At 40.1% G+C, this 144,179-nt stretch overlaps 2 protein-coding genes across 13 annotated transcripts; both read left to right on the forward strand.

Moving 5' to 3' along the window:
• The first annotated feature begins 12,359 nt into the window (after positions 1–12,359).
• Positions 12,360–49,198, forward strand: LOC146306522 (uncharacterized). 10 transcript variants are annotated; one of them, XR_014768979.1, is made up of 6 exons: positions 12,360–12,503; positions 26,967–27,067; positions 42,532–42,665; positions 42,792–42,951; positions 45,097–45,208; positions 48,344–49,198. XR_014768979.1 is itself a non-coding variant. In XM_084711002.1 (5 exons), the coding sequence occupies exons 2-5, from the start codon at positions 26,994–26,996 to the stop codon at positions 48,641–48,643; spliced, it is 393 nt and encodes a 130-aa protein (XP_084567128.1). In that variant the 5' UTR covers positions 12,362–12,503; positions 26,967–26,993; the 3' UTR covers positions 48,644–49,198. The 10 variants fall into 10 exon arrangements, 2 of the variants coding, with proteins under 2 accessions (XP_084567128.1, XP_084567127.1); XR_014768976.1 differs by lacking the exon at positions 12,360–12,503 and adding an exon at positions 21,174–21,638; XM_084711002.1 differs by lacking the exons at positions 42,532–42,665; positions 42,792–42,951 and having other exon boundaries at positions 12,362–12,503; positions 48,344–48,393; positions 48,487–49,198.
• Positions 49,199–54,551: 5,353 nt separating this feature from the next.
• On the forward strand, positions 54,552–98,518 carry net1 (neuroepithelial cell transforming 1). 3 transcript variants are annotated; one of them, XM_084710805.1, is made up of 11 exons: positions 54,552–54,733; positions 69,348–69,411; positions 80,772–80,834; positions 94,112–94,219; positions 94,323–94,487; positions 94,996–95,058; positions 95,287–95,460; positions 95,569–95,826; positions 95,920–96,090; positions 96,254–96,440; positions 96,691–98,518. In XM_084710805.1, the coding sequence occupies exons 1-11, from the start codon at positions 54,594–54,596 to the stop codon at positions 97,143–97,145; spliced, it is 1,848 nt and encodes a 615-aa protein (XP_084566931.1). In that variant the 5' UTR covers positions 54,552–54,593; the 3' UTR covers positions 97,146–98,518. The 3 variants fall into 3 exon arrangements, with proteins under 3 accessions (XP_084566931.1, XP_084566933.1, XP_084566934.1); XM_084710807.1 differs by lacking the exon at positions 54,552–54,733 and adding an exon at positions 68,948–69,007; XM_084710808.1 differs by lacking the exons at positions 54,552–54,733; positions 69,348–69,411; positions 80,772–80,834 and adding an exon at positions 91,054–91,369.
• Positions 98,519–144,179: the final 45,661 nt, after the last annotated feature.

Genomic DNA, 144,179 nt, shown 5'->3' on the forward strand with positions numbered 1-144,179 from the left:
CCGCTCTGTAACCTGCCTGTTTTGCTGCTCGCTGTAATGACACCAGATTGCACCATCCATCCTGCAGAAACAACAAGTTGGGTAATAAGACTGACAGCTCACTGAGACTCCACCCCGTTGGCTGCTTATTGGTCCTCCCGGGCCCCAAAAAGCCAGTGTGAAGCAGATCAGATCTGCCACTGTGACGTGGTTTTCGGAGGATGCTCTCAGAGTAGTGATTCGGAGAAGAAACTCTGAGTACATTTGGGACTTTCCCACTGAATCTCAAGCTCAGATAGCGTTGACGAGGTTGACTGATCTTTCTTTTCACATTTGAACTTGATTTTGCTTTGTAATTGCGGCTTTTTTGGTTTATCGGCGGAATTTGCAGTGACGCTAATCAGCCAGATCAGTGCAGGTAATTACATTTTCTCTCAGTCTATCCGTTTATCATGAAATGTGTGTGTTTGTGCGAGGATAAGACCTTAACCTCGGAATTATCACCTTCCTCTGCCTCTTTGTTATGATTCATCCTGTCAGCCAGGTGAACACACTTCACGAGAACGCCACACACATATATATGTGTACATGTACGTAAGCATGTTGGGTTACTTAGAAGTGTGTGTATGTGTTTGTGGTGTGTGAGTGGGACTGTGATCTGTGAGTCATGTTCCTCTTTTCATTCATGATCGCACGAGGCAGAGCGAGTGTGTGCGGCTGTGATGTCAAAAAGCTGTGAGGAGAGGAGAGGAGGACAGAAAAGAGGAGAAGCGCAGAGAGAGCACAGCACGCTGACGGAGTACTTATCCCCACTGCTTTTTCTCTCCCCCGCCTGCGGCATGCTGGGTAAAAACACAGCCGTGAGTACTCTGAGATCACGCAGGTTGTTTTGTCTGCCTGGTGGCTTGTTATTTAAAGATCAAAGTGTCTTGTGCGCTGCTGGAGTGTGTTTTCCTGCCCCTCTCGGGATGGTGTGACTGGGATGAGACGGGAGCAGGGGCCGCGAGGTCAAAGTTCACACGTGTGTTTGGAGGATGCATCCTCATGGATCAGTTTGCTGCAGGTTTTGCTGGTCTTTTCATGTCTGTAAATCTCAAAAATCCCATTCAGATTCGCAGGTGCAGTATTTTGCATTTTAATCGACATAATTTACTCCACTTACTGGCACCATTGTCCTGCAGAGGAGCTCATACGGTTCATAACAGCATAATGCTGTTACAGGTTTTAATAAACCGCAACATGAAGGAAGTTGCCATGTAAAGTGTTTTTTTTATCTGGTGATTTTGGTTATGCATTTCCTCTGCAGAGCATGAAAGTAACACATTTTAAGTATTATCGTGAGTGTAACTGAGTAGCCTTCTTATGCTTTTGTTAGTGCATATAAACTCAGTTCTGTCTGGGAGTATAAGAGTACAGGTTTTACCGACATTTGCATAATTTTTCGGGCTTCAGAAGACCGGATGCATTGCCAGTTTGGCAGAGCTTCAGTGGTGCTGGAGCGCCACCTGTATTATTAAAAAAGCAAGACAAACAAAGAGAAAAAAAAATTCTACATCTATATTTGGTAAAAGAAAGGCCCAGGTCTTTGCACTCAAGTCCCAAGTCAAGACAGGAAATTTCCAAACCCTAAACTTTGACTTTCGAGTTTCGAGAATGTAATGCCATTTTAACAGCAGGGCCTCAACTTATCATTCTTTGTGTAACTTGGTTTCCAAGCCACACCTGTGCAATAATCCTGCTGTTTATTCAGCATCTCTTTGTGCCACACCTGGCAGATGGATGGATTATCTTGGCAAAGAAGAAGTGCTAACAAAATTTGACCGAAATAATTTTGTGTGCACAGAAGTCTTAGATCTTTTACTCAAATCAGAACAAAAGTGTTGCATTTATATTTTTGTTGAGCGTATTATTTACAGAGCTCGTCATCCTGTAATAGACAGTGTTAGGGTTAGGGTTGGATTAGGTTTGTCAAATTATTTTCATGAGCACATGGAGTTGTGAGTCCTAAACAAGTCACAGTGTCCTCTTCACCGAATGTAATGCCATTTTAACAACAGAGCCCCAATTTACCATTCTTTGTGCAACGTCAAACGTCGAACAAAATCAGACATTGTTGTATCCCCGTCTCTAATTTTTGACCTGCACATTTTGCATATTGCAGTTCATTTTTTGTTGACATTCAGCTTAACCAGATGCTGTCGGATTGGTTCAAACAAAGTGGATCTGGTGAATTAAGTGTCCACTTGAAGGAACGGCATTCTCCACAGTTAGACAGCTGGACTCAGCTTAGCCCAGCATTTTCATTTCATTTTGATCTCAAGATTGTTTCCCCTTTAAAGGCAATCAGCTGGGAAGCTTCCTGTTTAAGTAGTCCCCACTTTGTAGAGACTTCTATGATGCAGAGTTGGTCATTTACACCATGTTTTTAGCCTAAAATGTCAACTGTAACCTCTTAGAGTGATCTGCGTGCACACACCTGAAGTGGATACACAGGCTCTCGCCCAAGCGGAGCGACACGATAGATACAAGATCTCGCAATACCTTCACATCTGTGTTTACATGCTACCTGGAAGTGACTCAGACAACAGAGAGAGATCTGCTCAGAAATAGTGACACAGTTGACTTTGCAAACTTTCAACAAAGAAGAAAATGTCTGAAGACTTCAGCATAGAAGAGGAACATCATTTCTTTGCTGCAGCTGCGCCACTTGGGCAAAAGCTTGTGAACCTGCTTCAGGTGTGTGCACAAAGATCAGGTCTGAGAGGCTACAGTTGACATTTAAGCTAAAAACATGGTGTCTTTTGGGGTCAAATTTTAATGTCGCAGCTTATGGACACTTGGATTACACCACATGTGCAGTATGGAGACATTTTGTGTTGTTTTGTGTTTTTTTTTTACATTTTAAAACTGGTCACCGTTCACTTCAATTGTACTGGATTTGGCTGCAACACTGTTTTCCGCTGAAGCTCCAGGAGTCTTTTGTGAACTGGAGATCTTCACCCATCCTCACATCAGTAAAGGGGTGAATTGTTTTAACCTGTGATTTACACCAAGCACGCCAGCACCATGTCACGGCTGTGCCGTGGTTTTGCTCCATCATGCACGCAACTTCAATTTACACCAGCAGTGTTTCAGAAGCGTTTCAGCAGCAGAGCGTTTTGCCCGTCTGATTATGTTTACTTGCTCTGATTTTGTTGATTAAGTCCTTGCTCTTTGTGCTTCTGCCATGGATAAGCAGGCTACATAGTTAAATTGTTTATTTTCTGTCTGTCTTTATGATCGCGAGTCTGCACGGGGTCTTTTATTTTGAAAATCAACCGGATTCTCCCCCGTTTTCCATGCCTGACTTTCTAACCGTTCGACCTGCTCTGTGAAAATTTGACACACCATCCGTCAAAAATAGACTTGCTGTGTATTCTCCGCTGAGTGGAGCGCCGAGCTGCTTCTGGGACGCTGCTGAGACGTGCCGCAGCGCTTCTAGTGTAAATTGCAGCATTGACTAGAATGGCAGCATACCTTCCAAGTGCTGCGGCGCAGCATCTATTTAAGACTTGGTATATCAGTGTGCAAAGTACTGCAAAACCTCTGCTGCTATGTCCTTAGCTTTTGTGGACTAAGAGCAAAATATGGTGCAACACTCATTCAACTTAATAAATCAGGGTCTTTTTTGCCCCAAAATCTGTGCACAGCCCCCAACAAGCCCTGTAAAATTTGTCTAGCTCACCATTTAATATTTGGGCCCTTGATTTGGTTATGGACAGGTTCTCCAACCTTTTTCCAACCATTTCTGGCTTGCAGTCTCATTTTTAGGTCAGGACCAGTGACTGGCAAGCTTGCAAGTTGTTATATAAATCTCAGTTTGCTACACTTTAGTGTTTTGTTTCATGAATGCATATACTGCAGGAAAGGGACAAGATTTTGTTATCTGAAGCGTTCTGGTTTCCGTTCGTAGTCCAGCTAGTACTGACTAATCATGTTTGATCAGTCTTTGGTTGCATGCATTTAAGCAGTTTGCGTGGAGAGCAAAAGAGGAAAGTATTGCCGCAATGCAATCTCAGAACACATTGGAAGAGGAAGTCCTGGTCCAGACATCTGTTTTCTGGATATCTACTGGCTACACGGGAAGCCCTGAAACATTGGCCACTGTCCTCAGAGGCTAAATCATCATCAGAAAATGGGCGATGAGGTTCTGAGATTATACATGAAGCGTGGAGTCCCAAAACTGGTGGAGAAATTGCTGGAACACTGCTGGGTCTGCAGAGTCGATTGAGTGCAAAAACTCTCGTCTTTTGAACTGCTCCTCTGAAGTAGTTTAGCACCTAACAGTGGGCGGAACATTCACAAGCAGTCAGACAGCCATAAGAGAACTACTCTAATGAGTGTTAGAGTTCATCTGTTGTGTTATGACTCAACTATTGCAAGTGTGGTCACATATCACTGCCAACTGCCTACTCTGGGGTTTCACCTGGGAGTTGTAGTGTCATGAATCGGGAGTACACCACACGACCATATATTCATTCACATGAAAACACAACTACACAGCCACACCTGCACTCATATCAGTCCACACTCATTATGAAAATAGCAGACCATATAGAGATGAGACATAAGGGACAAACCTAGAGAGGGACTGCATGTCAACTGACCACAGTGTCGAGTATGGCGTGGCAGTTTAATGGAAACTTCATCTCTGTATCTTAATTCTTATTTTAGTTGAAAAAAATCCCTTCAGAGTGGGACTTTTGTGTGTCTGATTCAACTATTACTCATTACACTTTGATTTGTCTTAATGAGATATTTGAGGTAGTATGCTGCTTTACCAGAAATATGATCTTATGTCTTGGAGAATTTTCTTTTTATAGTTGCTCTTAATAGATGTCCATGGCTTCAGTGGACTTTGATAGCAGAGCACAGCATATGTGGACCTTGTATTTAACATCACTGTAGATTTGTGAACAGATGTTTTTGAGCCAGAAAACCCAAATTTGGACAGTAGATTAGATGATAGTGAAGGGAAATGAGCCACCATGGAGTGTGACAGACTGAGAGACCAGCCGACCTCATCACAGCACTCTCTGGTTGAAAGTTTCAAGTCTGTCTCACCAACACTGATGTTTATCATGTTTGTGGCGTCCATGTTTGTGCTTGTATTTGTCCTGGTGAAACACTAGATACAAGCGATACAGAGATCTGCTCATCGAAATATTGGTCTTCAGCACCACCAGTGATCAAAAGCTCCAAGAAGTAACTTTACAGACCCAGTGACTCTACAGCTCCATATTTGCTGAACCTTATCTGCATTGAGTGAGTCAGTCAATCTGAAGGATTTGATCAAATTTCTTGTCGTATTTCAGACGCTAAAGATGCTCCAATTTCCATTTCACTGGACCTCAAGGCAATAATTGTCCAGCCCTTTTCTTGTACTAGATATGCTATGAGCTAGACTTGTCTATATTAATAAGAAAACCAAATTTTGAAGATGACTGAAAGATGTTCCTGGAGGGTCTTCTTATCTAACTTACCACATCATCTACATCAATTGTTAGCTAGATAGTTAGCTAGTGTTTTGCTAAGAAGCAATATCTTTGAACCATCTTCAAAATCTGCTGTTGTTGAATCACAGAGTAAAAAGGGGCGGGACTTAGGAAAGGTTAATTGTGCAAGCAAGGTAGCTGGAAAACGAATGCAGACTGCAGAGGCAGAGCTGTGCGTTGAAGCATGCAAGGGTAAGAGGAACTGGCAATGGAATGAGGGAAACACACACTTGAAGTACATTAAGAATTAATAAAGTAATGAAGCACAGGTGACACACAAAACCAGCAGGAAAAAGACAAAGACAGGAAATGAAGTCCGCAAAGACACAGAAGATTCAGCATAAAACAGGAAATAAGAGTGATGAGATGACTTTGTTATGACAACTTGATTTTAACCAAGAGAACAGAGCCAAACCCAATCACATATGACTGTATAATGTAATGTTAGCACATAAAGCTAAATGGTTGTTTTAGGGTTAATAATTAGGCCTGCTGTATGGCATGTTTGTCATAACAATGTCAAACTATGCCAACTTTGCATTAAAAAAGACATGACTGGCCAAATGACACGTAACAACAGTTATAAACATTCATGGAGACTCAATGAAACAAATTCATGAAGTGTCACTGTCACAACACACGTCAGAAGGAAAACTGGCTGTTGAAACTGTAGGTTTGAAGGTGCTTCATGCTGGCCTCCACTCTCACTCTAACCGCTCAATCAATCCCTCAGAAGAGAGAACAAACGCTTAGCACTGCATTGTGGGAAACGTAGGAAAAGCCATACGGGAATAGAGGTTGATGACTCAGGATTAAGGAAAATGGGAACATCCAGAAAGCAAATAAAACAAACAGTGAAACAGTGAGCATCATAAACGGGTGATAAGAGAAAACAGATGAGTTTCTGGAGGAGGATTGTGTTTGGGCTGGTGTGTGAGTATCACATACCAAGCCACTTGTCTTCTCTCGCCAAAACTAATAAACCCAAAAGTAAAAGGCAGGGACACCGGGAAGATGCCAACGTGTGTGTGTCTGTGTGTGTTTGATAGAAGGAAACAGACTCGAGTGTTTGTGTGTGTGTGTGTGTGTGTGTGTGTGTGTGTGTGTGTGTGTGTGTGTGTGTGTGTAGGGCAGTCAGAGGTTCAGGGCAATGCCAGGAAGCACATTCTTTGGCAGCATGCAGGGCTGCTGTCAGACGCCGCTCAGGAACACGATGTACGGCGCTCTGGATGCAGCAAAATCAGCGCCCTGAGATTAAACCACACACACACACACACACACACACACACACACATATATATATATATATACACACACACACACACCGCTGAGGTGGTTGGCAGAAAAGGAGCTTTGTCATAGTGCTGCGGTTACATCATTAAGGAAACTGTGGTGCCTTATTTGGCATCAGTGGTGATTGACGTTTCCATCCAGCCAGTAGGATGCTGACTTTGCCCTCCTGGCTGCGGTCATGTTAACACTGCAGTTGCTACATTGCATTAATGCTTCAAGAGTCACTCGAGCTGTGACGGTTCCCTCGGCCAATGAGACGCTCTCTCTCCTGGCTGTGGTCCCCGTCTGTCAAACTTCAGAGGATGAATGTCTCTGAGTCCAAGGGCAATGGGAACAACGCTCCACTGTGTCGCTCTGCATCCAGGGCCTGTGTGCTCTCTGCTGGACTGGCTTCCCTCCGCTGTCTGTCAGCCACTCTCTGCAGGTCCGTCCCCTCAGTGTGGGAAACCAGCAGCCAGTGGTGGGCGCAGATGGGTGACTACATTAATGTTAAAGTCCAACCTGTCATTACGCCGCTGAGTGATTTATGATGGTTAAACAGTGAGGCTGAAATGAACCTGCTTAGACTTTAAAATAGAACCCGATCAATATTGGATTTTTGGAGCTGATACGGATATCAGGGAGTAAACAATCCTCTAACACTTAATTTGAAGGGGTGTGCATAAGACTGTCATTACACTGTCATAACCATGTGATGACCCCTGTCATGGACGTGACAGAGTCTCTATGAATGTTTATGACTGTTGTCAAAAAATGTCATTGAATCAGTCTTGTCATTTTTAATGCAAAGTTTACATGGTGTGAGATGTCTTGTTTTATGACAACTTGTAAACAATCAAGCCAATAATGTCTTTGTTTTGACAACTTGACATTAAGCAAGACAATATAACCTGTCAATGTTAAGGCTAGCCGTTCTAATTAGACATTCTTGTCTTGATTAATGTCAAGTTATCATAACAAAAACATTTTTGTCTCATTCATATCAAGTTGTCATAACACATACAGTATTGGCTTCATTAATGCCAAGTTGTCATAGCGGACCTCTCAACCAATGTCAACTTTGCATTAAAAATGACATAATTGACCGACTGACAGTCATAAAAATTCAAAAAGACTTCTGATTATCTCATGACAGTCTTATGTACACCCCTTCAAATAAAGTGTGAAATAACTAGAAATAAAAAAAAAACACAAATAGAACAAATATGATGGATCAAATGGATCAAATATACATAACATACATACAGCACAACATGTACACTGATACAGCTATTATAGGCCAATCAATATATTGGTAAGGCTCTCTTTAAAGTTGAAATTTATAAATGTATAAAAATAAACAGCTTTTTTGCAGGTGGTATGTATTGTAGTCCACCCCAGTCCACCCTAAAACCAAGTTGACTTTTGGCTGTTTCAGTGATTTTGACAGTAAAGTTAAAACTTGGAACAGTTCCAAATTTCCTCTAGTTCAAAACTATTGCAAACATGATATCTGTGCATAATATTAAATGGTTGATTTTCCCTTTAATCACTATATCCAACAATATGTTTCCAGTTTGTTTTACCACTGGGCCAAAAGCACACAGAGACAGGCTGCACAGCGCTGCTTGTGGACACAGTCACATCTCCAGTTGGTCACAGCTTGTGTAGATTCTGCTGCTTTGACTGGTGTGTGAACACACACACTGTATTTCCATTACACAGAAGCTCAAACAGGACTTACTGCAAGTCCTCTAAGCCCCGCTGCTTACATTTCACCGCTGAGAGGAACTGCATACAGAACACTTGCTGAGGTCTCACCACAGATTACTCAGCAGATCACCGTTACATTTACACTGGGCCATAAAAAGCCTGACAGGACAGTTTAATGAGATGCGGTGACATGGCGTGACGGCAGTGAAGCAACGTTGAGAGTTGAAGCTTTCTGTTTCAAATTCTAATCAAAGCAAGGAGGTGAAAGGAAATCAAAAATGCTTAATGCTACATGAGACATGTTGTGACATTAGTAGCCTCTAGTGTCAACAAAAGGTAACTGCAGTTTGCAAAGTCTTAAAATGACAAAATATTTACTGAAAATTCAGCAACACTTAATTTGAAGTAGTGTTCATAAGTATGTCATTACACTGTCATAACATGTCATGAATGTGAAGGATTCTTTCTGAATTTTTACCCCTGTTATTCTAGATATTTGTAAGTGTAATTCAGTGAATTATGTCACTTTTAATGCAAAGTTGGCATTGTTTGAAATGTTTGTTATGGCCACTTGACATTAATCAACCCAATGATGTCTTATAATGATTTGATAAGATAATGTGACCTGTCAGTATCTTTGTTGTGACAACTTGACATTATCATACATTAAACTGTTGTATGTGTGTCAAAACAAAGTTTTGTTTTGATTAATGTCATGTTGTCATAACAAAGACAGGTTTGTCTGGGTTAAATGCCATGCTGTCATAACAAAAAACATTATCAGCTTGGTTGATTTCATGTTGTCATAAAGACATTATTGGCTTGACTGATGTCATGATATCATAACAAAGACATTATTGGCTTGATTGATTTCAAGCTGTCATAACAAAAACATCTAAGACAATAGCAACGTTGCATTAAAATAACATAGTTTACCGAATAACCTTTAATGTCATAAACATTTATAAACACTCATGTCCATGACAGGTGTCATAACATGTGTAACAACATTGTAACAACAATGTAACAACTCCTTCAAATAATGTGTTACTGAAAATTCTTACCCAGTGTAGCTTTAACCTCATTATGCATATCTAATCTTCCTGCTTTGTCCACAAGGGGGCGATGTGTCTGCAGCTGCACTTAGAGCTGGAGTTAAAATGTAATTTAATCCATCGCCTGGTCGTCACTTAATACAGCCAGGCAGTGTACTACATTAATGTGGACTGGGTGTATGATTGACATATGGAAGAGCTTGATATTGATATGACTACACACACATACACACGCACACAAACGCTCACGCACACCATTTAAGGGCATTACAAGTGCATGAACCAGGATGCATCAGTGCATGTCGTGTACTCTGGTCACATTATGCAGCACGAGGGAGGAGCAGGCGTGTCAGGCAGGTTTGACAAAGCAGATGTTGAGCCAGAGGGGACAGAGGTGAAAAGATGAGCTGGACATGTTTGTCGTGCCAAATATGTCCACACATAAAGACACGACAAGGGCCATTGTCCTGTGTTTGTGTGCTGCTCATGTCCTCCTGATTAGCTTTGTGTGTCTGCTGCTGCTCCTCCATCAGACAAATCACAGGGATCAGTGTCTGCAGGATTGAGTCACGTCCATTAGTCCATCACTGATCCAACAGCAGGTAACTTTAAATAGTCAGAGGCATGTTTTGCCCTCACACTGGACTTTGGGGCATTTTGCTGACTCATATTGCATATTTTAAAGATTCTGCCCTTAAGATGTGTTTTATTTTAAAAGAAAGTGTACCACAACCCCACACCTCCACACTCTATAAGGGCACTCTGCTGATTTTGAACTTGGAGAACTGTAAGAACAGCAGGACTGCATTACAACACCGGGGCATGAAGTTTGAAAGAGCATATCTTTACATAATATCACACAAGTAAACTTAAACTTATTTACAAGGTTGGGAGGGTTTAACAAAAGATTCTGTTGAGCTGACTTATGGGTAATGTAGGTTGCAATGCTTTTTTTTTTCTTTTTCTTTTTTTTTTCAATTTAAATATATGTCTCTTGAACTCTATAAAAGTGAAAACATATTAAAGGTACCCTGTAGATTTTTTTCTGTGTAAACAAAAAAGTTATGTTTACATTCAGTGTTTGTCACTAAATCACAATATGTACATCTGAGATCAAACAAATTTGTTGAATACGTTTCTGTCCTCATAAAAAAATTAATTTTATTAGTTCTGTATTGTTTACATCCATGTGTGCTAGATGGGAGGACAGTATTTCTGTCACTTGCCTAAACAAAACAGGTACTAACTCATAAAAATAGTGCTCCATAGCACTGGCCAAAGCTCCACATGATACCTTTAATGAATGACTAATTGTTTGAATTTTCAAGCGAGCTCCAGTTTCTTATATGTGAGGATTTGCTGCATTTCAACAAAGACATTTGGATGTCACTTTGGGCTTTAAAAAACTGGGAGAAGCATTTTTCACTATTTTCTGACATTTTAATAAAACTAATGATTAGTCAAAGCCATACTTTAATGTGGATCTAACAAATTTATTACCATTATTCCATTTCTAAGACCCATTCTCTGTGCTAAAGCCTCAAGCATACTGCAAATATTTGTGCAATATATTAAATGTGGTTGGAGGACAAAGAAAAATCATATTCTCAGGTAATACTACAGACTGCCATCTTGCCTCAGGAGCTTCTTTTGAGTATGTTTTGTGTGATTTCTTCTGAGTGCATAGTTGACATTTCAGTTTTATTAAATTTCATCAGCGTTCTGGGTCTGAAAACTGAAGACGATGCAGAAGTTTCTTAAAACTTCCTTTTAACGGCCAGCAGGGGGCGACTCCAGTGGTAGTGCATGGCTAACTTATGATTGACATGTTGCTACGACAGCAACCTGTTGATCAGGATAGAGGTGTAGCAATGCGTTTCAGTTGTACTGTTTACATACACCCTTTCACAGTGTGTTTTCAGTTCATTAAAGATAACTGTAAAATTTTAGTGTTCGTCATTCTAAAAAGTCAGCCGCACATTTCTAGCCAAAATTAGCAACCCAATTAATATCCCAGTTTAAGCTATAATATGCAACATTTCTGCAGTGAAATGTATAAAAACACCAGACATATGTTAATATTTGTTAAGCTGTATACTTTAAAATGCAGAGAAATGTGTAATTTATTCAAGGTAATGGTATGCTTCCTGCTAGCCATTGTTAGCTAGTTGCTAGTTGCCATAACTTATGGGAAAAGCAGAATATGTATGATACATCAGAGCACGAGGAAGGACGTCAGCAAACATAACATGAACAACACTACATTTTTATTAGCTGTGGTGGCTGTTTGAAAATGAAGAAAACAACTCCCATCATTCCATGCCACCTCACAATGTCATCAAACGACGTCTTCTGTTGTTGCTTAAGGCCTCGCCTCTAGCTGTGCAAAAAAAAAAAAAAAAAAAAAGCACAAGACTGAAAAAAATAGTCCAGCTTCAGTTTGAAACGATCAAACAAATTCTCAGAAGACAGCGCTGGAAATAGATTCTAACCTACAAGCAGGAAGGAGGTCAGAGGTCAGAGCTGGTGGTCACGTTCCCGTAAACGGAGATGGATCTTGTAAGAGAGAAGCACTGTGGGAATAGTGATCTGAGGGGAGACGCAGATGGATTATTGCGTTAATCACTTTACAGCCGGTGTGTGTGTGTAATTCACGGCTTCATTTCTGGCCTCGTGTGTGTTTATTTATGCTGAATGGTATTTATGTAATGTCTCCCTCTGTGTCTTTTTATTTTTTCCTCTGGGACTGCGCGGCTGGCTGGCTGGCTGGCTGTTGATCACCAAGGGCAGGCGGTGAGGAGATACTGTCCATCTCACAGGGACATCTTACATAACCATGTGGTCTCTCTCTGTCTCTCTCGCAGGCTTCACTGGGAGTTAATGTATGCTGCAGATGCCTATGGGCTTCAAATTAGCAAGCAGGACTGGATGACGCACTACTGGCAGAAAGGTCTGAATCTCCCTCTGTGCGTGTGTGTGTGTGTGTGTGTGTGTGTGTGTGTTTATACTTAAAATAACGGAGCAAGTGATGAATCTGCAAGGAATTTTAATTCACGGAAATCCAGATTGCAAACACAAAGCATATTAGGGTTCCAGTTGAAGATGATGTCTGTGTGCGCGCACGTGTGACGGCTAATACCTCTCTGTGCTTCTCTCTTCTGGACCAAACTGTTTACCTGCCTGTGGAACGACAAGAATGTGTGTGTGGGCGAGCAGCGTGATCCTACCTGTTGTAAAAAAGGTTGTGTGTGTGTGGTTTGTGTGTGTTTCTCTGGCCCTTGTACACCGTGCCACTCCCTCTGGCTGTGAACTTTGCCTCTTAACCACACGGCGTGGTCTTTACAGCTTCATGTGGGTGTGCAGACGTGTGTATTTCACCTGACAGTGATGTATGCTGGCAGACGCGCTGGCATGATGGGAGGATGAAGAAGGTTGAGAGATAAATGGAGGGAGACGAGTGAAGGAGGGAAGAGGAGAATGAAGGCCATTGTGTTTAGTTTGAGGTCATTTTTAGTGGGTGTTTTCTTTGATCTGAACTGATAAAGAGACAGGAAGTGGTGAGAAAATGGCCACCAGGTCAGAAGCGTTTGATTTATGTTGGCTGAGTTATCCATTAAGTGTTGAATTACTCAATTACGGGTGTCCCTCGTACACTACGTTACTCTGCTACTTCCTGCTAAACTAATAAATCCAGAAGAAACTGTATTTCAAGAGTATCTAGATTAGATAGAATGGTGCATTTCTGACATTTTTTTCTTTTGAATGTTGAAAAGTGGATGTTTCATTACCCAGTGTATAGGCTACCATGCTGTTGTTAGCTAGCTAGCTGTGAGCGTTAGCTCTGAGCTGCTAAAAGTTGATGATGATGAAGACTGATGGGTTGATGATATTGGTTGAAATTGGTTGGTTCCAGCCTACGTAAGAACACATCATATTTTGTTTTACAGGGAGAAAATTATCATTGGATTGTGATATAATCCTTTTTTTTTTTTTGACACATATTGCTAAATAGGTGTTTGTTTCTTTTTTCTTTTCATTTAATAGCTTGCTAGCTTAAGTTTGAAAGCGAGGCTAGCCTAGCTTTTACTGGTTAAAAACGCAGTGTGACAGGAGCACAAGTATAGAAAAGTCACAAAATCACTGAGTTGACTAAATAATGTCAGTTAATGTCAGCCATCTTTTTGACGTTTGCCGATGTTAGCTTACATTAGCCATGGTAAGCTAGTGCTTATGCAAGACCAGGCTGTGGCAGAAAACCCCCTGAGTGTTTTAACTGAGTTTTTTGTTCCGCTTCTGAATTCAACTTCTAGTTTGTGCAGGAAAGAGGAAGAATTAAAATAATTTATCTTTCAAAAGTTTGTAGTCTGACTTTAAGACTGGGATTAATTTAGTGTAGCTGCAGTAGCCAAGGTTGTATTCATCATCATCTCCCATAATAGTGGAATTTAGGCAATTCTTTAGTCTCCAGTTTGTATCAGCATATATGTTTACCAATATGTCTGATATGAAAACTTGTTTTTATAGAACATATAATGCGGAAAACAATGTTTAGATTTAGCCCAATGGGGAACATTTATGAGAACAAGAAGAGTTCTCTGAAAAGCTGCTTCTTGTTTTCTAACCTGCCCCTGACTGACTGGCGGTATTAAAATATTCAGCAACTGAAAGATAGTGAACAGTACTGATGTTTATTTAGGTATTTCTTTTTCATTTTTTATTTATTCTTCATTTTCTTAGCATTAATTTCTGCAATTGATTGGTGATTACTTAACGTGTTTGAGAATATTTAGCTTAAATATTTTTTAGTAAACTTATTTGTTAAAGAAAGCAGTCTTCTGGGTACATTTGCATAGTAATGTCTGAGTCATTTTTTAGTAAAATATGTCTAAATTCTCTGATTTCAGCTTCCCAGATTTCTTTAGTCCCTGACAGTAAACTGAATATATTCCAGTTGTGGACAACACAAGACATTTAAGGATGTCATCTTGGAAAAAACTGATCAACATTTTTCACCATTTTGTCGGTTAATTGATAATTTAATAATTGTTAAATGCAGCCTTATTTCCCTATATTAGCTATATTATCCAACATATCGGCAAATGGTGAATTTTTGCCCTCTAAAATTGGTATTGTATCGGCCTCAAAAATCCCATTTTGGTCGGGCTCTGATGCATTCATGTGGATCCGGTTGAAGTCAGGGTCCACCTGCACATCACAACACTGTTGATTGGCACTTTAGCTAACTAGCAGGGCTCGCTAGTGCAGCAACAAGGACACAATTCTTTACTGGCCTCAAGAGCTGTCACTTTTTTTTTTTTTTTTATCTACAATTGCATATGGGAAATAGTTTCAGTTTCAGGATGACAAAATGGGAGCCAGAGAAGTTCTGGGAAAGGCAAAGTAATAAAATATCAATGAGTCGCAATACTTGGAGCATATGGTTGATTTGACATCTGTAAACAGCCATTAACCTGCCAAAAAACTTGAGCTGATACATTGAGGAAAAGATCCAACTGCAATGAAGACTTTACCCCCATGAGGAAGAAAAATATTGTCAGTGGGCAGTTTGGAATTGTGGGTAAAAAAGCTGGGACCACATGCATATCGAGTGACCTGGGACCAGGATGGACTGATGCAGAACTAGGTGAAAGTTCATGATAGGCAGGGGGATGGTAGCACTCACACACATTTACACACACACACACACACAAAGGGTTAGCCGTGACGCATTGATGACTGTGTTGTGTGGTCGGTGTGTGGGAGTGTGTGTGTGTGTGTGTGTGTGTGTGTGTGTGTACATTCATGCAAACACCTGAATTCCTGATCTGTAACTCACTTCCTATTGTGAACTAGCACCTGTCAAACACACACACAGCCAGCAGCAGTGTGTGAGGGTAAACCACAGGCATGAGTTTATATTTTGTGTGTTTTCATGTTGTGTTTTCTGTGGTTTGAGACTGAAGTGGTGAAATGTGTGAGCAGTAACACACACAAACACACGCACACACTTTCTGAAAACACACTTCCTTCTTAAACTTTAAGCGCAGATAAACAGATAAGATTGGAGGGAGGGGGGCTTTCTTCTTGTCTTGTCAGTCAGAGATGGTATGATGATACTTCTAGTGCTGTCGCAGTATGAATGACAGACAACACACACATACGCAGACACACACACACACCATTTTCCAGTGACTGTGTTAAAGGGAAGAGGACAGACCAAAGAAACCTCGACTTGGAGTTCAACCTCTTCTTCTCTTCCTCTCATTCAAGTGCAGACACAGTAGGTTCAGCGTTTTTCCCCTGTGAGCGTCGATGTGTGTGTTGGGAGTGTGTGTCTGATTTATGATTCTGTTGGTAATTTGCAGTTGTGTACAGTTTGTGTCACCAGTTTCATTCCGCCAGGATACAGTGAGGGCTTAAATTCAAATTAGCTTCACTGTATTTGCATGTATGTCTCCTGTCACACTTTGTGAAACTTTTTCACCCTTCCATAGGATTTATAAGTTGTAACGAATAGCTTTATTAATGGTAATAACTGATCTGACTGCTTTAAAATCAGTTATGAGCTGTTAATAATCCTTCAGCATGACATATGGTTTGTCACTGATTAATAATCATTTATAATAAAAGTGGTCCAGAGAAGTTAGTTATTTACACATATTGTTATGATAAATATAATAATGTATAAGACTTTTTATGATAATAATAATAACAATAGTAATAATAATAATAATAATAATAATAATAATAATAATAATAATAATAATAGTTTTTTTTTGTTTGTTTGTTTGGATTTTTTTGGAAAAAGGTCACATTCTTTCATCAGCTCTAAATACTACAGTACCCATGAGCTTCAGCCGGTGTTGCTGTGGAGAAGAGACCAGTCAGAGACATGAATCAGATTTGCAGCCAATACAAAACACTTTGTTGTTTCAGTTGTTAATAAAACATGGCACCATAAGCTGCTTTTCCACCCAAAGTACCTGGAACTTAGTCCCAGGAACTACCTTTCAAAAGAACTAAAAGCATTCTTCAGTCAATTGTTGTCTGCGTTTCCACTGTGTTTTTACAAACCCTTGATTAGACAAATTAGTCCACTGATATATGAAAACATTATGGTTGTTTTTATGCATAAATTTTGCACACAACTATACAACGATAACACCATATGAAGCAACTGACAGTCATCATCATATTTCATGGTGGCTGAAATAAAATACTACAAGTACTGACCAATCAGAAATGTTCAGCACTGAAAGCCCCACCCCCAGAGTTTCTGTACTTTTGGAAAATTCTACCCCTGTGCAGGTACTTTTTGGGTGGTGAGGTAATAACCCTGGAACTCAATGTAGCCCCTGGTCCCCTGTGGTGGAAATGTGCTGAGTTCCTCCAGTGGTTCCTAGTACATGGGAACGTGGCTTAAGTTGTTGAATTCGCCTGAAACTGACCCACAATCAGAAAGTATGTAGATGGTTTTGTCAGTTTTATCAGCAGTGTAATCTTTAACTTCTGTGCACCATTAATGTTGCGCATTAAGCTAAGTGATTGGATGTTTCTTGTTGAAATGCATCTTGGGAGTTGTAGTTAACTTTTCACCATGCATTTTTATGGTTGTGTAGGGTTGTGTGTTCTCTCACTCTCTGCCTTTCAGACATGCACACACACACACACACACACACACACACACACACAAGCTGTTGACTCAGCACTTTGCTGCCCCGTGTTAGGCTGGTGTTCCTGGAATCTGACCAGGTTTGGTGAATGGCTGGGAGGGCTGGGTGTGGCACCGCTGTACCTTTGCCCTGCACTGCAACAACATCACATTCATAAAAGCTTTATCTGCGCACACACACACACACACACACACACACACACACACACACACACACACACTGGTGAACTTTACATCTTCATCCAGTAGGATGACAGGAACTGCATTGTTGTTCCTGTTCTGTTTTGTTATAACTCACCTGTGTGTGTGTGTGTGTGTGTGTGTGTGTGTGTGTGTGTGTGTGTGTGTGTGTGTTAGGGTGTGTGTGTGTGTAAACAGGAGCCCCATTCTGTCAGAAGGTGAATCTCTGCGGGGGGTAAACTAGAGTTCGGCCTCATTAGCGAGAAACCTGCTCATCGCTCAGGTCACACGTGTGCAGTCTCTCTCTCTTTTTTACGCACACACACACCACACACACACACACTCATAAAGGTTGGACCCAGCTGTGTGTGTGTGTGTTTGTGACCATGGATCATGCTCTCTAATTGGAGACCCAGCTCCTGTTCTCCTGCGTTCACCTTCTTTGAGCAGCTGTATTTATGTTTACTGCTGTGACCCAGATACCTCCGCTGCACGCCGGAGACGACCACTGTGGTCGGTTAAAGGGGTAGTTCACCCAAAATCCTACTTTTCCTACAAGTCTGATCTAGTTTCAGTGTGATTTTCTGGGGGCTGGAAATCCCTGGTAAACTGAATCTCAGTTGTGTCTGGTTTTTTTTGTGCCAAAAATGCAACATATTACATTTTAAAAACTCAACAGCATTGTCTCCCCAAACGTAATGACACATGTTACAATCCTCAGGCTTAAGTGTGAAAATTTTTACAGTAATTGAGTGATTGTTTTTTCTTTGGGTTACTCATGGGAACTCAGTACGTACGGTTCATGTTAAGACATGTTAATGACAAACCAAAATTCATTATTTGCCAACTTTGAAGTCACACCTAAAAAGGAAAGGAAAATCAGAATAATAACGAAAATGTAGTGAAGACACCCAGAGGTAATGCTGATGCTAACTACTAGCACACTGCCCAGAACTGGGGCCAGTTGAGGCTGAGGATTCCTCTCATGGAGATGGTGTGGCGGGTGCTAGCTTAAGTGACCTGGTGGCTGGTTGGATAACAAAGCAGTTTGGCAAATGGAATTGTAGAGTTTTTTTTTTTTTATCTCTAGTCTATTGTTTGCAAGGTTTGCAAACATCATTATGGTGCATTACCGCCACCAACTGTAACAGAGTGTGGATCTGGAAATGCACTGAGTGAAACCTCAGACGAGGAATGTAACTGCATGCCATCCTGTGTACATGTTCCTTTAGTAATTAACATGTCTTGGCAACTTTGTAGCGACAGTAAGACCGCAAGAAGACACTGCACCTGGCCAAAAATAATCCCGCACATAGCTCAAATAATAACTTGCCACCTTTATGTTTCAGTTTTTGTACTGATTCAAGAAACAATATATGACGGGATGATTTTAGAGGTGCTGGAATGCTTATTTTTGTGTCCCATTGCTTCCAGTCTTTATGCTAAGCTAAGCGGATTATCTGCTAGCTTCTAATATTTAGCGTGCAGCATCCAAGTCTCAACAAGAAAGAGTATAATCATATTTTAGCAAAATGTCTGTTCTTCTGACAAAGACACTGAATCTGGATGGATAGATCACATTCTTTTTAGTATGAAAATAATGATATTATGTTCCAGGCTAACAGTCAGTTTGCTAATTTGTATGAATTCAATATGGAATTTATTTCTTTTAAAGACAGCTCACTGCTGACTGGTGTACAGGTACACGGCTGACCTCTGCCCAGTGGGCGGGGTCAAAGTCGAGAGAGCACATTTCTCCTCGTTATTGTGACACTCAACAGTCTTGTGTGTGCGGAGACGAGTGTGACTGTGATGTGAAATGCGTTTGCTTTCCCACAATGCCTTGTGTGTACAGAGAGGAGGTGGCGGCGGCAGGGGAGTGGGTTCGGGGGCGGCGGGAAGTGGGAAGCGCGGTCATTCGGACAGAACCGCTCTTTGCCTCTGGCATCGCCATGGAGACGGGGGCTCTTTTTATAGAGTCCCTGGGCTGTTCTCATTCTCCTGCTGTTTACCATTCAGTTCATATGTTGGAGGCTAACGGAGCGCAATTTAGAGGCCGGAGGAGCTGGGACTGTTTTTTTTTTTTTTTGTTTTTTTTTTTATTGGACTACGGAGCGGAGACGGTTCGTGTGTGGTCCCGCTGTGTCCGCTCGATGGCCAGAGCAAGGCACTAACACTGCCAGGGTTGTCGGTTCGATTCCCACATACAGTCAAATATGTGTGAAGTCACTTCTATTGTACTTTCTCCTGGTATTCCCTGCCATCCTTCCGGCGAGGCCGGGACCCCGTCCAGCTGCCTGGGAAAATGGAGCACTTGGCATCAAACACACACATTAACACACACACACACAATCAAACACACTCAGTTGAATTTGGGTGCAGTATGTGTGTGTGTGTGTATATGTGCATTTTGGATTCAAGGAAATGCTGAGAGGAAAGTGGAGCTTGGACAAAAACACACACACACACACACACACACACACACACACACACACACACACACACACACACACACACACACCCAGGATGCCACACACACTGTAAAAAAAATCATACAGGAATTTAGCGGAATCAACTAATCTTTTCTCATTAACTCTCATTGTTTCAGCATTAAAACTCTCCTGAGACCCTTCTCCACTTCTCAGACGGAGAAAATGTGGAAGGATAATCAGATTTGTTGAACTGTAATGTTTGTCAGTGTGACAGAAGAATTGTTGGTTCAGCTTAATATCTTAAGCTGAACTGAGCATGTTTTCTCAAGGACAACTGAATTAATATCAGACGTATTTGACTTGGAAAGTTCAGTTGTTTTGAATCATTTCAAAATTACCTCAACTTGTCTTTTCAAATTCACTCAACTTAAAGTTTTAAGGCAGCCCAGACATTAACTTTTTAAAGTTGAAACTAATTATTTTTACAGCGCGGTTACTTGTTTTTACAATACAGAAAAAAACTGCAAACCATGATGAAGTTTAGTATTGAATTCAGGGCCCGCCCCCTCACACTTAAAATCGATTAAATTTAGTGGGAACGCTTTCTTAAACTGAGAAAATGTAAAAGGAAATAAGTTTTGTTTATCAGTGTGACCCAAGAGTTCAACTTGATGTCTTAAGCTTATTGTTTTGTTAAGCTTATTGTTTCAAGTTTATTTGACTGGAAAAGTGAGTTTTGTTTTGAGTCATTACAAAATTGCCTCAACCTTTTATTTCAGATTCACTCAACTTAAACTTATAAGGCAGCCTGGACACTAGCTTTTTAAAGTTAAAACTAATAGTTTGGTTTCACAGTGTGGTTGCTTGTTTCCACAAATAAATAAATAACTACTATAACTAATTAAAGCGCTTTTCAAACTGACAAAATAAGTAAAATTAAACTAAATTTGTTTGAAATGTTTGTCAGTGTGACTGAAGAGTTGTTTCAACTTAATATCTATAAAAGTTTATTGAACATGTTTGACTTGAAAAGTAAATTAAAAAGCAACCGTGACTTATACACTTTATATAAGTCATTGTTGCTTGTTTTCCCAATAAAGAAAACACTGCAAACCATGATGAAGGTTAGCTGACTGAAGCGTTGTTGGTTCAACTTAATATCTTAAGCTTATTGAACAGGTTTCTCAAGTACAACTGAATTAATGCCACATTTATTCGACAACGAGTTCATTTGTTTTGAATTGTTACAAAATTACCTCAACTTGTCTTTTCAAATTATCACCCCAGATGACAATTTTTTTTTTTAAGTCAAAACATATTTTTTTACAGTGACACAAACACACACATATAGACACACTCATATACAGTCCCACCTACTGATCACACACACATGCAGCAGAGTAGATCCATAGTCCACTCACACGTGGGTGTGTGCTTCTTCCTCTTTACTCACATTTTTTGGCGTGTTTCACACAGACACACCCACTTTGTTTTGTAGGACAGGACACACACGCACAGACGAGGAGAGGGAGAGAGGAGTGTGTAACTCTGTCACTGTCAGGAGGGCACAGCGAGAGGCAGGAACCACCACTAGAAGCAGTTGGAGGATGGTGTAAGATGGGATAAAGTGACAACAGCAGGGGAAACTTTGTTCTGATGAAACGGATGCTGTGACCGTGGCCAAATTCTGAAGAAAAGGAAGGTTTTAGCTTGTAAATGTTACTCATGAGGGAAAACTGGGAGGAGGCAGGAGGAGAGAACAGGCAGACACACCTTCAGACACTCCATGGCACAGGAGACGGTGAGTGAAATGGGCTCTTTATTTTTATGCGTTTATGTAACGTACATCTGATGCTTTTGGCTTGTTTACAGGAGTGCATATGCAAGTGGGTGTGAGTGTGTGGGTGTGTGTCTGAGTGCTCACGACTGCCCCATGCGCTGCCCGCCTGGGTTTGTTTACCTGCCTGCGCGCTTTCCCACATGAACTCACGTCAGTGGAAGGTAACAGGATCCGGCGGGCTCTGATCCACCCCTCCTGCCATAAACAATTACCCTGCCATGTCTCAATAATGCTCCGTTGTCATCGGATAAATGCCGGGTAGACAGGCAGATACAGGGTGTGTGTGTGTGTGTGTGTGTGTGTGTGTCTGTGTGTGTGTGTGTGTGTCAGTGTCAGAGGAAAGGTGAAAGTCTGGGAGTACTGACCAGATGCCAAATGCCGGTAGGGAGTGAAACCTCTCCTGGTGTTTTTTTCCACTGTGGGAGATGACGCTGCAGGGCAGCAGGAGGGCAGGTTAACACAGCAGCAATCACATAATGTGTTTACATAAACTCTAACAGTCTAATAACCAAAGTCACATTAGCCAAATTCATATACTAATACCTCTCCCTGATGACACATGCATGTACAGAGCTGTCAGATTAACACTTAAGATGTACTGTGTAGTTTGTATTATATGTTTGCGACCAGGATGATGATAGAGGACAACCTTTTAAAGGCATAGTTTGGATGTTTTGAAGTGTGGTTGTATAAGGTACTTATCCATAGTCAGTGTATTACCTAGAGTGGATGGCGGTCGACACACCCCCAGCCAAATATAGCTCTCTCCAAAGCCACCAGACAGCCACTTCAAAACAGCAAAGGTGAGCAAGTTGAGGAATTAACAGGTTGAAATAGCAGTATACTAGGAACTTTCGTGTTCTGTGAGGTGAAACGACTCTTTTTGCCAAACTAGTCTGGTTGCTTTGGCGGGAACAAAATATGGCTTGTAACTAGAGACGTACTGATCCATTTTTTTTTCTGTTCTGATATCTGAATTTCAACATATGCCAATACCGACACCAGCAGTCTTTTTTTCTTGATTTTTTAGGGTTGTTAATTAAGTAGTAATTTTAGTATCAAAAACGGCAATGATAATTCTCTGTTTGTTACTATGAGTGATTCCCTGTACATTGTAAAAAACAGATTTATTGTTAACATAAAAATCAGTATTAACTGTGGGTTTAAGAGGAGTAAAGATTATTAGAGATTAGATTAGTGAGATTATATGAGGCTGAAATTGAACCTCAGTCTAGAAAGCTGATGTAGTTTGTGTAATGTAACTTGTGTAATGGCGTCCTTCGACCATTGTGGACCACTGTAGGATTTTGGCTTGTGACAATCAATGTGACAGTGTTCAGCCCTCATTCGCATAATTTACCATGATGCATTGCTAAGAGTTTAAGTTAGCTCTTTTATGTTTCAAAATGCAAGTGTTACTGTTTGTTTTTGTTTGTCATGTGTTTGTTCAGAACATGGTGGTTTATGTGGTTTTGTGCTGGTTTATTGTTACACCATGAGTGAGGAGTCTTGTTAGTACATTTCCTCACTCCAGCTGTATCGTAGCTTAGCTATTTGGAATGCATGTCCCTTGTACTACATGCAAAAGCATAGTTGAAGTGAAAAGCACCATTCAGCTCTCAAGTTGCACAGTGTTTGAAATCACCAGGCAAATGTGTGGTGCTGTGGAATTTAGGTCGGAATGCAGATCGCTGTCACAAGTTTTATACCCGATTAATGCCTTACGTCATTATCAGGCCCCAATACCAGTAAGGTTGTCTGACGACTGTAATATTAAAGCTGCACCAATCAATATTTTCATTTTAGCAATGGATGAAATGACTGTAATGCAAAAGTGGTTGCTCATAGTTATGTCAGATGTTGTTGTTGTTTTTTTTTCAGCTTATTCCACTGCCCCCTGAATGCAAAAGCGCAGTTTTAAAATAAATGATACCATAAGGTAGAATCAGTTGGATTTGTCCAAGCTGTTCGTGAACGCACCAGTAATATAGTTCAGATGATTAATGAGTTAATGAGCCCAGTGCGCAAGACAACATGATAAATTACCATCTAGGTTGCCCTTCAGGTGGACAAAACATGATAAAGGGCCCCCTAGTGTGCTAACCCTGACTAAGATCCTCAATACGCAGCTCATTCTCACGTGTGTGTCTTTGTGAAATAAATGGTGTGTGTTTTATTCTGTATTTTTCATCTCTGTCACTCTGATAGTTTGCCACTGTCCTGTCTTTTCCACAGTAACAACATCACTGTAGTCTGTAACTATTTAATAACTGCCTAATAATGAAAAACAATTCTCTTTCTTTTAAACACAACCAACCAACCAACAAAACCTTGTGCCAGATTTTTTTCAATAAGAAAGTCTGTGACTGACGTACTAAGTTAGCGATGAAGTTACACTATTGGTCAGTTGAGTGTTAAAGTGACACAAAAACTCCAGAATTTTGCCCTCAGGAAATAACACTTGAAGCAAGAGGTGTGATAACGCCACTTTTAAAAGTCCTTTAGTGCTTCATGCTGTACACAGTCCAGCCATATACTAGCTTTTGACCTAGTCTTGTTTTCCCAGCAGGCAGTATTCAGTACATGTGGTTCCTCATGTGCAACATAATTACACTGTAACTTGCAGGCTTTAATCTAAAGCGTTACCACAAACTGGACCTGGCTGCTTGTGTTCCTATGGGATGTGTGTGGGCTGAGTTGGGATCAGTTTGGTGGATTTTATAGCTGGTGCAACAGGATGAAAGCTGGGTTGTACTGAGATCAGAGGATCGACTAAGCATCCACCCGGGCTGAGATTTGATTGGCTGGAAAATCTGTTGGTCAAGGAAACATGCCCCAAATATAATAATTGTACAATGCTAGCAAAACACATTTAAATGTTGCTATTGGGATTGAGACTTTAACTTCTTATGGATGACGTGTGTTGAAAAGTTTGGGTTGGTGGGGAGGTCCCAATCACTTCAATATAAAGTTTTGTTTTTTGAAGCCATTATTTAGTGGCCATCAAAGGAAGTCATTTCCTGAGTTTTTTCTTGTGCACCTTCCTTTTCCTTCCACATTTCTTGGTTGGATTTAGGTCTTTTCTCTTGTCAACTGACTATAATCTCCTCTACAGCAGATAGATGAAGGTGTGGTAACCTGAGGGGCTTCAGTCCGCCCAATGAGGTGTCAATTTTGCTTCTAAACTTGTAGCACAGAGTAGCTGTTGGGAGGCTGTGCATTCATTATAAGAAGTAAAAAACCCAAACACACTCAACTGAGAGGAAACCAGTCAACACTCAGACAGGCTCTGGAAAATGTAGTCTGTCATCAGACAGCCGACTGCTCACTTTAAATCTAATTATAAGGAATCCCTGTCTGTTTGTGTATGTATGTAACTATGTCCTTCAATTTTCTCAACAACTGTTCATCAAATAGACTTCACACTTGCCGTTGGTGCAGTGTGGCCTGACGGTGGCACTATAGCAATGAACTTTACATTTTAGCCTTTAACTTTTGAACTACAAGTCAGAAGCAAAATTTTCTTTGCATCTGTATCAGTTTTCTGTCATTTTGAATTTTGTCCAAACCTGTTTTGTTTTTTTGGCTACTCCTACTACACATTTTGAGACTTTTTCAGATTTTTGATATTCCAATTTTTGATATACAGTTTTGCTTCTCAAAATTTACACCCCCAAAGTCCCACTCCTTTAAGCAAGCTAATGTTAGCAAGTTAGTTAAGTAGCTAATTTTTATCAATTATTAGCTAGCTAGTTAGCTAGCATTTTGCTCACATTAGCTAACTTAAGATGTGACCCTATATGTCACTTTTACAGGAAGAGGAGATAGTTGTATGAGCTACCAAATTTTCTCAAATGCTATTGGAGCACAGAGCAAAAATGGTTTGGACTTTGGAAGGGCCAATTGGCTTCCTTTGATCGGGCACATGCTCCTGATGGGTATGTTCTTTAAGAGGCCAACACACTAGTATTATTATCAATTATCACAATTATTATCATTATTATTATTATTATTTTATATGATGCAAATTTTAGCATCCAATCCAACAGATACAATCATTCGGACAACTGAAGTGATCATTTCCAGCCAGAGGCTTCATTTCTTGGGTGTCAGATGACTTGACAGAAACTTGAACTTAAACACATTTTTTCCTTTCATTTACCAAACAATTAACAAGGGAATTTCCACTGTCATTGATTGAGCTCATCGCTGATCCCTGATGCGTTCATCTAATCGCCCAGCCCTAATTCCTTTCCTGTACCTGCTCAGCCTGTCCAGGGCAAGAGATCAGAGTCAACATGTTCTCATCCAACGCCAGCGACATCCGACACCCGACCATTAATAGGCGTCGAAGGAGCACCCTCACACTGAGGCCAGAGCTGTGACGTGAGCCTGACTAACATCATTTCCTGCCGGGGTGGGAGCTGGCAGCGGCCGCGCCAAGCAGTTTGTTTGAGTTGGAAGTGGCGGCGGACAGCCCGTGTCACAGCGGGGTGTGTTTATGTGCTGTGGTGGGCGTTAACGTGCTGCGAGAGAGCCTCTGACTCGGCAGCTCTCAGTGGAAGCACAAACACCGCTGAGGAGCAAGAGCCGTGATCTCATCCTGCTGTTTGATGTGTGTTTGTGTGTGTGTGTGGTCGTAGTGGTGCTTTTGATCAAAATGTCTTAAAGTTCTTGATGAGGTTGTACAAAAAAACATCATTGTAAAATTCAGCCATGATCATGTAAAAACAACCTGCTAGAGCAACATCAGTGGTTCCAATGGTGATTGTTGCTCAGATTGTTGATTGTTTACAGGCCAGTCCAACAGGGGCGTGAGTAAGGAGTGGCCAAGCCTGAAATCATATGGGGTTATGCTACAGTCCGACATGAATGGCAGCACAAAATTTATTGGCACGCTATTGTAAAAAGCTGGAAGAACACAAAAGAATGTGGGCAGGACTGCCAACATGAGTGGATGGAGGGCTAACGTTAGCATCCCAAAGAGCTGAAAATGATCAATACTTCCCGAACGAAAGGTCAATCCCACTCTATCTTTTTGGAATTGGCCGGATACGAGTGACTCATGAGTTGAGCAAGTGGAACGGTTTAGCAAAAGCTGCATCTATTTGCAACAAGAAGTGAACGCCCTCTTCTTCATGGAAATTAATGGGGACCAAATTTTAGAATGACTGTCTAATTAGGTTTAGTTGTCAGCATACTTTAAAAAACACAGTTTTATGATTAATGATCCATGTTAAAGGCAGGATCATCTAACCAGCTTATTATCTGTTTTCTCCACCCATGCAGATCAAAGAAAAGTCCAAAGGAGAGGGGATGCCACGTACGACAATCAAAATATATTGGACCAAACCGATGCAGAACATACATGAAGTTGAAACCAGTAAGCAGTAAGTCATGTTATTATATAGCTAAATATGTATGGTACAGAGCCATGGACAGAAAACTGTCCCAGTGACGTTCAAGATCTGAACTGTCACCTGAACTAGCAAAACTGTTGTCTTCCTGGCTAACATCATTCAAGCTTAGGTTGACCAATCGAATATCAGTTAAACAAGAGAGGTTCGCACCAGTGTTTTAGTCAAGACCACCTTAACTGAGAACAAGTCATGACCAAGACTTTGAGGGGTTAAGACCAAGTTAAGACCAAGTGCTGCCTCTATCTCTCCCCAAGTGAGGGCATGGCAATGTTGCCAACTAGCGACTTACTGGGCCAACAGCATTGGAGTTTCTCCCTCTCTTGTGTCTTGCATGTGCAGTCCATGTGGCATGTTGGAGCAGGCAGGAGGACGTTCTTTACAGCAAGACTGGACATTCAGTTGTAGTGACTTTCTATGGTTGTGTTGGCACTCATGCTCTGAAACATTATTGAGATCGGAACATCTTTTACTTTCTTTCTTTTCTTTCTTCACTTTCTTTATGCAACTTGTTTCATTATTGTTTATCACAAGCAAAAACATAAGTTAGGTATCTAGATTTGCTAGCATCATTTAGACTTAGCTTACCTTTCTTACCTCTTCCTTGCTAAATTCTGTGGGGCCAGCCATCTCCATAAGCATTGCATTTCAGAATTTACGCACTGCTGCGTGGTTTCTTTTGAACATTGTTTTGCAGATGGTTTACGTCACCAATTTTAGAAGCTTTGGCTGACATCTCCTCCCAGACAGCCACAGCTTCTTCACTCCCACTTAACTGTCTTCAAGTCTGTGACAAGGGATATAAAACTGCAGTTGATTCCAAGACACAATGAATACCTTCAAAAAGTGGTCTGGTCATGACCAGTCTTGAGACAGATCTCCACTGTTACAACACTACTTCACACACTAGTCTTACTTAATTCAATAGCCACATGTACATTTAAAAAAGGGTTCCTGTCCATACTGGCTGTAAAGTGCTTTCTGAGTCACACGCCTCCGCTTCCACAGTGATTTCATGCAAGTTCAACTGAAGCTAAAAAGAGGCTAACAGTGAGTTTACCAGTTCAAGTGGGGCTCTTTCAAAGTCCTGGTCTTTTCGATATGAACGCAGTTGTGTTGAAACACTAACTATTACAGCGACCAATCAGTTCTCTAAATATGGCGTGTGAGTATTGTATTATGATAAACGTGAAAAAATCCAAACCAGTTCTTTAAGAGCTGAGATACTGGTAAGGTGCTGTCAAGCTAAGATATGGTAGGAAGTTGGCTAAAGTCCTTTTATGGTCCTAAAGAGGGTGTAGAAAACCATCACTGAAGAAGTAGACACTTTGATTGTGACTAGAATCAACAGGTTTCATGGGAAAGGTAGTTCCTAGGAGTCTTATTTCTTTACAGTAGTGATATTGAGCTACACCTAAATGAAGCTAACGAAGCTGAATGCAGCCTTTCGAAGCACATTCTAATGAATTTATAAATTTGGCTGTACTTTGTCTTTCTTTTGCGTTCTTGCACTCTTTGTTTAGAGTTCTCACGACTTAATCTGTCTCACAAATTGTTCTGTTGAATGAAGGATTATGTCCATGCTGTCTGGAATCAAGCCGGCTGTTGATGACGTCCCTCTGAGCCTATCACTCTGTCATCACAGCCATGTTGCCATTGTTGTCTCTATTCCCCAGCAGAGTCGGGGAGTCGCAGTGTGACGTGGCTCGCTATACTCACAGTTCCTGTTTCCGTGCAACAAGAGAAGGCCTTTTGTTTAGTAACACACCCTCGCGTCTTAAATTAACCACACAGTTGTGACGTTTGACACTGGTGCCGGCTGCTGCTTCCTCAAATGCGATCCTGTCTGTCTGCAGTGTGAAGCCATGTGACGATGAAAGTGAAATCGACTGACAGCCTAGTGCACGAAATTAGTGACGCACTGGGTATGTGTGTGGTGTGTGTGTGTGCTGTTGGCTGTAAGGTGTATGACTCAGCAAGATGGACGTCCTATATGTTTGTTGCTGGCATTATACCTTCAACAGTCTCTAAATATAACTGTCACAGGTAGGAAGTACAAATACTTTGTTACTGTACTTAAGTTGAGTTTTCTGATATCTGTACTTCACTGTAGTATTTATTTTTCTGACAACTTTTTACTTTTACTCCCTATATTTTAACACAAACGTGTACTTTATAATCCTTACATTTTTAAAACAGGCTTATTGCTTAAGTTGTAATACACTTGTGGGGAATTATTGATTACATTAATTTTGCATCATTGCGAGCCGGCCTCCCAACATCAAGACTGATTTCCACCTAAATGGATGGAACAGTAACACATAGATAAAACAACTACTTGGTGTATCTATCATTGACACATCACACTCGACAGATGTAACAAGGTGAAAATGATGTAAAAAAAAAACAAAATGAAAACAACGTACAAAAAGTACTAAAGCAAAAATGACCTAAGACATAATATGAAGAAAATTACATAAAACGTAAACAATGTAACAAGAAGAAAAGAAATTAAGACATAACTAGCAGAAAATGTCATAAGACAAAATGTAAAAGATATAACAAGTGAAAAACACAAAAGTTGTAACAAGATGAAAACGTCATAAAAGATCTAACGAAACTAAAATGACATAACAAGACATAACAAAATGTAACAGACAAAAAAGATGAAAACAATGTACCAAGACAAAAACTACGTAAGAAGGCAAAAGTGATGTAACAACGCATAGCAAGACATAAGACAAACACAACGAAAGAAAACAAAAATGAGCTAACAGGATGTAACAAGACAAAAACGACATATGAAGACAAAAATGAAACAAGAAGTAACAAGATGACAATAATGTAAGACACAAATGATGTCACAAGACAAAAATGACACATGAAGACAAAAATGATGTAACAAGACGAATATGATGTATGAGGACAAAACAACATAACGATGTAACAAGACGAAAACAACACAAGAAGACAAAAACAATGTAACACAATGAAAATTTTGTAAAAGACGTAACATGATGAAAATGTAAAAGATGTAACAAAAAAAAAACCCAGAGGCAGACTCAGTCATGAGGTGAACAGGTGAGGTCCAGTTAGCTTTGCACAATATAAATGTCCTTCAGGAGGCCATTATTTACTTTCATACTTTGAGTACATTACGGAGCTTGTATTTTGTCACTTTTACCACAGTAAAGAAATTGAATCAGTACTTCTGCTTTTACCAGAGTCTTTTTTTACGCAAGTATCTTTACTTCAAGTTTTGTTATTGGGGATAAAAGGTCACTGCCAGTAGTTCCAAACCACCAGAATTAATCAACCAAGTATCAGAATAAGTGTCTGTGTGTCGGCTCTAAAGCTCTTTGAAATGAGGGACATGGGCATGAACTTGTTAAAATAAAAGTGCTTGTCAGGTTGTCCAATAATGTCTGGAACCTCCATTCCCAATGTCAAAATTAGAGGGAGGCTGCATCTGACAATTTATGTAACTTTCCAAAACTGACAATCTGACAAGTATGCCTTCTTAAAACAGCAGTGAGAAAGTAGTTTAAAAATTCCTTACACAACTACCTCTAACTTTTTATGTTTACAACAGCGTACAGCATCATGTAGGCCTATGCCTTGGGGAGAGGCAGTCTGAAGGTGTGTGATTTATTATGCTGAGAAAGACACATAAGACAATGTTCTTGGAGGGAGATCAGGGATATTGTAATGCAGCCAGGAGAAGGCTATGACGTCAGGCTTTTCACTAAGCCTTTTAGTGTGGCCATTTGCTTTAAGGCATGATCAGACGATACGTTATACAAATTACTTTGTTTCAAGTGCACTGAAACCTTACATGTCTCTGGCTTAGAGGTGCTTCTCAGCCTCACCAGTCTGACACTGTCCACATGTTCTACATGAGAAGCCAGAATACAATCCTGATTCAGTCAAACTCACACCGCATTTACACCTGGCATTAAAATTCAACCTGTAGCTGCATAAGTTATCCAGATAAGAAAAAAAGTCATGTAAATGCTACGTAATCAGAATATGATCAGATCTGGGTGACCACATCTAGAGGTGGTCTGGCTTGTATTGTGTGCAGATAGGTGTAAATGCAATCGGTACAACAATCTGGACAACTTCCAAGCAAGCTGAGGCGATACTAAAAGGTGGAGTTAAAACTCTGCAGACCACTGATTGGTCAGAGACAATCAGTTCACCCATTCTGTCTTGTCATCTTCACAATGATGTAGGATTTCCCAAACTGACCTGTTTTTTTCAATAGTCTTTTGTCTTGCTGCCTGCTTGTGTCCTTGTTGAAATAAACAACCACAAGACGACAGAACGTGAAATGTGTGTGTATAATGAGTGTGAGGTTGAGCAAGTGGCATAAAAGTTACAGTGAATGCGAGAGGAGCAAAGGAAAGGGTTTGTAGTAAGTTGTAAATCTGTCAGTAAAGTGGGTGAGGGTGAGTCAACATCAATCAGAGATTGCACACAGTTCGGTTCTGTGCAGACATTTGTGTATCCCCAATTTGTTATGATGGCCGATCCTGTTGATGCTGAACTGCTGCGCATGCGTGGAACACATCCTCCAAGCGCACTCAAGAAAGTAGTATAACAGAGCTACTTTGAGTATGTGGTGTCCGCAGCTGTATGTGTATGCATTCGTTTGGGAGTATAATCCAGGCTTAAATCTACAATGTACGTTACGGTGTGTGTTAATAAATGCTGCGGCTCCTCAAGACTAAGAAAAGTCTTGCCCATTTCCCAACTACTGAAGCCCTGAAGCCCCAGTAAGAACCCCACTTATATTTAAGGAGTATTCTGCGGTGGAAACGCAAAACAGATCTAAGGTTTAGGAACTTTTGCAGGTATGGGTTAGGTATGGATTTCATGGGTTCTATACTAAAAGTGCTTGGTGGTTCGAACCAAAGATGATTCCTTTATCATAAACCTACATAACCAGTGGCTATCCTGTTAAAGGCTCTTTTTGCTGCATCACAAACAAGTTGTACCATAGTCTTAACTGGAACCAAACTGAAACCCAGTCTCAAACCAATTGTGTGGTTCACATCGGACTTTGATTGACAGTTTTCACACCAGCTGAACAGAACTAAACAGGCAAGAACACCAAAGTTCATAAACTGCATCAAACGGGTTAGGTGTCAAAGCATCCACTGAAGTTGTAGTCTTATAATACTGCTGAATATTCAAGCCTTGACTTTGCAAGAGAGAAACAGACTTCCATGTTGACGACAGCGAGGAAAATAAACCAGCAAATCTAATGACACAACCCCTTTTATTGGCTTAAAATGTCCAAGATGTCCTTGCATGCTTTTAAACTGTGTTTTGGCAGTGGACTTGCTAATGTATCCCTGCATTCTTTCAATTGTTGATCAATGGATTTACAGCTTCAATTTGCTTTGTGTTCACTCAGTGCTTTTGTCTTTAATACACTGCCAGGACTCACATTTTTGACTTCCAGTGGGTGATCACTGAGCCAAATGCTTTTTGGAGAGTAAAGAGATACTCTGCTCATTCATAATTTCTTTTCTGGTTTTGCATTGCTTTATTCTTTCTTCTGTCAGGTTTAGTATCTGACAGCTTTTATTGGACTGGAAAGACTTTAAAGTAGAGAGTGTTTTTGAAACTAGAGAGCTCAGGCGGCTCCAGTGGTAGTTTGTGGATGTTAATTATTAATGAATATGTACTGTCCACATGTAGGTGTAGGTGTTTTTCTTAAGGTGTGGAGGCCTTTGAAACAGAACTCTCCCTGTGGCCTGATTGGTATCTTCTCTATCAGTGATCTGGCGCTGCAACCCGGCGTGATGGGAATGACAGACATCCTGTCATTATCGATTTTCTTCAGAGGGGAACGGATTGGGAATGTTACGCTCCTGCTCAGCCATCGATTGTTAGGAGACGGAGAGAGTTGGCACTGGCACTCATGGGAGTGGTTCACTGTTACTGAGAAGACGCCGCTTAACTTTGATGGAAGCCACCGCTTCTGGGGAGAAAGGGGCTTAGAGCGTGAAGGAGAGATGTGCTGACCTTATGTATTCATGCTGCAGGGTGCTGCACTTCACTGGGAGTTGTTTTATTTCATCAGGTTTCTGATGAAATCTCTCCCATGGTGGTTCGCCTCTGGGTTTGAAAAGGTGAAAGAGCCATTAAGGAGAGAGCCAGATAAATAATTTGTGGATCTCAAAGTGAGGAGATGAGACTTTAGTCCCAAGATAAGATATCTATCATTTGAAACAAGCACATTACAAAATAATCACTGGCATAAAATCACTACTAACATTTTGGTACCAATTACGTCTGAGTGGTTGAATTTTGGAGAAACATGTAAAATGTAATGCACAAGACATTCACCTGTAGGACATTTAATGAAGAAAACAATACAAATGTAAATCTGTGATTCAGCTTGTTGGTCACTTTGGACCAGTGTGGCTGACTTATGAGAGTCTTTTGCACAGTCTGCAGACACAGAGAAGCATAAGCGTTCACTTATTTGCTTTCTTTTTACCTCTGTTTTTGGTCTCCACCAGCTCCTGAGAGATATATGTGGCTCTTTAGCTGTTAAATGCTCCACTATGTTCACCAGCTAGTTGCTAGCATTGTTTGTCAGCTGTTTGGTGCTGAGCAGGTGATGTACAGCAGATCTAACTGAGCTTTTTTTTTGACTGAACCAAAACCAAATGGACAACCAAAACAATAAGCTAAAAGATGCTAAAACGGTTTGTTGGGCTGAGGGGAACAATAGAGTCGGGTCACAATTCTCTGTGGATTCAGCACCTTTCACATTACACATAAGCTGTCTCCATTAAAATGTGTTGCAAATTTTAACTGAATTTCAAGTAAATTTGAGAAAGAAAACGTGAACGCAAACTTGTTTTCATCCACTACCGGAATACAATTATTAGTCATTTTCCAGCAGGACATAGGTGTGTGTTTGACATGTTTTCTGTGTCATTAATTCTTCTTCTTGGTTTTCCTCTCAGTTGTTGCATCGACATTCATGAGGTGGTTTGCATTACCCATTTATGGTTGAATGTGGGTGTGTAGAGCGCAGGATGTGAGACTGATCCTCAGGTGCACTTTTCCAGGTGGCCTGTGATTTATAAAGGGTCCGTACGCATGGTTTTATAAGTCAGATTGTTTTTTTGTTTTTTGTTTTTTTGCTGCACGCCATTTTCGGCTTTTGTACAGACGCACATTTTTAGTATGGATCCTAGACGGTTTTATAAATGAGACCCCCATTGTTCAAGATAATGTCTGGTTTCATACAACCCTGATCTCATTTTCATAGTTTTGCCAAAGACCCATAAACTGTCAGATGTTCAGACAGATTATAAACAAACCTCCAGGTGAGATAAAGCTTTTTGGAAGAGGAAACGAAGGTGAACTGTGAAATCTCACATTTTCTGTCTCTTGAAAAAGACAGAAGATGACATCTAGAAGCCAGCACTGCATGAAAAACTTTAAATGACCAAACAGAGCCGAGCAAGTCTCAGCAGTGTGAACTGATCTGGCAGGCCCTCAGTCTAATCTTAACTGGTATGAACACCAAACAAGGTTAATTACCTTGGGTGTGGACCGATCTATCATACTTTTCTAAGGTCCATTGACAGCTTACCGAATGACCTACGTAAGTTGTTTACAAGCTGTCGTTGAGTTGGAAAATTGGACAGTTTAAATACTACGTCAAATTCTCCACCAGACCAGTTCTTTGGTCCGTGGTGAATAGAAATAAAGACACATTCACAGATCAGATTCTCCATAAAAGAGATATCGAACGCTGAATTGCTGCCAACACTTTTTGAAAGCGGACTCTTCATTTGCACACAGACTGTTTTCGCTGCTGCCAGCAGACCTTGACGTGAATCTTTCAGTCTCAGTCAGTTCGCCTACATTTTCTACACCCACTTGCCCGCAGCACAATCAGATGTCAGGAGGTCTATTTGGAATCGGGGGGATATTTTGCTTCAGACGAGGAGCGTTGTTTTGTAGAGTCATTGATGTGTCAGCCGACAGGACGTTCCAGGAACGCAGCGGCTGTTACTGTAACACGGTGCTCATTTTGGGAAGCTGTGTTGGCACGGTGCCAAGAGGGAAGCAGAGGGGAAGTTGAAGATTTACAATTTGGCTTGTGGTTAGTGCTTTTGCTGACTAACTCTGAGTGTGTGTGTGTGTGTGTGTGTGTGTGTGTGTGTCTGTGTGTGTGTGTGTGTGTGTGTGTGCAGCCTGAATGCATTCATCACAAGGCTGCAGTGTGCTGTCTGCCCGGCAGCGAGGGCCAGAGTGTTTGAGTTACATGACGAGGTGCTTTTGGCACCACATCGCCAGTAAAGGCTGTTCTTTGTAATTGTGTGTGTGTTTGTGTTTGTGTGAGTGTTTTTTGAGTCATTACTTAATGGGCTTCAGGAGAAGTGTGTCAGACTCAAAAACAACTGCAATATAATCCAAAAAGGTCTCAGGGGTGTTTTAAATGTGTTTGTGTGTGTGTGCTTTTGTGTGTGCATGTGTGTGTTTGTGTGTGTTTGAGCAGATAAGAGGTTGGGGGATGAGTAGGTGCTGTTATTGGCAAAGAAATGACTAAATATCTTGCTTTACTGTAAGTGGGTGATGTGTCAAGATTATGTCATGACCTGTTTCCCTCTCTCTCTCTCTGTCTCTCACTCTCTCTCTCACACACACACAGTTGTGCTTCCATCACGTCAAAGGATATTACATTGACTTGCATTCATTTCCTGGGGACTTACCCTACCCATGACCACTACTTAACCGTAACCTTAACCTAAACCTTAGCCTTAACCTAAGCTTATTTCAGCCTTTCCTCAAGTTTTCACCATAATATGTTTGATTTACATTATGAGGACCTGGTTTTGCAAGCCCCCAAGATATGAGTGTGTAAACAGATCTATGTCCCCGTAGTGTGAGTGATACACGTCCACAGACTCTATTCTCTTTTAAAACCAAAAGCCTGAAAGCAGCATTCTCTAAACTCTGATTTCGATCTCTATTTCAGCTGGAATGACTCAAACTGTTATCATGACGACATACCCATCTAAAGGCTCATTTATGCTCAGTGTTAGATATGTATATGGATGGAGCCTTCTGCCCATACTCTGTGTCCATGTTGTCCGTAGTTCTGCACATTTTCCGAAAGCTTATGGATACGTCCACCGGTGGTCGTGGTGGAAGTGTAGTGGTGTAGCCAATAGTTCAACCACGACATGACCACAGGACCGTCGCTTTAATCATGCCTGAAATGTTGTGCCCATTGAGGCCCGATGCTGACCCAAACCCATCCCTCATTAGCATATTTCAGCCCGAACCTAATTACTGCCTGACATTTTTCTTAACGAGCTTCCCTCTGTGCACCAAACAGTAGAAGTTAGGACAATACATGCAGGAACTTGGGATTGACAACAACTAAATTGAGGAGAAAAATGAAAATAAATGAATAAATAAATAAATAAATAGAGTACAGCCTGAACCCGACGTGAGCCCAGGAAATATGTGAGAAATAAGGCCCGACCTGGCCTGACCCTGTCAGGTCCCATTGGATGCCACTGGGTTCGGGCACAGATCTCCAGCTCTACACAGAACACTGCAAAGAAGTGTTAGAAATCTGAAAGTGTGTGGCTAATTTCAGCGTCAATTTCAGCATTAATGTTGTCCATATATCTTTACATTTACTGAGGGCTTACTGATACGGACAAAATGGAGCAGTACTATGGGGGAAGTGAAGCAGTGTAGCCAATAGTCTAAGCAAGACACAACCACAGGACATGACTGAGGTGCCCTCTAGTGGACGTATTGCTTAATATCCAAGTGACGGTTACATTGTTTTTTGTATGTAAAGGGAGCATAAATGACCCTACCTGTCCTCCATGGTCACCCCTCATCCATCCATCTGTTTGATTTGAGGCCAACACTTCCTACATCAGTGCTTTCCCTCTTCACTCTCTCTTCCTTCCTGGCAGTGCATGTCTCAGTTGAAGTGAAAAGCTTTCCCTGCCCCCTCCTCCTCTCCTTAAGGCCTGTTTTCCAGTTAACTTCAAAACCACGAGCAGCAACATGCTGCTATTTTTACCCCTGCTCCAAATTGGCCTGTTAAGATTGTTTATCTGTGTCCAGGGAGGAAGGCCTCTCGGCCAGGCCGGCCGCCACAGCACTGGGAGTGGACTGCAAGTTGTGATCCATTCCCGGAACTGAGCCCAAACAAAGCCAGATGTTTGAAATTCTCCAGAAGGAAAGGGTTTTGTTTTGTCCTCTGTCCTTTCCAGGATGGAAAATAGGGTGAAGAGAAATACGTCAGCCTTGTTTGTGTTCTAGAAGGCAGGAACTCTTGAGGCTGATCCTATGATGTTGACTTTTTTTTTCCGAAGAGATATCGATTGTCTATGAGTGCTGTAGTGTTTACTCACAGGATAATATCAGTCTTTGTTCTGACTCTTTTAATTTGTGCCAATTGTGGAGGTTGTCTCTCTTTAATCCATTCCTTTTGCTCATTGACATTTGGCATCTGTCCATCTTATGCCCCACTAGCATTAGGGCCTAGCAGTGTTAATCATTCAGTGAATCTGGTTCATTCAACACTTGGTTCAAAAGTGCTACTACCAACCCGATTGCCATGTGCTTTGGTTTTTACAGTATAATCAGTGTCCCCAGAGAAACATTGTTGCTGATTTTGGTGAGATCTTGATGTTATCTCTAGTGCCAACCTCAGGACAAACCATCCTCTAGCCCAGTTTGCAACCTCAGCACTCCATACATGACTCTTAGTTTTCTCTGACCTTAGGGCACAAGTTAAATTCTGGTTTCTACTTTGTACTCCAGCCGTGGGTTGTTTCTCCAAAGGCATTTCTGTCATCTAGACACTTTTCTCTGCCGGGAATGATAAAATGTTGGTGGAAACAATGTTAAATTTTCACATACTGCAGAAATATTGGATTTAAACATCAGTTTAGCCCTGAGCAAACATTTTGTCTTTTTGTCTACAGACAGTGGTTCATAACTACAAGAAGTATCTGAAGTATATGGAATCCAATGGCTGAGATTCTACAAAGTTTGCTGTTGATATCCATGGCCTACAGTGGATGAATTCTAATGATTCTCCTGACCATTACACTAATTCACAATATGACACTTGTGTCATATGAAGAATCATGTGGTTTGGTGTTTGTGTCCACCGGAGGACTGTAAGTTCAACATTCGCTCTCCTTTTAGCTCATTTTTGGTCTCTACCGACTTCTGAGGAAAATATCTGGCTCTTTAGCTGCTAAATGCTCCACTGTGTTCACCAGCCTGTTGCTAATTTAATCTGTCTGATGTTTGGTGCTGAACAGGAAGTGGACAGTGGCTTCATCAGAACATTTTCATAAGCTGTGTTTTGATTTAAATGTATTGCTCATTTTAACCAAATTACCAGATAGCAAAGAAAATTTGAATGAATGCTTGTTTCCATCCACTGAAACTGTTATTGGGAGTTGGATCATGAAGATAAGCTGTAGGTCCAGTCATAAAACCATTATATCAATAGAGTGTGACAAGATGATGTAATTAAGAGCACCAGTTGAACCTTAAACAGTGAAAAACAAAGTAGAAAACAGGATGGAAATACAACATATCTGTTTGTTTCATGTATTCGTGTGAGGTAGGTTCTATTAGATCTGTGTGGAGTGATCATGGATGTATTATAGAGCCATGGAAGCCACGAGGAGACCACTAGTGCGGAAACAGCTGATCAGTCATGTGAGTTAAATGCTGCTACTTCTGAACTTTTTCAGAAAAAGTGTTTTCATCTCCTGTTAAGGACATTATCTCTTTTTGGAAGCAGACAAAAACCACCCGGCAGTCTCTGCAGGTTTGTCACTGTGAGCGATACCTTTTAGATTACAAATTTTAAAAAAATTCTTCACAGAAAAATTTGTATTTAATGCAGCTTTAAGAGGAGGTAAGATTATGGCATAGAGAGATGGATATAGCTGCACCCTGGATTAGAAATGTGTGTCTTGCATGAAGCAGTTAAATGTACTGTATATGGGTTGTAATTTGCTTTTTTAGTCCAACACTTTTGTAGTTGTAGGGATAATGAACCCCACATGTCCACTGGATGTATACACTGGTGTGAATGGCAGTGGATGATCACTGGCAGTCTAGCATCACACACATGAAGCCCTCATTTTGCTTAGTCAGAGTGTGTGTTTCATGCTTATTTCATTGTGCCTGAGTTAAATGTTGTCATATCACTGCTGTGTTACTTTATGCTCCGGTTCCCATCAATCAGCTGACATCTGTTCTACAGAAAATAATGGAAGTCTCCTCCAGGAAATAATTTCTGAAGAAACATGCTGTCTTACACACTGAATTGTCACGCTCATGTCATCTGGGGTATCTTTGTTTTCCACGACAGCAGTTAATTATAAGCTACAGTAGCTTTGAAACCATGCCATGAAATATGGGTTAGAAAAACTGCTTATGGCGTGAAATGCAGACACGACAAAGGCCATGATAAACTGTAAAACATGCTGTTATTCTGCAGAAGTGTGTCTCTGCCTGTGCAGTATCTTTGTCAGCTGTGTTCAGTGTGTGTGTGTGTGTGGCACCGCGAGGCTAAGCTGCCTCGCTGACTTAAAGTCTCGTCATGCTCCTTAGTTGAGATTGATGCTCTCCGCTGCCGCCATCAGCAACGCCTCCATTAGCATAACTCTGCACGCTGGGGCTCTTGGCCGCCTCCCTCTGGGCTTTTACTCTGCACGACCTCCGCCTGAACCGCACCACTGACGCACATTAACACACACAGGAACCCGAGGCTATACACACTACTACATCATGAGCGGCTTTATGGTAATGTCATTGAAGAGAGGAACAGCGGTGGTCTGTCTCAGAGCCTGACATTTATCTATAAATCCAGACACCGGTTAACAGTAATAAAGAGCTCTATGTGGCCAAACAAATGAAGGATAACGAACTGTGTCCCAGAGAAACTGCACCCAGGGCTAAGGCTTTGGATTGTTTGTCATGGTTTGATTTAGTGTAGGAAGTATGATGCATTTTGGTACTAGGCTTTGATGATGCCATTATATAGATAGTCATGATAATATGGTCAATATCTTCATTAAAAGTTGGCGATCTGGGGCCAGTTGCACCAACAAGACTCTGGTCTTAAGTTAAGTCGGTCTGAACTCAGCATTCTAATAGTTTGTGTCCATAAGGGTGTTTCTAGACACGAGGGGCTGCACCAATTCCCAACTTTGGACACTTGATGAGTGTGCCACTAGGTGGTATCACAGCAAACATGCAAACACTTCCTTGCTGCACCTGATCAGAAAGGGTCGTTTTCTCACGGATTTCAAATGGGACAAACATGGCTGCCCTTGGATATTTTCTCATATGTTACGGAAATAGTTTACCAACATGTGTTACTGAAAACATTTTAGGTGAGAGACAAACCATGCGGTTGTTGAATCTGTCTACATTTTAGATGGACACCAGTCAGTTTAAAAGTTTATCAGAAGTTTTTCAGAGGCAAGGAGTTGTGTTTGACGCCCCTGATTTGCATAAAGTAGCCTAGACCTCATCTTTACGCCAACATGATGCCCTGTCTCTCGAAATGCAAGGCAACGCAACCAGAATGAGCGGATGAAATGGCACAATTGACTGCTCCTATGGACACATACCATAAGTCCAACCTAATAGTCATGACGGTTACACCATCTAGGTTTAAGCCTTCTTGTTGCTAAGATGGGGGGTAAATCTTACATCTCGTCAGGAGCAGGCAAGTCAAAATCTAGACTGATATGTGCAAATATACAGCCTCTAGTCACAAATATCTTTCATTCTGTGCCAGGAACACTCAGAGATGTGTTATTCAATAGATCTGTGTGGAAAATGAATGAGTCAAACATAACATCAGACATAAGGATTAAATGCCATGGGTAGAATTAACAATAAGGCCCAAATAATTAAGAATTAGTCATAGACAGTGTTTCACAAAGGTGATTTACTGCTTTTTAATCATTATCACGTCAACAGCTTGGCATTTGGCAGTAGTTTTCTTGCCTCACTGTGAGATGAAATTATGTTTTCTTTATCTTGTATATACAAATCAGCAAGACAGCTAAATATTGTCAACAGTGTAGCCTAGCAACGCATGCTGCTAGGTAACAGCCATAGTCTCGTGGGAATTCACATGAATGTGCATTGTTGTGACCTGGCGTGTTTAAGACTAGGTTTAAGTCTGGTTGGTCCAACAGATGTTTAGTCCATTCTAAAGACTGATGTTAACTAAGACCGACTTAAAAGATAGGACCAGGCTTAGTAAAGACCAGCTGGTGCATGCCGCTCCTGAGAAACATTGCCCATCAACTTTGACTGCGTTTGTGTAGAAGCATCACTGATGTAAACACAGAGTCCTCCTTTCCTTGTCCTGCTGGATGCTTGCATCCTGTCAGCTCAGAGTATGACCCCGCCCATCAAGTGCAACAGCCTGTTGTTTGACCGTCCTCCACAGTCCATTTAATTTTCCTGACCGGACGGTAGCCAGGAGCACCTTTAAATCTAAGCTGGATTAGCATGGCTGTTATCCCCGCTCACTTCCACTCCTCCTTTTCCAATGCCTATGAGTGTATTTCTGACACAGGTAATATGCCGTAGCATAATGTGTTCGATGGCATGGCACTGGTCGGATTTTGATAAGACATTAATTGCCCTGAGTTCAGCAGTGTTCGAAGCCATGAATCTAGCAGCAGACAAAATGAGTGAAAGAGCAAACATGTTCTCTTAGCCAGGGACATTAATAAGTGGAAACCTAGGAGACAGGTGGACTGAATGTTACAGTAAGATGAGGCAGAGAAATTCACTCATTAAAAGTGGGTCTGTCTGTGGCTGCAGTATTGTTGGCAAGGTAATTAGTACTTCCGTTTTGCCAATTTTTTCTCCGACGATGGTCATTTTTTGATTTATTACAGTAAATATATTAATTATTTCTCCTTTGATTAACCAGTGATTACATGGCTTAGCAATGTGAAAAAAAGTTGAGCCAGCTTTTTTGCTGGACGACCTTGTTTTTTTTGTTTTTCTTTCTTGGCGAAGCCCTCTGTTTCAGAAGGCTAATGCCTACACAATAATCTCATTGAAATGATTAAGGCGGTGTGTTTTTCCATACCTCAGCCACTGTTGCGAACACAGACACGTATTGAGTTGAATGCAAACAGCAGCTTTGCCAGCTATAGTTTTATTTTGTCTGTTGCAGCTGATTGGCCCGCAGGAGGCCTGCACCGTTCCTAGAGGATGTTATCATGCAGTGAAAGAGCTCATTGATTCAAAGAGCAGAAGAGGCATTTGAAGTTGGATAACAATTAGAGTTTGTGCACTTTACACACACATACACACACACACGTTTTAACTTGAGTGAGCACACACTCTCCCCCACATTGCAGACACCTGTATGCCGTGGCTGCTTTCCCACTGATGAATGGTTGAGTCTGTGCCAACTTTCACTCTCCAGTCCCAGGAAATGAAAGGAAAAAAATCATCCTTGACTGCAGTATTGTTCTTTATGGAGCTGCTGGAGGTTGGTGCTATTGGTTTAATCCATATTGGCAGTTGAGTGGTGTCTGCTCTGTGATTCACTGTCTGTCGAGTCTATCAAACATCTGTACTTGGCTTGACACCGTGTCCTCTGATTTTCCCGGAACAGATACATGTGAACAATAAGATGGCTCACAGTGGGAGGTTTCTTGACGGGAAGGGAGGATCAGTATCGGGTCAGCGGCCCTGAGGTGCCAGATCTGTCTGCCGGGCTGCCTGCTCCAGGAGCCGTCCAATGGGAAAACTTAAAGGAGCCACGAAAGCAGAGGGTGATTAATGGTTTTTAATACAGCACATGCAGCCAAGTCTTTCTTCTCTCTTACAGGAACAATTGGGGGGTTTCATTCCACTGCATTACGGTGCATACCTCCTCCAGGCAATGCATAACAAGTAATATTCATTGCAAAGGAAGATGACAGCTATTCAAGGCATTAGTGCCTAAACTGGAGTCCATTGATTTCCACTTCATGAGAAATAGTTTAATTCTTCTCTAATTTTACTCTCTAGAAATCAAAGCCGAACATGATTACAGGTCCAATTGCTTCTGTAATTTTCCCCAAATTTAATTATCAATATTAACTTACTGCAAAAACCTCCTCAGGTGGATTCCTTGGGACAAAATCGTATCAGATTTATGGTCTCAGATGTCTGGTGAAAGCTTAGGGATCTCACGCCAACTGGTTTTGTTTTTGTTGTGTTTCATATGCTTGGCACCCTTGGGTAAATGAAACAACAGTCCATTTCTCTCATACTAAGCACCAAAGTGCAACAAAGTACGTCCTCAGCATGAGAGCCCTGAAATACTTATCGGTCCTTTTTAGAGTTGCATTCCTTTCAATAACATTTTGTCCAGCTCAAACACTGAGCAAATATAAATGATTGTGATTCCCTGGCTATTGTGCGTATTTTCCATTCTTCTAAAGAAGAGTAAGAGGTTTTGGACATAGTTGTGGGGTTGACTGACGCCTGAGGGCTGGCGTTGCAAAGAGATGTGCTGTCATATCTCGTAACATTAGAGCGTGCAAACATTTATGTACGACATCTTTCCACTTTCTCAACAAGCCCACATTGCATTGATTGTGTCTCGTTTATAACGTCCAACATTTGGGAGAACCCAACATGCTATTAAGTTTATGTTGCACAAGGAAAGTAGAAGCTAGCAAGCTAGGCTAACTTAGCTGTCACTGCAGAAAAAATAAATAAAGCCTCAATTTCTTCTTTTTGACAATGAAATTTTTACCCAGTAATTAAAATCAAACCATGATGGATAAACCATATGCTAATTTTTATTTTTTTTTTTTTTCTTTAGCAAAGATTAGTTGCACCAACCAGCAAAAAGTTGACCCCATGACACGCTATGAATCACAGCCTCTCATTTGTGTAACGAAGCAGAAATGCATAAAGAAATGTAAAAAGACAAATAAATAAGTTTGAGGAAATCAATGGGAAACCAAATGTATAAAGAAAAGTAAACAAATGTGTATAAATAAAGCAATAAAATGAAAACAAAATAATATTAATAATATAATATAATATAATATATTATAAACAATATAATAATATTATTGTTGATGCATTTAATGTCACATTAATTGAGACATTTATTTATTTATGTTTGTTTTTTACTTTGTCAGTTTGTCAGAGAGAGAGAGAGAGAGAGAGAAGAAATAAATAAAATGAATAAATTAAGAAAGAAAATAGGGAATTAATACAAAGGTTAATAAATAAATTAATGCCACATTAATTTTTAGTATTATTGTTGTTATGTTACGAGTCACAAAGGTTAATTTATCATGATTTTTTTTTGAACATGTGTCAACTCATTTCACAAGCAGGGTGGAGAATATTACCGTTATCTTTTCAGAGTGTCAAAATCACCACAGTTATGAGCTGATGGCGTTTTCAGTTGACAAAGCGGTCATCTTGTTGTGAAACTTGTCATGCTTTCACATCAGAGCGTCCATTTTTATCAGTGACTCACCCACACACACACTTTGATGCATACAGATCACCGACTCTCCATTTCTCACCTGAAGGCGTGTGATGATGTGGTCTGTGGCAGGTGGTTCAGACAGTGGTGCTGCAGTGTGACTAACAGTAGTTGCTAAATGTTGTGAACATCCTGCTCCTCCTCCTACTCCCACTTTCCCTTTTCATCCCTCCATCCATCCATTCATTCACTGATCTATTCTGTCCTCGAGGTGAACTGTGGTGCAGATTCTGGGATGAAACGATGATTCAGAGGAGACACATCTTTGACCCTAAAAAACAGACTTGTTATGAAAGGAGCTCAATTATCAGCGCAGTGGAGTGCCGCACCATGACTCAGCAAAAGTGGAAACGAGAAAAAAAATAATCTTATATAAACGTGCAAACGTCATCATTTAACGTCATTTCTACCTCTCTCCTTCCAGGGAGGCAGCGTGGACAGACGGATGGACGGATGGACGGATGGACGGATGGAGCGGCAGGGAGGATGACATCACCATCACCCGTGGGAGCCAGGGCCTGCCATTCATGCCAGCGGTGTGTGTGTGTGTGTGTGTGTGTGTGTGTGTGTGTGTGTGTGTGTGTGTGTGTGAGCCTCTGTCTCTACGTGTCACTTCCTGGGAGAGAATAGAGCAGGAAGCCGGAGTGAGAGCCGACAACAAGCACTCGCCTCACCTCCACAAGGAAGCCTTTCTCTCCAGAGAATCCAAAGGAGGGATGTGTGTGTGTGTGTGTGTGTGTGTGTGTGTGTGTGTGTGTGTGTGTGTGTGTGTGTGTGTGTAGGAGTGTGTGTCCCTCACTCACTCCTGCATTCATACTGCAGGGTGCTGGTGTTGGTTCGGGGTTTGCGTAACCTGCTACTGTTTCCATTTTCTTTTAGTTCCAGTCTGGCTCTTTTAAAAGCTTTGAACAAATTGCGATCACTTTCTCTTACAGACAGTGGTGTGCACAGACTTTTTAGGGACAGGGCGCCTTGGCAGAGGGGCACCCACCCCTCCATGCAAAAAAAGACAAACAGAAAGAAGAAAAAATAGGAGAAAATGAAATGAATTCAGTGAAATTCTCTGGTTTATCATGGTATGGAACTACAAAACACAAAACAACTACAAAAAATACAAAAACTGCTACAAAAGGTCGTAAAACTACCACAATGTGACACAAAACATCTTCAAAGAGACAAAAATCAAATATATAGACACAAAATAACTTTGAAGGGTCACAAAGCAACCACAGAGTGACACAAAACACATACAAAATGTCTAAATATCTAAAAAGAGACACAAAACAACCACAAAGGGACAGAAAACAATTACAAAGTGACACAAAACAACTAGAGAGATGTAAAAGAATTACAGTGGGACGCAAAAGTACAACAAACAGACACGCAACAACTACAAATATACAAAGATGTACCACAAAGTGACAAGAAAGACTGCAGAGGGACAAAAAATGACTACAGGAACACTAAATAATTACAAAGGGACACAAAAATATCACAAAGAAACACAAAACTACCACAAAAAGATAGAAGACAACTATAAATGGACAGAAATCTACCACAAAGTGACACAAAACAACTACAGAGAGACACAAATCGACTATGAAGGGTGGGCGTGTTCCTATAAGGGAGGGGTCAGGGACCTTTTTATGTCTGCTCCCAGGGGTCCACTGTCTCATAATGTGTCCATGACTGAAGGCAACTCAGTATTTGTATCAGGTCTAGTCTTCTCTTTGTTGGATTGTGTTACACTGTGAAGTGAGATCTTAACTTTATCTTCACTCCTGTGTCTGCTGCGTTGTGCAGTTACTCCCTGATGACCGACACCAGGTTGTATCTCTTCACGCTCTGACCCTGACCTTTGACCTCCCTGAACTCAGAGCAGCACAGATGACAGCTTCCCTTGTGTGGATACAGGCGGTGGCATCGTCATAGTAACTATCAGAGTGACTTCTACATGCCATATCGCCCTCTTTGTCAAAAATCAGAATTGCATGCTTCATGCAGTGTGTTAAACCACACCTGACAGCATGACAAAATATTGTGTCATGAATTTAAGTGCATCTCAGTGTGAGATCGTATCTGCTTGATTCATTTAGCAATGAAATGCTGTCCAGGGTCGTCCCCCTCAACTGCCCCCACCCTCCTCAACCAACTGTAGGGTGTCATTAAACCCCAAATAACGATCCAATCTGGACGCGCAGATAGTCTCACCCTCTAACACTGCTGTCATTACGGGTCATCTGACTCTCATCTTTCAAACACCTGTAAGAGCCACCGGGACAATGCAGCATTTACTGTAGCCTTGTTGTCATGACGACCTGGCCGGTTACATAAGTGCCGGGCGCCCGTTCCCACAAACGGCTGCCTGCGGAGGCCTTTGTGCGGTGACACGAGACACCGCGCACACACTGTCACTGTTTGTACATTCCTCCAGCTGGATGTGCTCCTCTGCTCGTATGTCACGGGGGAAACAGAGGTGTGAGGGCGGCGAAACAATGCAGCCGCTTTAACGAGCCGTTTAATCTGGTGTCGGGGTTACAAATCACACTCGTCTTTAAGTGACTGATGAGAATTGCTCGCTAGCTGGGTGGTACAGATTGTGCAAGTCAACATTTTCCTGATTCTTTTGAATGAATGAGTCTTATTTGAAGATTCTGTTACTGAAAATTGCTCCGACATGTCACTGATTTTCTAAAGCTGGACTTTATTAATATGATATGGTTCATTAACTCACATTTTAACCAGTGACTTTTGTACGCAACAACTACAAAAAGACACAAAACAACTACAAAGAGTTATTAAAACACCTGCAAAAAATCAGGAAACAACTACAAAGAGATTAAAAACAACTGCAAAGTCTAAACAAAACAACTGCAGATGTAAGCATGCAACCCCTGTTGGTTTTGTTCATTGACAGTTCCAGTCAAGGGTGTAGAATTGGACAGGGACGGTAAGGACATGTCGCTACCAGTGTCCAAGGACATTAAATAATATTTCTATCAGATATGTCTCAACCATAACATGTCTACTCTGTAGCCCTTCTACATCAAAGCTAAGTAAGAAATATGGTTTTAAAATATGAATTTTGATTAATATCGACTTTAAAAAATATTTTTTAAAAATTAAGGTTAGCAGCTTTAAACAATAAAATGGCTGCTCACTACGACTATGCTGTGAAATGAAAAAATGTAACATCTTTGTCAACTCTGTAACTTAACTCTTGACATCTATATTTAATTTAAAAAATGAATCACTAGGAGGTCGGCCCATCACAAGATTTAATAGCCAAAAGTTTGAGCTTGGAGAATATGTTTTCCAGCATAACTGAAGAGTAAAAATCAAAAACCCTTAAAATACAGTTTTGTCCCAATCAAAAAGTAAAAAAACGAAAATCTCAACTTTAAATAGTCATTTCCACTTACATATGTGGGAATGGGAGTGTTGAGTTAATGTACAGGTGTGTCACATTAGTGTCATGTGTCCATCCATACCTGCAGGACAGGTACCATCAGTTGCATTCAGTGTCACGTAGCTTTAGCTCAGAGGACATTAAATGAGCTATTGTTGGAGTTGAGGCGTGTACAGTACACTCATGAATACTAATGTGTGTAAACACATAGTCATTCACTGGGGCTTTTAACTCTGTTGTGGTTCTGTCTTCTTCCCTGCAGGATGGCAGCGAGGACGAGTCTGTGAGTACCCAAACATGGCGTAGAATAAAGTAAGTCCACATCATTACACACTGGATGTGTAAAAGAACACCATGCGTCAGTGTGTGGCTGACAACACCCCTTCTGAATCCCTCCTAATACAGCCGTCGCTGTCGTGTGCTGTCAGCCGTGTTTGTTGTGATGATGTCTCCTCTGTTTGAGTCCTTCTCTGCTGCTCGAGGCGAATTTTCACGTACCAGCCGTCCATGTCGCTGCGCTGCCATGACAACCACATTCACGTTTAAGAGAGGCTTCCTCTAAATAAGAAGCGCTGTCATGTTTCTCGTTGTGTGACAGAGCAGCTCATCAACTGACAGGCTGACACATGGACATACTGCAGGGAGGACGTCAGTGGAACAGAGTATGACTGAACTAACTTGACTAGCAGTGATGTGTTTGTGTGTTTGAAGCATGGCTCGGTGGCTGTTCATGGTGTCCTTGTTGCTGTGGTTGCAATACTGTAATTATTGTGTTGTGCTTTGACAAAGAATGGGCCTTATTCTTTATATCTGGTTATTATATTAGTAGTAGAAGTAATAACAGCATTAGTAATAATTTTAGTAATGTGAATGTTGTGTTTCAGTTTTTTTAAGAATTAAAATTCATTTGTGACCTCAGAAATAGTAGTTTGCTGGGCAGATGATGTGTTCAGGGGCACCAGGGCCAAAATTATCTGTGGGTCCTGCATTTTTCCTACCTCACTTTACCTTTCTTTTTCCTAATTGCCTAATTTTACTAGGGCTGTATATGGCTCAGAATTTTGCCATTCAAATCAGATTTAACTGTTCAGTACACATACATCACATACACACACTATCTGCCCCAGACTACATAATATTTTTGTTGATTTTGTTTCACAGGGAGAAAACAGTATTGGATAAAACTACAAAGACAGATTTTTTTTTTACCAAATAAACTTATTAACAGCAGCACCCTAATTAATGTATTCTTTAAGGATTTATGTATGTGAAATAAATGTAATTTTAAGAATTGTTTTCGACCTAAAGATAAGACAGAATTTTATTAATCCTAAAGGAAATTCTTGTGCCAGATTGCTCCAAAATTACAGTAATATGATAACAACAAAAGTGAAATATAGATATGAAATGTAAAGTAGAGTAAACTGAATTATATTGAAAAGTACCATTGGCGGTGACATTGAGAGGTAGTAAAAATGTTACGTTGTTAAGCAGAAGGCAGAAGATAACATCATCTCAGAGTCTTGCAGGGCAAGGCCTCCGTTTCTCCGTGCAGCTGCCTCCGTCTGATTACTACTACGTCTGTGGCGTCTGCAGCCGTCCGTGCACACGTCTGTGTGGGAGTGTAATCCAGGCTTCACTCAAGGAATATGACCATATGGGGATTTTTAGATGCAAGTGCTTGATGGATGTGTCACTAGGCGATGTCATGACAGATGATTTACAGATGCTCTTCTTCCGCTTCTGCACCTGGCTGGGTGAGTGCTGTCACTCGTGGGCTGTCTGCTCCAGGATTTCAAACTGGACCAACATGGCGACTCATTTGGAAACTTTCTCTTTTATTACAAATAACTTAACTTGACTTGGTATTTATGACATTCAAATTAGATCTGGCTGTTCAACACACATATTAGACTATTTGTTCCTTTTTTCTCTTTCATGCAGTCTATCAAGCAACTCTTTATTTAACCACCACATTTTTGAACAGGGTTCAATGGGATGTTCAGGGTGCCAGTTACATTCACGTAAACAAGGCAAGTTTGCCCTCAGAGCTAATATGCGCTAACAAGGCTAACGACAGATGTGCAACAACATTTTTTGCCAGTTCTACCTTTGATATCAAGCAAAGCCAGAGACATCGTATGAAGTTCTAGTGAGCTGTAAATTCACCACTTCTAAGCAGAAAGCAGAAGCTTACATAACCACTGCGCCTCAGTGGGCAAGGCCTCATTTTTTAAATTTCTAAACTGGTGGCCTTTCACTTGTGGACTGTCTGCTCCAGGATCTAGAGCAACCTGGTGGCTCATTTGGAAAATGTTCCAGTTATGACCAATAAAAGACTCAGAAAGCCTGACTTGGTTTTCATGACTTGAGACTTGCAACAGATATTGAATGAGATTATGTTTTGTTTTTGAAACTTGAAACACCTGGCAACCTACCGGGATGCCCAAGGTAGCTCCCATGGAGGGGGCAAGTCCAAAAATAATATTTAAATACATTATTTGGATTTAAGGATTACATTGCTGGTGATGTAGTAACAGGAGAACAGCAGTATGCGAGGTCTGCAGCTCAAAAAACATCCAACTTTATCCAACGCTACAAAAAAGAAAAGCTGTATGAATGTGTCTATTTAGCTAACTTATCAGCTGGTCAAATATTTGCTAGAAAGCTAAGATTAATTATATTAGGCTTGGCTTCAAGTCAGTTGTGTCATTTATTTAAAAGAAGTTTCGTTAATGAACAATCAGGGGACTGGACAGGTTACTAGCTAACAAAGCCGTGGGTACAGGTTAGTCTTTAGGGTTAGTTAGTATTGTACCTCTTTCTCTGCTGTTTTAAGCGCAGCAGTTTTCTCTAATGCTAAAAATAAAAACTACAGAATTTCATATGACATACTTGTGACTTGCTTCACCTGAGCCATGACTTGACTTGTTGCAGGGACTCAACTTTCTTGATTCCCACAAAAGTAACCTGGGACTTGCTTGAAACTTGGAGGTTAAGACTTGATAATGTCAGAAGTAAGCGAGTTGTGCCAGATGCCCCTGATTTGCATAAAAGAGCCTAGACCTCAACTTTATGTAAATTAGAAGCCAACATCACAGATCCTGTGGACACGAAGCATCAGACTCACCCTGCGTCCAAAAGTGTTTGTCTACTTTATATCAGTTTTGTATCGAGAATTGTGAGGCTTTGTGCTGTCAAATGAAAAGGTAAACGTCTCAAACCCTTATTAGCGTGTGACTTCCTGCCGCCATCGGTTCACCTCACCGCTGCAGCTGTGATCCACCACCCAAAAAAACATCTTCCCCCAGAAGCTGGTTTCACATGGTGGTTTAGATCTGTGTTCCCGTTGTCTAGCACCATTTGAAATCAGTGTTCTTGGGGACAGGAGGACAGCTCCGGCAGTGAGTGAGCCTCAGGAGGACAAGCACGGGACATCCCTTCCTCCTTCTCCTCCTCCTCCTCCTCCTCCCCATCTTTCCCCACTAAAAGATAACTGATTTCCTCTGGTGCTTAGAGCCCGCTGCAGCCTTCTAGCACCATTTGAAATCGGTTATAAAACTGTGGGTCAATGCGTTTGTGACTCTTCAGCAACACAAAGGACGAGCAGAAGAAAGTGGCAACTGGAAATTTGTTTCTTGGCCAAAGCGTGAGCAGATCGATCATCAGTTTGAAGGACACTTCTTGATTTTGTTTTTTAAATTCTTCCATTCATAACACATTGATCTCAGCTCTAATAAATCTATCTTGTATCTTTTGTAAAGATTTGAGTGACGATGTGTATCATTTACACAGCCAGTAACCAGTTGATCTTGCTGCAGTTCCTACTGATGACCACTAGAGGCTGACAGAAGTCACTTAAAACCACTTCAAGGTTATTGAGACTCCGAAGGACTTTTAAAAATCAGTATAATAATGCAGATGACACAATTGTCATGTGTGTTGAATTCCTGTAATTCTACAGACATGCAACATTTTGTTATTTTGTGATTGTGGTTTTTCATTGTTTGTCAGAGGACTAAACACAACCTGTGCGTTCGCACAATCAGTAAACTCGTGGGTCGTCAACAGCTGGTCTGCAACCCCAAGGGGGTCCTCCGAGTTACTGCAGGGGGTCCACCTAATTATTTGCCATGTCTCAATTTGCGTACTTCTGTACTTACTCTTCCTATTTTGGGTGACTTTTTACGGCAGAACGAAGTGCGCTGAGAGTACCTGGATGTTGTACTCAAAATAGCCAAAAAGCTGACTGTGAAACGCTGGACACTTCTCACCCTCAACAGGCGCCAACTTGTGTATATAGTGGAAAGGGCGGAGCTACCAAATTTGTGAATCGAGGAAGCAGCCGCAGTGACAACACTGGCTACTGTGAACACTGAATTATACATGTAGAAGTCATGCATGTATTTTTATCAGGAAGTACCACTATACTGCCACCAGTATGATTGTTTGGTTGAGTTTGTAAAGATCCGGTACTGCAAATTATGTATAAATCAAACATACTGGTGCATTTTCTTCCAATCCACAGACCACCTTGTGGACACTAGTCTAAAAACAGAAGAGTTATTCTCTTAGACTTCTAACAAACAGTAAACCTTCATTCTTCTTTCAAAGGTTTCATAGATTCACTAAGAGCAGTGCAGTCATTAAGTTAATGCACTGCAGCAAACAGACGTTTAGCTAAATTAATATTAATGTGGTTTTGTTCTGGCCGTTGAAATTGTTATAAATGTTCATTGTTTTGTTTTAAGATGTATTTTACTTGTTTGATACAATGACAATGTTGCAATTTTGTTGTTTAATGTATAAAATGTAAGTGCATTGTTGATGATGGAAATACATGATGATAATAGGTTTGACATGTGTAGGTATCAACAGATCTTTAGCTTTTGCAACTGTGAACATTTAAATATATAATTTAACCAAACAAGTTGTGTTTAGTCTTTCTTGCACTTTGCACTATTCTATAGTCTCCACTTCCCAGAGTCAACTAAGTTGTAGTCACTTGTCAGCACTCTCTGGTGGACGAACTATGTACTGAACCTAGTTCATCGTTTCTGTACTGCAACTTCATATCAGCTGATGTACACACAGATACTGCTATATCTGCAGTGACTGATTTATCAGGTCATTTGTGTTTGACAAATCTTGATTTGCATTTTTATGACCTGTTATAGGCTGCCATCATTGAAGTGTGAGAAAACCATGTTGAAAGCTTAAGACTAAACCACAGGTCTTGTATTTAAAGTGAGACAGGGGCTCAGTGGAAAGTGGAGCTCAGTGGAGCTCAGTAGAACTTTAATATGTAACTTTTTTGGTCACATGGGGGCAGCAGAAACAAGATGTGAGCACAATGTGTGTAAATTTACATCTTTTAAGTTCATATGAGGAACATTTTAGCAAAGAGAGATTTACACATCCAGCAGTTTCAAAGCAACATGAGCATTCATGTCTCTGTCCACCTGGTGAATTTAAGTCCATTATTTACTTTCTTTTTAGTCTTCGTCAAGTCCTGAGAGAGAAAGAAATGCTTCTATTCTACCTCTTTATATTTCTACATTTTTATTCATTTTTGTATTCTATTCCTTTTATTTCTTTTAGTATTTCCATGTTTTTATTTAGTTTTTTATTCCATATTTCGCTGTATATTTACATGTTCTTATTTACTTATTCTTCCATTTCTCTTTATATTTCCACGTTTTTATTTACCTATTCATTCCATTCCATTTATTTCTTTTTGTATGCCCATATTTTTATTTACGTATTTATTCTTTATTTTATTTATTTCTGGCTATATTTCCACATTTTTACTTACTTTTGTATTATCTTTTATTTGTTTCTCTTTGTATTTCCATGTTTTTATTTAGCTATTTAGTTTTCTATTTATTTGTCTTTATATTTCCCCTTTTTAATTTAAATTTGTTTTTTTCTATACATTTCTCTTGGTATTATGTTTTTATTTATCTATTTATTCTTCTATTTATTTATCCTTATATTTACACGTTTTTATTCATTTATTGATTCGTTTTGTTTAGTTTATTTCTCTTCATGTTCCTCTTCTTTTCTAAGGATGTTTTATTTATTTATTTATTTATTTATTTTTTTTTTTAATGAAACTCTTCAGAGTCTTGGCACCTTGTGAATAAAACTAGAAAATAGTTGATTAAGACAACCCATAGGCACACAGGATTGATAGATAATAGACAGTGCGTTTCATATTGTGTGTCACTATTCATTATTCAGTGAATATTTAAATAAACTGCGTTATGATCAGTCAAAACCGTTGCGTTATCAGACCGGGCTGATGTTTAACTACGCTGGCTCCGCCCATTTAGCGTAATATCTTAGCAACGAGCACCTCTGTTCTCCTCTCATTGGTCGATTATTGGACTTCCGCCATATTCAAAAACAGTCACGAGCCTCTTCTATTGTAGTAAAGATTTATTGTTATTATTCTGTTTAACCCTTTCAGTAAAACGTAGTTTAAACACCACGGGTCTGACACATTTCAAATGGGTGAAACGGCTGAAGTTCAAGCCCCTGTTTCCACCGCAGAGAAACCGAAGAGACAACCGAGCTTCAGAAACCTGAAGAGGAAGTTTTCAGCTGATGAAGAAGAGTGTCCTCTTCAGAGAAGCACCAGTCTGAGACGGTGAGTCCATCACTCGGACTCTTAACAACACTCACTGAAACTGTAGTAATAACATTTAAAAACCTCTAATAAATCTGCCAGTACCAGCCATTAGACCGGGACAACGTTTATAGTCGAGCTAACGGTGGCTAGCATGCGTTAGCCTGACACATTGCTGCTATAAACTTAACTTAGCAGCGTATTTTCTCTGAACGACGGCTAACTTGAAAATAGACCCTTTTCACGGCAGCCATATTGGTATGGAATAACAGGTACCAAAGATACCGATTAAGGTCCTGTTCCATTTAGTGTAGCAGAGCCTCTCCAGTGAGCCAACATGCACAATAGCAGCACCCTGACTCTGTTTGACCTGAATGCAACTGAACTTTAATTAGCATAGTGACACCTTTGTTTACACTACTGTTCCATGACAGAATGGCTTGTATACTGTATACATATACTTCAAATACCTGTAATGAGTTCTATATTGTTTTGAAGTGCGTGCAGATGCAGTTGCGTCAAAACACCACAAGATGGCGGTCAAGGACCACTGTGGGCCCCATCTCTTAAAGCGTAGCGAGGCCTGCCACTTCTTGCAGCCTAATTAATGATGCACTGAAATGCTAAATTATTTGGTGTTCTTGGTTTTACTCTGCAAAATAGACCTTTTTTCAGCAGCCGTACTGTCATAACAATACAAGGAAGTACAGGTGTTACTGCTGTGTAGTAGAGGCTTTCTAGTCAGCCAGTGTACAACAACATCACCATGACTTGAACAGAAAGGAACCCTAATTAGTATCATTGCTAACACCTGTGTTTACTCTACCATTTCATGTCAATATGGCTGCTGTGAAAAAAGCCTGTTATACATACTGTTTTTTTGTGTTGTCACACTTGATTGTGTAATAATAATTTATAATGCAAAACAGTTTCAGATACTCAAAGTCTCACATGCTGACTTATGTGTCGGGAAGGATTTCGAGAATTTGTACTAATCTGGTAATCAGGGCAAAATGTTCAAAAGTGTCGGCTCACTTTATTGACTTTAATGAAAATTCAGCTAAATGCAATAATTCAGTAAACAATTAACATTAATTCTGCAAAAAGCTGAATTATGGTGAGTAGTATCAACAAGAGTATTGATAAGTATCTATTGATAAGCAGTATCAGTGTCAAAATCTTAATACGTATAACTACATATGTGCATGAAAATAGTATAATAGTATAGTACTATATATGTTACTGTTCCTGTACTCTGCAAGAAAACACTATCTGAGGGTGTTTTGGACAAAAAAGACTAACTTTGAAATGTATCTATTCAATGCGACTCCACTTTCATAGTAGTATTTTGTCAACTTTTGGTTGTATTTTTGCACTGAACTGCAGATTTTATCCCCATCTCTTACACCAGCAGGGTTGCGCTAGGAAGTAGGGATGCATGACATTGGATTTTTGCTGATATCTGATTTGCCGATATTTTCAAGTTCATTTTGTCTGATTGCTGATTTTTTCTTTTTTTTATTTTCATCCTAACACTGTGTCCTAACTGCATGCGAGCATCCAACCATTGTGTCGTATAATGTGACATCACCAGCTCTCTGTCCACACTGAATCTGTTTAAATGTGGAGTTCTGTGACAGAGGTGTAGTGCTATTTGTGTGCCAGAGCACATATATGACATGTGCATTCATCGTTTCAGGCCATGTAACCACTGTTCCTACAGTGGCACGTTCACATGCACTTGTCAGGTCATACAATCACATGTCAGACTGATTTTATCAGTTGTTTTATCATGTGGAGAATATTACACAGCTGTCACAACATGAGTGCTTTCTGTCTCTGTCTCGGTTTCCATGCTGTGACTGCCAGTCTGCATAACACTCATCAAAAAAACTGGAAAAGACCCCTCACTCTGTCTGATCTGGGCCCTACACTTAGGCCCTACTGATAATTGAATTTTCAAGCACTTAAATTAATATTATTATGCAAACTTTGAATCTTTCTGATTTCCCCACTAGGAGTAAAAAGTGGTGGAGGGTTATTTCGGTGTGCTCCAGCAGCACACTTGTGCTCCTGTCATGTAATCAAACCACATCCAGGCTGAGAAATTAGAATCAGCCACCAGCCAAACGCTGGTAAAATATGAAAGTTGCCGGTAGTTTTCTGAAACAAAATGTTGATGATAATGAATGGTAAATGTGAAGATTTATCTGTCAGTAGCTGGTAGATGTCCACTGCTGGAAATGACACACAATATAACCAACAGCAAACGAAAAAGCAAATGATGTCTCTGAGGACGGGCAGTCAAATATGTATTGTTGAAGGAATTTGAATGTGCGCTGCTCCTCACCAGACCAATGCTGAGCAACTGTTGAGTATTGTATAAAGACAAACTTGAAAAAATGTGAACCTGTTCTGTGTCAGTCCCAATATTAGCTGCAAAATTAATTCTTCACAATACAGAAAACTGATATCTGCCTATAAGCTAAGTCCATCTCTATTTATAGGGTGAACTTGAAATTCCCAAGGCAGCACTCATAATAGTAAACCTAGTGTCTGAGCGATATTTTCCAACTCTACCACCTCTGTGTATAACTGAGATATACACACACTGTTATTCTGGATCCAGGCAACACAACCACTTACTGTCCCTCCAGGTAATGTCTTTATTGTCCATAGATGTCGCCAGTACTCTAATAGTGTCCCAAGGCTCACTTACAGCAACACAATTTAACTGTTAAATTGTCAGACTGGTGGATAATATACAATAAATGTAGCAATCACTATGTTTTGGTACAATAAACCCCTGCAAGCGTTTATTATTGGACTCTTTTGAAAGGCTTTCCATGTTGCGTGCCAAAGTGCCCCAGCCCCGCTCAGTGCCCGACCAGCTCTGCAGACAAACATGGAAAAACATCACCCAATATTTGACCTTCATAACAAGGTTTATGGAAAAAAACATAAGTGAGAGAAAACGAGGCTTGATTTCCCAAGTGAGACTGGCATTAAATACGAGACTGGCAGGCAGTGGAATTTTTTCTTCCGAGTGGCCTTGTTGCCAAGCACGTGCAGAATTCGACCAACAGAAACAAACAAGGTTGGTTCAAAGCCTGTGAACCCAGCGTTCAAGGTTCACTGTCCATGTAAAGCGTTGTGGTTAAGACATCACATTGAATGGGCGGAGTTGAATCAGTGTTTTTAAGTTGCAACTCATAAAAATGGGAATGTTCAATAAACTTAATTTGATATAACACTTCATATATAACAGTAACATGTACCCTGTGAGACGTGTGTATCAGCAGCTCTTTACCTGCCAGCTTCATGACAATGCTGTGAGCGTTTACTGTGTGTGTCTTCTCTGGTATCAGTAGTAAAGATACTGAAGGACATGTGGGCGCAGGTGCGGCCAGTGCTGAAATAGTTGAGTTTCTGAATTAACCAGCTTCAGCAAACAAGGGCAGGGCTAACCGGGATGCTGATGCACTGACTCATGAGCCACACTTGAGAGCAGGTAGAGGAAGAGAAAAGACCTTTGTCCCCTGGCTGGAGGCAGTGATGAATGTGTAGTGCGATCAGTCACGTCATTTTCATGACAAAGTTACACACGCAGCGGCTATCACCTTTCAAAACAGCTCCTCATATGTATGGGAAACATGACATCGGATACGTCTACATCCAATGAGTCATTTTCTTTAGACATAGATATTTATCATATGATCATTTGCTGAATTGCACACAATAGGTAATAAATCCACCAGATATTCTTGGCCATTATTAAGTGCTCTGATTCTTTTGAACAGTTTATGTATCAGATGTTTAGTTGTTGCTCTTACCAAGAGTAAGCAGGGATTTGGTTTCTCTCTCTCAAGGCATACAAAACAGTTGACGTACACACTTTGGCTGTTCAAAGGATTAAACCTGCAGGCTCATGCAATGATTTCACCAGCAACTAGGCCAATGTTGGACCTTCAGTCTTTAACAGTCTTTGACATTACTCACAAGGAAAATAGTTAGAGGCTGTGAGAATTAGGTGATATCTGCCATAGAGATGTCTGCTTTCTCTCCATTATAATGGAACTAAGTGGCAACCGGCTTGTTTCTTTTTAAAAAATTATGACACGTTTTTGGGGTGGGGGTGAACTGTCCCTTTAAAGTTCCTGTTCAATTCAGGTCAAACACAGTCAAGGGGCTGCCAATGTGCATCTTTGCTCACTGGAAAAGCTTTGCTACACTAAATGTATCAGGACCTTTGTAAAATTGGTAACACCTGTGTTTACTCTGCTATGTCATATCAATGTGGCTGCTGCAACAGGATTTTTGCATGGACACTGATGGACAGGAGACCTCACATAGAGGGGCAAAATATGGTAAAGAAGACATACTGCCATCATTTTGACTGAAATTGCGATATGCAATACTATTAATGTAAATGATCATTTTTGCATTTACAGCACTGCAGTCCTGCTGTTTTCTTGCACATTCTTCCTTTTTCAAAAAATTGTGATTTAGTTCCGGTTCTGTGGTTTGGATATTGTACTTGGCCATATTGCAGTTTTGATAATATTGTAATTTATTGTGCAGCCCTACATAGAGCCCAGCACACCTAACACACTGTAACACAAACTTGTGAGCCCCTTTGACATTTGTAAAAAGGGACAACATAAGAGCTCCACAAACGTGAACAAAAACATGAAGGCAGATGTCAATTAACGTTTTCCAAAAATGGTTCCTGTCATTTTAGGTAGTTCATATCAAGCTGATGTATTTGTTTTTCTTATCAGTTTGGTTTTAATTAGTTAATGATGCTATAAAATGTCATGATTAACAGTTGAACCCTGCTTGCCACTGAGTCAGTTAACTTTTTACAATGTCGACAAACAGCCTTATCTTTGTCCATGACTTTGCCATCCACGGTGTAGAACCCAAAATACTTCCACACGCTGCCTCTCAGATGTTTTGATGTCGTGATTGTCCACTCAGGATGGCTTTGCTCACTATTGTCCTCCATTTTTGTAGCAAAACAACACATAAACATTAGCTTTGTGTAGTGATAAGTCAGTAGGGCATGCAATAGGTCAACATGATGGTGAATTCTTAGAGCGCCCTCTGCTGGAGGCAAACTACATCAAATTGTCTGATGCACCTACAGAGACTGAAGCCGACGTTTCGAACAGGTAATTACAGCTTGAACATGAACTTTTCACCTCATGTCTGAACGAATGTCTGAAACTCAAATAAAAACTGACAGCCCCATAAGTCACCTGAGCAGTTTAGGGTTTTGGTGCCTTTGGTGCCTCCGGTTCCCAAGCCATGCCCTTATGGACTGAACTACTGGCACTTTAGGCAAGGACAATTCAAAACCAGTGTCTTTTTCTAAAAATCCAGATTATTCAAGATAATCCACAGACCCTGTTGTAGCCACTTTCTGTAAAAGCTACTTTGTTTTAGTAGAAAGAAAATTGTTCTGTTAGATGCTAAAGTAGTTGCTTATTTTCCATAGGTTTTGAATAAATTTAGAATTTTTCAAATGTATTTCTTGTGTTTGAGCACCACAAGTTCCATTTAGTCTCATTATGTTGGAGAGAAGGCAGACTCCTCTACTGTCTTTTTCCAGAACTCTGCAGCTCTCACCAAAAAAATCTAGAGGGATAAATAACACTACAGGGAAAATATTGAACTGTCCCTTTAAGCAATCAAGTATGTTCAGATATATTACTTTTCTAATGTGAACATGAACAACATGGTTTTACTACTTACCTCACAATACTTGAGAATGTCACCATGCTAAATTTCCAGAGTGGTACCATCCAGTCTCACAGTAGTATAGTAAACTGCTGTGCATTGTTTCGGTACCTGATAAGAATTCACGTTCAGGTTTTTCTGGATCGTATTCTATTGTCTTACCAGTACCTAAAGCAAGATGCCTACTAACACAGCCCCTGGTTTTGTTTTTTGTTTTTGTTTTGTTTTTTTACCACAGTGTTGTTTTCAGTCTCAACACCTGTAATTTTTCCTTACTTGTCAGTTAAAATAGACACAAAGTGCAACAGGAGCCAACTGCTCTCAGTGTGTGTTTTCAACAAGGCTGAAGGAGGAGTTTAAGCCTTTGTATGTGTTTCTAAGAATCCAGCTGGTGATGGACTTGTGGTGATGAGCTTACCTCCTCTAACCTCTTTTATTACAAACATCCTTGTCTTCTTCAGCACCACTCTACACCAGTTGTTTGGATTATGAAGTGAGATGTGAAGTTATGTTTAATTGCTGCAGCCTCTCATCTCCTGTGTGATTCTCAGCTTGTTTTTCCGCAGCAGTGTGAGAAATAGTCCACACCTTGGCTAAAAGCCTGATGATGTAACAGTCGTCTGACAGTGCCCACGGGCCAGCCTAGCTCCTGGGGCCGATGCTTGTCATTTTTCAGAACATGCCATGAACCAGTATAACTGTCTGCCTCTCTGGAGAGTGCGCTCATTCCACAGAAGTCCCGGTCTTACTGTAAACCAGGACTCAGCCCTGCTTCTCTGTAAACTTCTTAGCATACTGCGTGGGTGCCAGTGTCATCATGTGTCATTATGATTCAATAACAGTTTTAGCTACATGATGCCTTTATACTGAGTGACTCAGCTGTGATTGGAGAGGATTTATGAAATTTGTTAAAAGGACATTTCAGTATTTGTAAACAAGGACCTTATTTTTACATATTTTTGGGTCTGCCTCAGCCAGCAGCAGCATGGCTGCAGGGAAATCCTCGGAGGCAATTGCGCCCATCAAAATACGTCATCTGAAAGTACTTGTTTTTGTCAGTGACAGATGGGACTGTTGTGGTTGTGGTGACTGAATTTCCCCCTGTGGTTATTTTACCTTGCGAGGCAGCTGGATTCACGAGATCTCACGAGAATCCATCCTACCAGGCTTCAAGTTATCCGTTTGTGTCCGCACCAAAAGTGGTGCAGCCAATCAGCATCCTAGGAGGGACCACTGGAAGCTGCCTGTAGCCAGTGTAGGCAGACTTATTCTAAATGTCTGACAACATTATGGAAAGGATCCCTAGACTGTTGACAAAAACAGTAGTTTTACCTCACAGAACACGGGAGTTGCTGGTCTTCCACTGTCCCGATCAGTTAGTTAGTGTTATTTAGAGATTTTAGTGTTTTAACATGCTAACCCTAATGTGTTGTTTTTGAACTTGGGCATGTGTGAAATACTGGTAATTATTACTCATTTACATTTCATAAACCACAACATAAATGTATGCTTTTTCATTCCTAGTCTTATACTCTTACTGTTATATTATCACTTAACTCAATTGGATGAGAATGCACAGAGAAAGCAGAACATTCAATACATGATGAAGCATTATTCCACTTTTTTTTTGCAACAATTAATTTATTTACATAAGTGGCAACTTTCATTATTGTTTATATAAAGTGTTATTTCACAATTTTATGTGCTGTTCTGAGTGCATGTCCAACTGCCCCTATTAAGAAAATTCAGAAAAAAGTAAATAATCAGGTATCACAGTTGTCAGTGATTACTTCCTGTAGATTGATTAATTTAGTTAATTAAATGTTGCACTAAACTGTACATGTACGGCCTTGCTCATGGAAACCTGGACTGGGTGTGTGGAAAACACAAAGTGAACATCTTTACTGATCACAATGATTTAGTAACTGTGTACTTCAGAAGAACAAACACACCCTGCTGTACAGCTTTGCAACAGAGATACATGTCATAACCGTAAAAAGAAACCACAGTGAAGTTAACACATTCTTTCTAATCACAGCTCTGTCCACTCCTATTTTAGTCAGTCATTTGAGGCTTGTATCTATGGCAACTGGGGGTGAGCAACAGCAGATATAAAATCTGCAAATGACCACTACGTAGGTGCATCAAAACCACGAGGCCATGACAGTCTTAATCTTTGGAGTTCTGACATAAATTGTACGTCACTCCCAGATTGAGAAATTAACTGGGTTGAAGTTCCAGAAGATGTTCAAAATCAGTGGATACCTCCTGATGTAGTCAGAAAAACTGCTATAGTGTATTGACTATAGTGAAGTGTAAGACAAGAGATACAAAAGGAGATAATTTTGATCTTTCTGTTCAGCATTTCAATCTACAATTGGAACAGCTGATCACCATTTTACACAGAGGAACATTAGGGCAAGGCATACAGGGAAAATTTAGAGGATTAAGTGTTTTTTTTAATTTAATTTAATTTTTTTTTATGCGTTGAGGATAAAGTTGAAATGTCTGATAAGTTGGTAATGAAGTTGAAATGCTGTGGATAAAGTTGAAATGTGAAACAAGCTGATAATAAAATTGAAATCCATAAGTCCATAATGAAGTTAAAATGTCAAGAATGAAGTTATGATTAGCAGAATGAAGTTGAAATGTTGATAACAGAGTCAGTATTAAGTTAAAATGTTGAGAATGAGATTGAGATGATGAGAATGAAGTCAAGAATGAGGGTGAAATTTCAAGAACGAAGTTGAAATGTCCACAACAGAGCTGTAAATGAAGTCAAAACATTGAGAATGAATTAGAAATTTTGATAGTGAAATCGAAACGATAATGAAGTCGAAGTGACGCAAATAAATTTGAAATGTCAAGAATGAAGTGGAAATGTTGATAGCGATGTCAATAATGACGTCAAAATGTCTAATAAAGTCGAAATGATGAGAATGAAGTAAAAATTTCAAGAATGAAGTTGAAAAGTCAACCTTAAGGCTGCAACATTTTGACTTTATTCTCATTTTTTTCTCCTATGCCTGGACCTGCTACTCTCCTGTATCATTAGAAGTTTAAATGTTGACATTATGAGTAGCCAAATCTGAGGGTTGAGGACACTTGAACAGGACAAACTGCCCTGTACCAGAGTGTCAAGTTAATTCTTTGACAGTTAAGTCTGAGCAACACCTGCAGTGACCTCTGACCCCTGGCTCGCCTCCAGGACACCCAGGGAGCTCCTCGTTTTTCCTTCTCTCTTTAGCTATTGTTGTTATTCCACAACACATGCTGTTTATCCAAAACACCTTACAGTAGCATCAGTGCATACATTTCCAGCGTGGGTGGTCTGACAGGAACTCCAGTCCAAACCTAACTCAGTTAATTAGTCTGTGTTGGTGCTCAGTTCAGCCCACTGAGCTCCACAGGACCCGTCTGCTCCCATTTACTCCCCTCTGCTCGTTGGTTTTCAGTCTGTGGTCTCTTCAGCCAAAGGTGTGTGATATCACTTTGGTTAATAGGTTACATGACTGTTAAACACTTCTGGTTTGTGGTCATTCATGAGCATTATTACTTAATCCTCAGCTTACTCACTCAGCTTCCCAAAGATCACTTGTTAAACACTAGGAGTGGTCTGTGGGTGCTGTTTTTTCTCTCTGTCTTCAGCCATGGTGGATATTCACTGTTTGGGCCACACAAACTGCTGCTGCTTCTACTAAACCATAAAACAGCTCACTTCCTGGGCAACATTTGGTTTTTCTCAATACCTGCTGGGTAATGAGGTTTGTGTTCAGTGCTGCCAAATTAGTCTTTTTTTTTGTTACAGTCATCAATTGACTGTCAGATTCAAAGTGTTGGTGCGATTGTTTCTTATAGCAGAAAATTGTCTGTTTGGACCATTATACATCACAGCTTTTACATGTTTTTTATTCCAGACACAAGCTGGAGCAGCAGCTAACGTTTCTTTTCATCTGCAACTAATCTGTCAGTTCTCGTCTCGACTAATCAGTTAGTTGAATGTCAATCAGTGTTTCCCAAATTCCAAGATGACCTCCTCAAGTGTCCTGTAGAAGACTAAAGAAACCGGAAAATATTCACATCTAAGAAGCTGAAATCAGAGAATTTTTACTTTGTTTTTCCTTAAGAAGTTACACAAACTGATTAATCGATTGTCAAATTAGTTGGCAAATAATTTAATAATTGATTCATAAGTGATTAATCATTGCAGCTCTAATTTGGAACAAAGATACTGTATCTCAAAGGCTGTTGCAAAACCTTATCTCCATTAAGTAGAACTGCATTGTTACATAATAATGATAGCCTTAATTTATATAGAAAAAAACAGGATTACAAAATGTTGTGTAGACATGAGAGCAACTCAGAATACCTACTGAAAATGTAAAGCCTAATATTAAACCGCTTAAAATGTAGCATACAGCTAAACACACACAGTATCGAGACTAACAATTTATATTTTAGGTGATCATACACTAATGGAAACATGCTGATGAATATTATATTCCGTTGCCATGTTCTGCCAGTAAATACCAGCAAAACTTTACACACTGAGCCTTCAAATTATTAATGTTTTTATAAAAGTCAAATCATTTTTAAAAATGGCCAAAAGATGTCCATCACAACTTCCAGTCCAAGATGACTTCTTTAAACGTCTTTTTTTTGTGCGACAAAGTTGAAATTATAAAGATATTCAGTTTACAATGATGTTTAAATCCAGTAAATCCTTTCATTTGAGAAGATGGAGAGTGTTTGCCATGTTTTCAGTGTTTTTAATGATCACAACAGTCAAAATAGGCAATTAGTTTGTCAGTTGATTAATTGATCAGACTTAATCATTTCATTGGTGACAGAGAGCAGGAAACCTGACGCATATTGACATATAAATGTCACAAATAATTACTTAACAATAATTCTCATTATATTTAAAGCTACAGTGACTGAGTATGAAACAATTATTAAAACAATCATTTATTACTGATGCCTCTACGTGACCTACATAACTTAACGAGACCATCTGCGAGACGATTGTCCATTTCTGTACAGTTCTTACTGCGTGCCACCAGGCTGGATTCTCCTTGAAATCAACTAAACAAGTCTGTGTTTAGATTTTTCCTGCCAAAGCTCCAGTGTGTAATGCGGTAACCAGTTTAAAAGAAACTGGACAAAAAAAAAACACTACCGCTTTTGTCCACAGGGCCCTCCAAAATACAGTATGAAAGCTTCTTGTATTAGCTTTAATCATAATGCCTTTTTGGCAATTTCAATCAATACCTTGGCTTGTCTAAACAATAGTGTACATGATCAGTTCAATGTTGCTGATGTATAAATATTGCATTACAAAAAAATAGTGTAAATTCTTGCATTGACTCAACTAAGACTAGAACAAGCGATTTTCACTGTCAGTTTATCTGACAAGTATTGTCTACATTTAATGTGTCTATTAAATGTTATTAATAAATTAGCAAAAAAAAAAATCACTATTTCCCACAACCCAGTTTTATGACAGACAGTCAAAGACCAACGTTTATTAAGTTTATATGATATAGAACAGAGAAAAGCAGTGAGTCCTCACATTCAGGAAGGTAAAACCAAAGAATGCTTGACATTTGTGCTTGAAACATATCTGTTGATTGACTAATAAATGAATTAGCTAACCACTTCAGCACAAGCCCCAGCCCACTGATGTGGGGTGTCAGAGCTGCAGCTGCCTGCAGTGCTGACTGTAGAAGGACAGTTGGCTGTGTCATTGGATAAATCCCAACTGGAGCAACAGTAGTAGAGCGGCAGTATGACAGGAATGACTCAGCCTTACGAGCAGCACTTGCCGGACACACACGCTCTGAACAAGTGTTTCTGGGCAGCTCAGCATTCTCCGGATGCTGATGCCTTTTTAGACGTCATCTAACGCCCCCCCCCCCCCCGGACATACATCTTCAATGTTATCAACTCTCTGACACCATTTATGATCATGTTTTAAGTTCCAGATTAAAGCTGAGCAATGTAGGAGGTTTTGATTCATCGTGCTGTTATTTTTGCTGAGTGTGATGCACTATTGTTGCATGATAGTTCCTTTAAACACACTCCACATTGTTTAAATATTTCATCTTTTGTTTGCATTTTCACAAGAGTCAAGTGAGGTGTCTATTAGAAATGCACTTTTTCTTTTTAACACTAGTTGTTGTAACGATAATCTGTTTCAACATGGGTTTGTATTTGGTCAGTTAAATCATTGATATTGCAAAGACATGATGTCATTTCAAATCGCTGAGAGGATTTCAATATAAAACTTGGTCAAATAATTTCAGAGTGTCTATTAGTACTTTTTTGAACATTTTCAACACAATTTAACCATACCATGATAATACTGTGATTATTTTGGTCATTATTATCATGATATGAAACTTTTATACCATTTCATTTTATACCAACTTTTATACTAGTAGTGGTGTAAATCCCAACCAATACGTTGGTATTACTGTGGCTGTGATAACATGCAGATAGAAGGCTATGCAATTATTCAACTCCGGTGCAACATACTGCAACAGAAAGATGTAAAAGGTAATATTCTGACCAAAGCACGGCAAGTTCTCTTGTTGTTGGCTGCAAGAACCAACACAAAACTCTTTATGGACTCCCACCATCTGAGGAAGAGTATATCCAGTGGATTAGCTTTATTTTTGATGGAAATGCCCCCACAACAACTGGAAAAGTCTTTTGTGTGCTTTAAGTTAGCCATTTTACTTGGGACTACTTTCTTAATGAGAGCTAGTACAAAGCAAGCTACACATCAGAACTGAAGCTTGAGGATCAATCAGTACAAGGGCTGAGGGATTTTGGATAAATATCTAATTTTGACTGCTATTGTAATTGTGATATGATTTATGATATAAGTAGGAAAGATAATGAATGAACAAATATTCTTATTTCCACTGAAAAACATATTAAAATGATTATGGTGTGATTTTTATGTGAATCTCTACCAAATAAAGGTGTTTTCTGAAAGCTGTAGAATAGGATATCTCTGCAGCACAACAATATTTAATATTTAATGTTGCTTGACTGTTTATTTTGCAGGTTAGCTTGCTGTACTTGAGGTTGGGGGTTGCAGGGCTGTGGCTATTAGCATCTGTTGTTTTTTCACAGGCTGAGGTGATGTTGGACTAATGTTGTAATATTGAGGGACAGCCAAGAAAAACTGTGTGAATGTTAAACCTCATTTGAAGACAATTGAATAACCAGAGTGACACAATGGATGTGGGACATGATGTAGCTTTTTGTGGAACTTCATACTGCAATGCAAGCTCAGTAAATGTACTGATAGACATGTCCAGTGGTACACTGACTGTTGTACTTAGATTTATAACCTTCCCTTATATCTTGGTTTTCTGTAGAGATGCCTAATTCAGCCCTTGTCTAACCATTGAGAATGAATCACATTAAGTTGACCAATTAACCTTCATTATGGAGCAGGCTCCCAAAACACATATAGACCTATACCTCATTTTCATTCCTATTTGGAACCGATAAACATATCTGTCTTTTAATATATTTTTTTTTCTTTCATAATATATGTTTTAGATAGAGTTTAGGTTGTATAGACAAATTGGGTGACCACTAGTGGTGTCTGCTGATTGTGTCCTGAAGGGAACCCAAGATTTGGGAAAGTGTCATGAGATTTTCTCATGATTCTCATGGTGGCTTGTTTACTTGCAGTACTTCCCTGGATTTATCTATATGTTTCCTGATATTGGCCCCAAAAATCTGATACTTTTTGGGCTCTATATTAGTGTAAACATTCTGCCCATCAGTGGTGTCCATTTTTATAAAGATTGAAGCTTTTTGTTTTTATTAACAAAACATCATACAGATAAATTTTATACAACAGGAGACAGTCCCCTCTTTGTGCAGTCTGTCAGTACATAGCTCTCCGTTTACTTGGTTTCATAAGTTGTCCAGTGACTTAGCCTTGTACGGCACTTCTCATTGAAAGTACTTTATAAGTGTGAAATAGTGCTTCAATAAAAATCCAATTTATTGTTGGTACAAGACAGATCTCAGGAGCTCCTTTGATGTTTTCCTTCGTGTTGTGTAACCATTCATTCGCTGAGCCTGATGTGTTGTGTAATTGTCCTCCGTGTGGCCTTATCCAGCCTAATACTTTCATGATCACTCAGGTTGAAGATTAGTTGTTTGACATGAGAAGGATTTACAGTATGCATGGCTGCTTTTGGGGGGGGAGTGTTCTGACCGGACAATCCCACCGTGGAGTCCCAAAAAAGGCAAAGCTGTCCCCTGCTAGAAAATCCCAACAAAAAGAGACATTTGGGCCACGTCCAGGTCTTTGCGAGGGAGGAAGGTGTGGGATAAAGAACTCCTCCTTCAAATCTCACAGGGGTCTTAGGTCTAAGGACAGCTTAGCTGTTTCTGAAGCCCCTTTGAGGAAGTGGACAGGGGGTCATGTTTCCCATCCCTCTCTGACTGGGAGGATCCTTATCTGTCAGCCCTGGTCTGAGTTGGAGGACATCACTGCAGCTGCACCATGCTCAGGCTGTGGTAGGTAACGCTGGGAGGTGCATGTTTTCTCAGGAACCACTGCTCCCTGAATCACAGTTCCCATCTTATCACCGTAATGAATGCTTTGAACTGAGGTCAGCAGCTTTACTCACTCTCTGGCTGGTGCTTCAGGTCACCGTGGACTCTTCTTAAATGTCTGACTCATGCTTATTCACAGTGGTGGATTTTGAGGGATTACCTTTTTGTAATGACATTCAGGAAAAAGTCGCACACTCATTATTACTCCACAGTGAACAGGCCTTGTAGATGCTGTTTTTGTAGCTCAGGATGTGTTGTAGTTCAACTGTAATTATAACTCTGCCCTCTGGTTGTTGTTCAGGTCACTGCGAAGAGGAGGCTCCTTCACCTTCCTCACTCCAGGAACACAATGGGACTTCAGTCTGGTGAGTACAGGCCTCATATTCTCAAGTTTGGACCTCACATTAGGCCACATGGAGGACACGGACATAGACTGGGTTGCACCAACAAAGATTATTTTAAACTAACATAAATTCGAATCAGAGGTTTGCAAAACTTGGTTTAAAATGAGTAAATCCAGATTTAAAATTAAGCATAGCCCTGCTTTACAAAAATTAATCTCTGGTTAGTGAATCCAAATGTATTGATGTAACCCGACTAGAGTTTCATTAGTGTGAACATGCATGTTTACCCAAATTAAAATAAATAATTTCAGCATGAAAAGTATATGAGGGTGCAAAACGTTAACTTTTTTCTCTGTACACCTTAACGAAATGTTACATTTTATACCAGCTAGCTAAAAACTTAAAAATTACATTGTTTGCTAGCTAGCTAAACAGTTAAAATATTGTGTTTTTGCTAGTTGGCTAAAACCTTAATAAAAGATTACACTGTTTGCTAGCTAGCTAAAAAGTTCACAAAACATTATGTTGTTTGCTAGTTGGCTACAGAGTTATTTCGCCTAGTTAGCCTATTCATGATGGCTCAGCAGTGAAGCTCTAATTTCTCCTCTGAAAAAAAAAATGTTGACCAACTTAATCAAGCAATATGGCTAAATAATCAAAAATTGGAAAATGGACAACAACACAGTAAGAACAAAAGAGACTGTTGGGCAGCAGCTGGCAGACTATTTATAATTTCCTGTGTGCTTGAGAATTTATTTTAAGATCTTTTTACTGGTTTATAGAAAGAAAGAAAAGAAAGGAGAGAATCATCATAAGTTTGTCCATTAACTTTATTTTAGGAAATTCATTATTTTCTTCAATCCATCGTAAAAAGGCAGCCATTTTAAAGTTTCAACAGAATTATGTTTAATCTAGGTTCAGAGTAAAAACTAAACTGAGGTTCATTTCAAACTAGTTTTAAATTTAGTTTTTTAGTGCTACATAATTTAGTTAAACCATGATCTAATTGTTGGTGCAGTCCAGCCTTACAGTTTAGCTAGAGTTTATATCTAATGAAAATAACCTACAGCAGAGTGGAGCGAGGTGGTCCACAGCCAAAACACAAAACTCCAAGCAGCAAGAACATTAGATACCTGCTTTATTTACTTTACATCCAGTAGACAGTACTTACAATGATGTATACATTTACCATCTGCACATTTCTCTAAGCTGGCTCCTGGCTGACTTCTCTCCTGTCGTGCAAACTGGGAGCAGCGCTTCCCGTCATATCGATGTGTTTTGGCTTTAAATCACACCTCAGAGTTTTCAACAAAGTCTCGGAAACGGTAGCACTGTTCATTGTCACAGCGATGAAAGGCTGCTCCTTGTTGGCCCACAGCCACTGTAACCCAGATAAACCATCCAGACTGGAGCACAAAAGTCTCATTTACTTTTACTAATTCACATTTTGAGCATATTCTGAAATGAGCATTATCCTAAATACAAAAACAACCTGTAAGACACTTGAGCATGATTATTTTTGAAGATATTGGCAATATTTTTCTTTTGTTGCACCCTTGGCTCTGTTTAATTTTTCTTTAGGTCAAAAATGTAGAACTTTTATATATCTTTTGATGTTTTTAACAATCAATCTACACGTGTGCAAGAATACATCATGCACGCTTCAAAGGCCTGAAAACCTATTTCCTCAGTTAACTTGGAGCAGTTTTTGGTTATTTTACACCAGTGATTCTTCTCAGTGGTCTGAAGTGGAGGGGGCTGGAAAAAGGTGATGCCACCTATTTCCTTTCAAATGTTTGGCAACATTTGAGTGAAGATGGGATCACAGTTGTGGGGTTGTTTGCACATGTTGCCAGCACTGTCACCAACATGTGATCAAACTACACCCACACAGCCCCAGTGAAGCAGAATGAATGATTTTTTTTTTACTGTAAATTTCTCGATAAATAAAACTGACAGATATTGTTGCTTATTTAGTCATGGATATGTGAGGAATAGAGATTGTCCCATTTGAATTCTGACTCAGATCCTGATTTAATACTTTAATAGTGGATATGTGCCAATACTGAGTCCAGTCAGATACTGTTTATCTAATGGAGTGCTACAGTGAGAATGTATTAGTTTGCCTTTTTACAATTTTACAACATAAAATACATTCAACATGATCCTTCTTGGAATTTTAAAGCTTTCGTGTTTCTTTAAAAAGGCAGCTGCTAACAAGCGGCTGAATGAGACTTCAGTGGCTGTCAAGGACATTAAAGACATCTACTTGCTAGTCTGCCTTTACAGTCTGATTGTATTTCTACTCTCGCTCCTGCAAACTATTCTAACTCAAATGTTCCAACTTGTGGATTCATCAGTCTGTAGTGTGCAAAATCACATTACAAGCTTAGTGGCGGTGACGCTGACGCCATGCAAGCTTGGTGTAAGTTAATTTATAGCCTGACGTTAGCTTGTTTTAAAATTTATAGAAGTGGTGTTCATTTGTCAGGTTTATCTTGCTAAGCAAAACATGTAAATATTGTAAACTATTGGGTTCATAGTCAAAACTATAAAGTTGATTATCTTAAATCCAGGGATTACAAAGTGAGAGGTGAGTCTTCTGAGGGGGGTCCATACAGTGAATGGAAGAGAAAAAATATTACCTTAGTTATCAAAAGCAGACCACATAGAATAACCTAAATGTGTGTGATTTGTTTAAAGAGATAGTCCAAAGATACAGTATTTTACTCTTTTTTCCACTTTTCCTGTGTCTGAAACAATAAATGCCTTTGGCCAGATCTTTTCTATGTGTTTGATGTACTTCGAAGTTATGTAAAACAACATTAGACCATTTTAGCTCAACTGTTGAGTGTTTATGGGATCAAATAGCAAAAGAAAATCCAGGAATTCAGCGAAACTAAGCACCTTTTTCCAAGATTTTTCTGAATAAAGGCCCACAGTCTCAGACTTTGAAAACCCCTGTCTTAAATCATTGATTTGATATGGATGAAAGATTTATTGAGAGAACTGAAAGACTTCTTTAACTTACATAACAGCTAGCAAGAAGATGTGAAGATGATTGTGTTTGAGTTGCTGGAAACACTGAGTCCACTTGAATTTGTACAGTGGTTTTACAGATTGATGCCTCTTTTATCTGATAAACAATCTCATACAGAAAACATCTGCAGAGAGTACAACTGCCAGGTTTTTATTATGGCCTGTTATCAAGTTTCTCACAGGATTAAGTGAGTGACAGCTGATGTGACCTTCTGCTGTAATCATACTCGTCCACATACTGATGGTTAGGACTGGCTCAGGACAGCTCTAGTTATGAGGAAAAAGATTTGAAAGTTTTTCAGTCTCTGTAATATAGTCATTCCCAGAGACTGAGTTAGTCACAGAAGATTTGTGTCCCTCAAAAAGTAGAAGACTATGGAAGAAGTTCTACAAATTTAAGATTTATATCTGCAGTACTCTTTTCATACCGCATCTAAAATTTGCATATTGTTTTTACTGATAATGGGAGAAAAACAAGAGCCTGTTGTATTTTTTGTCCAGGCTAAAATGTCCCATATTAGAGGAAAAGGCCTGTGAACTCAAATATGCAAAGGTTTACAGGAAAATAAGTTTATGTAACAATCTGTCTTATATATTATGTAATATTTTTGGTGACGGTAAGTACTTAGTTTGTGGGCTTTAGTGTTTCAAGGGTTGAGAAAAAGGAAAAAATGATAAAACACCAAAAAATTATAAATATTGGAGAAAATTCAAAAATGAAAAATAACAAGTCTGACTTTATACAGTCATTTTATCCAGCCTGATAAGTCACATGTATAAATTTCTGGGCATTGTTATGAAATTGCATTGACAGAACAGTGGTTGTTGGCACCAAGGAGTGCCTGTAGCACTGTTTGAGATTGTTGACACAAGGCCTGACTGTCTGCGACATTGTTATTGTGTAACTTATTGTGATCTATGACTGTAAGGTTGTAAATGCAGGGCTACTTTGAAACTGTGGGGAGTACTGCCCATTCAAAGTCTTGGCCTTGTTTCAGTTCTGGCTGCTTAAGGTCTGTACTCGACATAAATAGTAATCACCAGTCTTGATCCTGGTGCCTTGGTTTTAAAGTGCTATCAGTGGAATCAAATCTATAAACTGTACATTCCAGACCAGCTTTCCCCTTGGCAGCAGTGTATCTCCATCTAATACCTCACTGAGGGACTGTGATGGCTGTTGTGTGGCTCCTTCATGGCTGAACATTGCCTGCTCATGTAGCCAGAGACCAAACGCTGGATAAAGGAAATCCAGCCTGCTCCGATTGCTTATCCCCCTCCCTACCAGAAGAACATAATGGCCTACAAAGCACTGCTGCCTCTAATAGACTGGCCTGCTCATGGTTTACAGTCGGCCTTAAATGAGACGAGCTGATTAGAAACAGAAAAGAGCGAGCAGATTAGACGGCGAGTGGGATGACGAGCGCGGAGGCATTCCAGGCTTTACAGCTGCCTGAAACACAATCCATCGCTCATCTGAAGGCAGCGGAGGAGAAATAAAAGCATGGTTGGAGGGAGAAGGCCGACGGCTCTTTATCTCATGCCAGCCTGCTGCCTTTGATTTGCGAACATGGCACGCTTAGCTCATCTGCCAAAACCATGTGGACCTTGTTAGCTCATTCTTTCAATTTACTCCCCCTCTTTCTCCCATTTTATCTGTCATTTATAAATCTACCAAACAGCAAGCGATAAAAGAACCCTGGAAGTGTCTTTGTCTCGTTGCTATTCTTATCTTAACCCCACCACTTTAAGCTTCAAGCTTTTGCCAAGGCTTTGAATAAAAATTCGTCAGGTCTTTGAGCTTTGAAGTGGTTGGGGGGGGGGGGGGGGGGGTTTAACCCCTGGCTGGGACAAGGCCAGGTATAGGTGGGGGTGTGTTGGCCCCCAGGCGAACCTTGGAAGCAGGCGAGGTGAGCATTCCCCGGGCACTTGGTGCATTCTCTCAGACTACATCAGGTACGAGGCCTCGGGGCTTTCTGTCATGGTGAGAATGTGAGTCAGGTTTCCAGACCAGTGCCAAGGTGGAGCAGATCAAACCAGGCTGCCATTTGGTGGAATGCAAGGGTAATTAACAACGGCGAGAGTCAGATTCTGACTCTTCAGGCAACAAGTTCAGGCGTCCAGGGGTGTCAGCCTCAAGAGTGTCCTGTCTGATAAGCAGCATTCCAGCTTTAATCAGATGTGATTTAATACGGCCTCAGCTGCTGAGTCGCGTCAGGCTTTTCACGCAAACATTGATAATTGTTGTGGGAAGGCCTTACCCATATCAACAGCAATTTATATTCAAACCAAGACCGACTTCTTCAACCGCTGACTGTCTGAAGATTCCTCAGCATTCCTCAGAGAGCACGATTTATATCACTGAACCCTCTGTAACACATAATGAATGCAAGGTGCTGCTCCCCGGTGGACGCTCATCCATTTCAATAAGAGAACTCAGTACAGCTGTATCATCCCTCTGCAGATATGTCGCACTTTGATGTTTCATTGCAGCTGTTCAGTCTCTTGGATTCATGCCTCTTAATAGTTAGTTGATAACATGTGTTTAAGTAAAATGAAATTTTTGCCTGTTTTTACGAGCTCTCTGTGATCTTTTACAGGCTTTTGACGGGAGCATAAATGTATGTAATGCAGTCAGTGACCATATATGATCACTTTTATCTCATATCAGCAGAGACACAAGATTCACGTGTTCAAAACCTGCTGTTTGCAGCTGCGTAAATGCATTATGGATGGACGTTTGACCCCAGGATACTTGAAGTCCTCCACTTTCCCTTGTTACTTTGTTTGCAAATGGTAGGGCTGCCAAGTTCCATTTAAAAATGACTTGTGATTTGTTATTTGTTAGAGGTATTTAAATGAAACCCATATAGCCAAATCCCAAAACAGGTTCTCAAATTTTCGATTTTTGGTATATCTATTGTGCTTCCACTACCCCACCAGAATGATAAGCAGAGATTATTATAAGGCAGTGTTCAGACTGACTTTAGCTCAATGCCAAGGGCATTTAACTTGGCTTAACTTCTGCAGCAACACAGTGTGACTTTATCTGGCAACATGCTTTGTTGACCTATCAAATACAAACATCTTGGTAGGCTACTTTGTAATGTGATCATTGAGGCCTTCGTGATCAATGTGATAACTTTACAAAGTCGAAAAATCCTGCTTCATAGTATCATAAACCTCTGTGCAGTAATATGGAGTCTGTATACTGCAAAACTTACCTCTATGCACAATTTTTTTCAAATCCAAAATGCCTCCTCCCTCATTTTCAAATGTCTAGGTGTCATCATTATCCATTAGGGTTGGGAAAAACAATTCAATCTAAGTATCGTCATTCTTTGTTATGATTACTGAATAGATTTGATTGCTGAATCATTTTTTTGTGTATAAATAACTATCGCTTAGTCTGTTAGCTCAATGCTAGCACATAATTGGAATTACAATTAGCGCAACTGAAATTAGCATCACGATTACAGCAATATTATCTTAACAAACTGATCCATTTCACTTACATGCTTAACATAAAACAATTCAGGCATATATTTCCTGCTCTTTGGAAACAAACTAGCAGCTTCTCACTTCACATTGCTAACTCAGTCTGCTTGCCTGGCTTCAACACTCTACACTGACCTACAGCCACATCAGAGGGTCAAAACTCAAAAACAGAATTCAAAGTTTTATTTCACATCAAGGATTTTTAATTTAAAGGCTCTTTGTGCTATGTGCTGTTTCCAGGGCCTCAAACTGCTAACACGATCCTTACTGAAGAACCAGAAACACAAAAGCTGGACTATGAAAAAATGATTGAGGAGGAGTTTAAGTGGCTAGAATCTGACACATCTAAGGACATAATGTACTGCGGCGTGTGATGCAAGTTTCCTCAACCAGCCGAGAAGTCTGGCTTGTTTTTCTTTGGAAATGATGCCTTCAGGAAACATCACATCACAGTTCATAGGAAAAGTGGGAGCTAGTTGTTAAAAATATTAGTTTTTCTTCTGATTCTGGATGACATTACAGTTCAGGTTCCATTATACTTCTGAATGCCTATTAGTTTTTTTAATATTACTTTCTGAAGTCCGCTCAGAGGACGTGTCCCACACATGGGCAGTAGATCTGTAGTGGCTGCATGGACAAGTCAGGACAAATCTCCATGGTCACAACAAATTGGGGGTATGCAGATGTCCGTAAAGAGCCTTTGCATATCTCTGATTACGAAATTTACATCATGCAGACCCTCACCCACTTGCAAATGCAGAAAGTATAATACCCAGTTTAAAGTTAAGCCAGGTTCAAGGTGCTTTTTTTCACACGTTGCTGTGATTCTGAACACTGCTCCAGGTCTGTGTGTATGTGTACTCTGTCAGCAGACAAGCCCATGGCCTTACTGTCATTTACATGCCACTGAGATGGAGCAGAACAATAACGGGTTGGGGAGGGGGGGGCTTGCAAAACATACATCTTTCACACTCACTTTAAACTGTTACACAAGCAGCACTCCTAAACGCTAAAGTCTGAATGTTACAATTGTTGATTTGCAGACACAAATGAGTGTCTTAGCCTTTATTTTTCTTTTTTAATCTCTCTCTTTCCCCTCCACCTCTTCCTGCCTGTACAGTAAATATTTCTCTTCCTTTTCACCAAACTATGAGTTCAACATTTCTTGGCGAGTTTGGCTCCTATCTAATCCAGGTCTGGGTTGGCCTGAGCAGTCTGTCAGCTCAAAGGAAGGTTTTTTTTTTTTCTTTGAACATCCAACACATGATGTAATTGTAATATGAAACTGTGATATTGTGTGAATGTGGCAGCCTCAGTCAGCAGGCTGGTATCTAAAGACAGAAACGCAAAACCCCTCATTGTCTGTCTGAAAGTGCTGAAACTTTTCAACACTTCATTATGCTCATTATGCGTCTTTGTGTTTATGTTGTCTGTGTACATCATAGTTCTTTTATGTAATGTACAAATGTCTCCCCAGATGAGTAACAGCGTAGCCAGGCCCGGGTCGACACAGTTTCTATAGCCTCGGCGTGTGTAATGAACAGAGGTGGGGGGCGTGTTTGTTGAGTCAGACTGTTTACGTTGATCCCTGCCCACCATTTGAACAAGTCGCTGCTTGGAGGCTGTTAGTTCATCTGTGACCTGCTGACAGAGGGATTTCCAAAGGTGGCAGGAACAGGACGGCTAATTTTCTTCTCCTTTTCCCTGCCGTGTCTGTTTTTGCGCAGAGATTACTCCAGTGTCGTTTTTATCTCCTGTGTAAGACCCGCGCTTAAGGCAATATTTAACTTGGACGGAGCGTTCACACTTAGCACGCACACCTCAGGGACAATGAGCTGCGGACTTCAGCCGACCTGCTGATCTGTACCCACCACCACTATTCAGGCTTTTCTTAGTCTCCCTATTCAGCTGATGTTTTCATAACCTATTCACAATGTTATTCATCTCCCATGTATAACTCCTGCACACACACACACAGACAAATACTGTCCAATCAGCAGTGTGTGAAAAGTTGATGTTCTGCCAAGAGCTGGTACAAAACATAAAGCTTACCAAGGTTAGGGTTAGAGAGTTGGCCTGAGTAATGAATCATGTCTGGACTGTAGCAGTAAAAACTTTTTAAAAAGGTACCAAACTTTGCTGAAACAAAATTAAAGTATAGGGGTGGGTAGTATAACATTATAAACCATGAGATGAAGCCTGTACTGAAAGATAAGATTGAATTCCAAAGGAAGTTCTTGCACCAGAGATTGCTCAATAATACAGTAAAAAACAGTAAGGTAATAAATATAAAGTGTATATGGAGTAAATGCAAGAAATGGTGCCTAATAGAACAGGACTCAACAATAAGGAATGCCCGTTTGCCCAGGGCAAGTAAAATGTCATGTTGGGCAAGTAAATCTGGCATTTCACTTGGTCGCAAACTGCAAATAAAACAACATGGTAAAAGTAATATTGGCAGTGATACTGAAAAGTAATAAAAGAAAAAGTAATATTGCACATGAAATTGAAAGTAATATGATATTCTATTGAGGTTTTTTCGAATGAAGCTTTAAGTGTCTGTCATATTTATAACATCATTTGAGTAAAGCGATTCATCTTATTAAATGAATAAAGGGTTGTGTCCAGCTGCAAACAAGGCAACTATTGCTTTTCTACTTTTTCTAATTTTTATTGGAGTTTTATTGGATTTATTATTACCACGTCCAAAACTCATAAAATGCGCCAGACTAAACAGTGTTAAATGACACATGAAAAGCTTCATATGTGTAGAGATGACACACAAAATGTTTTGCTGTTTATATGCCGTCACATGAGATCAAGCGGTATATCACTGAACAGGACTGCTTTACAGTCATTTTGGAATTTCATATGATTTTACTGAAACTTTGTCACGGTGTTCAATAGTGAACTTCATATGAAATACAGGCTGCCTTTGCTCACATCACAAAAACTTCCTACATTTATATAAAACATAACACCAACTTTATTAAGCTTTAGGGAAAACTGGTATGATGCAAATGTTTAAAGTCCCACCTAGTAAATATTAATAATGAGATGAATGTGTCAGGATTTCATTGCACATTCTTATCGCAGTAATCAATCAGAGCATTCTGTCACGGCATTAGAGATAAAAACAATTTCGGAAAGAAGAGATAAGAGTTTACCCAAAAGAGACTGCATCACGTTTCATTGTTGGAGTTTATCCGTATCCCTGATAATATTATCAAATGAATGTTCCTGTGAAATGTGATCAACTGTTCATCCACATACGATATCAGAAAATTATCACATTAACATGATAAAATCCCACAGAAAGTAAACAGACAGTTAACAGTAAACCAGGAAAGGGCTTTTAAAAATTCATCATATTCTATAAAAAAGTATTTAAGCAATTTGAGTTTTCTCTCAGAATGGGGAGTGGCTCTTAATTCTGTCTTACATGCAGGGATTTTATTCTTTTCAAGTGCTAAATTTAAACCCTTTATATCAATATATTTAGTATATGAAAAAAGCTGCGTAAACTGTTATAAAACTTCTGCATAGGAAGGGTGTAATCCTAGTCATGTTATCACTTCTGTTTGACATTTTGAAAAGCATCAGAAAACTAAACTGTGACAATAATTGATTAGTCGCTGCCATATCTTGCCGTTTCAGTATCTATATTGTCAGGTCTGACCTTAGCTAGTTTAAAACCAACAGTGACACTTGTTTGCTGTGCTCAGCTGTGGCTCTGAGTGAAAGTTTGCTGAGTAGAAGTGAATTACACAATCTTTTGTTATTTGCAGCTCTGTTCACAGCCTCCTATTGAGATGCAACCAACTTTGACCAAACGATGTTATTCACTGCTACGTTAGGGCTAACAGTCGGTCACAGCACCACCTGAGATGCATGCGGGGGGGATATTTAAAGTAGTTGAATACAAACTGTTGAGCAGATAGCACTTAAATTTTTACGGACGTGGGAAAACAAACAGGTTAGCGTGGCAGAGAGGAAGTGCCCCACACCACCGCCCCACTTCTACACAAACACGCAGCCCAGTCATTCAGTGTCAGCCACCCCTGACCATTATGTGTCCATTTTGGCCCTCTTCACCTCGCTGGTCAATCAGGTCTTGACGTCCTGTCTGTGTGTCCAGCCAGAAGCAGTCTGGCCTCCATGGTTAATGGACCGCAGTAACGGAGCCCTGGGGGTCCCCGAGGCCACCAGCGCTCCTCAGGGCTTTAACAACGCTCAGCCTCAACAGGCCAGACTGCTCCTCTCACCTGCTGACTGATTGACTGACTGACAGGCCACATGCAGGTGTTAAGGTGTCCCACTGCTCAATTAACCCTTTCCTGTTCCCAGCAGGGCCTCCAGCAGTGTCCATTGTAGCTTTACAATGGAACTACAGGGGCAATGAGCATAATTGGCCTGATGCACGAGCAGGGAATGGAGGGGCTGTAAATTACTCTGCATGTCAGTGGCCCCCAGACAAGGATGTGTACTACAGCACAAAGTAAAGACAATATATGCAACATGTTAGTTGTTTCCACATGCCAGGGCTTTGTAGTCTTTTCTTCAATCAAGGCTCTTCAATGAAATGCATCAAAGTCTAAGAATTTGAGATGTCTTTGCCCAGAGGATCTCAGTCTGAGGTCTTTTTCCATTTAAAGTTTCTGAGGGAGCTCAACAATCTGTGTTGCTACTATAGACAATAGTGAGGCTGGGGAGACAGCTGGGAGAGTATAATCTGAAGAACTCCTCACACTCTGCGTCATAATGATGTTTTTAATGTCACACCGACTTGTTCCAGTGATGCATGGTGGATATTCCAGCTAACGTCTTGCCTGTTCATTTCTACACAGAAGCGGAAGCGGAGGGAGAAGGACGACAGCGACGCAGTCAGCCTCTGCAGCTTTGACTTTAAGGTAAAACACATCATCAGATGTTCCACGCGCTTGATTTTGTTTTAGGAACATTTATTTTTTGAAAATTTTGTAGTCAGTTTTTGTTAAAGTTGTGTATCTATTTAGGAGTGTAAATCACAAGTTTCACCATGATACAATTTTATATCAATTCTTTGGACAAGAATATGGTCTTTGCTGATATCACAAAGTCTGCCACAATTCAATTTTGACCCATTTCAGGAGTCTGCGACCAATATCAGACAATATCATTTGTCCGTTTAACACATTCAGTTACATTATGTCACCTCACAGAAAGCAACTAAATGATTCGACAATTTTGTGACAGAACTCTTTGAGACATTTATGACACAGACATGCCATCGGAACTTCAAAATAAAGGTGTATCTTTTAGATGATGGTATAGATAGATTATTTTGTGAGTGTGTGTGTGTGTGCTTGTTAAGGAAATTAACATCTAGTTTATTTTCTTGTTGTGCTGCTTCAAAGACCCCTGGGTGTCCCTGTTAACTTGCATCTTGGGTGATCCGTGGACAGTATGTCAGTTCACACCTGGCATAACAATCCGTCTCCGCATGCATCTCCAGTAACCACCCATGAGCGGATCTCACTTCCCCATTACGAATGCTAATAAACACGTATGTCATTTACGTTTGCAAAGACCAACAGACTTGTTGTTTTTAACCGACCATTAGTTGTAGCCAACAAGCTGGGACAAACGGACGCAAGGTTTTTTACACAATGAAAGATACTTGACTGTCGCTGAATTTCCAAAAAGGCATAAATAATTAAGAATTTGATGCAGACAGTATTTCAACAAGTTTCGCCAAACTCAGCAAGTCAAAAACGACGTCTGGGGACTTTCACCATAGAGACAAAGAAGTAGCCTATATTAGTTACAACAGCTGTTAAATGTTGGCAGGTATACGACACACTTCAGACACAGAGTAGCAACTGGTACAGCACCATGACAATCTGACATAGTGTCTTTTACACGAAAAGAAACAACTTAATATATTGCATTTAATAAAAAAAATTACAAGAATTTGCCATAGCTGTTTCAGAAAGTTCCCCCTTTCCAAAATGCGAGATTTTTGGAAAGGGGGATACTGCAGTTACTAACCGATTCCAAAGTAGCTGGGAAATCAAAGAAAAGCAGAATGCAATGATTTGCAGATCCTTTTCATTCCATATTCAACTGAATACAGTACAAAGACAAGATATTTAATGTTCAAACTGACAAACTTTGTTTTTTGTAAATATACACTCATTCTGAATTTCATGCCTGCAACATGTTACTTTGTGTTACGTGAGTATTTCAGTAATTAGCCTGGCCAAGTGACAAGCTAACCGGTTAGCCCATCTGTGTTACTGTGAACTCAGTTAACGTGGTCACTGCAACAGTTGTTTGGTATTCACAGTCACACAGAGAGAATGCTAATCGGACTGTACAGTTCTTTAATGCTTTTAGTAAATGCTGGTTATCAGTAACAAGTTACAGATATGCAGTGAAGAGCTTAAATCCAGCTGATGACTCTGTTCTCTGAGTCCTCTTGTGGTCAACCCCCTTCCCACCCCACCTCAGATGAGCTCAGGCTCAGAGAAGTCTGCAGTGTTTCTGGATGTTGTTGATATATGTCTTTGTCTTTGCATGGTAGAGTCTGAACTTGCATTTGTAGATGCAGAGACAAACTGTGTTTACTGACAACAGTTTTCTAAAGTGTTCCTCAGCCCATGTAGTATCCTTTATAAAATGATGTGGGTTTTAATGCAGTTTTTAATGCAGTGCTGCCTGAGGGGTCAAAGGTCACAGACATTCAATGTTGGTTTTGGCTTGTCCCTTATGTGCAGAGATTTCTCTGGGTTCTCTTAATCTTTAAATGATATTATGAAGACGTGTAATCCCTAAATACCTTGATAATAAGTACATTGAGAAACAATGTTGTTAAACTGTTGGACTATTTGTCCACACAGTTTTTCACAAAGTGGTGAACCTTGCTTGCTTGTGAATGACTGAGCATTCCACAACTTTCACAGTCCTTGGTTGCTCCTGTCCCACCTTTTTTGGAATATGTTGCAGAAATCAAATTCAAAATGAGTGTATATTTACAAAAAACATAAAGATTCAGTTTGAACATTAAATAGCTCACCTTTTTCCTGTGTTTAATGGAATATAAGTTGCAATCTGGTCCCAACATTTATGGAATCAGGTTTGTCATTCAGTGTTGAAATCACTTCAAACAGAAAGTGTATTCACAAAAATCTGATGCTTATCTTGGCCGGTTAAGAGCACCCAAACACGTCATTTGCATTATACTGAAGAAGTCCTGGGTAGTTCCAGGACGTCAGTAGAGTAGGCGGTCCTTCGGTGAGGCCCAGGACACATGGCGTACACTGCAGAAAAAATGTATTCCTGTGCAGCCCAGACCACCTCTGAATGTGGTCTGAGCGATTGGATCTCAACGTGTCCTGGGTGCATTCACACCTGTAATTAGAGCAGGTGTAAACGGCGCCTATGATAACTCATACCAACCATTTGTTTTGTCTCACAAAAAGACAAATAAGAAGACAAGAAGCAACAAAGCGAAATTGGGGCTAAAATTCAATGCAATAAATGCATTATAATAAAAAATTGGAGCCAATCCAAGCCATTGTTGCTCTCATGTTTCTCTTTTTTATTGTGTTGTTACGATGTGATGGTAACAGTGACTGTGGGACATATCTGATCTCTTGCTGTATCTGAAGTCTTTGCTTCTCTTGTTTATTCAGAACATATCATGAAAATGACGAGACTTATCACCTGAACACATCTAGATATAAAGGCTGTGTTTGTTTGGTTGGAGCCTGTCCAGGTCTGCTGTTAGTTACGCCAGAGCAGGTTCCTTGATGTAGAGATGTGAGTGGCAGGACTGGCCTGGTTGGAAAATACACCTCATTTGGTGTGTGGGTGTTTTATTGAGCACACCTACACTTGAACACACAAAGATGTCCCAATGATGATCTTGTCATACCTGAACACCCTTTAGCTTCAGGCATATTTCATGACTCTTCCGGCAACATAATTTATGTAAATAGAGTCTACTATTCAAATATGTGTGTCTTAAAGTTACTAACTTTATTTCACATTCTCATTTTGGTTGGCTACTCTGTCCTCTCGTACTCAGAGTAACACCAATGAACCGAACAGTTTACAATCAACCCATGGCCCCTCTCCATCTATACTGTCTCCATGCAGGCTGTTTTTGTCCCGCGCCCACATGAGGGGGATTAGCAGAGACGTACAGCCTGGGCTTCTGTAACCAGTCGGATCAGTCGCTCTGATTTTATCCAAACAAAGCTCAAACAGTGTTGTGGAGAGTCCCAGGGGCCACTCCTTGATTCAAATCACAGCAGCGCTCAGGGTTCTGCTCTCACTTTATTTTCTTTTCTAATTGAGCCGCTTCCAGCGCAGTCTAATCCCTACACACACTGTTCACAAACAGAGGCAGTTATAGCAGGAATCCCTTGTTTATCATATGGCTGCTGGTGCGCTGCTGCCCTTTGGCTCCGACTCCAAACGGAGTTGTTGAGTAAAATTTGAGTTGCAAAGAACAGTGTTAGAAAGCTATTTTTCTGCAGTAGTAAGTTTTGTTGTGTAATAAGGATGCAACTTACAATTATTTTCAATATTAATTCGTCTGCCAATTATTTTTTATCACAATACTGCAGAGTCCAAGGTGACGTCCTAAAATTTTGTTTTGTCTGAGCAAAACCCAAACACATTTACTACATAGTTTACTGTGATATATGAGAAAGAAAAGCAGCAAATGTTCACACAGGAGAGGCTGGAACTACAGAATGTTTGGTATTTTTGCTTAAAAAGTGATAAATTATATTTCCGTTGTTGTCCTAATCGTCTCAGAACCTGCTGTGGTGCACATAATTTTGTAGGGGTTCTTTTCTTACACAGTTGTAGTAGTTGTACAATAATACAAGTTAAACTAAACCAGGAATTAGAATTCTTTGACTTTAAACACATGATTTTTGAGACAGCTTGTCTCTGCCACTGTGGATGGACATTAAGGAAAAACCCAATGTCAATATGTAAATAAAATGCAGCATGTTTATAATGAACTTATATGAGGAGGTTTTAGTTGATTCTTGACAGGTAACCCTACTTTGTTAAATTGTTGCGCAACATCACTTATGGTCGTCTTATTCAGCTAGAGACATTATGATAATAGTTACCACAGAATAAAAGCAATGGAAAAAAAGACGAATTTATGGCACCACTGTGGTTTCATCATATCACCCACTCTACTTTGGATTTGTCAAACCCATCTTGTCTCTGTGTGGTTTTGCATGAGTAATTAATAAACGAAGGCTTCACCCTGCCCACCACAGGCCTGTTCCTGCCTTCAGACCATGCCAGAGTGCCATTTACTGTTGACAGGAATGTTGTCATAATATGAATTTCAGAGTAACTGACGCACACCCAGTACTGTTTTGACTGTAGTCACCTGAGCTGCAACTGGACCCTGAATTCCCTGAAAATCTCTGTGATGGAAAATTAAACCTTTTCCACTTTCCTTTTACTGAAAACACTGTGCGTGAACACTGAATACACAGAAATATAGATGCCCATCAGCCTATCATCTGCTGGCAATCATTCTCAAAGGTCTCTCTTTGCACTACAGTGCTGTTCTGTCAGTCCTGTGCCATGACTACACAACACCCCTATGTGAATTGTCTGCATGTCTGTTTCAATGCCACCGTGACTAATTGCTTCATATTAACTTGGCAAATGATATTTTCATACTTGTGTCTGTTGAAGCTCTATCAGTCGATCAGTTTGTTCTGTCTACAAGCGTCGGCGGTTTCACTGCGCCTTAGTTACCTCGCTGTGTTTGGTAGCAACCAGGGCCACTCTGGGCGTGTGAACACTTACAAAACAAAACTAAAACAGAAAAAATCCATGAGTAACCTGAGGATGTTTGAGAACTGTGGATTTCATTGTTTCTACAAGCTGTTGTGTGATTACATCACTGTCTACATCTACACTGTCTCTTCATCTTTGTTTAATTGTAGCTTCAGAGGAGAGGAGGTATTTATAGTTCTTAGCCATCTGAACAGAAACTTCCTAGATTAATAGTAGTTAAGATCTCTGTTACGCCCTAGCTAGGGGCTTGATTTAGAAACAAACTCCTAAACCATCTGACGCTGGTGGTTTTCAACTTTATGGGAAAATAAAATGTGTTGAGATGTCCTCTTCATAACCCTGGTTGTATAAGCTGCTCTTTTAATATATTCAAGTTGGAGAAGAGCATGGTTTGAGTTATGACCTTCATCAGATCTCAGCCCAAATGAACAAAAGACACTATTTTAGGCATACAAACTATGCTGTCAACTATTAAATAGTTGATGATGGTTTGAGTTATTTTTTTTTTTTTAAGAAAAATGTCCAGATTCTCTAATTGCGGCCTCTTAAATGTAATTATTTTCTGGTTCTTTTTTACCTCTGTGAGAGTAAACTGAATATCTTTGGTTTGTGGACAAAACAAGGCATTTGAGGACGTCATTTTGAGTTTTTGAAAACACTGATCAACATTGTTCACCATTTTCTGACAGCATGGACCAAACAACTAATTGATTAATTAAGAACATGATTGACGGATGAGGACTGAACAATACTGGAAAAAAAAAAAAACATTTGTTGCAACCCAATTTACAGCAATGTAACACATTTATCAATCAATTGTCATTTCTTAAGCACAAAAAGAATAAAAATCTGTCTTAAAAAACATAAATCACTGTGACACAGCACATTTTAGGATGTTGAAATTATTCTCATATCAGGTCAAGATAGTGTGGTACAGATAAAATTTTAAAAAAAAGAAAAAAAACTATGTAGTAATCGGACCTCTGTCTCCCTTCATTTTCTCTCATGTCAATTTGTCATGTGAGCAAATAGGAATTAAAAAAGAGTATCAACTTAGTGTTTTGTCATTTTATCCTTTTAGGCAGCAATATATCAGAGAACAGCCTGTAGTGAGCAGAGACAATCATCCCACACACTTAATTAAAGCTTCAGCGGGGAAAACACATTTAAAATCAACTGCTGACGCAGCCTGTAAGAGAACGGTAAACACTCTTCTTCATTTAGGAACATTTCTGTCTTGCAGTTTTTTACACATGCCCTGGCAAAGCTTTAATAGATGGGGCAAGGGACTTTGTGGCAAATGGCAGTATCATGAACCTGTGGTTATATGGTTATAGTCAAGAGTGGGGGTGCAAGATTAGTGAGTGGTATAGCAGTAATGTATACATATACAGGCCTCAATCATGACCAGTAAAGCTGTCCTTTCACTATAAAGCTCTGTTTATATTGTACTATTATATATAAAAAGTATAAACAGCTGGACTCAACAGTGAGGCAGGTAAAATGCCATGTCGGGCTTGTAAATCTGGTAACTTATCTGCCCAATGGTTAACTTGCGAGGAGATTAAGGTAACTCATGTGTTCGTCTCCACCTTTATGTTTGTTATTTTTTCTTAGTGACAGATCTGAGAGGTCAGTTGTTGCCTCACAGAAAGCTGAGAAGTTCAGTCCTTTTCTGTTGCTGTTGACCTCCATCAGCAGAGGGCAGCAGCACCTCCACCTCCCTCCTGTTGTTTTAAGTCCGTCAGCAGCACTCAGCTGTGTTTCTTTGCCCAGAGCTGGCTGCTTAATGCCGTCCCCGGAGCTGTAATTAGTCTGAGCGCGTCCTGTACTCACTGCTGCTGATGTGGAGGTTAAGTTGAGCTCAGCCCCTCAGGCCTCGGGGCTCAGTCCGTCCCTGGCACGGCATAGGTTAGACAGCGGTGAAACTGCATTACTCATCCTGCTCCGCCACTCCTGAGCGCAGACTGGCAAGTACGTGTGTGTGTGTTTTGGAGTGTAAATCACGGCCTGTGCTCCAGCTGCAGCTCAGTGTGACTAGAGGCGAACAGGCCAGGCAGGCCGGGCCATGTTGTGTTTAGTTTTTATGGAGGCTGGGCCAGACGTGCTGCTGATTCAGCCAGAGGTCTCCCCATACAGAGTGAGTAACAGCAGGACTGCACACGGTGTCTTCTCAAGGCACGCATAGACTACACACAGACAGATGGATTCATTTTATTAGATCCGCTCTGACTCCTCAGTCTGAATTTTTTCACTCCGCTGTCTTATTTCTCACATCAAACCCAAATCCTGATCCTGAAGTCGCTCAGTTCACTAAAACCCTGTTGGTCAGCGTCCTGTTGGTCTGCAGCAGATGACCGCTCCATCAACAAGCCCAAAGAACAAGGTGTCAACATCCCCACACCTCCATCAGCATCTGTGTTTTGTCACCAGGAGCAGCATGAAGCCTCTGTCCTGTTTCACACGTCTGTGTTGACCCAGGAGGACGAAGCAGAGCCATGAGCAAGCTCGTCCATTTGCTCAAAACACTCGTGCGTACATTGTGACACCCTGCCTCGCAGCATCTCCACATTATTCACTCCATTAGACCTAACACCTCCACTTTTTTGGCTGTGCATTTGTGTACCAGCTTTATGGGTGTGTAGAATCTATGGCTTCAGGTGTGGTTGTCTTTCAGCCATGTGTGCGTCTTCCTGTTTGGGTGAATCTCAAGAGCCACAGGTTTCTTATGTCTTTTCTATTTTCTATTTCTCTGAATATTAGGGATGTAATGATACCAAAAACTGAAGGTACAATAATACCACAATAAAATCCACAATACTATAAATGACGACTTGAAAACAATGCCCTTTATTAAATAATAAATCTGATGTGTACGACACGTTTTGTTAGCACATGATCAGAGCATGTGCAAGAAATTGGCAGGAATTTAATTTGGCAATGAATTCTTGAATTATTTAGGTACAATTGCAAAACAAAAACATTGCATAAGTCAGTAGTAGGGCTACAACAATTGATCGATTTAATTGATTAGTTGTCAACAATTAATGGCTAGGTCATTTTGTAAGAAAAAGTAAAAATCCAGCTTCTTAAACATGAATATTTTTTTAATTTCTTTAGTCCTCAATGACAGTAAACTGAATATCTTTGAGTTTTGGACAAAATAAGTCATTTTTAGGACATTACTTTGGGCTTTGGGAAAGATTGATTGACATTTTTCACTAATTTTCACTACATTCAACATTTTATAGACCAAACAACTAATCAGTTAACCAAGAAAATGTTTGACAGATTCACCTACAATAAAAACTAATTGTTAGTTGTAACCCTAGTTAGTCTCAGTCCTTTTATAAAATGAAATTAAAATAAAATAACTAATAACACAGGCCTGTACCATATCATACTATACTGTGTATATGATACTGGACTTTCAATGTCAGAACATCTCTTTTGTTTTTACTGAAACTACTAAACATGTTACTCTTTTTAGACCAATCAACATATGGGTGGCTGTCACACCCTGCCCCCCCCCCCCTCCCCTGTGGAACTCAATATACAGGTTTCAGTTTAAGCATCTGGCTGAGTGTGTCCCAGTGCCCCCCCACTATTGATATTCTAATTGATCACCTCCCCCAGTCCATCTGATGAGACTGATAACAGCTCTGTTAAAGCAAAGATCAGAGAGAACTGGTCCACACAGCACACACTGCTTTGATTAATTAGCTAAAAGAAATAGTCATGTAATAATAATTATCTGATTATTATTACAGATTTAAAGGACATTAAACAGTTTCAAACATTTCAGCAGCTGATACCAAACCTGGGAGAAGGTCAAACAAAATAACTTCTCTTTTGTCTTGATTAATGATACGTACTGAAACTAAAATCATCGTGTTAAATCACCAGACTATTTGAAAATCTGAAACACTAAATTTCACTTGGAGGATGAGCAATGGTCATTTAACTCTTAGAGTTAGATCTTATTTTAAACATGTATAAAAAAAATAAATAAAAAAAAACAAGTAAGAAAAAAATAAAACACGAATAGCCAATAAAGTTTACAACAAACTTACAATAAATAATTTATTTCTAAAAAGCAGTAGGAAGAAGTGAATATTCATCAAGTCCTATCCTCTTTTTTAATATTTCATCACTAAACTTTGTTAAACATGTATATTCCAGCTTTCTGCCCCAGTTTTTCCCAAACACAATTAAATCAAATCAAACTAAAGTAACTATTTGAAACTCATTTTGTTATGTCACCATGACTGTAACTCTCATTACTGATGACAGTAATGTGATAAAATAAAGTTGCACATAAATGTTCAAAGGGCTTCATATCTATGTATATTTTGCCCTTTTTTGTATGTTTGCTTTTATATGCAACTATCAATTAATCTTTTAGAAAAAAATGACAGAAAATAGGAAGAAATGCAGAAGTTTAAGTATTAAAGTTGCTCATTTTGATCAATCTACATAACTCAAAGATAATCAGTTTGCTTAATAATTGTTTAATACACAAGCAATATAAGAATAATTAAGAATATAAATACATATACATACAGAAGGTGTCCTCAGAGAAACACTGCAGTGAGCTTTTAAAGCATTAAAAGTCTTGATAAATGGCTTCAGCTGATTGCGCAAATTGTTGGCAGTTAATTTTCTGTTTAATCTTCTTCTTCTCTCTTTCAAGACTCTTGATTCATTATCACAGATGACACTGAGAATCCTTACATGTAAGTTGCTAGAACCAGCAAATGTTTGACATTTTTGCTTGAAAAATCACTGAAACAAAGGTATCATATCATTTCTATCCATCAACTAATCATTGCAGCTGTATTTGATAGTCAAGCTAAATGTTCAACTGCAGCATCAGAAGCATATTATTTTATGACTCTTTAAAACCAAACTTGAGGAATCATTGTCAATAATGTTTCTTCAGTGTCTTTATGTCTGCTGAAAAGTACAAGCGATCAGACTTTGTCCAGGACTCAAAAGTTCATAACTCAGGCTTTACGTCAAACTTTAACCCAGTTCCCTGAGAAACACCCGTATAATGTCAGATATGGTTCAGTCATCACAGTTGTGTGTGTGTCACCTCCGTTTAGCAGTAAGCTTTAGCCATGATCTTAGAAATTCTCACTACTGTTTTCACTCTGAGTGTAGGGGACAACAGACCCTGCGGGCAGCTCCTGCTCATTTCTTAGTAAACCCGACACCGCCTCATCTGCAGCCATGAGGGCTGAGCAGAGGCTCAGCCCCTCCCCTGTCTCTCCTGCCGGTATAAAGCCCTCCCTCCCTCAGTCTACCTCAGACCAAAGTTTAGAAAGAGTGTGTGAGAGAGAGCCCTGTCCCACGAGGGCAGAAGAAGAAGACTCGTAGGGGGAAGGTGTATTTATTTATTTAGATTTTTTATTACTCTTTTTACTCTTGATTTTCACCATCCTTTTTTTGTCACTGATGTGGATTACTTCTTGGAGCTGACTCGCCAGGATTAAAAAAGGATATTGTGTTTTGACTGAAAGCTATGGTGGCTTACGATGAACTGGGTAGCTTGGTGCCTATCAAACGGACTTTGCAAGTGATAGACTACCAGAACCAAGCCAACAAAGAGTCAGAGGTAAGATGCAAAAAAAAAAAAAAAAAAAAACCTAGATATTCCTGCTTTGTTTGTCTGTTACCTGCGTCTTTAAGTTAATGTTTGACTGGAACTTATTTAGATGAAGTCATATCTTTGTGTCACATTGTGAGTGAATCACAGCCTAACCCTGTTCTTATCTCACTTTGGCACACAGTGCGTTCATGTGTGTTCTTTCAATTGCCTTGTAAGATGAGATGAGACTTTGGACTTTGTGCCTTGGCACTGAAAACAATCCTTGAGATACTGCCTAACCTGGAAAAGTTAATCATTGGATTCCGCTGCTGCACCTATGAAGTTGTAAACAGAGAGCTGACCCCCCTCAGTGTTGTGTATTCCCCCCTGTCTGTTCTTAAAACTGCATCCCAGCAGGGCAGCTCAGCCATGGTGGGATATGGAGAGATGAGGAAAGTCAGTACCACAAACAGTGAAGCAGCAGGGGGTCAACGCTTGATCAACATCCCTTCATCCTTTTAGTTCAGCCCTGTCTGGGATTTCTTTGCTTTAGACTTTGAAGTTAAACCACTTTGATGCAAATTCAGTGCAGCAGCCTGAGAGCATTCCTCCAGCTGCAGGTGTTGAAACCTAGGTGTGCTCTGAAAGTCACCACTCCAGCTCCTTCCTTCCTCTTTTGAGGCTTGCATGGTTCTTTTTCGGATGTGATTTCAGGAAGATGTGGTTTCACTGACAGTAAACCACTTTGATAAAGAAGAAGTCTAAGGACAATTCATGAAGTGAGTCCTATTCTCACAGAATTGCACAACTGAGACGCCCTTTTTGACTTATTGATGACCTCGACTCTTTCATTTACGGCCTGGCTGTTCTGTTCCCAGTTCCTATCAGCTCAAGCTGTGCTGTAATCGCAGGGACACATCTGGAGTGTTAGCTCACAGCACACACACACCAGGTTACTTCAAAGGGAAAGCACAGGAAGAGAGCTTTTGGGATCCCTAAAAAAAATCCTGATGTTTATGAGGTTGTAATCTCAGGTTAGGAGTTTAAGGAGCACACATGTACAATATTTGTCTGGAGGGTCATTGATCACCTGATAGTAGTTATCCAAAGCAGCAGCACAAACCCCGGATCCCTCTGATTTCCTGAAGTGAGCCAGACTCAGGTCAAACTGCCAGGAATAGCAACTTTCACCGTCTGCCTGCACTGTTTCACTCTCCAGCTGATAAACAAAGAGTGGGACTAGTGGCTTTTTGTTCTTATGGAGCCTGTTCCCAAAGGACAGGAAGGGCACAATTGCCAACATAAGTGTCCAGTATCAACTTTGGAAACCCCCAGCCTCTTCTATATTTACTTTGTAATGTATTTTCTTTGTCCACTGATATGAAAAGGTCAGAAATTAGTGTAGTCCCAACCTTAGTAAAAAAAATCTGTCTTTGAATGTAGACCACATTCAAAGCAGTTGACATGTGGCATTGCTTTTCTGCCCCTCCACCACTAGAGGGCTTGCTAAATTCTCAAGGCTGTCTGGCTGTCCTGGAGAACCTGAGCACAGCAGACCGTGACTCGGCCGCAGCCACAGCAGCTCACAGGCCCCACCAGACTGAGCGGATCTGTTCCACAGCTGTGTCCGCAGGGCCCAGAGCCTCAATGGCTGCTCTGTTTTCCCAGATTCGCTGAGCCAAGGCAAAATCCCATTTGGCCTGAGTCAGGAGAAAACACAGCACGGCGCTGGATTTGAGCGCTCTCATTAGTGTGAAGTTCTTGAAATGAAAAATGTTTTTGCGGGGAGTGCAAACTTTGCAAATGCTAATTATGGCTGTCGTGTTTTTGAAGAGGCTCTGTGGGCTGAAATCATTACCTCAGATCTTCAGCTCTTTGATTTCTGCAGCCTGTTGTTGTTGGCACAAGGCCAAGCAGCTCTCTCTTTTCTCCCAGCCTCAGGGCTGGGTGAGGAGGGATGGGGGGAGGGGGTTACCTGGCCCAGGTGTAGTGCTGCTCTCACGCGAGGCCTGTTGAAGAGCCTGTCTTGACTCGCAGCCATAAACACGGCGGTGTGCCCCCTGCGACGCCGCACTGTGTAAACAGCGAGGGGACAGATTCACTGTCTGTTTACGACTTCCAGCGGTGGTCTGTTTTACTGAACAGCCCTGACACACTGCCACACTGTCCACACTGCTTTGTCTCTGTGGGAAAGGCAGTGAAAGAGCTGCAGGTATCAGGAAGCATTTATCTCACACTGTTTGATTGATGCTACAGATCCACTCTCTCAAGTGGACTTGTAGCTGTTGTCAGGCCAGATAGTAGCAGAGTGTGTGCGGGGAGGGGTGTCCAACAGCTGAGAGCAGGGTCTCGTGCATTCCTGGCATTCCTCCAGACCCCCTTCCCCTCCAGATCAGCAGTCAGAAAGGGTCTTTGTGCTCAGTGGGCTGGCCTGGCTAAAGACTCTTCACATGATGGAGCCAACAGCTGCTGAAGCTGCTTCCTGCTCCTCAGTATCTGTCTGTCCACTGGTCCGCCAGTCTGTCTGCCTGTGGCTTGACCTCGGCTCCAGCTACTCCTATTTCTTCGCCTCAAAGCAGGGAGTGGAGTCAATAATGAGGATATATGACTTGACTTGATGTGTTTTATCAGAAGGAAGTCACTTGGGAGTGCTGGGACTTGCTGCCGAGGTCTCTGGGAAAATCTCAGTTGGCATTACTGATTAAAAGACTTTTCTATGATTAATTTGCCTAACTAATTGCTCTATCCCTTTTCCTCTCACCTCTTCAGGAACCCAGCACAAAGCGTGTCCGTCCTCTCGGCAGGGTGACGTCGCTAGCCAACCTCATCTCTCCGGTGAAGAATGGGGCCGTCCGGCGCTTCGGCCAAACCATCCAGGTAAGCTCTCCTGACATCCTACAAACACGGGACAAGGGACAGCTCTCCACAACTCTTCACAACTCCTGTCTGACATCTGGGGCTTCCTCTTTCCCATCTGCAGGCCTCTTTCAGGGGCGATGGGAAGTCGCCGGGCGTGCCCCAGAAGCCTTGCAGCAAGGCGGCGGCCCCCACACCGCCTAAAAGGAGGAACAGCATGCTGTGGTCGGAGATGCTAGATGTCCACCAGAAAGGAACTTTCTCCACCAAAGAGATCAAGCGGCAGGAGGTGAGAATCAGCACTGAGACATGAAGATAACAATTATAGGACACAGTTAGAAAACAAAGGGACAAAGTGTAGCTGTAATGATGAATAATGTAATGAGTCTGCTACGTCAGAAATCCAGACAGTGATGAATTATACCTGTCTACTAGACTAGTTTCACATATCCCTGTAGTATTTGGGTCAAATAGTCTAAATGAGTCTAAAAGCCATTCAGGGATCATTTCCCAGTCTGTGTGAGCTCACATATACCTGACAAGCCAACAAACTAGCCCACTTGTCCTGCATATGTCAGACATCTTAGCCAACTGTTAGGAGCCATAAACTTTGTACAGTTGAAAACACAAGAAGGAGAAAGCAGCCAGACAGAGCTCAAAGTTGACCTCAGCCATTTGGCACCACCACACTTTTAGATTTAGTTTAATGGCAGTTGGGTGCAATAATGTAATGACATCCTGATTCATGTATTTTCCTAAAAAAGTATCTTTATGTGCTTCCTCCTCCTTTTCCTCAGGCCATATTTGAGCTGTCTCGCGGAGAGCAGGACCTGATTGAGGACCTCCAGCTTGCACGCAAGGTTTGTACTTTTAAAATCTCTGAGGCAGAGGGAGTACATATAAAGCAAACAGATTAAATCAAACTCTGGCAGGCTTTACCCACGGCCGAGCCAGCAACTATAAAAAGACAGGAATTATTCCTCTTGTCTTTTTCTGGTACCCCTTCAAGAGCTATTCTTAGTATCCACCCCCACTTGGCCTGAAGGGATGTTGTTATTTGACCGTTTTGGCTCTGCTCTCGTACACAGGCGTACCACGACCCAATGCTGAAACTCTCCATCATGTCGGAGGAGGAGCTCACTCACATCTTCGGCAACCTGGATGCCTACATCCCTCTGCATGAGGACCTCCTGGCGGAGCTCTCCAAAGCCACGGGGCCTGATGGGACCGTGGGTCAGATTGGACAGATCGTTGTAAGCTGGGTAAGTGTCAAATCACAGAGTACCTCAACCCTCTTTGATTCTGTTGAACTTGACTGGGTTTCCAGTGAAGAGGGCTGCGTTAGTAACAGTGTCCCTCCTCCCCTCCAGCTGCCTCGGCTTAACGCCTACAAGGACTACTGCAGCAACCAGCTGGCAGCCAAGGCGCTGCTGGACCAGAAGAAGCAGGACCGGCGGGTGCAGGACTTCCTGCAGCGCTGCCTAGAGTCGCCCTTCAGCAGGAAGCTGGACCTGTGGAGCTTCCTGGACATCCCGCGCTCTCGCCTGGTCAAGTACCCGCTGCTGCTCAAGGAGATCCTGAAACACACTCCGGCAGAGCACCCAGACGCTGCCAGCCTGGAGAAAGCGGTAAGTCCAGGACACAGTATGCAGTATTATCTTTATCCTTTGTTTATCTTAAAACACAGCCGAAGTTAATGTTTCGATTCCTCATGTGTTCAGATCACAGTCATCCAGGGCGTGCTGTCCGACATCAACATGAAGAAGGGAGAGTCCGAGTGCCAGTACTACATCGACAAGTTGGAGTATCTGGACGACAGGCAGAAGGACCCTCGCATCGAGCAGTGCAAAAGCCTGCTGTGTCACGGGGAGCTGCGGAACAAGAGCGGCACGGTGAGCAAAACAAACACACACTCTCCTCCCATATATGGCAATCAGGCTCCAACTATAACCATACAAGTAGCTCTGATGACAGTAAACATCCTCCTGAAAACGTTGATGGTTATGTAAAGCATCAGTGCTCAGGTTTTAATATTTTTGTTTTGTTTCCTTTCAGAAGCTGCACGTGTTCCTGTTCACCGAGCTGCTGGTTCTGACCCGCCCTGTCACCAGGAACGAGCGCCACTGTTTCCAGGTTTACCGGCAGCCAATCCCAGTGCAGGATCTGGTGTTGGAGGACCTGCAGGATGGAGACGTCAGAATGGGCGGTTCCTTCAGAGGCGCTTTCAGCAACGCAGACAAAGGTGAGGCTCATGTCAAAACCAGAAAGTTTCTAGCAGTTAATGTAGGAATCAGGGATGTAACATTATCTAAAATTCAAGGTCATAATTAAAAAGCACATGGTATGAAATTCCATTGAAAAAAATGTCTAGCCTGGCTAAAATCTTTGATATATTGTTGCATCCCTAGTCAGAGTATAGATCCTCTTCTTTTTATTCTGTCTTCTTCTCTTGATTCATTTGCTAATTCTACTTTTTTCCACTTTCTCTGCAGCTAAGAACATTTTCCGTGTGCGCTCCCAAGATCCAAGCCAGGCGCAGTCCCACACGCTGCAGGTTAACGACGTTTTCCACAAGCAGCAGTGGCTCAACTGCCTGCGCAGCGCCATCTCCGTCCACCGGCCCCTCAGCGAGCCCTCCACACCCTCCCCGCCCGCGAGCGACGCACGCTCCAAGCGCCGCCCCTCCTCCGTCTCCGCCATTGTCCACATGGAGGAAGCGGACGAGAACTGCCCGCAGCCGACCTCGCAGTCCGCCCCCACGTCGCCGTGCAGCAGCACGACGCCCAGCCCCACCACGACGTCCCCTTCATCCCGCTCCTCCACGTCATCTTTGTCGACGACGTCATCCTCTTCGTCGCCGTCGCCGCTCACCTCGTCCACGCACAAAACCAAAAAGGACAAGAAGTCTCTGTGTTCTTTAGGGAAGAGAAAAGAGACGATGGTGTGAACGGAGGTGGAAGGAGAAAATGGACTCCTGTTTGGACTTTTTCTTTTGTACAGAACTGTTGAAAAAATAACGTGGAGAAGCGTGGGACTTGTATTTATGTGTGTCTGCGTGCGTGCGTATTATTACAACAGTGTTCTGTGTTACTGTCCTCTTCGGCAGCTATCTACCTTACCCCTCCATCCAAGTGCATCCCCACAGAGACACAGTATTCTGGAGTGAAGTGCACAGCTTCCACCAGCTCTAAAAAGGGAAGCAGAATGAGAGGCAAACCCACGTCACACACAAATCTGTGTGTGTCATGAGGTAGTTGATTTCTTGAAGATAGAGGTGGTGCATTCAATCCTGTTTACTATTAATTTGATATTTAAGCATTATTTTAGACCTTTTTTTGGGGGCTAATGAAAGATTTACATTTTTATATTCAAAAATTTATTGTAGTATTTTTTTAGGTATCATAAAGCAGCACTGTTTTAGCTTTTAGGTGAAGTTATTTGAAAAATTGAGCATGTTTAGCGACAAAAAAGGAAGAGAATCATCAAAAAACAAGATGAACTACACAAAGCTACAAATTTCTCTGTAAAAGTCTGATTTTTAGATCAATCAGAAGACGTCTTATTTTTATACATTCCTTTAATGACAGATGTTAATGACAGGATCGGAACACTTTTTTTTTTTTTTTTTTTTTTTTTTATGCATTTACTGCAGTCAGTGGCATTAATTTAAACCCAGTAACAGATGAGATTTCAGTTTCTCGCTGTTACAGAACAAAGACATCATCCGGTGTCAAAATCATGTCAGAGAAGAGATGAGGAGTTTTGTTTTGCAACAAAATTTTTGAACTGAGCCATGTTGGTTTTTTAAAAAAAGCTGACTTTTCGGAATGAAACATCACTTTTCAGTGTAGCATCTTGCATGGAGCTTTAGTTGTGGACACTGCTCGCACCAGTAGAGGCAGCAGGATGTATTTTGCCTGTCCAGAGGTGAAGGACAGTAACACGTGTAAAAGACTGGCTGAAGAAAATAAGAGAATGTCGTTGAAGGATGAAGAGAAAAGAGTAAAAGATGGATAAAGTTGTGTCTTGGAACTGAATTAGATTGTAAATGCAAGATGATGAACTCCATCAACTTTGTGTATAAGTTGATGTGATATCTTGCCCATAGACTGATGGTTGATGGTAAAACATCAAGTGAATGTACTCAATGGAAAAAAGTATGTGTGTCAAGGGAGACAAAAAAGAAGGTTTTTGTAAGTGTGCAGAAGATGCTTTTGTTGATAAGATGGAAAAAAGAAAAGAGAAAAGGGGCAACTTGTTTGCCATGAAATATATGTAATTAAAAGAACAATAAAGATCTGTGTAAGATTTGCAACTGAACTTCTTGTTTCATGTGTTTATTCTTCTTCACTGACTTAAAAAACATTTTGCCAACTTTTATAAGTGAATGGATACTAGTCTCACGACTGTTCGCTTAATGTGAAGCTAGAGGAAGGATTCATTTAGCTTAGCATAAACACTGGAGGTATAGAGAAATGACAGAATCTGTGTACCAGCACCTCTAAACTATTAACTAACTACTTCACAGTTTTACACATTACATCTTGTTTGTTTAATCCGTTCAAAAACAGAAGTAATCCAAGCTGTGGTTGAACATGAGGTTATGTGCTGGACTAATTCTTGGCAAACAGCAGCTGGACTTCTTCCACTGGCTTGTGGTAAAAACACAAATTGTCCTTTTTGCACTTTGTTTGTTACGACCCCAAAGTTTGGGTTGGCCGTTGAGAGATTAACAACAGTTAAAAGTAACCGGGGAAAAGGGAGAAGTGACAACTGAGATAAAGTGTACAGACAAAGGTTCTTTTTAATTAATAAATCAAGTTTAAATTAAGTAAAGCAAACAGCAACAAGACACCAGGTTTTCGACACCAGGCCCTGAATACTAATTGGCTGCTGCTGCTGCTGCTAATCACTGCAGCTGCAAAGAGGGGGAGGTGCAGTACCTGGGCACAGGAGAGCACAAAAATCAGAACACACAGTGGCATATAAGAAGTTTTTAATTAATCAAGATTAATCCAACAAGGCATTATGTGTTAATTTTGGACACCTTTGGACAGACCAGGTTAGTTGTTTCCTCTGTTTACTGTCTTTATGCTAAACTAAGCTAACCAGGTGCTTGGCTTATGCTAAACTAAGCTAACCAGCTGCCAGTTTTCTTGCTAAACCAGTGGTCAGTTTTCATGCTAAACTAAGCTAAATAGCTGCTGGTTTTCATGCTAAATTAAACAATCTTGCTGGTAGTTTTCATGCTAAGCTATGCCAGCCAACTACCAATTTTCATGCTAAACCAGCTGCCAGTTGTCATGCTAAACTATGCAAATCAGCTGCCAGCTTTCATACTACACTAAACTAGCTGGTTGCCAGTTTTCATGCTAAACCAGCTGCTAGTTGTCATGCTAAATTAAACAATTTTTCTGGTAGCTTTCATGCTAAGCTACGCTTACCAACTGCCAATTTTCATGATAGACCAGCTGCCAGCTTTCATGCTAAACTAAGCTAACGGGTTGCTAGTTTTCATGCTAAACTAAGCTAAACAGCTGCCAGTTTTCATGCTAAATTAGACAAACTTGCTGGTAGGTTTCATGCTAAGCTATGCTAACCAACTGTCAATTTTCATGTTAAACCAGCTGTCAGTTGTCATGTTAAACTAAGTTAACCGGTTGCTAGTTTTCATGCTAAACTAAGCAAACCAGCTGTCAATTTTTCACGCCAAACCACCTTTTATGCTAAACTAAACTGACCTGCTGCTGTTAGTTTAATGCTAAACTATACCAATAAGTTGTTAGCTGTAGCTTTGTAGAGAAGGGGCAGATATGAGAGTGGTACATGCAGAGTTGGGTGGGTTTGAGTATCTTCCTATTCATCTCTCAGTCAGAATGTAAATAAGCGTGTTTCCCAAGATGTCAGACTATTCTTTTAATAGACACAAGCTTGCACATATTCATTGGGAAAGGTCGCATGACTCACATAACACTGAATAGAGGAGTGCCCCAAATGAAGGCAGAAGAAGGAGATACTCATTGATTTACGACCCTGCTTAACTCTTATCTAAACACTCAGTTCCTTGTAGGTGCCAAGGGAAACATTTCCAGTGAAGAGATCAGTCAGGATTTGCTTTTTCAAACTGCGACATCTCTGCCTGGTCCCAGTTTGAACGATCTTATTTGTTGTCAGAGAGTCTTTACCGATGGAAACACCTCAGTTTGTCAGGTCTGTGATTTCCATTTGAAAGACTTGACAAATGGTCCACAAGAGCCTCTCAAATGTTTTAATAAACACTCTGGGTTTAAAGGATTCAAGACTGGAAGAGCTGCTCTGCTGTGTATTCGGGCGATGATGCAAGGAAAGTGAAGTGATCACTAAAAAGAAACAAAAAGAGAAGGTTTAATTCCAGCCATCATTGTGAGCTCTGTAACTGTGAAACTGTAAGTCTTTGTTGGAGAGAAACAGATTTTCTTCCTCTTTAATTTGTCTGCTTGGCAGAATCCAGTAATGGCCTCATGTCTGCCTCTCAGAAACTGAGAGCATTCTCCAAACATTCGCTCATGCTCTCCACACAGTCTCCTATTTACTTTAATGGAAGTTGAACATGTACCAGCATTATAGTTAGTGAAATGGGTGCTGTTAAGTTCTCGGGCAGCAAAGAAGCTTGAGAGTCAAACAACAGCGACTGAACAGAAAAGCCGAGGAAATAAAACCATCACCTTACTGTCTGACATTTAATGGTTTTTAATGGGCTTTTTTTTTTTTTTTTCTTTTGCGAATTTTAAAGCCATATCCTTGTCATGACCCCTGACCATACCAGAGCAGATTTTAGGTCTTTTTTAGGTTCTTGTCTGGCAATAAACATCCTTGGTTCGAAGTCTTTTAAATACATGGTAAAGACTGTGAAATGGTCACAGTTTGGTCAGATTTAGACACCAAAACTTTTTTACATTTAACTAGCTGCTGGTTGTCCTTCTAAACTAAGCTAACGAGCTGCAGCTTTTAATGCTAAACTAAACTAATCAGCTGCCAGTTTTTATGCTAACCTTGACCAGAACGAGGCTCTTGGTTGGCAGGCATTTGCCATTTGAAAAAGCAGAATTTAAAAAGCAGCATGCAACGATCGAACAGTTTAAGGAATGCATGCCGAAAGATGATTGGCCACATCTGATAATGTAAGATGTTTGTAGGAACCACACAACCATCTTGGTTAATTTTAGGTAAAGACAGTGTTTGGGGTCAAATTAAGTATGTTACGGAAGTCACATGACATAATGAAATCACATGACTCATGTAACATTATGTACCTTTAATAACGTTTACGTTCCACATGGGACACAAACCCCGGTCTCCAGGGTGACTGTCCTGTTGGTTTGACCCGTCATCCACCCCACCTCCTCCATACACAGACCATCTCACTCTTCATACTACATCACCTGATGCTGGTGGCTTTGCTTTGATTTGGTTACTTTGATTATGTAAAAGCAACGTGGCAATGATGGAAAAACATCAATTGAAGCCTGCAAGAAAAAGCAAGAAAGAAACATGCTGCCAAATATACACTTAATGGCAAATCTTACCATAGCCATGACCTTTGACATCGTACCTACTTGTTCATGTATTACTGTGAAAACATTATATGGAGGATCCTCTGTTTTCAGATGTGTTGAAACTTCAGGACTACTGCCTCAAAAATTCAACTAAAAGAGTTTGTTCATGTGATTGTGGTTTAAAGTTAAAAGACAAACATTGTTGCTGAGAGCACTAAAAACTTCAACTGTTGGGAACATGCTAAAGATCACCCTGCTAATTAAAGCTAGCTTTATTATTGTTTGCCTTTCATCTGTGCAAATAAAGAAAGTGGTTGTTTATTTGAGCGCTGGAGGCGTTGATGAGAAGGCGAATGAAGTGGCTGAGGTTGATGTTAAGATGCCACACACCCCATTAATTTCACCAGCTGCTCTTACATAACAAAGTGGCTCTTTTGCAGATCTTGCACTTTATGTAACAAACACATGCAGCTTTTATCCAGCGCCATAACCTTCTCGTTAAGCTTGAACAGCAGAATAAAGCAGCTGAGGGCCGGTCCAGACACAAACACATCAGGACTAAGAGGATTCTGTCTCAGCAGTTCGTCTGTGGGCCGAGCTATTGACGGACATGGACAGCTGAGCCTCCTGTCAGTGATCCATCACCACCACATCCTTTGACGCCCCGCAAAACTCACACAAACACACCCTGACAGCTACAAACCGCCCTCAGGTTCAGTATCTGAGCTGCTCCAGCGGAAGAGCCTCACCACCAAGGATCAGATAAAGTGGAGGAAGCAGAAACTTCCTCAACTGCTCTGAGTCAAACTTCTCCTTTACCGTAACTACAATGTGGAAGTGACACCTCATTCTGGGTGAGGTAATGTGACAATGAGCTGAGGTGGCAGAATTTCAAGGGTGTTAAGGAGCTTCATTTTGAGGAAGAAAATCTACATCCATATTAGTTTTGGACTTTGTGTTTGGGATTCAGAAAAACTGGAAGTGTATTCTTTTGTTTTAATGGTCCAAATGACACGTAGACACCAAGATGAAGTCATTATTTCAGTTCATCATTTCAAACGTGAGGAATTGTATGACTCACCCTAAATTGGGGCCAACATGAATCCTTTAATGGTTGTAAGTCACTGTCAGATGAGGCTTTACTCAAACAGTTTACAGTTATTCTCCATTTCTGAGCTGCATGGTAACATGAATGAATGTGTAAAAAAGCAACTTTTTCCTAGCATGTTTGCCATACCTACTTTATGTCTAGCTTAATGGCTAGCTGTCATGCTAACGCTTTCAAGATAACGTATGTTGGTTAATGCAATAATTTGACATTTTGGGATGTACACATTATTTGCAAAAATTAGATGAAAAAAAAAATAGCACAGATTACAAAAACATAAATTGTTGATTGATTGGCAGATGTTTTTTTGTTTGTTTGTTTGTGTTTGTTTTTTACTTTTGGACAGAGCCAGGCTAGCTGTTACACCCTGCCAGATATTTTGTGTATGTAAATAAGCAACTGCTAGTTAGCACATCAGCCATATCAACTTTATGTTGAACTTGTTAAAATGCTCCCAGTCTGCTTTAAGTTTATAACACTACCGTAAATACTCATAAAGTGTAAGACACAATGAAGCCATTAAAATTAAATTTATACTGATGGTAAGCAATATTATTCAATCTTTAGACAGAGCCAGGCTAGCTGTTACACCCCGTTTTCAGCCTTCATTGCTAAGCTAAGCTAACTGGTTGCTGGCCAGCGTCATATTTAATTTACTGACATGAGTTCAGCAGATAAAAAGCCAGATGTTCTCTGCTGGATGTGTAAACGGGCAACTATTGGCTAGCATATTAGCTATATCAACACTTGACATTAATCAAGCTTGTTTTGTTGCCCCCAGTTGACCTAAAATATACTGCAGCTTTAATTTTATTATCTTTCCTAAACTACTATTTTATAGATCATATTTAGTTACAGTAAGTTTATACTTATGGTAAGCAACAGTGTTTTATCTGTATCAAGTTGTTTCAACTATGGGGGAAAAAAAATAGCCAGTGTGCTAAGCATTTTGGGAAATACACTTGCTTTCTTGCTGAAAATTAAATGACAAAATAATCAATACCACAGATTCAGCAAACAAGATTATACGTTAATTACTGAGCTTCAGAGATGTTGGTAGGCAGATGTTTTAGGTTACCTTTGGACAGAGCTAGACTAGCTGATTCAGGCTTCATGCTAAGCTAAGCTAATTTGCTGCTGGCTACACACAGCAAGAAAGCATGCATTCTTCCCAAAACTACTTATCTAAAATGAAATACTTAAGTGGCTTGATTGTGCACTGAGGATCAGAAAGGAACTTGAGTATTGCTGCCTTGTCATGTAAATCTTGCTTTTTGGAGAGTTATTAGGAGCTAATTTAGCTGGGAACAAGGCCAGTCTAAACTTCCAGAAAATTACTGGCCTTCCCAGTGAAGGAAATTGTTGATAAAAAGGTCGACATGCAGTGACTGCTTTGACAAAAATGGTCCGGTAAAAGAGCCGCAGAAAAAAAACCCGCCGCAGCATATTTCATGCAGCACAACAGGACACTGCAGCTTGTTGGCCCTCTGTCAGTGCCACGTGGGCGATGAATACATGCACTCATGGCTCATGCATGGTAAAAAGGCCACACAGCCCCACACAGAGCAGAGATAATATAACAGAGGGATTGTCAGCGAGATTAACATGCAGACACGTGAAGGCTTGCAGGCTTCTTTGTGTCTTCTAATGCTTCTGTATCACTTCAATGCAACAACCTGACTTGGCAAAAGTACACATATTCTGTACTCAAGTAGAAGTTCAGATACTTGTGTTAAAAAAAAGTCGTACTGATTCAACTTCTTTACTCAAGCGAACGTGAAAATGTGCAGGCTTTGAAAAGTACTTAACAGTAAAAAGTTGTCGTCTTTGTTGTGTCTTACTTTTACTTTTTACTTTTTTGTTTGTGTTGTTACATCTTTTCCATCTTGTTCCAACTTTTTAGTCTTTAACATTGTTTTCATCATTGTTTGTTGCATCTTTTACAGTTCCTGTGTTGTTACATCGTTTTTGTTAGTTACAACTTTTTTGTCTTTTGCATCATGTTATCTCTTGTAACATCTTTTATGTCTTGTTACATCTTTTGCATCTTGTTAGGGCTTTTATGTCTTTTTTGTCTTGTAACGTCTTTTGTGTCTTATTATGTCTTTTACATGTTGTTACGTCATTTGCATCCTTTTTGTGTTGTTATGTCCTCTAATGTCTTTTGCATTGTATTAGGTCTTTTACATCTTGTTACATCTGCTTATGTCTTTTTTTGTCTTGTTAGGTTTTTTATTACTTGTTACATCTTTAACATATTTTTTATCTTGTCATGTTTTATGGAAGTTTTTAGGTCTTTTAAGTCTAGTAACATCTTTTACCACTTTTTACATCTTTTTGTCTTGTTACGTATTTTGAGGCTTGTTAGGTATTTTAGGTCTTGTGACATATTTTACATCTTTTTTTCTTATGTTGCGTTACGTTACATGTTACATTTTATACATCTTGTTAGGTCTTTTAAGTCTTTATGTTGTTTTTTTTTGTCACTTTACATCTTTTGTGTCTTGTTATGTTCTTTACGTTACACTCAATTAAAAAAAACAAAACAAAATAATGAGCCTGTTTTGAAAATGTAACATGTACAAATTGTAGATATTTGTATTGAAAACTCTACTTAAGCACAGTAACAAAGCATTTGTACTTTGTTACTACTTGTCTCTAGCAACAACATCTCTTTTATCACTGGTGGGTTAGGTGCTAGGGGCCGCTGGAAACTCCCTGGATATGAAACTTTAAGATCAGTTTGCCAAATCCACACCCACAGCCAATAACACACCGAGCTCAAGACAGAATCTGACCAGCAAAGTAGCGCCTGGGGGCAACCTCAGAAAACTGGAGGTCAAACAGGTTCACAGCACCCCTCCATCAAAAAGCTGAACTCCATGTTTATGTCAAAATACACTCTATTCTGCTCGTCCTGACAGACTAGGAACTTGTTCAGTCATCACTCACATGCTGCCGAAAGGAGCTGTCAGCTCAATGTGCTCCTCTCTCAGACAAATATCACCTTGTCTCATGGATTTCCTTTCGCCTTAGGAGATGATATGTGAGGGTGGGAAAGAAAAAAGCTTGAAGCTTGAACAACAATTATAATGGCTCACTAAGACATTCATATATTTTAAAAGGATGATGGAAGTGTTTCCCCTCAGGGATGTTTTACACTAAACAAAGGCAGGGCTGAAGTAGGGCCCTTAATTGTGACCAAGTTCTGTCTGTTACAACAAGAGCTTGTTGTAAACTTTATCTCATATAAACAGCAGTCGTATGGTGTGCAATAAAATGTTTGCTAATAAAGTTAGCAGGGTTATGCTATCAGGCCACAACTGCTGGCTCCTACAGGTCAAACTTTAAATCTTTTTTTCCCCATAGACAATTGTCACTGGCTGCATTTGGATGGGCATGAAACTCTCTTAGTTATTTTTGAGACTCTGACGCATCTGATGTATCCTGTGCTCTTCGGGATAGGTTATAGCAACTAGCAACACAGCACTAGCACATTGCTAGCTGGAAACACAGATCACACATGAACAATGCGTTTGAACGTTGTTGTAAATATTTGGGGTGATGTTAAGCACACAACTCAACAAAAAGTTTTAGACATTTTAATACAGTAATGTTACATACAGCAGCCCTAGACCTTTAAGTCAATACACATTTTTAGCTGGTCTACTATAACCATAAGCTTATTGTGGCTAATGTTAGCAACTTTATAGCTATTGCTGTGTAACCAATATTTTTGCATCTTCAGCGTTACATTACTCTGGAAATGTAACTCGAATTAAACACACAATATGTCAATTCTGCTGCTTCACATTTCTTTCCTAACTCTTGTACATATCCGATGTATCCTGCGTTTTCCCAGAAGTTATAGCAATTAGCAACTAGTTTGCAATGGCTAGCAGGAAACACACTATTACGCTGAAAACAACTCAACAAAATATATAACATGTATGCAGCGTTATTAGACATTTTAATGTTGCGATGTTGCAGTTTTAATTCACTTTTGGATCAAATTTGGGTCAGTTATGCAACTGCCTATGTTTCAGGTGATGTTTAAATATTCTCCTTAGACCAGTAAACAGAAACAGGTTTACAGCAGACCAAATCAAACTAACTCAGCTAACCCAGCCTTGAGGCTTAAAGCTAACAAGCTAGCCTTTGTGCTCAGCAGAATGAGCCAGTCAGAAGAAAATGTGAAACAAATGTGCACAAGTGTGTGTGTGTGTGTGTGTGTGTGTGTGTGTGTGTGTGTGTGTGTGTGTGTGTGTGTGTGTGTGATATTCATGTGTTGCTCCCAGATATTGCTTTCTGTGTTTGAGGGAGATTCAGGCTCTCTTTCATTTCCTCTTGCAGAGGCCCAGGGCTTTCAGTGACCGCTCACTCTGAGCTGACCGGAGTTTTGCTTGGATGTCTGTAATGCCAGACTTTCCCCGTGTGTTTCATGTCGTGAGTGTGTGGGGGTGAGTAATCCCTCCATACATGCTGACATTGAGGTAAAGTGCAGCGGACAGCAAAAGTGCTTTGAGGGCACATGACCTGCCAGGAGTGGTATAATAACTTACAAACAAGATGGTTATCAAACACCTCGAGATACATTTTTCCACATTACTTTGAGTGGGAGCACATGCAGGTTATATTTGGGAGGAATGCCTCTGCTTTGATTTAGCTGTTCCCGTAGTCACGAGAGCTATCAAACAGGAATCTGCTCCACATATCACACACTTACACACTTCTTCCTTAAAGGCTGATGTTCTACAGGCAACCATTTGCTTCTAAAGAACCCTTTTTTGAAGAAAGGGTTTATCAAGCTTTCTTTGGATGTAAAATAGTTCATGTCTTTTTCCTAGATAAAACCCTCTGAATGTAAAGGGGTTCTTGGCAGAACCTCCTGTGTGTGCTTTCAGTGAAACCCTTGCAATATAAAAAGGTTCTCAGCAGAAACTCCTGGCTAGGTTCAAGATAAAACTCTGTTTCCTGTAGAACTTCTTGGGTGGGTTCTACATAAAACCCTTGAAATACAAAAGGGTTTTCATCACAACCCCCAAGGTGGGTTCTAAATAAAACCTTTGGAATATAAAAGGGTTTTGGGCAGAACCCCCAAGGTATGTTCTAGATAAAACCATTGGAATATAAAAAGGTTTGCTACAGAACCCCCAGGAAGAGCTCTGAGTAGAATTCATTGCACCACAAAAGGGTTCTCCTTTAGAACCTTTCATAAAGGGTTCTGGGTGGACCCTGTCACAGATGTTCAAAATATAACCCATTATGTTGGGTTCTAAGTACAACTCTTTGAAAAGGTTTCACATGGAAGCTTTATAAAAGGTTATACCAGAAACCAAATGGGTTCTCCTATGGGGACAAGCCGAAGAACCAATTATGGTTCTAGTTAGTGCCTTTATCTCTAGAGCGTGCATTCACTGACAGATTAGGCAAAGTTGAAAATAGCCACTTGGCAGTAACCTCCCTGCTTGCCTCACCAGACTGACTCACCCTGTCAGGTATGAATGCTCGTGGGGTGAACGCTTTGTTTTAAAATCTGTCACCAGATTGTTTACTGTTCTAGTCGCCTGTCCAAGCCTCCAAATGTTCAAAAAGAGGTCCTGAGGAAACCCGAGAATCTCAGATTATCTCTGATTGTAGCGAGAGCTCGCCACTCTGTTGTCCCGTTCTCACTGCACCACAACCCTTAAATGGTCCTGCAATTTTCCACATCTGCATCAGGAGCCACAGTTTATTTTCCATGTGAGACGCTCCGGCAACTTCCTGGCTCGGGACCTGGTACAGTATGATTTCCATAAATATTCTTTGATGGCTCCAGTGGGAATTAAAGCAGCAACATTCCCAGGTAATGGTTATGAAACTCATATATGATAGCTTAGGGCAACTATTAGTAGTGCATTAGGTTCTGCAATTGCTCCCAGTCTGCAGTGGTGGAGCATTATTATCTTTTTGGAAAAGGACCTGAATAAAGGAAAGCATGTCCTTACATGGATTATTGAACCTGGCAAGGGTCCACAGGCAAAACAAAAGACCTTGTGTAACCATGCACATAATGTTATGAGTTGGCAAATACTTGTGAGCATATTTTAGTTTAGCTTTGCTAACACATACTTAAGATAACTCTGCTTTACAAACTGTTTGTTGGAGCCTGGTTACACCTGTCATTGACATCTGTCTTGGGTGATCCAATCACAAGTGGACAGCTCAGTAAGTACAGGTGGTAATGCACCCAAAACACACTGAGAACCCATCGCTCGTCGTCTGAGCCACATGTGACAACATTCTTTGAGCAACATGTGGAGCGAATGTGGATCACCTAATCAACGGACGTCCTGTAAGTCCGTCATTTGGTTCACTCTAATTCAAATAATGTATTTGGGGTCTCTTACCAACCAAGATAAGCAGCAGATGTTTGTGAACATGCCAGTCACCTCAATATGCCCAGACTGCCTTAAAAAATAGCACAATTCTGAGAATTCTTAATTATTTGGGCCTTGTTGTATTTTTGGTAAATGTTTTACCATAATTATTTATTGATTTACCAGTACACATTAATCCATGTTGCAGTTTACACTACTGCAGTTTGTTAAGAAGCTAATTGTTATTTGTAAATTTCCTGCCTCAAATGTTTTAAGAAACATGTTTCAGTGTTCTGTTTACCTGAAACTTGAAAAAGTTTGTGACCAGGCCATGACTCGGTGCTTGACAATGGACCAAGCACCACCTAACTTGCAGGTGTAGCTCAGCACTACGCTTCATAGCCCTGACTGGTTGCAGGCAGGGTTTATGTTAGCTGGTACGTTGCTCTGAATGGTTGTAGGCAGGGATTACATTAGACAGCATATAGGGTAACAAGTACTCATCTTTTGTGGTGTGGGTTTGTAAAACTGGACCCGTACAGGACTCTGTTGCAGACTAATTGTTCATCTGTGGTCAGCCATGTTAAATAAACAATTTAAGGTATTTAGAGAAGAAAAGTGGACCATCAAATTATACCCATTATACAGGAACTCTGATCACATAAATTATTATGTCTGCTTGGAAAAAAACATTATTTTTCTTTTTACATCTGCAGTGTTCACCTTATTTCCTAATTAAACAGAAAAATACAACCATACACCTTCTGAATTCAAGTTTCTCTCTTTTACTGACCTGAGACCAGCTGGGTGCCACTCTGCTTCATGTGTGCAGCCCACACGTGCCCTGAATTTCACAACGGTAACAGAGCTCACAGTGGCTTCCCACTGCCTGCAGTGGCCCCACATGAGCTCCAAAAGAGCAGATTTGCTGGTTATTCTTCATCTCATTAAATTTGCGTTTAATTTGCATAATGACCTCGCATTTTATTTATTTATTTCATCAGTTACTACTGTTGTAATCTATGAATGTATCATTATTTCAGGATTAGCTCATTATTCCTTACAGCTTCATACATCAATATTTTTAAAGTAAGTAAATAATCACACATTGGGCAAGGTGACCAGATTTCAGAAATGAAAACTGGGAACATTTCAAGTTTGACAGCATTAAAATTTTGAATGCTAGTATCAATGAAGTAAAAAGGGGGCAATTTTTTTAAACCATGGTAGCTGTTGTACTGTGATCAAACATGGTGTTGGCACAAATGATAACACTGGGTAATAAGTAGTTTTGAAAACTGTCAGAAAATCATACTGTGCAGTACCACAGTGTTCTCCTTCCTCCCAGTCTTTAATAAAATCCACTGTTAGATAAAACACTTTGGTTGACAGGTTCCTCATGTTTGTATTTTATCTCAAATAGAAAAATACATTTTCAGGCTCTGTAATCATGTCTTTGCCTTTGCTTCTCTTTCTCCTTCACTCTTCTAAATATTCAGGCTTCTTTAACTCGAAGTTAAAAACTGGAACATTTCTGGAGACAGCTCCAGCCAGGGACCAGCCACCAAAAATGGGGAGTGTCCCGGAAAATTCCCTGGTCACCCTAATATAGGGTTGCAATGGTATATTAATTTCACGGAGTCAGAAAATGGTATGGTAGTCTATGGCAAGAGACAACTGTTCCACAAATTACACATAGGATGTTTGTCAATTTAAAATAATTTTACAAGAGTCTCAGTTTGTGGTTGATACTACTCTTATGTACACTAAATATGGAGTGAGAGCTGGGTATGAGTAGCATAGCTTAGCATAAAACCTGGAACTAGGAGACTCTTTTCTCCAGAGGTCATTGCAAAGCTAAGCTAATCTCAAACTCTTGGCAAGCAAGCAAGTAAATTTCCAAAAACATGAGCTGTTCCTTTACAAACAGCTGTGGTATGACATTTGTTTTGTTTTAAAACCAGCTAAACACACCTGTAAATGCTACAAAAAAAAAAAAAAAAAAAAAAAGATAAAAGAGGCTAAATGACGTACCGTCCAAAATTTAAAATCTATTTACAAACTGTTCCTGTTGCACTTGACCTATTCTCCTAACATTATATAACTGTATTAAATGAGCAGATGGCCTGATTAAACTTGCTTTAAAATCTAATTACAGGTTGCTGTTTCCAGCTGTTGGCAGCAGCTGCCCCTCCGCTCATAACATCAAGGTGAGAACACACCTTTTACCACTGCATCAAGATATTATGTAAGGCCGCTGAGAGCACTGTGCATGTGTGTGTATGTTCACATTTAAGCAAACTGTATATATAAGATAAGGGCGGTGAGGACGTAGCGTCATGAAAATGGATTTGGAAAGTGAATTATACATTTTTTTGACTGACAGTTACATCTGTGTACACAGCATCTCAGCGCTGAAATATGGCGTTGGCAAGAAGCGTTTATCTGATAAAAATCTCGTTTTTCAGCAATATACGACTGACCTTTGAATGTCTTTATGATTTCATTGTTCTTTCTTCACATCCTTTCCTTTGTGCTGAGTCCAAACATAACATTTATTTGACATAACATTCTGTGAATGCAGCTGTATAAGAAGTTTAAATTGTTACATCATTGAAATACTTTAAAGAGGGCAAAAGTCAGACTTACATTGCCCCAATAAGGATAACAGAAATGTAGTAATAACTTCTATAAAAGAGGCAAAAATAGCAAAAAAAAAATTAAGAAATGAAGTTGTAGGATGAAGGATGTCAGGAGGGAAGGGAATCCAGTGTTTAAAATGCCCTTTTCTCCTTTCACCAGAGCAGAATGTACCATCTGTTGTGCTTTTAAAAACTTAATTCCACAGACAAAACATAAGTTGGAAACCTGGAGTTGAATTTACAGATGCATCAAGACCACACAGATCCGTCCGAGCGCCCTCGACCCAAGAGAAAATATGTACGTTTGTACCCCCCTGGAGGCTCCTCTGAGCTGTGTGGTCCCCCGAAAAAGACAGAGATCTATAACCCAAACAGGGACTGATTATCGTAATTACTAACTAAGTTCAGCACTGATCCCTCTCCTGATCTCCACCACCCCGGGTGTGCCAGTTGTCCAAACTGGTGTTGGAAGTTAAGGCCGAGAGGACGGAGCAAAGACTTGAGCCGGGGAGATCCGTGTCAGCTGAAATCCTGCCCTCCAGCTCTTGTGTTGTTCTTGTGACTTTGACACCTTCAGTTTCTGATCCTTTTCTTCCTCGTGACTGTGAGGGATTTGAAGGATCTAATCTCAGAAAATGAATTAATCATTTCCAGGCACTGAAATGTGGAAATGAAATTGTATCAGTGTTTATACTGGACAGGTTTTCAACAAGATCATGTTAGCCATCGACCGTTACTAATGTAAGCTGTCTGTCCCTTTCTATATTCACTATTTGGGAGGTCTGAGCCACTGATGGCCAGTGATAAATTTAGAAATTTTGTTTTGAATTTTCAGATTATTTGGCAATTTATTTAAAAAGGGGGACAACCCGAAGGACCCTTTATGATTCTAGTTGGCACCTTAATTTCTAAGTTAACTGTTTTCTAGCAAACATGAATTTTAATTTCAGAGGCACATCTGAAAAAAGAGCAAAAAACTGTTAATTGGCTAACAACAGGATACATTTTTTTCTATTGTCAGTTCACAAATTAAGACAAGAAAATTGTGCAGCTGAGAGTCATATTTCTCATCCATTACCAACACTGTCACAATCCACACATCCCATTAGAGGCCTGGAAAAAAAACATGGAAACTGTGTTGGAGGCCCCGTCTCTCCTCCTCTTACCATCCCACTCCTCAGCTCTACATAACAGTATTCTTGTTAGACAAAACAGTGGATCTGCAGTGAACCAGGGGGGCATTGTTGTGCTGTAATCCCATGTGGCTCTGCTCCCCTCCCACAGTTTGTCTGCTTACACTGTGCTTCTCTCTATAGACATGGATTAAGAGCCTGCAAGTATAATGTTAAGGCCAGACACAAAACATCGAATAACAAAGCCTTTATGTGTATAGAACTTTATTTAACTGGTGTACAATTGGTTAAAGGTTGTGTAAAATAATAATAAATGTGCGTTCTGAGTTTGTCACACCATAGAAACATGTTATTAACCACCTGGCTAAATTTGAATGATGACAGGATGGTATTTTTCTTTTCTTCTGTGTCGGGTTGTTGGAACTGAAGTGAACCGCTGAGCTGACTTGGACTGAGAGAGTCACTGAAGCTACATTTGTAACAAACCGTTCGTAACAAACTTGGTCTGTGGGGCTTATGCCATGTTTCAGGTCCACCCAAAAAAGTGTAACTCTACAGTTGAGTGCTGCATAGTTCTCAGCATTTTCACATGTTTTAGGCAACTATTTTCTAACATGTATAATGTGTTTGCAAACAGACTTTAACATTTTAAATTCACCTGAAAGATGCATTGACTTTTCTGACCATGCATTAGACAGTGGAACAGCTGGGATAAAGATCACAGAGGTATTTGGATGGATGTCAAACCACTAGTCTTTACTGTCATCACCAGCCGCATCCCTACTTTACCTCCCATCCTACGTGAAATGAGGTGACTGAGAGTTACGTAAACTCTATGATCCGTTTCCAGACGGCTGTTCCCCTCTCCAACATCAAAGCAAGCTGGTATCCTTTTAGTGGAACTATGCACTCTCCTCCCTGGTGACCGCAGATCCTCCATTAAACCTGGGGACACACAACAATGTCTCTGAGGACCCCACAGCAGGCACAGCTAATCCTCTCTGTGTCCTTATACTCTGACTGAATGGGTCCCTCTTTTCTCTTAGAGCCTCTCTCAGCTTCATTATGTCAAGTTTCCAGGCAGGACTGTCTAGTCCGGAGAAGCTCAGTGGAGTCCAACATCAAGATCAAGGACCAATTTAAGAAGGAAATGTTAGATACGTCAGAGCCACATGGGGTCAAACTCAAGCAGTGCTTTAAGTTAAAATGCAGAGTGTTTTATCAGTGCACTTGAAGGTTTGTTTGTTCCGTAACTTCCACAGCAGATGTATGAGCTGGCAAACTGCAAGGGGAAAACCTGAAAAATATCATTTCAGTGTCGGTGTATTTTGTTTGTGTATCTGATTGTGGTAAGTAAAGCCAAGTTCATGTTTTTATGGTTCTGTTTCTGTTGTGCAACACTTAAACAAAGCCAAGATGTCTCCCTAACTGTACCGAAGTCTTTTAGCCCTGCCTAAAGCTAACAGTTCCACACCTGATGATAATCAGTGACATCCTCAACAAGTTCCAGGGACACCCGTACAGGTGTGTCTCCTGGTACCACAAATATACATGAAAAGAAATGTTGAGGTGTTCTTTTCATGTGCTCTGATGTCCTCAGGTGTATCCTTTAACTTGTTGATCATGTCACTGATTGTGGATCACCACCAGGTATCGAACTTGCCTCAAGAAAGGCCAAGTGTGGTCGAAACATGAATAGTAAAACTGTTGGAGCTTTGCGTGCAGCCATCTGCTGAACTCTTAATTAGTAACATCTTTTCCAAACTTCCAAGCTTTTCCAAATTTGACTATTACTGTTTCCTTTTTATGTTTGAGAACAGTGTCGCATTTGGATCCTAAGACCGGGACCTTCAACATGCTCTGGAGCAGTTTGTAGTCAAGTGTGACTAGGATGAGAATGAACACCATTCTTTCTGCAGGATCAGAGTGAGTTGCTGCCCCAAGCAACTAGGAGTCTTGTTCATGAGTGACAGTAAAATGGAGCATGGAGATGGATAGTGGGATTGGTGTGGCATCAGCAGTAATGTTGACGGTGCACTAGACCGTTGTGGTGTCAAGGGAGCTGAGTCGGAAGGCAACATCTTCGATTACCTGGCCTCTGCGTTCCAAACCTTACCTATGGCCATGAGTTTGGGTCATGATGGAAAGACTGAGATATAAACGGCCAAAATGAGTTTCCTCCTCCTCATGCTGGTCCCCTGAACTTAATTAGATGAATTTCTACATCCTAACTGTACGTTGAGTGGATGTCTGTTAATTCCATAGTCTGTCGATCAGCTGCAAGCAAAACCATGAATGCAGAATTTTCAATACTACTTGTTACTGGGTTATTTCAATTGATACCTTAAAGGTACTGGGTACCGATACCCAGCCATAAGTAGAACCCTATTTGTACCCAATTAGACTAAATGTAATTTGGATCAGTCTTTATTACTGTGATGTCTGCCTGATTAAAAAACACTGATGCTGTGGCAGAGGTTCAAGAACTGAGCCCTATTGATGTCAAACCTCACATTTTTCTTTTTCCACTCACACTTTCAGAGCCATATATTCAAAGCTGTCCTTGGAGCGTGGGAACCCTGCTGTGAGCTCTGGTTAAATGCCTCAAATGCACATGTAAAATACCACCTGTCACTTAGGGTGTTACAAATCTACCTCTCGTGTCATAGAGCAGCTCCACCTTTGAAGTCAGTTGCAATTATTCAATCAGCATTGTCCCATACCTGTCAGCCGAGCCGCCAGGAAATGTCATCCACTCGGTTTAATGCACTTGTTAAGGGTGTGGCCTGAATAAACGTACAAACTGGTACTAATTATGTTTCATAACCAGTATTTGCATAACACCGAAACTTATTACATCCTTCTGTTGCCAAGGTTTTTTATCAGGACAACAAGAGAGGCTGCTTTCATCCATTTAAGAGAGGAATATATAACCAGTGCATGTACAAAAAAAAGGTGCAGCAGTCCAAATGGCCAAAGACTTTATAGTAAATAGGCTGACAGGAGGAGACAGGCAGGCTGCAGGGGCTCTGCAGGCTGCACACAACATGAATCATAAACTTACAAAAACAAGCAACAGTGACTCCTCCACTGTAAGTTCATCAGCTGTCTGTCAATGTAAAGTTAAGCATATTATCCCAAAAACAAAATTCCACTGCTCTGAAATAACACACTCTGGATGAAGAGTGAAGTGGCTGTCTCTCACTGCAGCCAAACTCCACTAACATTTTGCTCAATTTAACAGTTATAAACATCTACAACTTCTACAAGATTATTAATGAGTTTTTGCAATAATAACAAGGCTTTTGTTTGTTCAGTGAAAAATTTGGCATTAATCTGAACTCTAATTAATGTGAAACGGACATACAAAACAGTTATTCTGGTTCCAAAAGGAAATTTCAAAGGGGGACATGTCTGTAGCAGTAGAGTATTTCAACTTAGCATGTTGATATCTGATGACACACCATAGGAATTTTATGATTAATACAGTAAATATATTACAGATTTCTCCTTTAAACTACATTGAAAAGAAAGTATGTCAACTTAAAGTGAGTGCAGTGGGACATCAGGGTGGCCTGGTGGTTAAACCCTTCTTGCCCCAGACAACAGAGGCTTTGAGCAAAATACTCAATGTCCAAACAAGTGCCTAGTCCCTGACCTGGAGACCTAAATCCCCCGTTCTTGTAAAAATCTGTCTGAACCTGACACAGATGCAGAAAGATTGGTTTCACAACACCTACGCGTCAGGCCGCGGGACGTGGATGTGGCCGCCTGGCTTCTGCAGCTGCACATGTCAACCGGTCAAGGTCAGAGGTGGAGAGGTGAGGCTCTGGGTTTTACTGGAAATATTAGACGAGAAGGTGTGTTTAGCAGGTGCGGGCTCTTCCAGTTTTTTCAACTTAATGGTGAGTGGGAAGTCATCTGGCCTAAGGTATCGCTGTTATAGACTGAGGCAGGGTTTGAGGGGTCAAAAAGGGTAACTAAAGGGAAATGTTGGACAATATTTGAGACAAAGTAGCCAGCCGGTAGCTACATGTGTGTACATGTAAGCAGCCATTTGTCAAGATACCTAAAGGTATATTTTTAAATAATTTCACCTGTGTATGAAATATTCTCTTGTTTTGTTCTACTTAAGCCCATTTTCACTCCCATTGTGTCAAATATTAACTTGACACGGCACATGGTTTGTTACACAGATAAAAAAAAACACAACACAAAAGGCATTATAACATGTTCTACATCCGAAGTCATTTATATGTTAAAATACCCATGTGGATTGACATACATTGGCAAAACTACCAGACCTTTAAAAAAATCTATTGGCTGAACATCACAGTACCATCAGAAACAATGTTACGTCTAGTCCTGTGGCTTTACATTTCTTTAAAGCTATTTTAAAGCTATTTTTATATTTTTTACTATACATAACTGCACACTTTATGAAAACATGATGGCATCCTGATTATGATCTCATGTATCTATATTTAAAATGTCTGCTTGCAGAAATGTATTCTTTTTCTGACTTGCTTTGCTGTTATTGGATGTGTGCCACGTGGTGTAATCTAATGCATTGTGGGTATTTCAGATGGCGACTCTGTGTAAATCAGTAGCAGTCTGAGGAAGAGCAGATCGCTCGAAACATCAAGCCAATAAATTTTCATACGAGAGCTCTTTTGGTGGCGGATCTTGTTTTCTCTTTTTATGCTTCGATATTTTGTGATCCAGCACCCAACCCACTCTGCCACAGGGACGTACGTGTCTTTTTCTCGTAGTGCTTTTGTTACACAGAACCATCAGGGAAGTTGTCCTTTGAAACTGTTTGGAAAAGGGCAGGCATTAATCATCAATTAAGGAAAGATCTTACAATTTGCAACCCTGGTACATACAGTAAGTTATGCAACTTAACTACATTACATTAGGTTACATTACATTCTGCATACTGAGTGTAACTCAAACCATATTTTCCTAATCCTAAGAAGTTTTATTGCCTAAACTTAACCAAGTAGTTTTTGTGCCTTTATTTTGAAAGTCAGCTAAGACACTGCACATGTCTTTATGTATTTGACAAAATGGCAGTTAGACCATGTTAACAAAGTAAATGTGTTTATTTTTCATTCATAAATGCATTTTGGACTTACAACTTCAGACACAATTCTTCTTCAGAAATGCAGTTTTCCTATTTTTGGTGGTTATTTTAGTTATTAAATAATTTGTGTGGGATTCACCAGTGAGTTCTCAGGTCTGTAGGGATTTAGATAACTTCCTCTACTCCTAACCACACTGATCCAGACCGTGACCCACTGGCCTCATGATGACATGTGGTTGCTTCTTCTGTTGACGTCACTTGTTTGTATGTGTGTGTATGTGTGAGACAGAGATATTGCGGGTTTGGGCGTGAGTGTGTGGATGACACAAAACACACAATCATCAGTCATGTTGGTCAGGGGCTCGGCGTGTGGCTGAGAATCTCTGCTCTGAGAACTTTCCTCCTCAGTTACACCCACAGAGTGTTTCATTCGCTCTGAGCGGACATATTTGTTTTATCTACTCTCATTTTGCCAGGTTGAAGAGACCCAACTCACATTTTTGCTCACATTTCTCAAGGATTTGATCGCAAACATGAAATAAACGTGGGGAATGTGATACTTGAAGTGCCGTCAGACGGTGTGACTTTGATCTAAATGCACACTTCAGACTGTTAAGGTCATCTCAGTTTTCTAAATATTCATGGAATGCAACTTTTCCTCCAGTTCTCACAGCTGATTTATTATTTGAGCTATTTACTGTCTCTGTTTCTGCCCATAATTTGGAGTCTTTCTAGTCACACTCTTGAGATGATTATGATGTTGGCTTCTCTCATCTTGTGGGTGTTTCAACTTGAACTTTCTTTGTCTTTGGACTTCACGTTGTGTGGGCTTTGATTTGCACTTGGTATTTTGTCTATGACTTGTATTTGTTGTATGAGTGTTTTGAATCAGACTTTGGAGTTTTGACTTGGATTTGCCTTCATTTTGTCTGTGTTATGACTTGGACTTGAGCGTTTTGTCTGGGACTTGTCTTGGTCCTGTGTGCATTTTGATTTGGACTTGGCGTCATCCTGTGTGTTTTTCATCTTGGACTTGGGAGTCTTGTCTGAGAGTTATATTTGTCTTATGTGTGTTCTGACTTGGACTTTAGAGTTTTGTCTTGAACATGGAAATTTTGTTTGCATTTGTTGTTGTTTTGTGTGGGGTTTGACTTGGACTTGACATTGTCTTGTGTTTATTTTGGACTGGAGGGTGTTGTTTTGGACTTTTTGTTGTTTTATGTATGTATGACTTGAACTTGGGAGTTTTGACTTGGACTTGTCTTTGTCCTGTGTGTTTTTTGACTTGGACTCAGGAGTTCTGTCTTTAACTTGTCTTTGTCTTTGACTCGGACTCGTTCTCATTTTGTGTGTGTTTTGACTTGGACTTGACATTGTCTTGTGTTTATTTTGGACTGGAGGGTGTTGTTTTGGACTTTTTGTTGTTCTATGTATGTATGACTTGAACTTGGGAGTTTTGACTTGAACTTGTCTTTGACAAGTCTTTAACTTGTCTTTGTCTTTGACTCAGACTCGTTCTCATTTTATGTGTGTTTTGACTTGGACTTTGGAGCTTTGTCTTGAATGTGGAAGTTTTGTTTTGTACTTGTTGTCATTTTGTGAATATTTTGACTTGGATGGGGGAGTTTTGACTTGGACTTGTTTCATCTTGAGTGTGTTTTGACTTGGGGTAAATTTTCAAATGCATCACTCACTATCTGTCACCTACTTATCATAATATTTGGGGTAAACATTGGGGTAATTTGGGGGTAATTTCAAATAAATTTCAAATGTGTTACTTGCTAATTGTCACCTAGTTACCATGACATTCAGGAGCTGTAAACGGACGTGTCACAGATAATTGTTTTTGACACGCTGCCTTTACTTGAGGCCCCTCTAACGTTGTTCCTAATATTCTGTTCACAACATGCATGTTAATGGCCTGGAAGTGCAGGTATTTCGTGGCACAGGAGCTGTGAATGACGTTTTTCATACCTGCTCTAATGAATCAAGCTGGAGTTAAAATGGCCTCAGGTTTCAGATGACCTGCAGTGTAAATTCTTGGTGTGAACATGTCTTCACACATTAGTGCAGTGTTGGGAAGCAGCCACCCTCAGATGACTCTGTCAGTGACTCCTGAGTGCAGCACTCTCCTCCAGTCTGTTGCGTGTGAGCCTCCGAGGAGCCACCTGGACCTCCTCCACCTCCCCGGGGAACGCGCCGCATTATTCAAGCCATTACTCACCCCGGAGCTGGATTACTCACACCTTCACTCCCTGGCTGAATCTTTGTGTGAGGCGCCCCCCCCCCCCTCCGCCTTCTGAACACAGCGGCAGATCCCCGCCAGCAAACACGCCTCTCGCCTGCAGTGATGAGCAGAAACAAAGCAGGACTTTCTCATCCCTCCAGTGATGGAGACAGCACTGAATACAACACAACAACAACAAGTCACCAACAAAACAATTATGTAACATATAAAACAATACACCAGGCTCTGAATAAAGGTGCTGCCACATCAAAAGCTCAGCCACAAAGATATCAGATTCCTAAAAGACCTTCACACAAATATGATGATAAGTGACTGTTATGGAAACAAGGACGTCGGTACATCAGTCTCCTCTGACTGCATTAACCTACATTACATAACCTATATTACTGTTGTTTTCATTCTACGCTGATGTTTTATTCAAGCATGCCTTTACTGTGTTTTTGTGTCATTTGAATAAAACGATTAAGTTATTATCTTTGTCACGCAACAGTCACTGGAACCACATATGACATGTTGGTATTTTCCTCACTTTGAAATTCAGGGCTTGTTCAGACTGAATGCAAACTTTGGAAAGTAATTTGTGAATAACTGGTGGACGATGCTGTTCCACTGTTTATTTCCTGTTTTATATGAAAGTAATAGGTTTTGCATTATACTCTATATGTTTGTATATGGGAGCGGTGTGGTGGTGCAGTGGTTAGTGCCTCACAGCGAGAAGGTCCTTAGTTTGAATCCCCCAGCTGGCTGAGGCAGGGCCTTTCTGTGTGGAGTTTGCATGTTCTCCTCATGTTTGTTTGGTTTCTGTCCGGGTTCTCCGGCATCCTCCCACAGTCCAAAGACATGTATGCTAGGTTAATTGCCCATAGGTGTGAATGTGAGTGTGAGTGGTTGTCTGTCTCTATGTATCAGGCCTGCCATGAACTGGAGACTTGTCCAGGGTGAACCCCGCCTCTCACCCAGTGTCAGCTGGGATAGACTCCAGCCCCCCGCGACCCTTCGGGAATAAGCGGTTACAGAAAATGAATGAATGTTTGTATATTAAGGGGACTTAATGACATCCCATCAGCCTCAGCTGTATTAATTAGCAAACACTGAATGTTAAACTGTCGTGCTGAGCATGGTAAACACTTGGCCTCATGCAAGTTACAGAACCCTCCTCGGACTGTTTCTTGACGTGTGTCGCTCGCTGCGAACTTTTGAAAGCCCCAAAAACAAATGCTGTACTTGGTCAGTCGTCATTCCAGGCTGCTGCATCCAAGGACTGGAACGACCTGCAAAGAACACTAAAACTGGAAGTTTTCATTCATTCTCACTGATACATGCAACTGTTGACAACTGCAACTTGACCCAGTAACATTTTTTTAAAACTTGTCTGTCTGCTACTTTGTTTGCCCATTGCATGCTCCACGTCCTTTGCTCCTTCTTGCATGTCTTTGTTTTGCAGATATTGTCATTGCTCTGTTGTTGCCTGTTTGATTATTTGTTTCTTTGTTTGTTTTGGTCTTGCTGTTGTTGCATTGCAGTGTCTGTCTTGCTGCATGTGTGTGTTGTTGCTTCACTACCTGATGTCTGTTAGCCACCTGTCTGTGGCTGTGTTTTATACTGTTTGTCTTTTATGTAATGCCTCAGAGACTCTTTCCTTTTTCCAGACCACCATTGTAAATAAAAAAAAATTCTTAACAGAGGTGGAAGTAACTAATTACATATACTCAAAATAATGTAATTAAGTAGTGTTTTGGTGCTTGTACTTTTATTAGTATATTTTACAGTGTATACTTTAACTTATACTTAAGTATGCATTACACAATGTAATCTACTTAGTTAGTTTTTTAGTGAGTCACATAACAAAAGTCACGTGACTCACATAACATTACGTCCCTTACAGCTTTTAACAACATTTGGTTTCACACAGGACGCAGTTGTAGAGTCATGTAAAGTCAGTCTGCTGTCATCCAAACTTTTCACTAATGACGGCATATTAAATGAGTTTGAAGACATTTTAAGTTTGAAAAATAATATACACTTCATAATTATCATGACATTATCCTATACCTGTATTTCAGGTAACACCATTAACAGCACTTGTTTTTCCAGTTTCTTTGTTTTACCAGGTAATTCAACTGCTGACTATGTTAAAATGACAGATTTTCCTTTATTGATCTCTGAACGCATAATTCGAACCCCAACTTTCCAAAGTTCTTTTTTTTCTTACTCATATGCTACTTTCATGACTGAAAACTTCCTGACATATGGAGCAGGAAGTGTATCCTTATATGGTTTTGTTGGGGCGTTAATTATGCTAATTTACAAGTCTAATGCATGTTGAATCTGATGTGGAATGTTTGTACTGAAAAATAGAGGAAATTTAAGATGATTATTATCATTTTAGCACTTTACCTGTGAACAGCAAGATAAACAGCAAGCACTTAGTTCAAAGCACAGACAGAGCTGCTGGTTTACCTGTAGACTCTAGTCTTGTTTAGAGGATCTGTCTCACTTGGCTTTCTGACTGATTTCCTCCAGTGCAATGAGGCATGGCAATAATCTTTAATATGTAATATTTCCACATTAAAATGTCATAAAACATATACTTTGTATTTTTTAGTTGTGTACTTAACAAACAATGTTCAAACGCAGAGAAATCCACAATTTATTCAAGGTAACTGTGTGTTTTCTACTGGCTGCTATGACTTCTGTGAAAACATTGGATATGTCGGATACGTCATCAATTGAGGAATAAAAGTCAACAAACATGACTAAACATAACATGAATAAAACTTTAATATTACCTCATCCATGAACATGAGTCATGTCAGAGTTTCATGTTTGGTGGTGGTTTAACAACAACTCCCAAGATCCCACACTCCGTCATAATGTCATCAAACTACATCTTTTGTTTAGGGCCCGACCAATACTGGATTTCTGGGGCCGATGCTGATATTTTGGAGTCAAAATAATCTGATATCGATTTATGGGCTGATATTCTTTCCACAGAATATCTGGTTGTCAAACACCCGTGACAAAGATATGTAATGGAGACATAATAGTTTACAATTTAACAATAAACTTTATTGTCCTAAATGATATCAGGGCACTGAAACATTAAACTTTAACTAGCATTGTTGTAGATAAGTATTAATAAAAAAAACAAAAAAACAAATAGGGCTAAATGTATGTCTATATTGAACTTGAATTAAGAAAATGATTAAATATACAATGCAGAGTGCTGCCTGCAAAGCTATCAGATAATAATCTATATTCAGTTCTGATAAAAACAAACCCTGAATTCTCCTAGAAAAAATAAAAAAAAAGACTCTAGCACCTGAACTTACATATTGTGTGTTTAAAGCAGTAGATTGTTGAATCACATATAGCTGTAGCATCATTTTTCAACTGCATGGTTTATTTCTGAAGCCAGATCTATTCTGAATTAATTTGGTGGCTAATTTTTAACTCTGATTCTTTAGTAGTTTTTCCCAGTCTCAAAACTGAAAGTAAAGACAAAAGAGCTCCATGAGGGTATTATCGTCCAATCAGGTGTAGGAGGGTTTGTGTTGATGTCTGTGTGAAGCAAAAAACTGTCAACTGTTCACTGTACCAGTGACCTGAAATACATCATGTACAGTAGAACATCTCTGCAGGAACATGTAGGTACTGTATGTGTTCAAAGCAGCTTATTGTTTGCTTCTGCTGCTCCAGAGTCTGACATCAGAGAGAAGCTGAGAGCATGTGTGAGGTGAACTCACCACCATCACTGACTGCACCTCCACTCACACCTGACTCATGTCACCTCTTAGAGTTGAGCCTCTCTGGATGTCAGCCAGCAGGCCTTTGTTTGGTGTGTCGCTGGATGTTTCTAGGACAGGCTTGAACAATGTCTGCTTTGTCTCCCAGCATGCTCGGCTCATCCTCTGCCTCTGAAGTGACAGAGCAGGTGACGAGGTAAGTACCACGAGGAAGATAAAAAGCCTGAGATTAGCTTGAAAGGAAGGGAGGCATCCTTTGGTGCTCCAGATGGATCCAACAGATGTATCTATTTTATCACACTGACATTTTTATAGTTTTTCTTACTGCTGCACGTTTCCCAAAAACACTACAGTATATCAACAGAGGTGGAAAGTAACTAAGTACAAATACTTCATTACTGCACTTAAGTGAAGTTTTCAGGTATCTGTACTTGACATTTTACTTTTATTGACAGACAAATGTCTGTATTTTCTACTCCTTAGATTTTAAAAAGAAGCTGGAGTCTGATTTTAACCCAGATTAATGAGACAATAACCCCTAAAAAATATGATTCCTTGTTGCATCCATCAGTGCATATCACACATGACAGACGTAACAAGACAAAAACAACGTAAAAAGATGAATAAAGGACATAAGATAAAAACAGCATAAAAGATGTAACAAGATGAAAACAATGCAACAGTACATAAGAAGATGTAATAAGACGAAAATGACATAAAATATGTAACAAGAGAAGAATGATGTAAAAGAAATAAGACGAAAACAAGATAATAGATGTAACAAGACAAAACAGATGGGAGTCTCAACTGCGGCAAAAAGGTGAGGTTCAGTGAGTTTTGCACAGAAACAGTCAGTCCTTCAGAAAACGACTTCTTACTTTTATACTTTGAGTACATTTCAGAGCCTGAACTTTTTCAATTTTATTCTTCTTTGTCTTTTTCTCCACAAGTATCTGTACTTCTACCAGAGAACAAAATGTGTTGACTTTTGCAACCTCTGATTTCTCAATATGCATCAAAGCCTGTCAACAGTCCTGCAATAAGTCCTGACTGCGTCACACACTGGTGTTAATCTGACTCTGGTCACACTGGAGGTTGTAACTTCACCTTTATTGTAGCCTTTATTTATCTGCTACGATTGATAAGTGAGTTTGAAGAAATGATTGACAGCTGATGTCCCAGATGACATAAGCTCCTTATGAAGGTTGCTCCAAAGTCCAGCAGACAGAGACTGATCACCTGTTGTGTTCAATACAGACTTTGAATCTGTTCTTATGGATCTGTCTGTCAAACTGGCTCTTTCCTGTCTTAAAAAAACAGCAGAGCTGAGACAAAGCAACTTAAGCACAATAGTGCAACTTAGAACTCTGAGTGCGAGAATATGTTTCATCTCGTGGATCAGCAGTTCTCAACCTGTTTGAGTCACAACCCCCAAGAATAATCAGGTCGAGAGTCTTATTTTTAACTCACTGAAGTCTCATCTGTTTCTCCTAAACGCCCCCTTAGGAGAGAAAAGGAGAAAAACAAAAGAAAAGCAGATGTTTCGCTGAGCTCATAGGTGTCTCAGAGGTTTCTCCTTGACGACCGTTTGGAGCAACAAGACTTTAATTGACCAGAGACAAATTTAAGATCTCACTTGAGACAACCGAGTTTTTTTTAGACCTCACTGTTATCTCAAGAGCTGATTATTTAAGACAGATTTAAGTTCAGTGCAGTGAGAGAGAAAAAGAGTATTGTACTATCTTCTATTGTCAATTTACGAAGTTGCACACATCCACACTGCAGAGAGGAAACAACTCGTTTCAACCATAGATTGATTTCAGCCTATTTAATATACAGTCTGCAGCTCCAGCTCGCTATCTGGACTGCTGGACTCATTTTTGCACAAGCGATTGTTACATATTACACCGTTAATGCCTGTGAATAATGTCTGTGCATATTTAATGTGGGCACAGTGGACAAAAGTTACATGAGCCTGAGTTCAGCCTGAGCCTGTTCTATTACAAACAGAAAAGGCCTGCGCTGTGTCGGGGCCTGTCAGGCCTGCAGATTGATTGATTTCTTTTATTTTCATGTCATGAACACTAAGTGCCCAACCCTCATGGGTTTACAAGACTCCAAAAGTACAGTTGTAAAGTACTGTGTTCAAAAATCTCATTACATTTCCTTTCATTACAAAATGACAGCACAATATTCTGTTACAAAATAGGTTTCCATCTTAAAGCACCACTCAAGTTTTTCATTATCATCCAACCAAGAGAAATTAAAAGAATAAAGAACACTTTAGTAAAAAATACATCCTTTATATCTTTGTAGGCAGGACAGAAAAACAAAGCCAGTCATCCTCTGGAGTGGCATTAAACCTGCTGCTCTGTAGGGCTAATGGTTCCTTACCATGATGGTGCACACATGGATCTTTGTCTGCTGTTTACATCACAAAAGGTTATATGCTATAGCGGCCATTCTTTAAAAAACAGTAAGTTCAGAATTTTAGGTTTTACCAGAAATCACTTTGTGCGTGCAAAAATGAGTATAGCAGTCTAAGTAGCGAGTTGGAGCCACAGACTGTATTTTAAATAGGATGAATCCCTATTTAATATACAATCTATGGTTGAAGTGGGTGGTTTCCCCTCACTTCCTGTTTTCTGGACTCAGTGAAGCTTTTGCAGGCTGCAGGAGCGCAGAACTTGTGCAACATTGTAAACTGACATTAACATGCAATGTCGAGTCCTCCACTATAAGTTGATCAGCTGTTTATAACTGTCAATGTAAAGTTAGGTCTGTTATCCTGAAAACAAAAGCCCACTGCTCTGAAAATACTCACTGTGGACAACACTGCCTGCCAAACTCCATTAAGATTTTGCTCAATTTAAGAGTTCTAAACATCTACGACTTCTACAAGATTATTAATGATTTCTTTTGGCTCAAAAATAAACACTTATTCATTCCGTGAATATTCGGCATTAATTTGAGATCTATTTAACACATAATTTGCAGCCTGGAATGGAAATTTCAAAGGACACTGTGGCTGTAGCTTTGTTGTCAGAGTAGCAGTTATTTCAACTTAGTATGTTTCCTTAATCTCTGATGACACATCATGGTCATTTTTTGATTCATCACAGTAATATTACATATTTCTCTTTTAATAAACATATGGGGAAAATGTGCCTGTAACCATTTCATTTTCAGATCAAGGCTACAAAGAGGCCCTGGTACTGAAATACAAACAACAGCACCCCTGTCGTGTTTACAGGGCATGCATGCTCATTGTAAACCCAAATCAGCTGCTGAATCAGATACACAATCTCTCCATCTCCACATCCGTCCCCTCAGTCCAAAATGTCACAGGCTGTCCTGGATAACATAATGCAGGTATTTAGTCAGGAGATCTGATGTCACTGAGCCAACTTGGCAAAAACAAAACGGAAACAATGAAGAAAAATGAGCAGAGAGCGAGTTCCTCATCAGTCTAATGACACTGACCTCTCGTCTACCCAAAACAACAGTATGGACTCATTAATAAAGTGTCCACTGGGGGTAAACTATTTTCACTGGAGCCTGGAGGACACTCATAAAACTGGAAAAGGAAAACAGCAATGAAAGGCTCAGATTTACATTTCTGTGCTTGCAGATTGCTTGGATACACATTGTGTTGTTTTTCATTAGCTGGTCATTAGATGAAATCATGGTTGATGGATGTTATTATCTTTAATTATTAAAAAGTAGTCATTGTTCATTTCCTCTCATTTCGAGCAGCAGGAGAAGAAAATTGGCAGTGATTCTGGTTTAGAGAAAAGGCTGTGGGGGAAAAAGGGACTGTTATACAGAACAAATCTGACAGATTGACATCATCCGCTTGTGGTTTAGTCAGCAGGTCTGCAGTCTGGGGTCAGAGGGGGGTTCTGATGGCCTCTTTGTCAAGCTGAACATGAGCAAGGTTTTCTGAAAAATGTGTCAATATTTGCACTCCAGAAAGTCCAGACTCACTTTAAACGTACAACAATAAGTTAAAACTGGTTATGAAACAGTTTCCGTTTAATACCGGTGCCTTTATGTGACCTACATAGGTAAATAAGACAATTAACCCTTCCTAAATCTGCCCCTTTTCACTCTGTGCTCCCATATGAGTTGAGCAAACTTGGAAGAACCTCAGCCAACTTTCTCCTTTCCTGTTTCCTGTACTTAGATAAGCTCTGTGCTAGGCTTGTCTATAGGAAAACAAATTTTGATAACAGTTAAAATGTGTTCCTGGAGGACCTGGAAGACTGACATAGCTGTATATTGTCACCTCTTAAGTTAGCTAAAATGTCAATGAAATGCTAAGCTAACTTGCTAGCTAACAGTTGATCTAGATTAGCTGGCCAGTCAGCTACTATTTTGATAAGGCTAGACAACATTTTCATAACATTAGTTATCAACTAGATAACGATTGATGTAGATTTGCTAGTTACCCAGTGTTGTGATATCATTACTTAAGAGAGTGACTAGCTAGCAAACAATTGATGTAGATTAGCTAGCTAGTTAACTGGTGTTTTGACAACATTTTGATAACATTAATTATCAGGTAGCTAATGACTGATGTAGATTAGCTAGTTAGCTAGCATTTTGATATCAGCAATTAAGAGATGTTACTAGCTAGCTAATTATTTATGTAGATTAGTGAGCCAGTTAGCTAGTGTTTTAATAACATTAGACAACATTTTGAACATTTGTGAAATAGTTGCAACAACACTACTTGGTTAGGTTTAGGAAAAGACTGTGGTTTGGGTGAAAATAAGTACATTATGTTATCGTAATTGTGTGACATTCTGTAACTTTAAAGTTTAAATAACGCTGACTTTTTGTTCCACACAGAACATATAGCCCTGCCTCCTGGGTGAAAGTGCTGTCTTTATTTCAGCCATCCACCCACCCCATGATACATAGTGTAATAAACATATATGAACAGATAAATAACATACTTATTTTAACCCAAATCATGATCTTTCACTGGATATTGTATATTTATTTTTGCTAACTTAACTAAACTGACATTAGAGACGTACCTAACATGTCACAACTTAAAGCACAGGGCCACAAATAATTAAGAAGTCAACTGCTTGCCTAAAAATGTCCTGTGATTGCATTGCATTCTGGTCTATTAAGGCTACTATAGATGGTAAAATCAGTGTGTGTAGGCAAAGCTGCACACTGTACTGATAGCTCCCAGCAGTTTTAATGTTGCAACATCTCGATCTAACAGAGGTCTTTGCCAGGTATTATTTGGACACAAACACATTAATTGCTCAGGTGCTTGTAATCTGATTGAGAGTCAATCAGGCCACACAGCTGGACCAATCAGAGCAGAGCTAAGCAACACTGTCTGATACTCCCACATGGGGGCACAGAAAATGTCTAACTTGAAGCCTGGAAAGATGGATTCTCGCATGATCATGCAAATCCAGCTGCCTCGCGAGGTAACGCATTGTTCCTCATGGAAATGATGAAATATTAGGAATAAAAATCACATAAATGAATCTTGAAATGCTTGGTGTTTTTTCTTGGAACAAACCAAGAACACTGCTTTTATCTACAGGTGCTAGTTCAGGTGTCAGATTGTTTTATTGACATGTGAGCGTAGCTGTTGCTTCACTTCTCCCTGTGACCTCCATTCAGGAGCTGTCACCGCGCTCTCCTTTGTTGTGGATTAACTGCCTGCAATCGAGCAATGATTGATCGCTGCAGCTGATCTGCAGTACACGGCAGCCAAGTTGCAGTGGTAGGTCTCTGTAAACTAATCCTCTGTGGTGTGGATACGAACGCCGTGAGAAAAGAGATGGGAAAAGTCCCTTTCCCTCTCAGCTTTATCCACGGTGTGGGGGGGGACCACAGTGGGAGCAGGTTGCTTGAACCCTGCGGCGATGGCAGACGTTCCTGTCAGGATAAGGAGGGAGAGTGTCAGCCTATTGTTGAGCTGATAAGGACTGATTGCTGATATGTTGGTGTTAAGGTGGGGTAGGATATTGTGTCACTCTTGCACAGCCTGTGACAATATTTGAGTCCAAACCGGCAGAGATATGTGGTGTCTGCCGCTCAACTTTATCAGCCCTCAGTGTTGTGCGAGTGTTCCCTGATATCTTTTGTTACACAAGATGAGCCCAGTTTCTTCTTAGTCTGGATTCTGCATTCATGAAGCGGATGCTTATTGTTTCAAAAGTAGAATGGCTGGTAAACTCATCCATCGCTTCCCAGTTTGCCTGCAGGTTTAAATCGCTAACTCCTGGCTTTTGTCGTAACAATGAGGACAACACTGCAGCATTAACTGTTTAAACATATAATCCACATCATATGAAAGGCATCCATTCTTGAGAACTGGGAAAAATCATGTTCTACTAGAAAAACTAACTAATTCAGCGAACATTTGGCAGTAATTTGAATTCTAATTAATGTAAAATGGGCAAAAAAACAAGTTGTTGCAGGAGAACATGCTGGCGGTAGTGTTGTTGTGATGTTTGTGGTGATGGGAGGCCCAAGTAGAGCAATGAAATATGCAGGGTGCACACGTGCACACATCACAGTATATTACAGTTTCTTATTCCTGTGTTTAAAATTTGTATTTCAGTGCTAAACAGTCCTACTAATCACAGCACAACAGAGTGACAGACTCCTAAACTCTTTTATTTTTATTTTTATTTTTATTATTTATATAATTTATTAATGTATTAAATAATTAACCTAACCTAAAATTAGGCTACACACAAAAGAAAACAATACACATTTAAAAACACTCAACAGTTGGTTAAAACTAAGGTCCCGCCTTTCACTGGACAGATACCCAATCAGACTTGAAGATTATGGGGTGGCACTTGGGGCCAGTGCCCCCTATGCTGCCCCTGTAGAAACGTCCCAGGTGCTCAAAGCGCCAAAAAAATACATTTGAAAAATTCCACACTAATGTCTCTTCCCAGAAATCATGACCTGGTTACTCAAGATAATCCACACGCCTTGTTGTGAGCAGTTTCATGTAGGAACCACTTACTTTCTTCTTCTTCTTTCAGTAGAATCTGCCAGAACTACTTTCTTTTTACTAGAAAGAAAATAGTTTTTTACATGAAACTGCTTACTATTTCTGGAAAGAGACTGCAGTTGAGTTTTTAGATGCATAAATAGCACTACAATTTAAAGGAAATAAAATGTATTTTTGATTTTGGGGTGAACTGTCCCTTTAAAGACATCACATACTGACATCAAGCTGTGACAGTAATGAAATGTTTAAAATGTGATTAAAACTAATATACATTTTTGTAAAATGAGAGTACTAACTAGACGAAAAGAGATTATAAGAGAGAAAAAAACCCAAAAAGTAATCAAAGTTATTGATAGATACATTTGCTGTTCTGTTATTAGTGAAATAACAACTTTGTCACTATATCTGGTGACTCTTCAGACCCCATGATTGAGCCTTGTGGCAAACGCAGCCACTATCTGAGCGGCATCAGTTACTTCCTGCACTCAGGTTGCTGCAGCTCACATAACACTTGCTGGGAGGTCAGCAGGAGTGTGTCTGAAACATTAATCAGTTCTGCACCCGGACAGAGAACAATCCAGCTTCACACTGATATCTGTCCACATCTACTGACTGCAGCAAAAACAATACAACCTCTGTGACATAATTCTGGATACCAGCACTGAAAATGCTGATGGCTTCCATGATAAAACTATTTCTACTCTGTGCTCTTTTCTTGTTTTTCAAGAAAATCACAATGAAGATTGGACTTAACCTGAGTGTGAACCTCGCTGACACAGGTAAACAGTTCAAAATTTAACACCTGCTGTTGGACTGGTCTCCATTTAGAGAAGGGCTGTACCACAGTAACGGATGTATTTGACACGTCTGTTGGTATAAAGAGGCATATCAGTTGAGTGACCCAGAAAATACTACACCAAAATACGACAAAATACAAAAACTGCAACTTAAAAAAAAAAAAACAATCAGGAAAACATTATCAATCAAGACATTTTGGGAATTTAACTCATTCTTGACAATTGGGACAAAAAATGATTTTGAAAACAGATTTTCTGTTAAATTTCATAAGTCAAATTTTCCGTCTGGCAGAGCTGACATCGAAATATATATTAAGTTTACCAGTGCTTGAGCAGAATTCTTGCCTTTTTTAAACCAGGAAGTGAGAGAGGGGTCCTTGGGGTATAGCTAACCCTTTTTTATGCCTGATTAAATCATGTTTTTGTAAAAAATCTGACAGCGTTTGAAGGCTTTTAACATATTTTTAAATTGTTTAAAGTTGTGAACTCTCGTCTGGGACAAGGCTGTTTTCTGTCAGAGCAAGTTTAGAAATAAAAAAAATAAATAAAGCAAACCCAAACATTTCATGAATGACATTTTTCATATATGTAAATCCTTAAAGAATTGGAATTAGAGCGTTGGTATTAATCATTTTTAAAAGTTTATTTTCACAGGACATGATTTGTCCCAATTCAAACACATCCAGCAAATCAAGTTGTGTTGCTCTCAGCTCTTGCCTTTTGCCAGGCCGCTGTTATAAAAACTAATTTGTTCTTAATTCATTGCCTGTTTAATTCAAAGTAAATAAAAAAAAAAACATTCAGCTTATCTAATGCAATCAATGGTGTGAATGCTGCATGAGAAGCAGACGACACACACAGCAGACGATACCTGCACGCTCTGTGATGTGTCAACAGACTCGTGGAGGTCTGATATTTTTGCCGGGTAGATTTCTGGGAATGTGAGGAGGTGATGCTGTGGGAACTTTTCTCAGAAACCAGAAGGTCATCAGCTGCTTGGATATAAACATTAAAAACACTTACGGCAACCTGTTGACTGTACAAGGAAAAGCTGTGACCTGTGAAACAAAGGTGTGCGTCATATGTTGATAAGAACAACAGAAGCTACGTCAGGCATCAGGCTGCAGTGCAGTGCACAAGTATTGATACAGCAGTGACACCTTTTTAATTACTTTGGTTCTTATGGCACATTAGATATGTAGCCGTTACCCATAGTATACACAGGACAATGCAGCAACCAGGAAGTTTTTGTTGTCAAACAGTGAATTATTGGCTACCTGAGTCATGAATCATGTGTTTCACCTGAAACTGTGGATGTCAGCAGCACAGGCCAGAAAGAGCATTACAATGTCTGCTGATGTGTGTTAAACACAGGCTTCAGGAGATAACTGCAAAGAATTCAAACAAAATATTTATTTACTTACTTTAAGCTGGTTTGACACTGTCATTGATCTGTCTTTTGATTTGATCAGCTATATTTGTACAAAGTGCTACTATTCATCTAATGTGGAGGCAAACATCCTCAAATTAAAGTTGAAAGTGTTCATTCTAACAAAATAATTAAGACGCTACGATCTTTCAAAAATATTCAACCATAAACTCAGACTATTAATGTTTTTTAAACACACAATATGTCAGTTTTGCTGCAAGTGGTCTTAGAACAATAACAAAAGACGTAGTTTGATGATGTCATAAAGTAGACAGGGATTATGGGAGTTGTCTTCATTGTTTGTTTTTGCTACAATCAAAATAAAACAGAACAAAAGTCAATACAAATAGTACTGAAGTAGAACTGACAACCATCAAATTAATACTCCAAACAGAAAGGTAGCGTGTTCCTCCCTATTGTAAGAAACAAGGAAATACAAATAGGTTTTACTTTCCTTTAACGAACAGCTATATTAGCAAACATGTTAACACTGTCAGTAATGTTATATAATTAGCTACCTTTATAAGCTAACGTGAAATAGCCAGTGATAGCATTAACAGATGTTTACTTACCAATGTCTTCAGCAAAAATCTGAATTTCTATCAAATCTTTCTTTGTTTTTCTTTGTCGCAGAATGTGGTTACTTATCCTAAGGGGAGCGCTATTTCTTCATCCTGTCATGTTGGACTGTGGGCAGACTGGACGCTACAATGGCTGACTGTCACCATTGCCTCATGAAGTGGTATTATGGGACAGGGCTAGCTGGTTAGCATGCTAATTGCAGTAAATATTTCTGCAACACAGTGCATAAATGTCTTTGACATAAAGTGAAACCTGTTATTTCTTCACATTATGTTGATCATTTTAATGATTTTTTTTTCCATGTTTGAAACCCAAATTCTTAGCTATAGCTCCTTTAACACATAATTTACACATTTCTTCAGACTAGCAAAGCAAACTTAGCCTCAGGCATGTAAACAGATCAATAAACTATTGATCAATCAATCAATCAATCTATTGTCACTCAATATAAAAACACAATATGAACCAAAATACTGACAAACCATGTGCTCTTATGAGCCAGGTGCTATACTTTTCCTTTGTCTTGAAGACACGCCTGTACAGCATAACACAATTAGCATTATACCTTCAAAATAAGAGACAAGGAGAAAATTAGAAGGATGAGTTGAGGTGTTCAGCTGTGACTCAGGCCGATGTGAAAGACCTGAAGACATAACAAGAGTGAGACACAGAGAAAGAAGACGAGACATTAGAAGACCACAACCTTCATAAGACTAGATTAGATAAACACCTCTCAGCATGTTCCTCTGTACACACAGAGAACACAGAACAGAACAGTCACATCCCCGAGCCAGATCCTAACAGTCCTCTAATGTCTGTGATCTCAGGCTGAATCAATGCTGCACTGTCCTTCCTTCTGTACTTTGATGATCTGTGCTGTGTTTCAGGACGGGGACAAACACTGACAGCAACTGTTGACAAATTCAAAAGAAAGCCTCACATACGCAGTTGATCTCAGCTGATAAACTGGATCGACGAATCTTTGCGCATGACGTTTAAAATTTAAACTGCGGTCAACATTTACTACTAGATGAATATCTGTGCAACAGGGTGGAGCCTGGGTGGAGCTGGCGGGGTAAGAATGCAACACCCACAACAAGTGTGTGTCATAGCATAATCTGTCAATCAAGTTAATACACCCCCGCAGATCCCAATGTTATAAATCTGCCTGAGGACACGGATGTCAAACAGCTACTGAGATGCTAAGATCAGGTTGCAACAAAGATGAGTTTAATTTAAGATTAGTTCTAATCAGAGTCTGGCTACATTCAGTTTAAACTCAGTAAATCCAGATTTAAAAAAAACAGAGTTTGATAGCACAATTAAAAACTAATCTCTCTTTAGTAAATCCAAGTTTATTTATGTAAACCAAGTTTAATCAGTATGGAGATGCTTGTTTACCCAAATTAAAATAGCTAGATAGATAAATAAATAATGAAATAAATATAAATAAATTCAAGTGCTGTCAGCACCTAAAAGATGGTGTTAACTTTTGACTGCATTGTATTCCTTAACAAAACATTACATTATTTGCTAGTTGGCTAAAAAGTTAGCAAAATGTTATATTGTTTGCTAGCTACTTTAAATATTAACAGCATGTTTTGCTAGCTATCTACAAAGTTACTAAAATGTTACATTATTTCCTAGCTAGTTAAAAGGTTACGAAGATGCTACATTCTTTTCTAGCTACCCAAAAAGTCAACCATACGTTTTGCTAGCTCACCAGAAAGTTATCAAAAACTTACACTATTTTACTATACAGAAAGAAACTAGGCTGGGTCGAGTCTGTCCCTTAACTTTCTTCAAGGAACTTGAAATATTTTGCTAAATCCATCTCAAAAAGGCAGCCATTTTTAAAAATTAAACCTCTTCAAGTGTAACTTTAAAGTTAATAATTTTAATTTTTTTAATTTAAAGTTTTGTTGCAACAGACTTAAATTTTAAATTTAAATTAATATGAGGTTTAAAGAGAGGTTAAAACTAAATCTTTATTCATTTTAAACTAGTTTAAAAGTTGTGATTTAGAGATGTATTGACTTCTCCACCCACATTCAGCATTGTAAACATGTTAAAGACTTTGAGACAGATTGGACCGAGAAAGAATACTTGTCCTCAGCTTCGCCGTGTTTCACATTGCAACCACAGCCTCTGGCTCCTGCAGGAGACGGTGACAGTAACTGCAGTTTGAGTAATTTCTTGTTGATTAGACATTCAATGGTTACAAATGTCTGTGGCTAAGATAAAATGAGGGTACTTAAGGTTTAAAAATAAAAGCTGAGGCTATGACTTAGAGTATATCTTTTACGGTCTATAACAAATATAAAACGTGCTGAATAGCTTTGACATTTAGCTGTTTATAATCGTTTGAATTATTAATAACTGTAAGTCTAAAACTGGACTTTGCATCATCAGAAAGATTTGGGCTGTGTGTGAGGAGACAGAGCCTAGAGTTCAGCGGGTTTTAAAAGGAGGAGGGGACGTGGTTTAACCTCATTCGCCCTCTCAGTCCAAAGTTTCAAAGCCGTTGAACCAGAAAACCTTCCAGTTTCAAGTGCTTTATGTCTGTAAGCTGTAAAGGAAATGGCTGTGTGCATACTTAAACTGTCCCTGTGAGTCTCTGAGGAAACAGTCAGAGTGTCATGTGTCAAAAAACCGGTTCATGGAGATAAATGCGCCTGTTAGTGAGCTCATGTCTCACTCAACAATGTGTCTATTGTCCGGTTTGTCTTGCCACGAGTGCAGATATTTATTACTGATAATGAGTTTGTTGTTAAACTGTGGTAAGATGGAGGAGACAAAACTGCAGAAAAAAAACAAATGAAAAACAAAGAGGTCCCAGTGGGAAGACATGATAGTCAAAACACAGAAGCCACATGCAAAGTCATGAGGGGTGTTTGCCGACCCCTGTGACCAGATTTTTACTATGTGTCATAGCGTGTGTCCATTAGTGCGTCTGATACCCCCAACTGGTCACTCTTGTGGAATCCTCAAAACGAAGTACAAATACTTCATCACTATACTTCTATCTGTACTTTACTTGAGTATTTCTTTTATTGACAAATTTTACTTTTAGTCCCTACATTTTCACACAAATATCATGGCTTTCTACTTCTTACATTTTCAAAACAGGCTCAGTACTTTATTTCATTATTATTGATTTTATTTTGACACTGTGCCCCTCCGTCACAACATCAAGTTTGATTTGAACCTAAATGGACAAAATGGTAACATAGAAAAGACGATGCCTTGGTGTATTCATCAGTGAATCTAACACCTGACAGAGATACAGAGATACCATGACAAAAATTATGTAAAAAACAGATTAAAATAGAGAATGATCAATGATATTACAGATGTAACAACAAAAAATAAAATGGAAAACAACGCTAAAGAGACGTAAGAATGCTAAAGATATAACAAAAAAGATGGAACAAGACGAAAATGACATTAAAGACGTAACAAAACAAAAAATTATTCAAAAGACATAACAAGATGAAAAAGACGGATGAAACGACGTAAAAGGTGTAACGGAAAAAAAAACAGAGAAAATGACATAAAAGATGTAATGACAAAAAAACAACATGAAAGATGTAACAAGAGGAAGACGACGTAGAACGTGTAATGAGACACGGTAACAAAGGTAACAAGATGAAAAACAATGTACAAGATGTAAAAAGATGTAATGACAAAAAACAATGTAAAAGATGAACACAACAAAACAAACAGAGAGGGAGACCCGACTGTTAGCTTTGCAAAGAAACAGCTGGTAGAAATGTCCTACAGAGGACAACAATTATTTTTATGCTTACTTTATACATTTCAGAGCCTCTAACTGTATCTGTACTTACTTAGTAAAGAATGTGTCAACTTTTTCCACCTCTGGGGATCCTTGACATGGTCTCTTCTCATGATTTAAGGGCTTTTAATCTGTGTTCTTACTCAGATTAAACGACCAGTGTGTAGGATTTAGTGGTATTTGGCACTGAGCTTGCTGACTGCAAACACCTCGTCTCACTCTCCCCTTCCAAGCATGTAGGAGGACCAATAGTGGCCACAAAAAAACATGAACTATTGGGGCAAAACATGAAAGGTTGTATCTAGAGTCAGTGTTTGGTTTGTCCAGTCTGGTCGGGTTGCCCGGTCCACAGTTTTCTCTGCAGAACTATGCTAGTGTTGAAGTAGCTACTAGCCCTGCAAGTGGTCCCTTTGTCATTATATTACCAGCATTATGAATGTCCATGGATCCAACAGCCTATTATTCTAAAATCCCAATAGTCTTATTGAGACCAAAAGTCCATTTGTGCTGAAAACAAAACGGCATAGTTCAGAAGGCCCGTAGTCCTAAAAATACACACTCTTCCTGGAGTTTTTGCCCTTCATATCTTAGTATACTTCCCTCCTGCAAATGTCAGGTGACCTTCATCATTATGGTAAGAATATTCAGGTGGCCTTCATCATCGTGACAACACATTCTTAATTTTGCAGTTTGGTTAGGTTTAGGCACTAGAAATACTTGGTTTAGCCTGTTAGTTGCAGGCTGTACCCGGCTGGTACTTTTAGAGCATTTATTTTCAGAATAATGGGCTGGCGGACAAATGGGCTTTTGGTCCAAAGGGACATTTTTCAGACTGTTCTCTAATGGGCAGTCGGAACAATGGCATGGCACCTCCAGCACCACCTATCTTGGGATGATGTATGAATGTTGCTGTGCCGCTTTGTGATGTGACTGCAGATGAAAACCAAAAGAAAAAGTCAAATTAAACACCAAGATAGACTCTTTTGGATTGTGACAATAGATTTCATCATGACATTTCAAAATAGGGACCATATTACAAAAAACAAGGGGGACAAAGGGGAGTCAGTGCTCAAAAGATTTTTACAATTTGTACAAATCTTAACCATCTGCTAAGCAGTGAAAATGTTTCTTCTTGCACAAGTTGCTGAAGCTCTCTTGCTCAGCCAGGACACTGAGCCTCATGCAACAGCTGCTGGATGCATTACTTTTCCCTCTCCCCCTCTCTGCCTCAGACAAAACAAGGCAGTACAGGAAGCCTTGATTAAAGCACTTCCTGTCTGACTGGCCCGAAGGATCAAGGAGCTCGGCAGCGGCTCGGGTATTATTTTACCCAAACTGCCCTGAGTGGAGGTCGCCCCAACTTCATCCAGTGAAGTTTACTGCTGAAATTGGAGAAATGGCTGCTGAGGAGCTCTGTTAATCATGGAACACGGTCTAAGTGAAGAAGAGTGTATAGGTGTGTGGGCGTTGTGAGGACTAGTCTGAATCTATGGATTTTATATACTAAACCAAATGCTTTGTTACCCAATAAGAAAATTTTTGTAGTTTTAGAAGTAGTAGTAGGATAGATCAACAAGTCCTCATGAAGTCAAAATGTTGAAGTGTTTTATCACATTTTGTTCTATACATCAACTATATGCCAAAATCTGGTTCAACAATGACAAAGTCATTTTGTAGATGTTCTTGGATATTCCTAAAGGTATTTTAGAGTTGATTATTTCCTGGATGACAAAAAACTGTTGATGATTCAAACTGCACTTACCTCAGTATGCTAATTTTTCATCCAATTAACCGCTATCTTGCTTTCTTTTTTAGTGCCCAGTCACACATTCTTGCGTGCTATTTGCATCAAGTTCAACTTTGATGAACTTGTAGGGGGTGGACGCACAGCGTCAACCAATAGCAAAGGCATTCACCTCAGAAGGCGTGAGTGTTTCAGGGGATGGGCCTCACTGATTACTGTCAGAGACAGTTCAGTTTGTTTGAGCATCTTTGTTCCAGGACAAACACACAAGTTTCTAACTTCATTTACTGAAGGTGAAACTGGATAATATATTATGGAGATATTATTTTGGGGTTTTTTTTTTTTGGTTCCTTAACTCTTCCCCCCAACTCTCTGTGATTTACAGAATGTTTTAATGGATAGATAGCTTTACTTGTTGGTTAAGTACCCACTTGCCTACTGCTGCTAAGTAGTGAACTGAAATGGAGTCAAAACTTGATTAGCCTAACTTAGCATAAAACTGGAAACAGAGGGAAACTTGTGTAGCAGCCTGCCAGTCAAAATTGCCAGACTGGGACAGAGCACCACCCCTGACACAGGCGGAGGCCGGTTTGTATGTACTGAGATTGTTTACATCACTTGTTTCTAAAACAGCTAACTGTTAACAGCTGCTAGTTGCCAAATTAGCTGCTGTTAGCTCAGTTAGCCAGTGTACCAAGAGCCAAACCTGTCAAGAATAGAACTTGGTACTGTATTTCCTGTCGTCAAATTGGCCTCCGTCAGTCTTGGAGGCTGTTTTGTCCCAGTCCAGCCATGTTCCAGGAAGAGTTACCCATAGCTGCAGCTGGCTACTGTAAATGCCAATCAGTAACCGCCACAAGTCCCCACCTCCCTACAAGAGACACGTCAATATGCATAGCACTTTTTCATTGTAACTTAAACATTAAAACATGAGTATTTAATAAGAAATGCTGAACACATGAAATCATGATTAACTTAATTTTGCATGAAGAGTGGAAACAGAAGGAAACAGCTAGCTTGGCTTTGTTTGCAGTAAAAAAAAAAAAAAAAAAAAGCAAAAGTAGCAAAAATATAATGTTCTGGAAATTAAACCAGTGCAGGACCATTACATTCTTGGCATATTAATACTTTCCAACCTACAACCTACGTGTGCAGACATTTTATAGTACAGTTTAGTATAGCAGTATAACTACCACAGACATGTATTTTAATAGTCATCATGTGTAGAGTTGTGTTTGAATGCCTCCTGTTGCCTATAAAATGCACCTTATGTAACTGTTGTATAACAGCGGAGTTGATCTCTTCTGACAGCTTTAATTAAAGTTTATGGAGGAGTGTGTTGGGTGGGAAGAGGGCCGCTGTCATACGTCTGGCTTTGTCTCCCCTCGCGCTCTGAGTCAGCAGAGGCCGCTCCCTCCGACAGTCTATGCCGGCGGGAGGTCTCGTCTGGGTCGTCTCACTGCAGCAGCTGACGGACCACCGGCCTGCCGAGGTGACAGACGATCCTGTCTGGTTCTGTGTCAGTTTCATGAGGTAATGAAAGTGTTTTCCTAGCCTGGATGAGCAGTGCAAGTTGTGAACTCACCATAAGCAGAGAAGAGTCTGTATTAATGTACGGTGTTCAGTTCATAGTACGTTACGTTTCACACAGTGCCCTCAAGAAGACAGGGCACAAAATTACATAATAATGAAGTTGATAATGTACTTTCATGGTGGAAATTCCCAAACACATTTGCAAGAAATCAAATCATTGAAAAGCAACTGACACAGTGAACCTGGGACTTTTTGGGCCCTTTGAGGTCTGGGGCCCTGGGGCAGTTGCCTGCTCTCCATGGTTGGTAATCCAGCCTTGAATGCAGTGATGTGTTTTGGTGTTTAAGTATGACGAACATACTTTGAACATCCTTTTTTTGAAATTCTTCACACAACTTCTGCAAATTTTCCTCACTTTACCCTTTCAGCATAAGAGGCACCATTCGAGAGCTTGGGGGGGTGGTGGTAGAAGTACAGGTACTTGTGTAAAAAAAGACTCTGGTAAAAGTAAAAGTACTGATTCAGCTTCTTTAGTCAAGTAAAAGTGATTAAGAAACGTTTAAGAGATTTGTACAGGCTGTTTCTGTGCAAAGCTAACTGAATGTCACCTTTTCTCCACAGCTCCACATCTTGTGTATTTTACACCAATTTTTGTCTAATTACGTCTTTTATATTGTTTCTTTCTCGTTACATCTTTTACATCAATTTTATCCAGTTTATTGTCTGCGATTTGTCCCTATCTGACTGGCCAGCCTCATAGAAGTGACATTTTACAGTTCTTCATAATACAAATTAACAAACTTTGCTATTTGGTGTTCAAAGTCATTCTATTAAAAGCTGAGATATATTCCAAATTCTGTTTATGTTTGAGGTTGGCAGAGGGTTGATACGATGTGCGCCGCAAGATATAGTCAGCCTAGTACAGTTAATAATCACTCAAAAAAATGTTTTGGATTAAGTATAAATCTGGTGCCTCCTCATGTAAATTAAATATAAAGAATAATATAGCACATAGTATGACTTGTAGCGCTTTCAAACACCAATGAAATTTACTTCACAAGTGCCATTTTTTCTTCCTTTGCCTCAAGATTGGAGAGGCATTGCAACTTCATCTTTAACTTTGGCGGGGCATAAAACCAATGATCCCCTCCCCTCTCTGTAGATGGCGCCTATGGTTATAGGTCTGTCCAACTGGCAGAAGCATTTTGGTCTGCACCCGCTGATAACGCTCCTTGGAAACTGAAATTTACTGAAAGTTGCAGGCTAGTGGTTACTGGTGGTAACACCAAATGTGTTTACCAAGATAGGTCCCATATGTGGGGCAGCAAATATGCCTTGAGCAGCTATTCTGACAGAGGGCTTTCTTTTTAAAGTTTGAAGACAGTAGCCTTGTGATTGCAGCATCCCTAATTAGAGTCTGGCAGGGTTGTATTTCATTCTCTCTCATATTTGTGTTTACAGCACAACCAAACACACCACAATAATGTTTTTGAGACTGATTTGTTGTACACTGCCTGCTGTCTTCTGCACGTTGTGTAATGAATGCATAAAGCAGCTTTTGTCTTCGGTGTCATGCATGCATTTTTTCTCCACATCAAGTAAAGTGGGTCGTCCATTTAATGCAGGGTTGGCAGGTCAACCGCTGGCTCCTCCTTTTGAGGTGTCCTTGAGCAAGATACCGAACCCCAATAGCTCTCAATGGTTAGGCTGGCGCCTTGCATGATAATTCGCTGCCATTGGTGTGTCAACACCAGTGTCTCTTCCCAGAAAACATGTCCTGGTTACTCAAGATGATCCACAGACCTAGTTGTGAGCAGTTTCATGGAGGAACTACTTTCTTTCGGCAGTAGGATCTACTTTAGAATGTACCAGAACTACTTTCTTAGGTTAGGGTAAGGGTTAGGGTTACAGGTCAGACACCTCTACAGCTGAAATTTCCAAAACTCTGCAACTCACACCAAAAATATCTAGATGAATTAACAGCACTACAGGCCAGAGGAAAAATATGTCTTTTTAATTTCCGGGTGATCTGTCTCTTTAAGTCCTTACAGTACTTAGTACAGTCCTTTTCATTCCACCACTCTTATTCTTCTTTTTCCTCAGAAATTAACTCCACAATGTTGAATGTCATGACTGAATAAGCCTTAACATCCATCTTTGGTTTAGTTATGTAACTTGTGAAGAGATCATGATCATTATCTACACATCAGGAGGCTGTTTTTGCTCTCTGCCCGCTGATCCCCTTCTACCAAGTGACACTAACTCTCACCACCACTTCTCAAACACAAATGCATGCCTGTACAGGTGTGTGAGAGCACATCTGTATGTTTGCAAGGTCACAAGGTGAGGCAGGGGAGCTCTCCTGCAGCTGCATTGTTTTCATCCGTCCTTAACTCCATTCATGAGTCACTCCACAGTTGGCTTTTGTAACGCCGGGGAGGCTTAACCACAGCGAGCAAAAGCCAAAACACAGCCAAGTCAAATATTGGTCCTCTTGAGGTTGAGGCCCAACAGAGAGCACCAAAAGCCTGCGCCTTCCATATCGTCACACTGGTGTTATTTACTGGTTTAGTTTCCTCAGCGGTGGCTGCGGTTTGGTGGTTACCTCTGGCAGAAAGCAGAGTGCATACCGTTCTTTGCCTGCACTGTCATCAACATGCCGGGCTGCCAGGTAAGAGCGGCTGTTTGGCTGCTTGTGTCTGTGAATGGAAACACACGTGCACACATTAACACTCAATGACATTCTTGTTCTCACTAAATCTGCAGCTTTAATCATTTGGTCTTCATTATTGTCACATTGTGCTTTTTTTGGCCATTTTGTGACATGAATTTGGTTACACAATCCATCATCTGCTCCTCAGTCTGGCTTTGTTTTGGCATTCCTTCATGTGAAAGATATTCTGTTACTCATTAGCACATGGTGGTATTCTGCATAATGTTTTGAATCATATGTCTCCTTCGTCTTTATGCTTGTTTCTTGTGTCAAAAGCAAATTAATGTTTAAGTGATTTTTAAAGCTGATTTTAGTCATTAAAAAGACAGTTATTAACACATTAATCTATACAGACAGACATATGAAAATAACATTACCAACTATGTTTATGTAATTTTTATATTGCATTGAGTGTAATATATGTTGTTTTGTTTTTTGTTTTTTTTGTTGATGGCTGACCCAATGATGAATGTTATGTCCCGGTCTAGGGGAACCCTGGACACAACAGATAATGCGCTCCCTCC

This window comes from Lutjanus erythropterus, chromosome 22 (assembly GCF_056507025.1).
Source record: "Lutjanus erythropterus isolate fLutEry1 chromosome 22, fLutEry1.hap2, whole genome shotgun sequence".
Classification (NCBI taxonomy): domain Eukaryota; kingdom Metazoa; phylum Chordata; class Actinopteri; order Lutjaniformes; family Lutjanidae; genus Lutjanus; species Lutjanus erythropterus.

Coding starts and splice junctions, on each gene's coding strand:
- LOC146306522 (XM_084711001.1), top strand. Junction 27,068..45,096: donor GAAGTTGAAACCAGTAAGCA/GTAAGTCATGTT, acceptor CTCTCCTTCCAG/GGAGGCAGCGTGGACAGACG. Junction 45,209..48,343: donor GCCTGCCATTCATGCCAGCG/GTGTGTGTGTGT, acceptor TCTTCCCTGCAG/GATGGCAGCGAGGACGAGTC.
- net1 (XM_084710805.1), top strand. CDS start 54,594: ATGGGTGAAACGGCTGAAGTTCAAGCCCCTGTTTCCACCGCAGAGAAA. Junction 80,835..94,111: donor TCTGCAGCTTTGACTTTAAG/GTAAAACACATC, acceptor TCACCTCTTCAG/GAACCCAGCACAAAGCGTGT. Junction 94,220..94,322: donor GCTTCGGCCAAACCATCCAG/GTAAGCTCTCCT, acceptor TCCCATCTGCAG/GCCTCTTTCAGGGGCGATGG.